Raw genomic sequence first — 130,861 nt, forward strand, 5'->3', positions numbered from 1 at the left:
CTTAGATTCTGTCAATTTTATCCTATGTATTCGAGAAAAGGTTTTTGATATACAATTTAGTCACTCTGATACTTCGATTTTGTCAATTTTACCTGACATATCCGATAAAGGATGTTGTTAAAGCATTTATTTATTCTGAAATTTAGATTTTTTCAATTTTATTTGATGTATCTGACAAAGGATGTTGATAAAAAAAAATTATTCACTCTGGCACTTATATTTTATCAATTTTATTCGATGTATCTGGCGAAGGATGTTGTTAAAAAAATATTCACTCTGATACTTAGATTTTGTCAATTTTATCTGACATATGCGACAAAAGATGTTGATAATTAATTTATTCATTCTAAAATTTATATTTTGTCAATTTTATTTGTCGTATCTGTCAAAGGATGTTGATAAAAAAAATTATTCACACCAACACTTAGAATTTGTTAATTTTATCCTATGCTTCTGAAAAGAGGATATTGATATAGAATTTAGTAACTCTGATAATTGGATTTTGTCAATTTTATCCGACATATCCGATAAGTATCCGAGAAAAGGATGTTGATAAAAAAAATTTATTCACACTGTCACTTAGATTTTGTCAATTTTATCCGACATATCCGATAAAGGATGTTGTTAAAGCATTTATTTATATCGAAATTTAGATTTTGTCAATTTTATTTAATGTATCTGACAGGGGATGTTGATAATAAAAAAAATATTCACTCTGGCACTTATATTTTATCAATTTTATTTGGAGCATCTGGCAAAGGATATTGTTTTAGCATTTATTTATTCTGAAATTAAGATTTCGCCAATTTAATCCGTCATATCCGACAAAGGATTTGGATAATGAATTTATTCATTCTGAAATTTAGATTTTGTCAATTTTATCAGATGTATTTGCCAAAGGATGTTGATAAAAAAAAAATTATTCACTCTGACACTTAGATTTTGTCAATTTTATCCCACATATCCGATAAAGGATGTTGTTAAAGCATTTATTTATTCTGAAATTTAAATTATGTCAATTTTATCTGACATATCCGATAAAGGATGTTGTTAAAGCAGTTATTCATTCTGAAATTTAGATTTTGTCAATTTTATTTGATTTATCTGACAAAGGATGTTGTTAAAAAAATATTCACTCTGATACTTAGATTTTGTCAATTTTATCAAACATATCAGACGAAGGATGTTGATAATGAATTTATTCATTCTGAAATTTAGATTTTGTCAATTTTATCCGATGTATCTGCCAAAGGATGTTGATAAAAAAAAATTTATTCACTCTAACACTTAGAATTTGTCAATTTTATCCTATCTATTTTGAGAAAAGGATGTTGATATAGAATTTAGTCACTCTGATACTTAGATTATGTCAATTTTATCTGTCATATCCGATAAAGGATGTTGTTAAAGCATCTATTCATTCTGAAATTTAGATTTTGTCAATTTTATTTGATATATCTGACAAAGGATGTTGATAAAAAAAATTATTCACTCTGACACTTATATTTTGTCAATTTTATCCGACATATCCGATAAAGGATGTTGATATTGAATTTATTCACACTGAAATTTAGATTTTGTCAATTTTATTTGATGTATCTGACAAAGGATGTTGATAAAAAAAAATGTATTCACACTGACACTTAGAATTTGCCAATTTTATCCTATGTGTCTGAGAAAAGGATGTTGATATAGAATTTAGTCACTCTGATACTTAGATTTTAGATTTTGTCAATTTTATCCAACATATCCGACAAAGGATGTTGATAATTATTTTATTCATTCTGAAATACAGATTTTGTCAATTTTATCCTATGTATCCGAGAAAAGGATGTTGATAAAAAAAAATTATTCACTCTGACACTTAGATTTTGTCAATTTATCCGACATATCCGATAAAGGATGTTTTTAAATCATTTATTTATTCTGGAATTTATATTATGTCAATTTTATTTGATGTACCTGACAAAAGATGTTGATAGTAAAAAAAAAAATTATTCACTCTGGCACTTATATTTTATCAATTTTATTCGTTGTATCTGACAAAGCATGCTGTTAAAAAAAAATGGTCACTCTGTTACTTAGATTTTGTCAATTTTATCCGACATATCCGACAAAGGATGTTGATAATGAATTTATTCATTCCGAAATTTAGATTTTGTCAATTTTATCAGATGTATCTGCCAAAGGATTTTGATAAAAAAATTTATTCACTTTAACCCTTAGAATTTGTCAATTTTATACTATGTATCTGAGAAAAGGATGTTGATATAGAATTTAGTCACTCTGATACTTAGATTATGTCAATTTTATCCGACATATTCGATAAAGGATGTTGTTAAAGCATTTATTTATTCTGAAATTTAGATTTTGTCAATTTTATTTGATGTATCTGACAAAGAATGTTGATAAAAAAAAATTATTCACTCTGACACTTATATTTTGTCAATTTTATCCGACATATCCGATAAAGGATGTTGATAATGAATTTATTCATTGTGATACCTAGATTTTGTCAATGTTATCCCATGTGTCTGACAATAGATGTATGCAAATTCCTTTTCTTACATCTCCAGTGTTTTAATAGAGATTCTAAACGTTTGATATGCTTGATATTCACGTTTGATATTCATGTTTATATTCCATAGTGATATTTTCTGACAATGCCCCTTTTATTTTTCTGGCAATTTCACTTTCTATTATCAAATTATTTTTACACAGGTAACAGTTTCGGCACGTAGACAAGATATGGTTTAAGATATTAGTAGAAGAGTAGGCCTTTCTTTTATTGACCTTCCGTTGAATGCTAATACCCGAAAGCTGACGATTGGATATATCTGTAGGTAATGTGTTACCTGCAACAGTAGCAAGGATTTGTCCTCTATCATCAACGATTATTTTATGTTGGCATTCTCTTTGAGTACAATCATCTCTGGAGATCTCAATCTCGCATAACCACCAGCATCAGAGTTGAATTTTTTGGTATTCCAAATAAATTGAATTACTTATTGTCATGACAATGTATATATACATGGCCAATAGTGCTACCACTTTTACTTATTTAATAGTTTGAATAATTTTTCTTATTGACATATGATGCAATAATATTCTGGCTATGTGAACAAACTTGATTAAAATACTCCATCTTTACTTTTTGTTTTCAAAGATATGACTTATGTGTTTATCTTTCCACTGTGTAAAAAATGCTGATTTAATACTTGCAATAGACTAAGTAGTGTCGATAACCGGACATAGAATACCATTGGGAAAGCCACATCGTGTCTCTGACCAATCATAGAGCACAATTGTTAGAGCTGTAAGCATATGTAAGTTTAAGGTACGTACAAAAAAATAAAAAAATAAATAAAGTTGAATAATTAAGATGTTTTAAAAAAAAATTGTCTATTTTCATGGAAAAACATATTGAATTAGAATCATCATTCATTATCCATATGAGCACCCAAAACTGTACTTAAGTTTACCATTTGAGTTAAAGTATTGAATTTTACTTAATTTTCATAAAAGAAACTAGAGTTTACGGTCAAAAACCCTTATTAGCTCAGATTTTACGGAAATAGTTTTATTTTTCGACCCAAAAATGGACTTAAGTTTCACATTTGAATCAGAGAATTGTATTTTCCATAATTTTCTTACAAAAAAAACTAGAGTTTACGGTCAAAAACCCTTATTATCTCAGATTTTACAGAAATAGTTTATTTTTCGATCCATAACTGGACTTAAGTTTCACATTTGAACCAGAGAATTGTATTTTCCATAATTTTTTTACAAGAAACTAGAGTTTACGGTCAAAAACCCTTATTAGCTCAGATTTTACGGAAATAGTTCTCACCAATCAAGTTATCAAAAAATATTTGAATATATTAAGTTATAGGCAATAATGGTTTAGAAAAACTAGAATAGTAATTTAAGTTTGTTTCATCTGATTCGAAGATATATAAAAAAAAAAGTTGAAAAAAAATATCTTGTTAAAGAAAAAAAAAAGAAAAAAAAAGGGGGGGGGTCAAAAAGTTGGAGGGAGGGGGCACCCTTCGAGTTTGGGGATAAGGGACCTTTTGGGAGTTGATGTCTCTGCTGGCTAGGGTCTTTGGTGCTTATGATCCTTGATGGTTCGTACTCACATACACCTTACTACTTGATTTGCAAGGATTTCTAAGGTTTGTTCTGAATTTCATTATTAAAATTCTTTTCTTACCATCTACATCTCTCTTAGTATCAACTTTTTAGTATACTAAAACGTTAGACCCTATTTTAAATTGACAATACTGTTCAAACATCACTTGTGTATTATACAGACGACATCGGAGAGGTAAAGCTAGGTCAACTCACAATGTCATTCTATCGTCGTTAGCCACTTTCATAGACTGATGTTGTTTCAAATTTATAACAAATTACCTGAGTTAACAACCCCTGGTTTACCTTGTCACAGTTACATTCTCTTTATTTTTCAAAGTTCTTTTTGAATTTCTTTCATTGAAATGCAAGATTTGGAATATTTCAGTAGTGTTTTGTCATGGTTTACCTTGTCACAGTTACATTCTATTAATTTTTCAAAGTTCATTTTGAATTTTTTAGTTGAAATGCAAGAGTTGGAATATTTCAGTAGTGTTTTGTCGTAGTTTACCTTGCCACACTTACATTCTCATGATTTTTCAAAGTTTATTTTGAATTTCTTTCGTTGAAATGCAAGAGTTGGAATATTTCAGTAGTGTTTTTTCATGGTTTACCTTGCCAAAGTTACATTCTCTTTGATTTTTCAAAGTTCATTTTGAATTTCTTTCATTGAAATACAAGAGTTGGAATATTTCACTAGTGTTTTGTTTTGGTTTACATTTTCACAGTTACATTTTCTTGATTTTTCAAAGTTCATTTTGAATTGTTTTCGTTGAAATGCTGAGTTTGAATATTTCAGTAGTGTTTTGTTGTGGTTTACCTTGTCACAGCTACATTTTCTTGATTTTTCAAAGTTCATTTTGGATTTATTTTTGTAAAATGAAATAGTTGGAATATTTAAGAAGTTTTTTTTCCTTTTGGAAAAGGTCACACTTGTAGTCTAATGAATTTCCAATGTCGATTTCTAGATTACTTCATTGAAATGCTAGAGTTGGAATATTTAAGTATTGCGTGTTCATTGTTTAAATCGCAATAGTTATATTCTTTTAATTTTTCAATTTTAAGTTTTTACCTATTTCTTTGAAATACACGAGTTTGAACATTTCTGTAGTGTTTTTTGTGGTTTACCTTGTCACAGTTACATTATTTTGATTTTTCAAAGTTCATTTTGAATTTCTTTCAATGAAATGCAAGAGTTGGGATATTTCAGTAGTGTTTTGTTGTGGTTTACCTTGTCACACTTACATTCTCTTGATTTTTCAAAGTTCATTTCGAATTTCTTTCATTGAAATGCAATAGTTGGATTATTTCAGTAGTGTTTTGTCATGGTTTACCATGTCACAGTTACATTATCTTAATTTTCCAAAATTCATTTTGAATTTCTTTCGTTGAAATGCGATAGTTGGAATATTTCAGTAGTCTTTTTTCATGGTTTACCTTGTCACAGTTACATTCATCTTGATTTTTCAAAGTACATTTTGAAATTCTTTCGTTGAAAAGCAAGAGTCGGAATATATCAGTAGTGTTGCGTCACTATTTAAATTTTCACATTTAAGTTATCTTGATTTCTAAACTTGTTCGTTGATTTTCTTTCGCTGAATTTCAAGGGTTTGAATATTTCGGCTGTTTTTTGGTTCGGTCTATATTATCAAACTTACATTCTTTTGGTTTTTACATGTTCATTTTGAATTTATTTAGTATAAGTGAAAAAGTTTGAATATTTCAGTAGTGTTTTGTTACGATTTACCTTGTCACAGTTCTATTCTCTTGATTTTTCAAAAGTTTATTTTGATTTTCTCTTGTTGAAATGCAAAAGTTGCAATATTTCAGTAGTGTTCTGCCGCGGTTTATCGTGTCAGAGTTACATTCTCTTGATTTTTCAAAGTTTATTTCGAATTTCTTTCATTGAAATGCAAGAGTTGGAATATTTCAGTAGTGTTCTGTCGTGGTTTGCCTTGTCAAAGTTACATTCTCTTAAGTTTTCAAAGTTCATTTTGGATTTCTTTCATTGAAATGCAAAAGTTGGATTATTTAAAATGTGTGTTGTGATGGTTTATCTTATAAGAGTAACATTCTATTAATTTTTAAAGATTCAGTTTTATTTTTCTTCTTTTAAATGCGACAGCTGAAATATTGCAGTTGTTTTTTTTTGAGGTTTACCTTGTTAATCTTACATTCTATTAATTTTTCAAAGTTCATTTTGACTTTCTTTCATTGTAATGCAAGAGTTAGAATATCTCAGTAGTGTTTTGTTGCAGTTTACCTTGTCACAGATACATCCACTTGCGTTTTCACAGTCCATTATAAATCTCTTTTTTTGAAGTGCACCAGCTAGAATATTTCAGTAGTGTTTTGTCGCGGTTTACCTTTTCAGAGTTACATTCGCTTGATTTTTCAAATATCACTTTGGTTTTCTTTCGTTGAAATGCAAGAGTTGGAATATTTCAGTAGTGTTTTGTCGTGGTTCACCTTGTCACAGATACATTCTCTTGATTCTTCAAAGTTCATTTTGGTTTTCTTTCGTTGAAATTCAAGAGTTGGAATATTTCAGTAGTGTTTTGTAGTGGTTTACCTTGTCATAGTTGTTGTCTCTTTATTTTTTACAGTACATTTTGAATTTCTTTCTATGAAATGAAAGAGTTGGAATATTTCAAAAGTATTTTGTCATGGTTTACCGTGTCAGACTTATGTTCTCTTAATTTTTCAAAGTTACGTTAGTCTATATTTCGGTGAAATGCAAGATATGGAACATTTCAGTAGTGTTTTGATGTGGTTTACCTTGTCACAGTTACATTCTCTTGATTTTTCAAAGTTCATTTTGGTTTTATTTCGGTGAAAATCAAGAGTTGGAATATTTAAGTAGTATTTTGTCGTGGTTTATCTTGTCACAGTTAAATTCTCTGAATTTTTCAAAGTTCATTTTGAATTTCTTTCGATGAAATGAAAGAGTTGGAATATTTCAGTTGTGTTTTGCCATGATATACCTTATCGCAGTTACGTTCTCTTAAATTTTCATATTTCATTTTGATTTTATTTCGGTGAAAAGGCAAGAGTTTGAATATTTCAGTACTGTTTTAATGGGGTATACCTTTTCAAAGATACATTCTATTGATTTTTCAAAGATCATTTTGGTTTTTTTTCGTTGAAATGCAAGAGTTAGAATATTTCAGTAGTGTTTTGATGTGGTTTACCTTGTCACAGTTATATTCTCTTGATTTTTCAAGATCCTTTTGGTTTTCGTTCGATGAACTGAAAGGGTTGAAATATTTCAGTAGTGTTTTGTTGTGATTTACCATGTCACAATTACATTCTCTTAATTTTTCAAGGTTCTTTTTGAATTTTTTTCGTTGAAATGCGAGAGTTGAAATATTTCAGTAGTTTTTTGTCGAGGTTTACCTTGTCACAGTTACATTATATTAATTTTTCTATTAATTAATTCTATTAATTAAGTTCATTTTGAATTTCTTTCATTGAAATGCAAGAGTTGGATTATTTCAGTAGTGTTTTGTCATGGTTTACCTTATCACAGATACATTCTCTTGATTTTTCAAAGTTCATTATGGATTTCATTCGTTGAAATGCAAGAGTTGGAATATTTCAGTAGTGTTCTGTCGTTGTTTACCATGTCACAGTTACATTCTCTTGATTTTTCAAAGTTCATTTTGATTTTTTTTTGTTGAAATGCAAGAGTTGGAACATTTCAGTAGTGTTTTGTTGCGGTTTACCTTGTCACAGTTACATTCTTTTAATTTTTCAAAGTTCATTTTTAATTTCTATCATTGAAATGCAAGAGTTGGATTATTTCAATAGTGTTTTGTCACGGTTTACCTTGTCACAGTTACATTCTCTTGATTTTTCAAAGATCATTTTGTTTTTTTTTCGTTGAAATACAAGGGTTGGAATATTTCAGTAGTGTTTTGTCGTGGTTTACCTTGTCACAGTTACATTCTATTAATTTTTCAAAGTTCATTTTGAATTTCTTTCATTGAAATGCAAGAGTTAGATTATTTCAGTAGTGTTTTGTCATGGTTTACCTTATCACAGATACATTCTCTTGATTTTTCAAAGTTCATTTTGGATTTCTTTCGTTGAAATGCAAGAGTTGGAATATTTCAGTAGTGTTGCGTCCCTGTTTACCTTTTCACAGTTACATTCTTTTAATTTCTCAAAGTGCATTTTGATTTTCTTTCTCTGAAATGCAAGAGTTGGAACATTTCAGTAGTTTTTTGTAGAGGTTTACCTTGTCACAGTTACATTATTTTTATTTTTCAAAGTTCATTTGGATTTTCTTTCATTGAAATGCAAAAGTTTGAATATTTCAGTTGTGTTTTGTTACTATTTACCTTGTCACAGTTACATTCTCTTAAATTTTCAAAGTTCATTTTGCTTTTCTTTCGTTGAAATGCAAGAGTTGGAATATTTCAGTAGTGTTTTGTTGTGGTTTACCTTGTCACAGTTACATTTTCTTAATTTTTCAAAGTTTATATCGAATTTCTTTCATTGAAATGCAAGAGTTGGAATATCTAAGTAGTGTTTTATGGTGGTATACCATTTCACGCTTATATTATCTTAATTTTTCAAAGTTCTTTTTTGATTTCTTTTATTGAAAGACAAGAGTTGGATTATTTCAGAAGAGTTTTGTCGTGGTTTATCTTTTCACAATTAGATTATATTTATTTTTAAAAGTTCATTTTTAATTTCTTTCTTTGAAATGCTAGAGTTTGAATATTTCAGTAGTGTTTTGTCGTGGTTTACCATGTCAAAGTTACATTCTATTAATTTTTCAAAGTTCATTTTGTATTTCTGTAATGTAAATGCAAGAGTTATTATATCTTAGTAGTGTTTTAACATGGTTTAACTTATCACAGATACATTCCATTGCGTTTTCAAAGTCAATAAAGGATCTCTTTTTTTAAAGTGCAAGAGTTAGAATATTTCAGTAGTGTTCTGTCGCTGTTTACCATGTCACAGTTACATTCTCTTGATTTTTCAAATTTTATTTTGGATTTCTTTCGATGAAATGCAAGAGTTGGAATATTTCAATAGTGTTTTATTGTGGTTTACCTAGTCACAGTTACATTCTCTTAATTTTTCAAAATTCATTTTGGATTTCTTTCATTGAAATGCAAGAGTTGGAATATTTCAGTAGTGTTTTGTCATGGTTTACCTTGTCACAGTTACATTTTATTGATTTTTCAAAGTTCATTTCGAATTTCTTTCATTGAAATGCAAGAGTTGGAATATTTCAATAGTGTTTTGACATGGTTTACCTTGTCACAGATACATTCTATGGATTTTTCAAAGTTCATTTCAAATTTCTTTCATTGAAATGCAAGAGTTGAAATATTTCAGTAGTGTTTTGTCGTGGTTTACCTTGTCGAAGTTACATTCTTTTGATTTTTCAAAGTCATTTGAATTTCTTTCATTGAAATGCAAGAGTTGGATTTTTCAGTAGTGTTTTGTTGTGCTTTACCTTGTCACAGTTACATTTTCTGAATTTTTGAAAGTTCAATTTTAATTTCTTCCATTGAAATGCAAGAGTTGGAATATTTTAGTAGTGTTTTGTCATGGTTTACCTTGTCCTAGCTACATTCTATCGATTTTTCAAAGCTCATTTTGTTTTTCTATTTTTGAAATGCAGGACTTGTAATTTTTTACTAGAGTTTCGTTATTTTTTATCATGTCACAGACACAATTGATTTATTTTTAAAAGTTATTTTAGAATATTTGTATTTTAAACTATATAATTAAAATCTTTCAGTTGCGTTCTGTCTTGGTATACCTTGTCCAAGTTACATTCTCTTGTTTATTCAAAGTTCATTTTAATTTCTTTCATTAAAATGCAAGAGTTGGATTATTTCAGTAGTGTTTTGTTGTGCTTTACCTTGTCACAGTTACATTCTCTTAATTTTTCAAAGTTCATTTTTAATTTCTTTCATTGAAATGCAAGAGTTGGAATATTTCAGTAGTGTTTTGTCATGCCTTACATTTTCACAGTTACATTCTCTTGATTTTTCAAAGTTCATTTTGAATTTCTTTCATTTAAATGCAAGAATTGAAAAATTTCAGTAGTGTTTTTTCGTGATTTTCGTTGTCACAGTTACATTCTCTTAATTGTTCAAATTTAATTTTGAATTTCTTTCGTTGAAATGAAAGAGTTGGAATACTTCAGAAGTGTTTTGTCATGGTTTACCTTGTCACAGATACATTCTCTTGATTTTTCAAAGATCATTTCGAATTTTTTTCATTGAAATGCAAGAGTTGGAATATGTCAGCAGTGTTTTGTCGTGGTTTACCTTGTCACACTTACATTCTCTTGATTTTTCAAAGTTCATTTGAATTTCTTACATTGTAATGCAAGAGTTGGATTATTTCAGTAGTGTTTTGTTGTGCTTAACTTTGTCACAGTTACATTCTTTTAATTTTTAAAAGTTCATTTTGAATTTCTTTCTATGAAATGAAAGAGTTGGAATATTTCAAAAGTGTTTTGTCATGGATTACCTTGTCAGTCTTACATTCTCTTGATTTTTCAAAGTTCATTTTGGTTTTATTTTGGTGAAATGCAAGAGTTGGAATATTTCAGTAGTGTTTTGATGTGGTTTACCTTGTCACATTTACATTCTCTTGATTTTTCAAAGTTAATTTTGGTTTTATTTTGGTGAAATCCAAGAGTTGGAATATTTCAGTAGTGTTTTGTCGTGGTTTACCTTGTCACACTTATATTCTCTTAATTTTTCAAAGTTCATTTTGGTTTTATTTCGGTGAAAGGCAAGAGTTGGAATATTTCAGTAGTTTTTTGATGTGGTTTACCATGTTACACATACATTCTCTTGATTTTTCAGTGATCATTTTGAATTTCTTTCGTTGAAATGAAAGAGTTGGAATATGTCAATAATGTTTTGTTGTGGTTTACCTTGTCAGAGTTACATTCTCTTAATTTTTCCAAGTTCATTTTGAATTTTTATCATTGAAATGCAAAAGTTGGAATATTTCAGTTGTGTTTTGTCATGGTTTACCTTGTCAGAGTTCTGTTCTCTTGATTTTTTAAAGTTCATTTCGCTTTTCTTTCGTTGAAATGCAAGAGTTGGAATATTTCAGTAGTGTTTTGTCATGGTTTACCTTGTTACAGTTACATTCTCTTGATTTTTTAAAGATCATTTTGGTTTTCTTTCGTTGAAATGCAAGAGTTGGAATATTTCAGTAGTGTTTTGCTGTGGTTTATCTTGTCACAGTTACATTCTCTTGATTTTTCAAAGTTTATTTCGAATTTCTTTCTTTGAAATGTAAGAGTTGGAATATCTCAGTAGTGTTCTGTGGTGGTTTACCTTGTCACGCTTATAATATCTTAATTTTCATAGTTCATTTTGGATTTTTTTCATTGAAATACAAGAGTTGGAATATTTCAGAAGTGTTTTGTCATGGTTTATCATGTCACAGTTACATTCTCTTGATTTTTCAAAGTTCATAATGGATTTCTTTCGTTAAAATGCGAGAGTTAGAATATTTCAGTAGCATTTTGTCATTTTTTACGTTTTCACAGATACATTCTCTTGATTTTTCAAAGATTATTATGGTTTTTGTTAGTTGAATTGCAAGGGTTGGAATATTTCAGCAGTGTTTTGTTGCAGTTTACCTTGTCACACTTACATTCTCTTAATTTTTCAAAGTTCATTTGTAATTTCTATCATTGAAATGCAAGAGTTAGAATATTTCAGTAGTGTTTTGTTGTGGTTTATCTAGTCACAGTTACATTCTCTTGATTTTTCGAAGTTCATTTTGGATTTCTTTCGTTGAAATGCAAGAGTTGGAATATTTCAGTAGTGTTTTGTTTTGGTTTACTTAGTCACAGTTACACTTTCTTGATTTTTCAAAGTTCATTTTGGATTTCTTTCGTTGAAATGTAAGAGTTGGAATATTTCAGTAGTGTTATATCAAGGTTTACCTTGTCACAGATAAATTCTATCAATTCTCCAAAGTTCTTTTTGGATTTCTTACTTTGAAATTAAAGATTAGGAATGATTCAGTTATGTTTAGTCATGGTTTACATTGTCGTAGTTACATTCTATTGATTTTTCAAAGTTCATTTTGTATATCTTTCGTTGAAATGCGACAGTTGAAATATTTCAGTAGTGTTTTGTCTTGGTTTACCTTGTCACAGATACATTCTCTGGATTTTTCAAAGTTCATTTCGAATTTCTTTCATTGATATGGAAGAGTTGGAATATTTCAGTAGTGTTTTGTTATGGTTTACCTTATCAGTTTTATTATCTCCTGATTTTTAAGAGTTCATTTGAATTTCTTTAATTAAAATTAAAGGGTTGTATTTTTCAGTAGTGTTTTTTTGTTCTTTTAATTTCCCCAGTTAACTTTTAAGAATTTTACAAATTTAAATTGGAATTTCTGCCTCTGTAATGAGAGATTTTTAATATTTAAGTAGCGTTCCGTCCTTGTTTTCCATGTCATAGTTACATTCTCTTGATTTTCAAAGTTCATTTTGGATTTCTTTCGTTGAAATGCAGGAGTTGGAATATTTTAGTAATGTTTTGTCATGGTTTACCTTGTCACAGATACATTCTCTTGATTTTTCAAAGTTCATTTCCAATTTCTTTCATTGAAATACATGAGTTGGAATATTTCAGTAGTGTTTTGTCGTGGTTTACCTTGTCACAGTTACATTCTCTTAATTTTTCAAAGTTCATTTTAATTTCTTTCGTTTAAATGCAAGAGTTAGAATATTTCAGTATTTTTTTGTTCTGCATTACCTTGTCACAGTTACATTCTATTAATTTTTCAAAGTTTATTTTTAATTTATTTCAATGAAATTTATGAGTTAGAATATATCAGTTGTGTTTTGTCATGATTGACCTTTTCACAGTTACATTCTCTTGATTTTTCAAAGTTCATTTCGAATTTCTTTCGTTGAAATGCAAGAGTTGGATTATTTCAGTAATGTTTGGTTATGTTTTACAATGTCACAGATACATTTTCTTGATTTTTAAAAGTTGATTTTATATTTATTTCATTGAAATTAAAGAGTTGTAATATTTCAGTAGTGTTTTGTCGTGGTGAACCTTGTCACAGTTACATTCTCTTGTTTTTTCAAAGTTCATTTGAATTTCTTACATTGTAAAGTTCATTGTGGATTTCTTTCGTTGAAATATGTTTTGTTGTGCTTTACCTTGACACAGTTACATTTTCTTGATTTTTGTTAGGATAGGTTAGGCTAGATCAAGTTTGGTTAGGTTAGGTTATGTTAGGTTAGGTTAGGTTAGCCTACGTACGCACGTTTACGTAGGCTAACCAAACCTAACTTAACCTAACCTTACCTAATTTGATCCAGCCTAACCTAACCTAACCTAACAAAAATCAAGAAAATGTAACTGTGTCAAGGTAAAGCACAACAAAACATATTTCAACGAAAGAAATCCAAAATGAACTTTGACAAATTAAGAGAATGTAACCTTGCCAAAGTAAACCACGGCAAAACACTACTGAAATTTTGCAACTCTTGCATTTCACAAAAGAAATCCGAAAAGAACTTTGAAAGATCAAGAGAATGTAACTTTGACAAGATAAACCACGACAAAACACCACTGAAATATTCCAACTCATGCATTTCAATGAAAGATATCCAAAATGAACTTCAAAAAATCACAAGAATGTAACTCTGACAAGGTAAACCACGACAAAACACTACTGAAATGTTCTAACTCTTGCATTTCAACGAATGAAATTCAAAATGAACTCTGAAAAATCAAGAGAATGTATCTGTGACAAGGTAAACCATGACAAGACACTACTGAAATATTCCAACTCTTGCATTTCAATGAAAGGAATCCAAAATAAACTTTGAAAAATCAAGAGAATGTAACTGCGATAAGGTAAACCACAACAAAACACTACTGAAATATTCCAAATCTTGCATTTCAGTGAAAGAAATTCAAAATGAACTTTGCAAAATTAAGAGAGTGTAACTGTGACAAGGTAAGCCATGACAAAGCACTACTGAAATATTCCAACTCTTGCATTTCAACGAAAGAAATTCAAAATGAACTTTGAAAAATCAAGAAAATGTAACTGTGATAAGGTGAGCCACAATAGAACACTACTGAAATGTTCCATCTCTTGCACTTAAACAAAAGAAATCCAGAACGAACTTTGGAAAATTAAAAAAATGTAAGTGTGAATAGTTAAAACATAACAAAACGCTATTGAAATATTCCAACTCTTGCAGTTCATTGAAAAAAATAGAAAATAAACTTTGAAAGATTAAAAGAATGTAAGTGTGACAAGGTAAACCACATTAAAACTCTACTGAAATATTCCAACTCTTGCATTTCACCAAAATTAAACCAAAATGAACTTTGAAAATTCAAGAGAATGTAACTGTGACAAGGTAAACCACATCAAAACACTACTGAAATATTCCAACTCCTGTATTTCACCGAAATAAAACCAAAATGAACTTTGAAAAATTAAGAGAATACAAGTGTGACCATGAGAAAACACTTTTGAAATATTCCAATTCTTGCGTTTCACCAAAATAAAACCAAAATGAACTTTGAAAAATTAATAGAATGTAAGTGCGACAAGTTAAACCACATTAAAACACTACTGAAATATTCCAACTCTTGCATTTCACCGAAATAAAACCAAAATGAACTTTTAAAAAACAAGAGAATGTAAGCGTGACAAGGTAAACCATGACAAAACACTTTTGAAATATTCCAAGTCTTTCATTTCATCGAAAGAAATTCAAAATGAACTTTGAAAAATTAAGAGAATATAACTGTGACAAGGTAAAGCACAACAAAACACTACTGAAATAATCCAACTCTTGCATTTAAATGTAAGAAATTAAAATGAACTTTAAAAAATCAAGAGAATGTAACATTGAAACGATAAACCATGACAAAACACTACTGAAATATTCCAACTCTTGCATTTCAACGAAAGAAATTCATAATGAACTTTGAAAAATTAATAGAATGTAACTGTGACAAGGTAAACCATGAAAAAACACTACTGAAATATTCCAACTCTTGCATTTCAACGGAGGAAATTAAAAATGAACTTTGAAAAATTAAGAGAATGTAACTGTGACAAGATAAACCACGACAAAACACTACTGAAATATTCCAACTCTTGCATTTCAACGAAAGAAATTCAAAATGAACTTTGAAAAATTAAGAGAATATAACTGTGACAAGATAAACCACGACAAAACACTATTGAAATTTTTCAACTCATGCATTTCAACGAAAGAAATCCGAAATGAACTTCGAAAAATCAAGAGAATGTAACTGTGAAAAGGTAAGCCATCACAAAACACTACTTAAATATTCCAAATCTTGCATTTCTACGAAAGAAATTAAAAATAAACTTTGAAAAATTAAGAGAATGTAACTGTGACAAGGTAAAGCACAACAAAACACTACTGAAATAATCCAACTCTTGCATTTCAATGAAAGAAATTCGAAAAGAACTTTGAAAAATCAATAAAATGTATCTGTGACAAGGTAAACCATGACAAAACACTACTGAAATATTCCAACTCTTGCATTTCAACGAAAGAAATCCAAAATGAACTTTGAAAAATCAAGACAATGTAACTTTGACAAGGTTTACCATGACAAAACACTACTGAAATATTCCAACTCTTGCATTTCAACGAAAGAAATTAAAAATGAACTTTGAAAAATTAAGAGAATGTAACTGTGACAAGATAAACCACGACAAAACACTACTGAAGTATTCCAACTCTTTCATTTCAAGGTAAAAAATTCAAAATGAACTTTGAAAAATCAAGAGAATGTAACTGTGACAAGATAAACCACGACAAAACACTACTGAAATATTCAAACTCATGCATTTCAATGAAAGAAATTCAAAATGAACTTTGAAAAATCAAGAGAATGTAACTGGGACAAGGTAAACCATGACAAAACACTACTGAAATATTCCAACTCTTGCATTTCAACGGAAGAAATTAAAAATGAACTTTGAAAAATTAAGAGAATGTAACTGTGACAAGGTAAAGCACAACAAAACACTACTGAAATAATCCAACTCTTGCATTTCAATGAAAGAAATTCTAAATGAACTTTGAAAAATCAATAGAATGTGTCTGTGACAAGGTAAACCATAACAAAACTCTAGTAAAAAATTCCAAGTCCTGCATTTCAACAAAAGAAATACAAAATGAATTTTGAAAAATCAAGAGATCGTAGCTAGGACAAGGAAAACAATGACAAAACACTACTGAAATATTCCAACTCTTGCATTTCAACGAAAGAAATCCATAATGAACTTTGAAAAATTAATAGAATGTAACTGTGACAAGGTAAACCATGAAAAAACACTACTGAAATATTCCAACTCTTGCATTTCAACGGAAGAAATCAAAAATGAACTTTGAAAAATCAAGAGAATGTAACTGTGACAAACACTACTGAAATATTCCAACTCTTGCACTTCAACGAAAGAAATCCAACATTAAATTTGAAAAATTAAGAGAATGCAAGTGAGACAAGGAGAACCACAACAAAAAACTACTGAAATATTCCAACTCTTGCATTTCAACGAAAGAAAACCAAAATGAACTTTGAAGAATCAAGAGAATGTAACTGTGACAAGGTAAACCACATCAAAACACTGCTGAAACATTCTAACTATTACAATTCAACGAAAGAAAACAAAAATGATCTTTGAAATATCAAGAGAATGTAACTGTGACAAGATAAACCACGACAAAACACTACTGAAATATTCCAACTCTTGCATTTCAATGATAGAAATTAAAAATGAACTTTGAAAAATTAAGAGAATGTAACTGTGACAAGGTAAACCACAACAAAACACTACTCACATGTTCCAACTCTTGCATTTCAACGAAAGAAATTAAAAATGAATATTGAAAAATCAAGAGATTGTAACTGTGAAAAGGTAAACAATGACAGAACACTACTGAAAAATTTCAACTCTTTCATTTCAACGAAAGAAATCCAAAATGAACTTTAAAAAATCAATAGAATGTAACAGTGACAAGGTAAACCACGACAAAACACTACTGCAATATTCCAACTCTCGCATTTCAACGAAAGAAATTAAAAATGAACTTTGAAAAATCAAGAGAATGTAACTGTGACATGGTAAACCAAAACAAAACACTACTGAAATAATCCAACTCTTGCCTTTCAATGAAAGAAATCCAAAATGAACTTTGAAAAATTAAGAGAATGTAACTGTGACAAGGTAAACCACGACAAAACACTACTGAAATATTCCAACTCTTTCTTTTCAGTGAAAGAAATTCGAAATGAGCTTTGAAAAATCAAGAAACTGTAACTCTGACAAGGTAAACCACAACAAAACACTACTGAAATATTCCAACTCTTGCATTTCAACAAAAGACAACCAAAATGATCTTTTGAAAAATCAAGAGAATGTAACTGTGACAAGGAATACCAGGACAAAACACTACTGAAATATTCCAACTCTTACATTTCAATGATAGAAATTAAAAATGAACTTTGAAAAATTAAGAGAATGTAACTGTGACAAGGTAAAGCGCAACAAAACACTACTGAAATATTCCAACTCTTGCATTTCAACGAAAGAAAATCAAAATGAACTTTGAAAAATCAAGAGAATGTGTGACATGGTAAACAATAACAGAACACTACTGAAATATTCCAACTCTTGCAATTCAACGAAAGAAATCCAAAATGAACTTTGAAAAATCAAGAGAATGTATCTGTGACAAGGTAAACCATGACAAAACACTACTGAAATAATCCAACTCTTGCATTTCAATGAAAGAAATTCAAAATGAACTTTGAAAAATCAAGAGAATGCAACTGTGACAAGGTCAACAGCAACAAAGCACTACTGAAAGATTCCAACTCTTGAAATATTAATAAAATGTAACTGTGACAAGATAAACCACGACAAAACACTACTGAAATATTCCAACTCTCGCATTTCAACGAAAGAAATTAAAAATGAACTTTGAAAAATCAAGAGAATGCAACTGTGACATGGTAGACCATGACAAAATACTACTGAAATAATCCAACTCTTCCATTTCAATGAAAAAAAATTCAAATGAATTTTGAAAAATCAAGAGAATGTAACTGTGACAAGGTAAACCACGACAGAACACTCCTGAAATATTCCCACTCTTGCATTTCAACGAAAGAAATTCAAAATGATCATTGAAAAATTAAAAGATTGTAACTGTGACAAGGTAAACCACAACAAAACACTACTGAAATATTCCAACTCTTGCATTTCAACGAAAGAAAACCAAAATGATCTTTGAAAAATCAAGAGAATGTAACTGTGACAAGGTAAACCATGACAAAACACTACTGAAATATTCCAACTCTTGCATTTCACCGAAAGAAATTCAAAATGAACTTTGGAAAATCAAGAGAATGTAACTGTGACAAGGTAAACCGCAACAAAACACTACTGAAATATTCCAACTCTTGCATTTCACCGAAATAAATTCAAAATGAACTTTGAAAAATCAAGAAAATGTAACTGTGACAAGGTAAACAGCAACAAAGCACTAGTGAAATAATCCCACTCTTGCATTTTAACGAAAAAAATTCAAATAAACTTTGAAAAATCATGAGAATATAACTGTAATAGGGTAAACCATGAAAAAACACTATTGAAATAATTTAAATCTTGTATTTCAACGTAAGAAATCCAAAATGAACTTTGAAAAATCAAAGAGAATGTAACTGTGACAAGGTAAACCACGACAAAACACTACTGAAATATTCCAACTCTTGCATTTCAATGACAGAAATTCGAAATGAACTTTGGAAAATCAAGAGAATTTAATTGTGACAAGCTGAACTACAACAAAACACTACTGAAATAATCCAACTCTTGCATTTCAACGAAAGAAATTCAAAATTAACTTTGAAAAATCAAGAAGATTTAACTGTGACAAGGTAAACCATGACGAAACACTACTGAAATATTCCAACTCCTGCATTTCAACGAAAGAAATCTAAAATGAACTTTGAAAAATCAAGAGAATGTAACTGACATGGTAAACCACGACAAAACACTACTGAAATAATCCAACTCTTGCATTTCAATGAAACAAATTCAAAATGAACTTTGAAAAATCGAGAGAATGTAACTGTGACAAGGTAAAATACGACAAACCACAGCTGAAATATTCCAACCCTTGCATTTCAATGAAAGAAATTCAAAATAAACTTTCAAAAATTAAGAGAATGTAACTGTGACAAAGTAAACCATGACAAAACACTACTGAAATATTCCAACTCATGCATTTCAACGAAAGAAATTCAAAATGAACTTTGAAAAATCAAGAAAATGTAACAGTGACGAAGTAAACCACGACACAACACTACTGAAATATTCCAACTCTTGCATATCAACGAAGAAATTCAAAATGAACATTGAAACATCGAAAGAATGTAACTGTGACATGGTAAACCTCAACAAAACACTACTGAAATATTCCAACTGTCCTAGTCGATTACGTCATTCTATGCCCATATATGGACTCCCGTCATGACCTTCTGATAGGGTTCTACCGATTATGTAATCAATTTCTCAGAAATCCAACTGTCCTAGTCGATTACGTCATTCTATGCCCATATATGGAGTCCCGTCATGACCTTCTGATAGGGTTCTACCGATTATGTAGTCAATTTCTCAGAAATCCATTTATACTAATCGATTACGTCATTCTATGCCCATAAATGGATTCCCGTCACGAGCTCCTGATAGGGTTCTACCGATTATGTAATCAATTGCTCGGGAATTTTCTCCCTTCGATTACGCAATCAATTTCTTGGAAATCCTCTCCCCTCGAGGGATTCTATGCCCCTATATGGAGTCCCATCATCTGCTCATGAGGTTAGGTTAGGTTACGCAATCAATTTCTTGGATATCCTTTTTCCCTCCCGAATCCTAGATCAATATATCTCTTCCCCACCTTCCCCTTAGAAACAACAAATTAATTGCCCTTTTTTGAATCAATAATTCCCCTTAGAAACAACAAATTAATTCCCCTTTCGTGAATCAATAATTCCCCTTAGAAACAACAAATTAAGTCCCCTTTCGTAGATCAATAATTCCCCTTAGAAACAACAAATTAATACCCCTTTCTTGACAAATCAATCAACCTTGACATCATCCGTCAGACAATAATAAACTTCACCCGGAAACAATTCTCCTGGACGAGCACCAAAGACATTAATAAACTTCGCCCGGAAACAATTCTCCTGGAGGAACTCCAAGGACATTAATAAAATTCGCCCCGGAAACAATTCTCCTGGACGAACATCAATTTCTCGGAAACGTGTTCTCCCTGGGGATTTCATGCCCATATATGGTGCCGCCCGTCACGAGCTCATGAGGTTAGGCTAGGTTACGCAATCAATTTCTCGGAAACGTGTTCTCCCATGAAAAACAACAAATAAATTGACTAACACTCATAACCATCAAAGAAAAATCCATCAAAGTGGGGAAAATCCTGTTTTTTCAAGTGAGAAAAATCCTGTTTTTTCATTCTCACTGACAAAAATAATAAAAACAGACATAAATTATTGTTGACATCCAAGAAAAACAACAAATAAATTGACCAACACTCATAACCGTCCAAGAAACATCCATCAATGTGAGAAAAATCCTGTTTTTTCAAGTGAGAAAATCCTGTTTTTTCATTCTCAGTGACAAAAACCATAAAACAGACATAAATTACTGTTGACATCCAAGAAAAACAATAAATAAATTGACCAAGACTTATAACCATCCAAGAAACATCCATCAATACGAGAAAAATCCTGTTTTTTCAAGTGATAAAAATCCTTTTTTTTCATTCTCAGCAAGAAAAACCATCTCCCTAGGGACTCTATACCCATATATGGTGTGCTGTCACGAGCTCATGAGGCCTTTCTACTCATATTATCTATTTAGAATTTATATAACATAGTAATTATATTATACAATTCGAATTTTTGCCCAAAGTTTTTTTTTTTAGAATGATCGGGAGCATGTGCCTGTCCACACTTGATCATTAATTTGTGACGTTCTTCTTTCCCGAGGAATTAAAGACGGGACCGTATTTCCACTAAGACAGAATGAAGTATCTCTCTTATGCCGCGTCTCTCGGCTTCCCCACTACAATATTACAAAAGAAGTTATTGATCCAAAGACCAATAAGTTCGTGCTCAGATTGAGTTCTGACACTTCCGTTTAAATCTGGTGAAATTAATACTACTGGAAATAGCGTTTTGTTCCCCTTTTTCTTGTAATCATCCTAATAACAGAGGAAAGGATTTCAAGTTCACGGAGAAATATTTCAGGATGTGAAAATACTGATGCTTTAGGATCGTGAATCTGCCAAAGTGGGTTACAATTATCATGATTATTATAAGCTCACGAACTTTTGAAATTCAGTGCAAAGGAAAGACTGTGTTTGTGATTGAAATGGATCGAAAAAGTTGTAGTCTCTTTAGTAGTTTGTTTCTGTTTTCTGCAATTAGCTTGAATATTGGTCAAATATATCTTTCGTTGACGTAGCAATAAAAAAGTTGATTATATGAAACCCAAGAAATTACCCAACTCTTTTTTTCTATTCCCCGTAGTTCAATATTTCTTTTGGGGAACACAGAATCCATAAAAATTGTGTCATCAAAATCATATTTTTGCCTTTAATTTTGTCCGTCTTTTTTTTCAGAAAATGTGTACAATTTGTCCAGCCTCTTATATTTTTAACTAGTAGTTAAATAATTTGACCTTGATTATTCTAAAGGTGTTCTCTGCGATTTCTTGCTGTTGAACTTTTATTTACTGTTCAGCGCCTTAAAATCAGAAAGCACAATTGATGCTTCTATGTTAAACGGCTTTTAAGATAATTGGTGGTTTCATTTCCGAATTAAATTTCTGATTTCATTTCCGTCGTCTTTTCTTTCCTCACTCACAGAAATTATTGTAATTTTTCATATCGAAATTTTTTTTTTAGTTAAAAAAATAAGAAAATACTTTTAATGAAAAATCTCTATTTGGTATTTTTTGGAAAAAAAAACCTGAAAAACTAGCATAACGATCCCTCTAGATTTTGAAAAATTTTGGTCCTTCCCCCCCTCCCTCTCCCTCTCCTTTAAATTTTCATCAACTGACGCCACTGATCAGTATGTTAAAAATTATTCTTTATTAAGTGTTTTATGCCAAGGCTATTGGTTACTATGCAATGAAAAGTTGTTGTTTTTTTGTTTCTTCGAAAACAGTACGTATTGAAGCTGAGATTATTTTTGAAAGAATATCACCCTTTTTTTATATTTTAACGTATAATCCATATATTATTGAAACTAATCTGATAAGCGACTACGTGAAATATCAGTCAAATATAGCACTTTCTGCCATCTAGCGTATACATGCCTAGTTACTAGTTTAGCATAGTAGATTTTTCATGAATGAACTGAGGTACAAATAAACTATTGGTAATTAGGTAATGGAACAAAGGATATATTTATTTTAACAGGTTTGGAGATAATAAGGTAGAACTTTCCTTCAATTAGGAATGATTTATTCGCTGTTATCCTTAATTAACTTTGAAATACCTTTGGATACGTCTTCAATCTGGCTATCAGAACCGTGTCAGATCCCAGAACGGTGTATCAGCGCTTTTCAAAGTTTTACACTGTTTCTAAACTGTAGTTTAGGAACTTACGTGTAGATATACTGTTTAACGCTATAATAAAAATCCCGCATCTGCTCATATTTTTGAGATATATTCAGATACATTCTTTTCAAGTATCTTTAAATTTTTTTTTATAGTTTGAGTAACGTGGAGTCAAACACCAGGTTACGATGACGCGAATTTGAAATGGAAAGAACTCGTCATTTCAGATAAGCAAACAAATCATTTTCTTTAACCTATTTCTTACTCTGCTATGATACCTCAGTCTCCCAAAAATACAAAAACACAAAGATATATGTAAGTGCTATAGAATATTCTAAACCATATATCTCACCTTTATTTGGAAATATAGGTAGAACATTCCAAAGTCTCTTCTTCAGAGGTGGTTTTTGGGGAGGGAGAGAGGGGATTCTTGCCCCATGCGCAGAAACTTTAGGTTCGCAAAATTTCAAACAAAATCTCACGGTTATAATTATTTTGTAATTTTTGAAATTTTATTAATAAAGTAGAGGGCGCAGCTCTTGAAAACTAAAAGAATTAATAATAGTTAAATAGTTTAAACAACAAACAAAAATAAATTATTAATTATTTAATCGAAAATATTTTTGTTATCAAGCGACAGTTTTGTTAAAGTTTGGACTGAAAATTTTATGGCAGACAGGAGGGGGGGGGGGCTTGTCAAGATTTTGTTCCGGGTGCAAGAGAGATCAGAACCGCTATATTTTCTTCATATTCTTTTTATTTGTCTTACTCTACCTTTGGCGTCTCAAAATGAAACTTGGAGTGAAATATTTTAGGGGATAATTGTCTGCGGTGGGGGGGATGAGGTCATCTAGACACGGAATTGTATATGTATTTAGGATTTTTATTCACATCTTCAGAACTAAGCTTAAGTGACTCTCCCGCTGAATTTTCTAATACCGATAAGATAACATTTTATATTTTTGACTAGGGCTCATCGTCTTGCTATAAAGTTGACGGTTAGTTTTGTTGTATGAAAGTAATGTCTAATTTGGGTTAGCAGATTAGTAGCGGAATGATTTTAATATTTCTAGTTGACAGAACAAAAAGTTCAGTCAAACGAATTATTTAAACAAAACAAAATTAGCAATCGGTTGTGTCGAATATGTAATAAATGTTCTTGTCAGCAACCTAAAACTAGGAGAAACAAACACGAGAGAGAGAGAAGAACTAAGACAACGAAAATGAAGAAGCGAACCGAGAAACAAAGCAATAGAAAAGCAGTTATTAGTCCAGTTAAAAGGATGAAGACTCTTACAATTATCTGAATCGGTCTGCTTTCCAAATTTATTTAGTCATCTCTCAGCTGTGAGGAAAGAATCTCTTCAAAGCCCATGTGCTATTTAAGAATATTTGCATTATGCGCTTCGGTGCTTGATCCTTGGATGGCAGAACATATCTTTCTTTTGTTTTTTCATTGTTTAAGAGCTAAATATAAATTGGTGATTTTATTAGTATGAATTATCCATGGAATGAGATCTAGTCAGTGTACAGAATTTTTTTTTTACTTCTTGCCTGTGTAATGGTAAGTAAATATTTAGTAGTCTTGTAATTTAGTGCCTCATTTTTGTACAATTTTCCCCTTTTCTTATCGTGAGGTTTGCCTATTTTTTGTTATGCTTATTTAAATAAATTTATTTAAAATCTTTTCAAATCTTGTCATTTTTTCTCAGATTATCGGGTTACGCCAAATTTTGCTAATTACGGTAAAATTATTAGGAAAAATATGGAAAACTCCTAAAATAATCAGATCTTGGAAACCAGGCTTCGAGGCCACCCTCTAAATATCGGCTTCATTAGAGTGAAGTGCTCTTCAAGGTTCGAGTGGCTGATTTTTTTTTTTTTGCAAAAAAATTTTCAGTGTCGATCCATATTTATAGTAATATGTCAAAATTTTATAACACAGTTCGTGATAATAAGCTGTAAGTAAAGAGAGCCACCGGCTAATAGCAATAGAAATTCTAAATACGCATAATTTTAGAATCAAATATATACCAAGAGAATTGGTTGAATATCTTGACTTTGAACATATTCAAATCAGTTAGTCTAAAGCTATCCGTCAAAATTTGCCAACCTCAGAAAACCTAGTCTATTTTAGTAAAAGAAACAAGACACCCCAAAAAGATAATTAATTTTAATGAAAATTACACCATTAAATTCAGCTTATCAGAGAACCTGTATTACGGAGTTTTCAAGCACACATCTGCAAAAATGTGTAATTTTTCTGGTTTCTTTTTTTTTAAGAAGAATGATCACGAATGCGTGTTTATTTGTTGTTTTTTTTTGTTCAGTTTTTTTTTTCTAAGGGGTGACTTTATGCAGCAAATGGTCCTGGAAGATCAAGAAAAGCTAATGTGACTGGGGATTAATAGCGCCCTTCTTAAGCTGAAAACACATTACGACCTTTTCTGGTATAAAACTGCAATTTTGGCCCAAAGTGGGCCGAAAAGTAATCTAGTGGTAATTCTTAGTTAACCAATCAGTTAGCAAGTAATTCCCTTTCTGGTAATAATATTCTTTTGTATTGTTATTCTGAAGTGCTTACAATATAACGGACAAATTCAGATCTTTTTTATTCCTTTCAGCTGTGAGATGTGCTCTAAACAGAACATTTTATTGTATCAAACGTGTTGCTTGAACACTCTTGCCAGTCAAATCTGTGGTAAAATAAGGTTAGGAGGCCCAAATTTTCTTTTGATTTTGGCTTAAAACGGTTGGCATAACTTGTGTATGTATTTTATACTATTAAATCTAAATACCCTAAAACAATGACTAAAATGTGCAATGTTAACATCACTAAAAAAAAATTTTTTTAAGTGATGTGATGTGTTTTTTAGTGATGGGTCACCAACGTGACGCTTTGTATTTTAAGTTGGAAATATTTTCTCATTGCTTCATCCCCTTTCACACACAATTCGATGCAAGACATAATATAAAGGGCATTTATTTCTTTAGTATAAAGAATAAAAATATTTTACTTGTTTAGTTTTGAAAAATGACAAGTTTTGAAAAATTAAATGACCTATATCTTTTAATTTCAGATTATTTCAAAGGAATTATATTAACTTGCCCAAACAAAACTGGATATTGTACACACAATAGAAACTAGCGTAATTTCTAACCATAAAAAGTACCGTATGCCACTTACGGTAATACACGAGCAAGATTCAGCAATATGAAAACATCAGGATTCAAAGACATACTTTAGTGCTTTTTGGCAGCAAGTCAAATAGCTCTTACGCTTCTTTTAGACGAATAGACGATTTGTATTGGAATTGTGGTGCTCGCATAAAAGAAAAGAGAAAGCAATAGCTTCTGCTTAAAAGAGAAGAGAAAGCGAAAGCAATAGAAAAGAGAAAGCAATAGATACAATAAAAATTGTTTTGCTTGGTGCTTACGAGCTTCAAAATATGAATACCACCAGATATATAAAAAAAGATTATATAAAAAATAAAAAAAAAAATTTTTTTTTTTTCCTTAAAATTTGTTATAATTAAATTAAATTTCCCGTTTGAAAGTGTGAGTGAAGAGAGTTGATACAATGGAAATTGCTTTTGCTTGATGCTTACGAGCTTCAAAATATTTAAATAAGTCGAACATCCACCGCATGGCTAATATGGGATTGAAGTTCATTTGTGATGCAAATGAGTGGTATATTTAGATGGAAGATGCAATTCTAAGTATATCTGTGCACCTGCGGGGGAGGGGGGTATATAGTTTGTGAGTATATAGGTTCTAAGAAAGTCAGGAATTTCATAGAAAAACTGGGAAAACAAGGGAAAAATTGAGGATAACGGTTCTCCCCCTGCAAAATGGGCTAACTAGAATTATTCTCCATATTCTGGAGTAAGAATTGTCTTGTTAATGTGTTTCCCTATGTCCAGTTGGACTTCTTTGAATGTAGTACCCACTACTTCAGTATTATTATCAAAAGTGTTATTAAAGGATAAGAATTATTATAAATTTTTTTGTTCTTTTAACTGAAAACGATGGGCTCAAGACAGATTTGGTTTTAAATAATATAGATACAAAATTGATTAAATTTATAAAGGAAAAAAAGTCAGTGTTCAGGATAAGAGTTAAAAAGATCAAGTGATGAATAGCTCAATCCGTTTTGCACCCCTCGTTGTTACCTAAATTCACAGATTCTCGAGAGAAAACAATATTTTTAATATTAAGTCCATTTTGAAAGAGAGTTTAAAAAAAGTAATACTTATTATATATTTTGTCTTCTCCCAGACTAAAAGGTCTTTAGTCTTCTCAATGACCAAAATTTCTTATTAACAAAGATTCAAACTTTAGCTGCCAAGGGCAAGTATTCTTACTGCTGCGCAATCAAGGGTTTTATAATAGCCTTTGTTTTATGCCTTGTGATGTGCCCAACCACCTGTTTACGCTGTTTTAGTTATATAAGGGGGGGATTGGTATTGAACTATTGCACTGTCATAAGGGGATGCAGAAAAGAGGGAGAAATTTTGATGTTTTATAATTGCACTGTCATCGAAAGGGTATATACTGATAAAACTTACACAGATAAAAGCATGATAGTATTACACTGAAAAAACATACACTAATAAAAAATAGTAATTTGAACATTCGGGTTTTGGGAAGTGGTTGAAAAATGGCCCACAAACCTATGAGACAAAAGTATCAACAGGTCGGTAAGTTGAGAAAAACGAGTTTAAAAAAGGTCCACAAAATACCTTAAATCTGCTACTGTTTCCAAGCAGGTCAAAAAAAGTCCACCAACTTCCGTATTTTAGTAAAATTGTATGAAAAATAATATAAGTAAAATGACTTATGTCATGGGTATAATAATCTCGACCTAAATTCAATCTATAAAAATCAGAGGCTATTCTTTTTAATTGAAGCGACAATTACTCGTCACTGGTTATGTCCCCTGGTAGCTCTGTAATTAAGACTGTTAACCATATCTCATACTTAGGGGGGCTCCTTTTGGCTCTTGTAGTCGCTCATAATTCAATCGTTTCAAGAAACTTCGGTTTAATCATTGTTAGCTCGCCAGTTTTTACAATGCTGTCATGTTGCCTTATATGTTGTAGCTTTCTGAAAGATTTTCAGTAAAATTAATACAGCAAAAATCCACCTTCATCCGATTTACCAAATATATGCGTCGCATTCCACTTTGGAGGGTCACCTTAAGGTTGAATAGCAATAATAAGATAACCACCCCAGAAATAACAGTTTCAAAACTGTGTGAAAATATCAAAAGCCAATAATAGATTAGCCTTGGAGTAGGGTTCAAATTTGATTTATTTTCGGCTAGCTGTTTTTTTTCTTGTCTCGTTTTAGGCTACACTTTATGCTGTTGTCCTCCTTTTGTAAGCCTAAACGTTTCTTCTTTTTTCAATTTATGCTCCGTCCTCTCCATGCTTTAGTAGATGGGATCTTGATTAAATTAAATAGATATATAGAAACATGTTTTCACAGAATTCTTTATTGTAGAATATAGTATTAACTTTTCTCTTAAGGACACTCTAGACAGTCAATCATTTTGATTAGCTTGACCTAGAAGGTCAAGCTTCCGTCAATCAGTTGATAAAAGTACGATTGAGCATCTAGTGACCTGTTTGGCAGTTGAGTCATGCGTTGACGGATATTGATAGAAAGTCAAAATGACTATATTGGCTCCTTGACCGCCAATCATGCTTTAATCGATTTATTCATCGAAGCTTTTGATAAAAATGATTGACCGTCTAGGGTGTCCGTTATAATTTTAATTTTCAAAGGTTATTGAGTGCGTAATAGTTTTATACTAAACTTATTTTGTTTTCAAGAATGAGGTGGTTATAAAGTCTTTTATTCTATATAGACGAATTATTTGAAGTTTTACTTTTAAATAATATGTCCATGGGATACCCTGGGTTCCAAACCCATGGATTATAGTAGTTTGAAACGTCCATGCGATACTACGCTTATTGCATATCATTGTACATTTATGATTACTTAAGAGGCATCTATGTATTTCTTCAAAAATAAGGCAGAAAAATCTGAACTTATGCTCCATGTGCGGCTATCAGTGAAAATTTCCACATGAGTAGTTCGAATATATACCAAGACAGTGAAAACTTCAGAGCGAGACTTGTACTCTCTATTATTTCTGGACGCCCCATTTGGATAGTGGAGATTAGAACCCAAGATGATAATCCCGGTTTACATGGTGAGGAAAAAATTGTATTGAGAAGGCCTTGGTCAAGCTAGGCTATATCTTATTAGGCCTATAATTTGTTGAATTTAAAGCTTTTTTAGGCTTATGCAAGCTAAAATATCGCAGTATAAGTAATTCTTACTTAATAATTGGTTACATTTTTGAATATTTAATCAAGATTATTCAACCAGTTAAGGATAGGTCTGCTTATAGGCTATTCAATTATGAGTTTGGCTTCTAAAATTAGAAATATATTATTTTATTTCCATTTCAATGCTCTGGACATCCACCACATGGCTAATATGGGAGTAAAGCTCATTTGTGATGCAAATAGATGTTACATTGAAATTGAAGATGCAATGCTGCATATGTATTTGCAGATTAGAGGATAGGCCTACTCTGTGAATACATAGCCTAGGTTCTTTCTTAGAAAAACTAGAATAACAAGAATAGATGTGAAGATAAAGGTTCTTTCCCTGCAAAATGTGTTAACTAGGACTATTCTAGGCCTATGTATTATGGAGTAAGAATTGTATTCTTAATAGGCCTGTGTTTCCTTGTGTCCAGCTGGGCTCCTAAGCTTAAAATACTGGTTGGCTGGTTGACTAATTTAAAGACTTGTATATATATACACTGTCAAATTAGCCATCTGGTGGTATCCCTAAATGGATCTAAATATATTCTAGGCCTAGCTCTAGAAAAAATGCAATTATTTATGGATTTTTGTTAGGTAAAATGTCCCAGTAGTTTTGACAGCTACTATTATTGACTTACAAATAAAGTAAACATACCATTCAATGCCTTTTTTTATGCTCTTTCCAAATATAATAATCATTTTTGTTGGAAATAAATTTTACCACCACCCCCATTTATACCAATTTAGGGCTCCCAATTAGATTTACCCAATCAGTTGAAATGCATTATTATGAAGAATTTGGCAAAAACCCACTTTGGCGAGACCATAGTTTCCAAAGCAGAAATTCAACTTGAGAGTCTTTTAAGCCAACATAGGCTGATTGAGTCACAATCAGAATGCCTGACGGCTAATTAATGTGTGACTTTTTGTTTTTAACAGATTTATCCCTTTTTAATAACATTGCTTTTAATCATCCCTATATAGAAAGTAATCAGCATGCCAACCCTATAAGCAGCCCCCCTGGTACCCTAACCATGCTAGTTGTAAATACCTTGATATTCTTGATTTTGCTACCAATGTGAAGCCAAAACTTGTAAATAATAATTATCTTAATGTTCTTTACTTCAACATCAGAAGCATCCAGAATAAGTGGCTCAAGTTTAAAGATCTAATTTCATTCAATGGCATCTGCCCTTTTGACGTAATAGGATTAACAGAGACATGGCTTTCTGATAATGATGACACTAGTGATTTTTACTCCCTGGTTACCAAATAATCCATATTCCCAGGAGAATGACAAAGTGTTCTGGGGGTATCTCACTTTACATCCATTCAAATGTAAATTTTACTATGCTATCAGAGTGCGAATCTATTTTCTCTACACAAATAAATCCCCGATGTATTTATTCAATAATTGTTAACATAGTTATCGGCCAAAATTCCTAAATACTCTACTTATTTTATAAACCTCCTCCATTTCTGACCTCATGTTTTTGTAATCTGTTTGATGATTTCTCTAATTTTATTAACCTACCCCATAAAAAGGCAATAGTTCTTGGGGACTTTAATTGCAACCTACTCAATGTTGGTAAAAATATTGAATCTGACACTTTTTTTGAATTGGTAACCGCAAGTGGTCTTCTACCCACAATTTTTTTCCCCAGTAGAGTCAATCCTGTGAGATCAACTTCAATATTAGTTGATAACATTTTTGTATCCACTTCCCTGGGAGATGACCTGTTCTCAAATATAATATTTTCAGATATGTCAGAAAATTTTCCTATTTACTTGTCACTACCTTCGCAACCACTACCTCTACACTCTAGAATTAATATCTCAACACCTACTAGAAACTACAGCTCTGGAAATATAACCTATTTTATCGATTACCTAAGAACCACTGACTGGTCCGATGTCTTAAATTGTCAAGACTCAAGAGGTAAATTCTGCCACAAATGGTTTTGTACAGGCTAAGTGAGATTATCCATTCAACTTTTCCTATTCGTAAACCTAACCAGAAAAATATCCCTATATGCCCCTGGATGTCACATATATCGTAAAAACAAATTATATAAGTTAGTCTGTAAGACCGGTAGTGATATTGACCTTTCAAATTATAAAAACTTATACACTACACTCATCCGTGAAGCAAAGAAAAATTATTAATATACAAAAATTCTCAATTGCAAAGGAAACCTGAAAAAGATTTCGTCCACCATTAATGATATACTCTCAAAAAATAGAAAATCAAAGTCAATACCTATTCGCCTTAAAGACACAAATGGTAGATTAATTGACCCTTTACATGCACCTGATGCATTTAATAATTATTTTTCTAATGTTCTTCATACTGACTATTATACTCCCGCTCCTCCTTACAAGCTGTATTCCCCTGCTTCAATTCTAGATCCATGTTTTTCTGTCTAACTGATAGTAGTGAGGCACTTCAAATTATTAGCTCTCTTCCTATTTGCCTTACACCTGACTGTCTTGGATTAAGTAATAAGCTCCTGAAGACCAATATCTCCTTTTGTTTACGAGCCCATCAAGCATATTGCCAACATATCTTTAACCCACGGAGTTTTCCCTGATTTACCAAAGTCAGCCATTGTTATTCCAGTTCTTAAAAAGGGCAATCCAACTGAGATAGGTAATTATAGTCCAATCTCAATTCTTCCTGTTATATCCAAAGTGCTCAAGAGAATCATCTTCAGACGTCTGTCTCCCTTTCTGTTTGACAGTCAGCACTCCGTTTCTTTGATTTCTCCTCACCAATATGGCTTTGGGCCGAAATTTTCAACTTCTCATGCTCTAATTGACACCACACAGTTCATACGCTCACAACTTGACCTTAAAAAAACTGTATTGGGCTTATTTTTGAATTTTTCTAAGGCCTTTGACATGGTAGATCATAGTATTTTAATAAGTAAATTAAATAGTTACGGTATTCGTGGTGTTCCCCTCCGTTGGTTTGATTCTTATCTATCTGGAAGGGTACAGAGTGTGAGCCTAGGTGGAGTATCCTCTCAGCCCTTACCTGTTTGGAGGGGTGTCCTGCAGGGCTCCATTCTAGGCCCTATTTTATTTCTCCTATATATCAATGATTGTGTTATGGACCTGGGCCCTTCAGTGTATCCTGTATTATTTGCTGATGACAGCAACTTCTTCATCACTGGCTCCAATTTACCATCGGCAATAACCTCTGCCCAAGTCCTTCTGAACAGAGTCCAGGCGTGATGCCTTACGAATAACATGACCATTAATAGCAAAAAAAGTCAAATAGTATTATTCAGAACCCCCTACAACAAAGACGTAATTCAACCTGCTCTTGGTCTGAGGTACTCCTCCGACATCCTCCCACAAGTGGAGGTTGCCAAGTTTCTTGGTGTATTTATTGACTCATGCTTGTCATTCTCTAATCATATTTCTTACATCACAGCAATAATTTTGAGACTAGTAGCTATGATTAACCGAGTGAATTATTTTCTTCCTCCTTACATCCTAGTTACCCTCTATTATTCCTTTATTTTTCCTTACCTTTCTTATTGCAGATCAGTTTGGGGAAATAAAAACGGTCCTTCACTAAAAAACTCAAATTTGCCCAAAACTGTGCCATTAAAGCAGTTTTTCGGCTTCCCGTCTATATCCAACCCGTGATTTGTATTCAGATTTTGGCATAGCTCCACTTGATCAAATCATACAAAAACTAAACTTATCGCTTGCTTACTCTGCTTTCCACAATAATCTTCCTCCTCAACTACTTACCTATTATAATATTAATAATTCGGAAACCCACTGTCTCCGTTCATCCAATAGAGCCTTCAAAATTCCTAAATACTTTTCAAGTGCTGCCCAGCAGTCTCCCATTTACAAATCTATTATTGAATGGAAGAAAATACCCTCCAACGTTGAACTAGCCACAAGTTTCTGCAAGTTGTATAAAAATATAACAAAACTTGATAATATAATTTAATCTTTCCATTATTAACTAATTTGCTTTAATTACCCATGTTTTATTCTTCTATTTTCTTTTTCAGTGTTACTTTAATTCTTTCTTTTTTTGGTCCTTAACAAGTTATCTTCTAGGATCTTTATTATTATTATTATTGATGTTTGTGTTATGTTTTTTCTTGAATAAAATTGAATTGAATTGAAATATTTGACCTTTGTGAATCAAGATAAAATTTTTTGATCAGATGTCCTTGAGGAGATTGCAACTAAAAAGGTCATGGGAGGAGGACTGGTTGCACTCCGGCCTTTTTTTTCAACATTCCTTCAACTTGCCCTGAAAGTTTCAACTTAATATCCTCAGGTTTATACCCTTAGTTGTTCTCGACATATTACAGATACAACGTCATTTAAAACTGGATGCACATTGTACCTCTTGATTTAGTTGAAGATGCTCCTAAATATTTACCAAACAATGTGACAGCTGATACCATCAGCCACTGTAAATGTTCCTGGTATTTCCTTTCACAACCAATTAAGGAATAAATTGATTGTGTGTGTGCTTTTTGATTGTGTTTGGCATTCTTCTTGACATTTCCCTAAAGTTTGACCTTAATGCTGCATGCTTTTTTTTATTTATAGGATCAAACATGCTTTTTATCTTTTCTTGATAAAAAAACTTATATATTAACAACAGGCAACTTGTATAACTTACAGCCCTTGCACCAGAGGCTGAGGGTTATGAAACATAGTTGTTTAACTATGGTGTAGTCTTATTTAACCTTTAAACTGTTTTAAATAAAATGACCGTCTCAAAATTTAGATCGGATGTATTTAATTCTGTATTTATTGGAAGGCTCAATGAGAGCTGAGATGTTTTGGCATCAAAATACACCCTTTGAGTTATCTCCCTTTCTTCCTAGCTACAAAACAATTAGATAATCCTATTGCAGAAGTTTCAGTTCCTTTTTCAGTTTTTTTATTTGTCTGTTGCTTACAGATAGTATTTGTCATTGGGAAACATACGGAAATTTTTTGTGCGGGGATTTTCTGGGGGATCTTTCATTAGAAGAAAGTATTTGCACGGAGGGGAGGGGGGCAAGATTTACACATAAATTCCTCTTTTCCACTTCCCTTAGAACTTCTCAATTAAACTAAAAAATAACACGACTGAAAGAAGATTTTTAAATTTTGAAAACCATAATTTCCGCAGGGGGGGTTATTTTCCAGGTGATGGGGTTTCCGTGGGTGGAGGAGAGTAAATATCCCACGGGGGAGGGGGGTAAACCCTTAGACCCGTAGAAAGTGACAGGGTGAAGGGAACCCCCATTAACAGACATAAAAAAGAGAAATAAATCTGGATTTAAGAGTTCATGACGTCCGATTTTCTTTGTTTTTATGACAACAAACAGAGCATTTTTATAAATCATCTTAACAGTAATTTATATAAAGACTTAAAAATCAAACAATTTCAACAAGGTTGAACATGTAAAGATTCTAACTTGTGTTTTACCTAATCTAAGTACGGTGTTTGACTTGCACGAGGGTTCAGTTATACGAGGGTTCAATTGCACGGTGTTCCACTTGCATGGTGGTCCAGTTGTACGGTGGTTCACTTGCACTGGGGTTCAGCTACATGGTGGTTCAGTTACACGGGGGTTTAGTTAAATGGGGTTGAGTTGCACGAGGGTTCAGTTAAAGGGGGTTTAGTTGCATGAGGGTTTAGTAGCAAGAGGGTTCAGTTGCACGGTGCTTCAGTTGCAAGGTGTTTCAGTTACAGGGGTTCAGTTACATGTTGGTTCAGTTACATGTTGGTTCAGTTACAAGGGAACCATGTATATATATATAAAATATATATATATATATATATATATATATATATATATATATATATATATATATATATATATATATATATATATATATATATATATATAATATATATATATATATATATATATATATATATATATATATATATATATATATATATATATATATATATATATATCGCCTCGCTCTTTACGCTAAAGTTTGACTTTCTCACAACTCTTATTTTTTTTAAACAATATCAAACTTTAGCATAAAGAGCGAGGCGTTGAGGAGGGGACATCCCCTTTCATATACGGAATAATTTCTGTTCGTTTTAAGTTTTAACGTCGTTCCTTACTTTCAGTTAAAAAAACTTGTTTTTTTTTATTTAATTTATTATACATTTTTAAAACACTCATATTTACCCCTAAACTGCGTTTATGGCGCTCATAAATGTTTTCAGTAAAATAATATGAAATGTTAGCGTAAGAGGGGAGAATTGAGGAAGAGGTAGCTCCCATCATATACACAATATTTCTGTTCGTTTTAACTTTTAATGCCGCTATTTCCATTCCTTAATAAAATACTTTGTCTTAAATAATACTTTTAAGCAGAATCAAGCAGAAAGAAAGACAATGTTACGAGTAGAAATCGTAACGTTTGTACGGAGGGGCCCACCTTTTGAAAGACCCTCAAAATTTCATAATCCTTGCGACTATCACAATTATTTACTCCACAATTCATTTAATCAACTGACTTTTACTACATTGCTATTTAGTCCCTTTCAACACCAGAAACGAAAGCTTGCATATGCGCCTAAAATCATTAATCAGAGATATTTCGGTTTCAAGTTCTAATTTTTCCTTCTCTTTTTAATATTTGTTTCTTTTTGCAAAATTAATCCTAAAGCCGCCATAAAAATGACAAAACTCGGATAGGTTTAATTCTGTTCTAAAACATTTATAATTATTGTCATGTCAATATGTGTCTTCGCAGATAAATTTCTGTCTAGAATGTTGTCTCAAAATAATGTATATCAAATAATAGCTTTTGGCGTCATAAATGTGTCGAGTTGATAAATGGGTTTAAAATGATGAAGAATTCCGTCTATTTTTGATATAAAAACTAGAAGCACGCCAACATTCTTAAAGCAAAAAAACAACTCAGACAAGCTACTCTTAACTGGCCAATCATTTTTCTTGCTTTACCCAACGGATACTTCACTGGTTAAACTTGACGCGCGAGAACCAGGTAAAGCAACAAGAGGGAATCAGGCGTGCTCGGTAACCTCTTTCTGCACATTAGTTGATCAGCTACTTGTGAACCCGTAAATAAGGAAGAGCATAAGCTGTGCATTTCCATGATCGGGTTCACGCTAGGTGATGCTACAAAACGTTAACTGTTGACAATGTTTAATGATTTTATCCGTGCCGGTGCATTGAGGAGATTTGTTGTTGGTGGAATATTATTGGTTTTAATTGTGCTGAGTGGAGTTGATGCTCGAAAGGGAGATATAATGAAGGTTTGAAATTTGCTATTAGGGCTCAATTGTGGACAGGCATATAGACAGGAATTAATTTCACTAATTTATTGTTTCAAGAGTTTATTTCTGAGCCATTACTTAGCTAGGTAGAATGTGAACACAGCACTCAAGGCATCTCATTATGTTCTGTACAGATAGGCTATTTGCTTCCTTCATAAACTCTATTGCGGGTAATTAAAAAGGCCTATAAAGTAAAACTTGTTTCTTATTGTTTTTCTGTAGAAAATAGTTCCTAAAAATCCTGAAAACTGCTTTAAAACAACCAAAAATACTTATCTATTTTAGTGATGAAAGTGTATTTACTTCACTGACCCCCCTTCCTAATAGAAAAATTAGAGCCCTCCATAAATATTCATGCATTTTTTTTCTAGAATAGCGCAATTTTTTCTCCCCTTTGATTGATTAGCGCCCGTCGTAAACTAATATAGAAGAAAAGATTTACCCAATTGCAAATTTTACTTTGAATTTTATAGCGGAATCTATGTTCCACCATAAACGGGGGGGGGGGGGGTATGTAAAGTAATACACTTTCAGAAATGAGATAAGTAAACATTTATGAATGTTCTAATAGTTCTTAGAATTTCTGGTAGCTATTCTCTAATAAAAGAAAAGGTGTCACTTTAAGAGTCCCATTCAGGGCTCAAAGTAGAATTTTGGAAGGAAGCAGTTAGCATATTTTGAAAGAGCATAAAAAGATCACATTAAGTTGCGTGTTCACCTTCTACCTAGCTAAGTAATGGATAAAGTCTAAGTCTACCAATTGAATAACAAAAAATAGATTACAGCTTATCGCAAAACAAATCTTTTCTTTTTAAGGGTGGGGGGGGGTCTTTGACCTCATCGCTTGCGTAAAAGCCTAATTCTTAGTTCGACAGGCCAAAACCCTAGGCTAGATTTGTACTGAAGATTTATCCAAAGGCGTGCGAAGACCAAAAATTCTTATAGATCAACATTTCTCCAGGTATTTCTTCAGAGCAATTTTTATTTGGGGGAGTTCCTATCCCTTTTTTGGCAGTTTGTTTTCTGTGGCTGTTTTCCTTGCAGGGCTGCAGGCTCAAATCCAGGAATTTTTCGGAAAGAGAGAGGGCTAACAATAGTAAATATATCTTTTAGCAATTAAAAAGTAGAAATAGGAACGATTATATTGCTTTTGACCTGAAGGAGGACGTCAAAAGCTCAACTGCTCCAGAAATAGTCTTCATTCATTGGAATTATTTGATAATTAGCTTTGGTGACTCATTATCTCAGAAGTTTTATGAGATGCGCCAAAGGGTCGATGTCCGTAACTTCGCCCAATTTTTTGGACATGTTCTGTAAAAAAAAATTACAGGAGATAAATACAGGTGGGCCCTGGCGGTAAATTTGTGGGATAAACTCTATTGATGGTTGCAGCAAAAGTTGCAACCTAGTAAAGAGCGAACCCCAATCCATATTAGCCAAAAGTTTAAAACACATTTTTACAAAGTGCCAAGTGAAAAAAAAATGTCATTTAATGCTTGTTCGGGAATGGTAAGTATTATTCGGATCCTCTTTGCAGTTAAAAGTTTATTGTGAAAAGGAATTTATGGAAACGTCGAAAAAGAGCTGAAAGTCCCTTGAAAACAGTGCCAGGCTAAAGTGACAAGAGCGTCATTTGGATCGCCATGGTCGAAAAGCCCAAACCAGAGCTTTTAAGTCCCCCCCCTACCGTTTCAAAAACATGAAATTTTTTTTTTGTCTTATAGCCACCACACTCCAGATCTTGTATCACAAACATGAGACAATAACCGGTTTTCATGGTCTTTATACTAGACAATATTAGCTTCGGCTCGGCGGGAACATTGTAGCTATATTTTAATTAAGTATTTAGTTGGTATTTTCGTTACGTTAGGTTAGTTTAGGTTACGTGTAATATAACAAGGTCTGCCCCCCCATAATTCCTCGTTGTAGTTTTTATAATTTTATTGATAAAGTATTATATTTTCATCATATTTTGTTTTATTTCCTTAGCATTAACCAAACTTTACTTCTCGACAGAACTTGGGTGTGGTGGCTATAAGACACAAGTACCAAAAAAAAAAAACATATTTTATCCTCTGTATCACTGATGTTTCTCTGGGCGTGATGCATTTTAGCAAAATGTGACATTTTTTACTCATAGTGTAACCCCGATAATGCAATTTAACTAGATTTTAGTACTTTAAACTGTGCTAACGGCAAAGCTACGATTTTGACGCATATTAAGAGAAGAAATTATCTAAAAAATTGCCTATCAGAAGCCTAGATTAGCTGAATTCCCATTTCAGAGTAAAATTATAAAACAAATTTAAAAGAAGACAAAAGAAAAACAAAAAGAAAAGAAAGCAAAATAAATTAGGAAAAATGGAAAAACAATTTTGCCTCATAGACATAAAATCGTTGCGTAAACATATGGCAGAATAAAGCCTAGAGTAAAAAGCTAATGAGAAATCTTCATTCAGATTCACACAGTTATTCCTTGGCTTCCAGCTACATGTTGCATCAGAAACAAATTTTTTTGACCTTTCGACGGTTCTGGTTAAAATAGCTATTTTGAAATTTAATCGAATCATACGTGGAGCTACAGGGGCATTTTAAAATTTGAACGGAGGTCTGGTTGCCCTCTAATCTGTTTCGAGCATCAAAACGGGCACTAAAAATGACTTCCCCTCCAAGTGTTTATCAAATTGCATTTCACAATTTTTCTAAAAAAGTAAAAAAAAATTAGCTTTTCAAGGGAGCAAGTAGCTTTTCACACCGTATACTTCACACTGCCCCATCGACAAAAATAAATTCATAAAATTTGATTTTTTTTTCATACATATGCTACCAAAATTGACTAAGTCATAAGTGTTGTTCTTTAATTTTATAAAAGAAGCGGAGGTACATAGCTGCTTCTCATGTGAAAAGTGTTTTTCCTTGTTGCTCAAGACGGAGGACTGTAATTCTCCTGTATGGGGTTCTCGACTATGGAAATTTCAATGGTGCTGTTTTCATAACGATTTGACACCATTTGTGAAGGATTTCAGGCTATTTAGTGATATTCCTTTTCAACTTCGTTTTCGCAATAAACTATTACCATAAAGAGTAATTGAAATCATAGTTACTATTGAATCAGCTTCAAATGGTGATTCTTTCTCACTCGACAGTTTTTTTTCAAACACGTATTTAAATTTTCAGTTACTTTGAGCTAGAGTTTGTTCTTTACTAGGTTGAATCTGACGCTGCAACCCTGATTAGACTATTTAAAGTTGGTTGACTTGACATTAAATTCAACTGAAAGATTTTCCCTTTGTGGGTGACAAGCTTGCTACTTGTCACTGTAAAAAAAGACCCAGCAACTGAAACGTCAATTCGACGCCCTATGCGCCAGCAATGGTTCTATAGGATCTTTATCCTTATTTTCCCCTTTTATACTCATTAAATCTTCGTCATCTTTAACAGTTTACACGAAGCTTTTTGCTTTTGTGGTAACAGGGAAGTGGAACACTGGAAGTGTCAAAGATAGCAGAAAAACGTTTCGACACACCATTTTATAGCTTTTTTCGTTTTTATTTTACTGTTCTACACAGTTTTTTTTTCGACAGTTTTTTTTTCCTACAAAAATAAAAAAAACATTTTTACTTTCAGAAAATTAAGGAAACCTTTGGGGTTTATTTAAAAATTTGTCCTAAGTATTTAAGCTTGAAGAAATCCACACTGGATTGAGAAAACTTTTACAGGCTAGTAATATAGCCCTGTAGAGCCAAAATAAATCTTTTCAAGAAAGATTCTACCCACGGAGGGTTACATTAAGAAGGAAGGCCCTCTTAGGATACTATGGGAGTTGATCATGTATGTTTTGTTAGCCTCACTTCTCCCCGAAAATATTCATGTACAATGGCATGTTTAAGTCTTTCATTTTTCTTGTAAAATGTAAGCTCTTAGTTTTTGCAAGTGGTACAAACCTATGATTCCTTTAAAAACATATGTTATGTTCTAGTTTATTTCAAAAACGAAATTTTTATTTCTACTTGTAGCATCTTTAAAAATTGGAGCTTGAGAAAGGCTACTTCCCATTGGATCTTGCTGGTTGTGCGTCAATCAAACCGAAAAATTCCGTCTTTTGAAGTTTATTACTATGACGTTAGAAGGGCTCCAAAAGCTATGAACGGTTGAATATCTCTGCACTAAATTAAAGCAGAACCCTTGCTAAGGCTCTATTTCGAGAGGGTCCCTACAAATTGGAAGGGGCTCTACAAATTTGAGTCGGCCTAACTATGAAAAAATGGACTTGTATAGCCATTAAATACTAGAAAACTGCATAATTTCATATAAAGTATCTTATTCGCTGTGAGGCTGGGAGTTTGAGTCAATTCCCACCCCTTGCGACCTCCTTCCAGGGGTGAATCTCCAGCATTTTTATTGGGGGGGGGAGAGTGGTCCATATTTGGATAGTCAAAGGGCATGGGATGTATGATATTTTTTCTCTCCACATTATTGGGGGACAACTGTCTCCCCCTTGCCACCCCCACAAGACACTCCTGCCCCCTTCTATGCCCTTTCATCAGAGTAGCCAGTTGAAAATGACACTTGAGTGTTTATTCTTGTGTTTATATATTTTGTCTTGCTTCTCACCATTGCAAAAGAGAAAGAGAGAGAGAGAGGGGAGGAGAGGAGAGGCTGAAAGAGGGAAGAGAAAGTAAGAGAGGACAGGAGGCTGTCAAGTAGGGCCACTTGATACCACTATTGAACAGCTTAAAATATTTTTTCAATAATTTAACTATTATCGACACAAGCGAAATTATATTTATGTTTCCTTCTAATTTTTGGGTACTAGTGCATTAGATGGTCACTTTTATATACCATTAACTAAAAAAACAATTTCTTTTACTGAAAGTAAGGAGCGACGTTAAAACTTAAAACGAAAAGAAATTATGCTGTAAATGAAAGGGGATGTCCCCTCCTCAACGCCTCGCTCTTTACGCTAAAGTGTGATATTGTTTTAAAAGATAAAGTTGTGGGACAGAGTCAAACTTTAGCGTAAAGAGGGTGGCGCTGAGGAGGGAACAGTCTCTTTCATATACGGAATAATTTCTATTCGTTTTTAGTTTTATTGCCGCTCCTTACTTTCAGTTAAAAAAAGCTTGTTTTTTTTATTTAATTTCTGAACGTTTTTGAATTAATGCAGCTTTGGTTTTGGCTTACCGTACATGAATAATTAAAACAAAATTCGCATATTATTTTTATTTTTTGGCTTATTGGCTTTCTCGAAAATTTGTTCTGACGTAACTTACGAATTAACTTACGTAACGAATTTTAATATTCGTATGTTTTTATTACGTATATTAGGGAGTTCGCTCCCTAGTCAATACCTCATTCTTTACGCTAAAGTTCAAATTTTGTTCGAATCACAAACCCCTGAATCACAAAGGCCGTTTAATTAGAATAGATAGCTCTTTTGAAAGTACTAAAAAAACTTTAGCGTAAAGAGCGAGGTATTGACTAGGGGGCGACCCCCCTCATATACGTAATAATTTCTGTTCGTTTTAAGTTTTAGTGTTGCTTCTTACTTTCAGTTGAAAAAAACTTGTTTGTTTTATTTAATTTCCGATTGTTTTTTAAATAATGCTGGGAAATCTGGCGCCCCCTTCATAGAAATGTCCCTTCCCCCAAGGAAATATCCTCCATGGAGAGATCCTCCCCCTAACCCCTACTCTGACCCCGACCACGCACTAGAAAAAAATTCCTCCTGAAAACGCCTGTATACTTCCCAATAACCAATACTAGGCTATATGTAAACAATGGGCAAAGTTTATAACTTGCAGCCCTTCCCCCGGGAACATTGGGGGATTAAGTCATCCTCAAAGACATATTAATCACATTTTCGACTATGCTGAACAAAATGGCTATCTCAAAATTTTGATTGGATGACTTCGGGAAAAAATGAGCGTGGGAGGGGGCCAAGTTGCCCTCCAATTTTTTGGTCACTTAAAAAGGGCAGTAGAACTTTTGACTTTCATTCGAATGAGCCCTCTCACGATATTCTAGAACTACTGGATCAATACGATCACCCCTGGGAAAAAAACAACAGATAAACACGCATCAGTGATCTTTCTTCTGGCAAAAAATACAAAATTTGCATTAACCAAACTTGACTTTTTAGAAGTGACCATCTAATGCACCAGTACCATTTTTTGCAACCTTGCTTAGCGAGAACACTTAATACCTACAAACACTTCAGAGTTTGCTTATTAAAATAAGCTTAATGATACTTTAAAGGATAGGGAATTACGAGATTGTATATCTTTTAAGAACATACCAAAATTATTATTATGCCAAAAATACCACAAAAAGTAAAGATGATGAAGTTTAAAGCTGACGCCTTGCTGTCTTGCATTAATTTCGGGTTTGAAATATTACGTTGATAAAAAGTAATGAACAAGTAAACCATGTATCGTCTTCGGCTTGATTGTCAATAAAAAAGTTGCCAATTCAAATAAGTAGGCGGTGAAAGGGGACATTCTTTACCTTGATTATTGGTTCGAATCCAAAAAGCCAAACTTCAAGTAATTTCATGTCTAAGCTTAGCATAGCTACAGTGTGATATGAACGGAGCCAATAATTTGTCTTGGGAGCTACGGGGGGGGGGTTAACCTCTTAATAATATTAATATGATCTGCGAAGAATGAATAAGCTTACCTTCAAAAGCTAAAACCAAGCTCAAAGGACCATTACTCCACTAAAAGTGGGACTTTTTGAAATTGAAGAACATGATGATTGCAGCAATAGCTTTAACCTGGTAATGAGCGAAATACGGCCCATAATAATTGAAACTTGGAAAAATGTATACTCTAAAGAACTGCCTAAACCGAGAAAAATTTCTAGCTATCATGAATTCGGAAATTCAAACTATCATTTACAGTCAAAATACTAGGCTACTAGTTTATTCGAAAAATTTGGGAATTTCTGGAAGACAGCCTGAAAACCCTTAAACAAAGAAAACATTGTCGTCATTGAAAACCACAAAATGGAAGTTAAATGTTCTCTATCTTGAAAAAAACAAACATCGAAAGTCTCATTTTGCATGGATGGCCTTAATGTGTACCTTTTTTTCAAAAATGACAGTTTTTGGTGTCTTCTTCAGAGATTAGTAGAACATAAAACATAAAAATATTACGATTCAGATCTCCACTCTTGAAAGCCTCTGCATGAGGTTTACTGTCCCCCGTTATGGTTGCAACGGTAACAGCGGCCTAGTAAGAGCGAGCCACGGTCGAAACTAACCCATTTTTTAAAAGATTTTCAAAGAAAATTTCCAGTAAAATAAAATCTCAATTCATGCTAGTTTGACAACAGTTGCTTTTATAATAGCTTAACAGAAAAATAATTTTAATTAAAAAAAGTTTTTTTTAGAATTTCGACAAGAGCCTAAATCCTCTCTTCCAATTGAAATAAAAAGTACACTATTAAACTTGCGTAAACCCATTGACTACAGGCATTCATACTTTTACAAGTGTGGAACTGATGTGCCCCGTTTTATTTTCCTCGGTGCTAGTAGGCTTCTTAAAAATCAGAAAAAAGGACAAGGGCTGAATTCCTTTGCTGGTTTCTTACAAATATCGTCATGCACAGGCTAGCCTGTTTCCCGAGATTGTATTTTTTTTAAAAACCTGTTGACTACCCACATTCATACTTTTGCAAATGTAGCACTGATGTGCCCTATTTTTTCCTTGGGATTTTAAAAAATCAGAAAGATGGACAAGGGTTGAATTCCTTTATTGCTTTCTTACAAATATCGTCATGCACAGGCTAGCCTGTTTCCCGAGCTTGTATTTTTTTTAAAACCCGTTAACTACCCACATTCATACTTTTGCAAATGTAGCACTGATGTGCCCTATTTTTTCCTTGGGATTTTAAAAAATCAGAAAGATGGACAAGGGTTGAATTCCTTTATTGCTTTCTTACAAATATCGTCATGCACAGGCTAGCCTGTTTCCCGAGCTTGTATTTTTTTTTAAACCCGTTAACTACCCACATTCATACTTTTGCAAATGTAGCACTGATGTGCCCTATTTTTTCCTTGGGATTTTAAAAAATCAGAAAGATGGACAAGGGTTGAATTCCTTTATTGCTTTCTTACAAATATCGTCATGCACAGGCTAGCCTTTTTCTCGAGCTTGCATTTTTTTTTTTAAACCCGTTGACTACCCACATTCATACTTTTGCAAATGTAGCACTGATGTGCCCTATTTTTTCCTTGGGATTTTTAAAAATCAGAAAGATGGACAAGGGTTGAATTCCTTTGTTGCTTTCTTACAAATTAATTTAAAAAAAAGGTTTTTCCGAGGGAAGTAAAGAGCGAAATTGAAACTTATAACGGACAAAAATTATTAGTTCACAGCATATTTAATATATATTAATATAACTAGTACAGATAAACCAACTAATTATGTTTCCCTATGCTTTTATGCTTATACAAAACTAGTACTTCACTGAAATCACAAAAATCAAGTATAAAAAAGATGATTATAGATTTAAGAGTCGAAAGTGAGTATGAAGCCGGACAAAACTAAACGAATGTATGAAGCTCTTCATAGTCTTGCACCAGTCGTGACATTAGTAACTTTCAGCACACAATAAAATAATGTTAAAAACACAAGTGTGAAACTAAATATTTGTTGGTAGCCACGAAGTACGAGTAATTGAACAGCACACAGAAATATTGGATTGATCTATCAAGCAACATTTTGCTCTCACCAGCTATAACACCCCTACTAGGTAATATACAATCTTAAAATGTAAGAAATATGCTTTAGTATCACTTGAAATGAAGATCAAATAAGACATAATATGAACTTTGGAAATCAGAATATTCCTCTCTATATACAAGAGTTAATTTCAATCTTTGATACAAATTCTAAAGCTAGTCTATGGTCCTAATTCTATCAAGATGGCCTTACTTCGAACTTGTGTACAAATTAATTATGACATGTCCTTTTAAGAATCAAAACGAGAGCCAGTCATTGAACTGAGCCATTGTGCAGAAGTGATACCAAATTAAACTTAAAAAAAAATATAAAGAAAACCCCAAAATGGATTGTTGCTTTATCTTAAAAGGAATTTATCCTTAAAGGGATTGATAATATTTTGATTCTATAGAAATTATCCTTAATTGGTTTGCTTTTACTGTACCAAAACTCCTATATTATTTTGTGTTTTCAGTAAAGCGCTAGTTTTGTATAAGCATAAAAGGCATAGGGAAACATAATTAGTTGGTTTATTTGTACTAGTTATATTAATATATATTAAATATGCTGCGAAGCAGTAATTGTTGTCCGTTATAAGTTTCAACTTCGCTCTTTACTTCCCTTGGAAAAACTTTGTTTTTTTTAAATTAATCTCTGTTCGTTTTTTATTAAAATTTAATGCAGAAACAACGCTGCCATGATCTTTTTTTATACGGAATAATGTATGCTCGTCTTAAGTTTTAGTGTCGCTTCTTAGTTTCAATTGAAAACTTATTTTTAATATAATTTCTAATTATCACCGATCTAGGGGAGATAAGACAGCTCTAAAAGAATACTGCAAACAATCTTGACAGCTAAGAAAAACTTTTAGTCTATAACATCAAGTTCATTATCCATACTTCACAAAATAATACATTTTTCTCAGGAACGTTTGTATTCCGATGAGCAAAAAGCTGTTTTTACTCGGCCGACTTCGCCTGAAAAAGCCAAAATACAGGGCTTTATAAACCACCTACTGACTAGCAGAAACTAGAAGGCTACTGTAACAAAAGAAAGCTGTTTAAGGGCTCAATTAAAAGCTTATATTTAAACTTAATCACTTTTTATAAATTTGACTTGATAGAACCTTCCCACAAAGTGAACTTTCGGTTCTTGCCTTTTCCAATGAAAAGGCAATATTATATTCTAATATTATACGTTTTAGGTAGTTGAAGGAGATGATTTTTTTTGTCAATTTGATCTCAAAACATAACATTCGAAAACAAAATAAGAGACAAATTAGGTTTTGGGAGGAGCTTTAGTTGCCCTCTAATCTTTACGGTCTCTTATAAAGGACACTAGAACAAAAAAAAAACAAAAAAAACAAATAGAAACACATCCATAATCAGTCTTCTGGCAAAAACATAAATTCCACGTTTGTGCAGATAGGAGATCATAACCCCCACAATAACATTTTCTGATACGCTGAATCTGAAGGTCTAATTTATATTAAGAATTTTGACTTTTTGGGGGGTGTTTCTCCCTTTTTAGAAAATCAGGCTCCCTGTCCTCAAAATCCCTTAATCCACCAAAATCCCTTTTTCTTCTGAGGCTTGGAGCCTTTCGTGGGTAGATATTAAACGTAATGAAATCTTTACATTTGCAATCTGCATAAAATCCAATTCTTATCAATTGTTATCAAAATTCCATTTTGAGTTTCGGTTACAATTGAGCTGAGTCGCTCCTTAATTACAGTTTAACACAGTTTGATAAAACTTATTGGGCTAACGTCCTATTTTTTAAATAATCCTGTAGCACACCGGAGTTTTTGAAGTACGATTCATGCTATTAAAGTGTAGTATTTCTGTTGAAATGTGAAATGTTGAAATAGTCCAGTTGAAATGTGCACCATTTTAGAAAATTCTCTTTTTGGGGGAAGCTTTTGGTTCCTTTGCGTATACGTAAAGGACTGAAATACCCTTACAGGCGTCTTCTTTTATTTGATATATTTGCTTACTTGGTTATTCAGCGTAAGCAGCAAATTTATGCCAAATCCAGGGAAGAATTTTTTTTGAAACTCTTTTTGGGTCTTATTACAAAAATGACGTTCGTCGCAAAAACAAAAGTTGTTCCCACAAAAGGAATTTGGTTCTTAATTAGAAAAAATTGAATTCAGAAAGTAATATATTTTCACCGTTAGTACTGTTAAGGTTAGGGTAGCATCAAAAGAAATTTTCTACTTACAGAAACTCACAAAAAATGTATTTAAAAAAAGTTATTGTAAAAGTTAAATGATAATTTTTGTACATAAATTTCTGCGTGTTCATTTTGCTGACAACAAAGCTCAACTTATTTCAAAGTAAAAATATTTTTCCTTATTTTTATAATTATCTTTTTATACCAAAAATTCAATTAGCATTCCCCTTTTTCTGCAATAATTCAAATGCTTGAATTGAACTTATACTGAACATATTACTTTCAATGGTCCTATAGTCAAATTTAAAATGATATCCAAGAACCTTCATACTACTTTTGAAGTTCAAACCGTGATTATTGATATAGCCTATTAATGGTGAAAATTAATTTTTTTCTGCTGAATAGTATATAAATCTTAATAATTTCAATAATTTGTTGGAATTTCATAAGCAAGTCACAATTCCAACAGAAAAATTGGATTTTTTTTGTGACTTGTTTGAATTTAATAAGCAAGTCACAATTCTAGAAAAAAAAGGGAGACATCGGTGCTACCCATGCAAAAAAGTCATTTTCCTTCGTGTTCAAGGTGGAGGACTGTAATTATCCTACCTAGGTTTTCGTCCACGTTGATTCCAATGGTGCACTTTTTATTTCGATTTGACACCATTTTCAAGGGGCTTTAGACTCTTTTTAGAAACCACCATAAATTTCTTTTCGCAATAAAGTTTTACTTCTAAGATTAACGAAAACAATAGTTACCATTCCTGATTCAGTGTCTAATGGAATTTTTTTTCACTAGACAGTTTTTTGGAAAACAACTTTTTCAACTTTTGATTACTATGGGCTGTGGTTCGCTCTTTACTAGGTTTGTCAACAAAAATGATATTTTGAAAAAACCGACTGACGATTTTCTGGTGACACCGACTGATGACAACTGGAAATTCAAAACAATAAATAATTCCTGTCTATTTTGCATGGGCTTTGAGTGTCCATTAAAATGCTAGTTTTATATTATCGTGCAAATATAGGGACATATCATCGAACGGTATATTTGCGCTAATTGTATGGATATATGTTCCTTAGTCTTGCAGTTTTAAGCTGAATCTTTCAGGGGATATTGAGGGGGATGTTCAACTGAGTCAAAAGATGCTATGTGTATCCAGATTGTAAAAAATGATGAATCTTTAATATCTCAGGAACAGTTAAAATTTATTAAATTGAAATTTTTAGGGATTGTTGAGGGCGACGTTGAACTAAAGCAAAATACACCAGGTATTTTGACAACCTGGCGCAACCAGGTTGTCAAAAGGTTGTATACGAAACGCATCAAGAATAGATAACGTTGTTAAGTTGTAACATTCAGAGAATATAGTGGGGAATGTTGAACTTAATCAAAATATACTATATTCTGGATGGCATTATTAGCCTGGATGCCTTAAAAGGCACCGTTAAAAGGGTTCTGATTATAACTGAACTTCGCGTTAACCAGCGATGCGAGCGTAGAGCAAAGATAGAATGTGACGCAAAATTTGCAATTGATGTATAAAATTTTCGTGACGTTCTGCCTATAACTAAAGGGTAAAATCATTCGTCAAAGGATTGGCCAAAACCCAAAATAAAAGAGTTTCGAGAGTCGGAAATAAAGAGAGTTGAGTGATGTCTTCGATAAATTGGTAGTTATCTTTTTAAATTCTGAAAGTTTTTCTTTCTTTTAGTATAATTTCCTGAAATTGCTGTATAGATAAAAATCATAGTTTAAGAACTGTCTTAAACTTCGATTTCAAATTGAGCAACACTTAGGCTAAACTTATGTTGAATACAATCAGAGCCAGCGCTTAGACACAATATGTAACGCAATTCTTCTTCTATTTAACAGCAGGTGGGCTTTTCAGTAAGAATTTAAACCAGAATATGATATTCCATTTCTTCAGCAGAAAAACTGAAAATCTGGACAAACATTAATAATTTTAGCCATCAATAAAGTTCCCAACGAACAGAACGATCAAAACGATCAAAAAACGAACAGAAACTTAATTTTTTAAAACTTTCCAAAAAAGAAGTATTTCAAAGAAAAGTAAATAGCTGTATTAAAACTCAAGACGAGCAGAAAGAAATCCCTGTTCTACTCCAAACTTAAAACGATCCGAAATTACCATCAAAGAGTAAATGAAAGCCCAAAATGAATAGAAAATAAAATGAGTAATCACATCAAAAATAAATATAACCCATACTATTGTAGATGAATGACTAAATCCTAAAACTAGTAGAAATTATATTGAATGCTCAGGTTAAACTTAAAGACGAACAGAAATTACTGTAAACAAGAGTTTGGTTAGTGCAACCTCCCCACCCTGCCCTCCCCCGTAAGCATGCTAAAGGCGAGTGCGACATATTTGCGCTTTCCTGAAGACTAAATGTTTAAAACATTTCTTATAACTATAATATCAAAAATAAGCAAACTATTTTAAATAGATTCGGTACTTTTTAATTAGCGGGTACCCACACGAGAGGTCAAATTTGGTTAATGATAAAATGAAATAAAACAAAACATGATTAAAATATAATAGTTTAGAACAAATTTGGGCTATATTTTTGTACATTAGGGGGGTTGGGGTGGGGGTAAAGCATAGCATATATTAAATACGTAACCTAACATAGGTACCTTATTTCCCCTAAACCCAAAAAAACCAATAGTTTAAATATTGTAAACGCAATGACAAACCGCGGTTTGCGATCCATTTCTCTATTGACAGATATCCCTTTGACTAGTTTCCTTTAGAACAATATATCGTGTGGGTACCAGCTAATTGAAAAGTACCATAGATTCTTGATTTGATGAGTTTTCGAAGAATTAATGTAATTATATATATGCTATTTATTTAATTTTCATTAGATCTTTCCATACATATTTATTAATATTTTTATTTCTAACAGATGTTCTAAAATATTAAACCATAATGTTCACGGTACATATATTTTTCAGTAAAAGTAGGGATTTTAATTTGTTTTGAAAAACTTTTTTTCGTAACTTTTTTTATATTAATTCAAGAAAAGAGACCAACCCCCCAAAATATGTCCTTCGTCAATTGCTAGTGTTTTTGCGGTGATTAGGAAATTCGTGTACAATTGTAATTTTGAAATGTTATATAGTAAAATAACATGAAATCGCCAATTAGATCAAAACTTTCAGTAACCTTGACATATAAGATTTTTAAACGTATGCAGATTTATTTATAACATTGCATAGTCAAATACCAACTTTTAAGGGTGACGTCAGGAGTTCATTCTGTGGGGGACGGGCAGCCATGTATGCGAGAAATCTTTTTCTCGACTCTTCTCGTAACTAAATATAGCATTGCATTGTTGTATAAAACTTTCAGGGTCGACGTCAGGAGGTTTAGTGTGGAGTGGGGTATAAAGCGTACTAAAATACACTTTTGAGGCCCAAACTTCAAAATAGAAGGTGACTTCCATATGATTAACAGTATGAGGTGGGGAGGACATACCAGATGTATAAGATATAAGAAAATATTAGATACAAGAAGATATACTAAGATATAAGAAGTTTCTAACGGCATACTCCAATGCATCTTGGCATGTTACATAATTACAGTAAGTAATTCACTATAATAAACAAATACAAAATTTACTGACATTTGAAATTAGAATTTTAAATGCAATTAAACACTGACTCTAAGGCTTAAATGAAAAAGAAATAGTATTAATACAAAGAGCTGCTAATTTCCCCTCAATGTTGTAGTTCTTTATACACAAGTTTGGCCTGCTATTTACTGAAAAGTGGCAAAATGAAACAAATATAATCAGTAGGTAATTGCAAGAGTCTCATTTACCTATTGCTTTTGAAAACATTTAACTAAAAAATCATACCGCGTTAAATAGGTACAACTAAACTGCGCAAATTCATTTTTGGAGTATTCAAATAAAGAAAATGAACTCTTTTTGAAAGAGTGAGAGATTGAAAAGATGGGAATCCCCTCTTATTTGGAATAATTTCGGTTCAGTTTAAGTTTGAATGTCACTCCTTACTTCCATATGAAGAACTATTTTGTTGTTAATGTAATAGAAACACGAATTTGCAGCTTTGACGGCAGCACACATGTTATCCACTCTAGCATTAAGTTTATCTCCCTCCTCTTTCAATTTGCGTTTTGCTTAAATTAAGATGCAAAATATATCTTACATGAGAATATGTCTTGGGATCTGTGCAAAGATTATACTCTGAAGAAAAATCTGGTACTGGTACATTATACCTAACACACGAAAGAAGTCTAGTTTGGTTAATGCTAATGAAATAAAATAAAATAGGATGAATATATAATAGTTTAGAAAAAATTTTGGGCTATTTATTTGCACTTTAGGGGGGTGGGGTGGGGTAAAGCATAGCATATATTAAATATATGACCTAACCTAACCTGGGTAACTCCCCCTTCCTAAACCCACAAAAACAACAATTAAAGATTGTAAATTCAATGAGAAACGACGCTTTGCAATCAGTTTAGATAGCAAATACCCGTTGCTATTGGAAAGTTCTGTATTCTTTTCTTCTTCTCTTGACACGACGTATTTCTCTCCCCTTTTTGAAGCCCTTCCTCTTGACTAGAGGTTTTCAGTTTCTCAAACAATATTTTAAATATAAAACCAACATAGCTGCAATGATGATCGAACCCAAGAACGTTATTTCGTTGGAGAGAAGAAAGGCGCCCTAAAATCACCCAATTACTTTTATATCATCCAATATAAACGAAACAATAGGATATCCTTGGACCCAAGAAGGGTGGCTTTTGGGGCAGTGTCTGTGAGACCATGGGCTAACCGAAAACTGACCCAATTAAATAAGTTAATTTCTCTTCTTCATGAAGTTAATTAAGTCTTTTTTTCAAGAACAAGATTTATCGGTCTGAAACAGTGTTGATACATTAAGAAAATAGTTACTCGCAGGGAGTTTCAAGATATATAAAAAAAAATTGAAAATGAAAACGCAAGAAATGATTTGAAAGAAATAGCGAAAAATGAAGAGAAAGGAAGAGATACAAGAAAAACGAAATGAGGGAGAAACCAAAAAAAAAAATGTTTACAAGGCTTGTGAATAGTTTTTAAAGAGGTACCAAAAGCTAGAAATTGTCTTTAGGAGATATGGAAACTCAACACATGTCTCTTTAATACCTATAGGAAGAACATTTTCCGATTACTGCATATGCTGTATCAGTTTTGAACCTTTAGTGGTTCGCTGGGTTTTTTTTCCATCGTCTTACGCTACGGCACTCTATACACTTGGGAACAAGTTCCTCTCCTTTCCTTCAAAGGATCAAAGCTCATCTTCTTATATTTTTTTTGTGGGGGGGGGGATTTCCTATTTAATTTTTATGGAAGTTCTTCCTGCCTGTTACATTACATTTCAGGTTGTAAGATGAAGTTAGCAAACCATCCATTTCCAAAATAATAATAACTCATTTTCCTTCATTAGGACCGGTCACTGAAACATGCGAGAGGTTAAAAATGCCTTAGGTCATTCGAAAAAACTGGAGAAGGGGTGGCGGAATTGTGACGAAATATGGCTCATTGAGTTTTTAATTCTATAGATTGATATCGTGATTCTTCGTTGTGCCTTATTTGCACATCCTTGTCACGCACTCTCTCTTCGCCTTTTAAGATCAAATGTACTTCATGACAGACAAAATCAGCAAATATTCTTTCCGTGCATGGCGGATTATCAGTCTCTGCACAGGGTTGCCATGTAAGCCATTTTTTCTTGGAAATCTGTAGTCATTTTTCCCAGAAACTTGCTGAAAAGTTTTACAATTGAGTAAGTTCTGTGAGCTCAAACACGACACTGATTTAAGCAATATGCAGTTTAAATAGACCCCAAGGTTCTGAAAACATAGTTGAAATACAACAATAAATGTAAAAACGATTTAAAGAACTAATAAATGATACTGAACCTAATATTTTGGGCCTCAGAGCAGATATTTCAAGCTCATACAAAAGTAACAAATTTAGAAAAAAAAAATTCTGAAAAGTTTGCATGTATTTTTTTTTCCAGTAGTGATCGTATCGAGCTAGTAGTCGTAGAACTTTAGGATATGACACATTCAAGAAACAACAAGATACCATCTAGAGAATAAAAAAAATGCCCAAACAGTAAACAAAAATGTATTTGATTATTTTTTAAGGAGAATCTAGATTTTTGAGAAAAAAGTTTCTTTTACAATGTCACATAGAAAGATGACCCAACGTTTGCCAGATTTGGGACAGTTTTAGAAGTATAATTGGCAACCCTGCTCCACAACTTGTATTAGCTTGAAAATGAGTCTCCGTGTACATAACTCACTCCACTTAAAGCTTTAATTGTTTCATGTGTTTTTCATAATTGATGTTTGAAAGGTTGGCGCCTCCTGGCATGCCAAATTGTCTCGAGACCATGATAAATGTTTTTAAGGTAGCCGTGACGCCCATGACTTTAATTCGTCCCGTAAAATATTCTCTAATTGATGATATCAATTTGTACACCTTCATTGCCTGAGCATTCATGCCAAAATATTACTAAGTGTGATGTCTGTATAACCCTTTATTTACATACTAGTTAAAGAGCCTTTCGGACGACAAGCACAAAAAAGAAAAAAAACCGTAGCGTATACTCTTTTGTGAGGATTTCAGGTAAAATATTTAGCCCCCTCCCCCCAAAAAATTATAAAGTTTTTTTACACCCCTTCCCTAAAAATATTTCTGGATGTTATTAATTAAATCCCCATCCGTGAGACGAAAGAGGATATTTAACAAACTACATGTAAAATTTACAACCTTTTAATAGAATAAAAAAAGGTTTTTATCAAATCCTGATTGCAGCGTCAGATATAACCTCGTAAAGCACGAGCTCTACCCTATAGTAACCGAAAACTTAAAACCCCCTTTGAAATGAAAGTAGTATGAGATTAAAACTTAAAAATTGAGCAGAAATATTCAATTTATGAATGGGACTGTCTCCTTACTAGCCCTCACTCTTTGTGCTAGTTTTTTAGTGTTACGGTGAAAACACTTCCGAGTGCACTTACGCTTCGGCCAAGACCGTATCCAGGACTTTTTAGGGGGGGGGAGGTTTACAAAAGGACTTTATTTACGGGGGGGGGGGTTACAAAAAACTTTATAAAACGTATCGAAAACTTGTTCGTGTTTATTTTGTTAAGTTTTTGCGAGTCGGACAAACATTTAGGGGAGGGGAGGTTCAAACCCCCTACCTACCTGAATACGGCCTTGGTTTCTTGGTTTCTTAAAACGGTGGCAACAAAAAGTTAAACTTTAGTCTAAAGATTGGGGGAGTTAAGGAGGGGGAAGTTATCCTCATATATATATAAATAAATATACATATATATATATATAAATATATATATATATATATATATATATATATATATATATATATATATATATATATATATATATATATATATATATATATATATATATATATATATATATATATATATATATATATATATATATATATATATATATATATATATATATATATATATATATATATATATATATATATATATATATATATATATATATATATATATATATATATATATATATATATATATATATATATATATATATATATATATATATATCAAGACTAAGGAGCGAAACTGAACTGTGAGGGAACATTAGACGGGGAGATGGAGTCTCTTCTCACTTAAGAGAACCAAGGGGAGCCCATCAAATACAAGAAAATATAAATGAAAAAATTGTGATTGTATTAATTCGTTTTGTGAAGAGTGAAGTGGTCTTTTTTATGGTGATTTGATAAAAATTTTAGTCCGTGTACACATCTAAATTAAAGTTTCAGAATCGAAGAAATCGTAACTGCGACGAAATCTGGTTGTATTGACTTTTAACATTACGGCTTACGCCCTATAGAAACCCAAAATTATGCAGATTTTAAACCCTTTTATTTTAATTTTATTCCTGTACCCATACATCCAAAATTTGTATAGTACAGCTGTCACTAAAATTGGTTGAACATTTTTGTCCAAAATATAAACAGCGAGCCAAAATCTTGATTCCTATAAGAACAAAAACCGAAAAAACATTTAAAATGTTTTTTTTTATTAAAGTGCAAATTATATTCTGGTTCAAGGTGTCAGCACTGCGTCGACACCTTGGAACTTGAGGGGTGCATCTCCCCTACCCCTAATCTGTGCCTCTGCTGCCTCCAGAGGAGTTAGAGTGGGTCGAGTAGAGAAGGAGGAAGTATAAGAAACCAACTGACATCTTTAAAGGCGAACATTTTCATGGTGCCAATGAGCTTCTTCTATACAAGCATATCCAGTTGGCTCTTTTTTACGGGTTTTCTCACCTTGTACCCCATCTGGTCAAGGCGACAAGGCCAACATTTTGGCAAAAAGGTCGCTGCATAGGGAGAGACCTATAAAGGAATGGCTGAAAAACAGTTTGATCTGGCACTGTGCATCCATCTGGAGCTGTCACCCTGAGGGCCTATTCTACCAAAGCCAGCAGCGGCTCAACAGATGCATGAGACCAGGGCCGTATCCTGGATTTAGGGGGGGGAGTTTACAAAATTATTTTTTTCTGGGGGGGGGGGTTAAAAAAAACTTCTAAACGCTTCAAAATTTGGTTATATGCCCTTTTGTTACGTAATTACGAGCCAGACACAATTTTAGGGGGGGGAGGTGTTCAAACACCCTAACCAGGAGACCTAGTGATTATACTGGATAAAAGGCTGGCGACATATAGAGCACTCAGGTTTTATGCCGTGAAGTGTGACAAAAAATAATATTCAGATTTTTCTTTTTTAATTTATTTACACATACTTTCAAGGGCGTATCCAGGGGGCTTAGGGGATTTTAACCCTATCCTCCCCCCCCAAAAAGAAATTGGGTGGGTCGCAAAATAAAAATGCATACAAAAAAATTTTGGATGTTTTTACCCCCCCCCCCCACCCAAAAAAAAAGAAAAGAGAACCCGAGAAACGACCTCGCATAGTTTTAAATTTAAAAACTATATCGTCTTGGAAAAGCCCCCTCTCTGTCTTTTTGTGAATAACTAAAAGGTTAGGTGACCTACAGGGCCTTATTTGTCCAAAATTAGATGTTAACTGTCTTCATATTTTTGACCATAATATAGAGAACAAGAATAAAATATTCTAGCTTTTCTCTCCTTTGTTTCTGACAAATTAATAACCGGAAAATACTCCATATGCTCAATTGAAATTTGCTAACCAAATATGGTGATGCTATTTTAAAGGCATGCGCATGCTGATCTGCAAAAATTGCGTAGATTTGTATTCAGTAGACAAAATACATTATTCCAGAACTTTGAAGCTTATATTGACTTCAGTGTTTCAACCGTAAAATGGGGATTTTTCAGTTTTTTTAGGGGCAAACTTTTTCATTTAGGGTTTTAACGTTGTCATTGTTGTTAACGTTGTTTAGGGTAAACGTTGTCGTCAAAAGGTTTTTAATTGCAGCAAAAATCCTACAGACGGAACAAGCTTAAAACGGAAACGTTACGTGGAATTCTGAAAACAAATTATGGTATTAAGCGGGCCCAAGAAAGTTCCCCATGCATTCGTGGAGACGAGCAGCTACTGCTGCACATGAAAAGAGTCAAGGCTTCAGCTACCAGTAAGAAGGATGAAGGTGTTAAGATAATTTCGAAGACCACACTGCCTTTCCATGACGATAAATAAAAGTTAAAATAGGGATACATACTTTTAATAGATAGTGATAATTCACAAAAATACTGGATATTTCCAGTATTTCTGCTGATGATGGTTACTGCACATGTGACCGAAATATCCGGTATTTTGTATGAATTATCACTGTCTGTTAGAAGGATTTATTCCTATTTGAACTTTTATTTATCGTGAAGGTGTTAAATCTGGTTCTACTAAAAAAAAAATCTTTTCTTTTTTATGAATATAAGCGGATTCTGAGGCAACTATGGATTGTTCAGATTGGTGTGATAAGCAATGTGGTACTATACCCAAATTACCAAAAACAACCATATAAAACAGAATTGAAATCTAATTCTCTTACTCGTCTTCCGACATCCCATATTTATTTATTTACTTAATAAAAATTATTGACAAAAGCTTAACATAAACACATCTCCTCCAAATACCACAGCATAATATGGAGGAGGGATAACCAAACAAATAAAAAACACAACTTAACATAAGCCTCAGAAGGGGTTAAAAAAAAACAAACATCTATATATAAACAAACAAATATCTATATATCTAAAAAATCTAAAAATATATCAAAAAATCTTTATATATCTATATATATATATATATATATATATATATATATATATATATATATATATATATATATATATATATATATATATATATATATATATATATATATAAACAAACAGTATTGTTTTATTCTTTACCTTCTTAGTATTACTCAAAGTACCTCATAAGCAACTTTCTATACTTAAAGTTTATATTTACTAGTCGATAAATATAAACATTGTTTTAAATATCAAAAGAAGATGTTTTTGCACAACTAAAGGTCTTGAGTTGCAAAATAAGTCATCTTCAACAAACGTTATTAAAAGTCAGTGTAGCAAGGCTTTACTAGTGATTTGAAAAGAATTCTGAAAATGGGGAAACCTATAGGGATTTTGGTATTGCAAATGGGGATTTCAAGAGACTTGCCACCAGCCTTTTAGGGATTTCAAAAAATATGAAGTGTAAATACTGATTGAATTGTACTGCTGGATCCAATGATTCCAAGATTTGACAAACAATTTAAGGAATAAAAAAAAAATTGCACATAAATACTGATATTACAAAAAGACAGAAACAGATTTTTTTGGTGCGGGTGGGGGTGGAGGCTGGGGTTAATATCCACTGAAAACTATAACAGAACAAGATCTTTTCCTAGTAAACGTATTACAAGTACTAGTATTGAGGCCTGTTTGCAGGAATTTATTTAAGGGCGGGGGAACAGATAGGTCATATATAAGAGCAAAATCAGGTGATGAACATGAAAATAAAAAGTAATATGGATAAAATAGTAAAAATTAAAAGATCTTGGGGGAGGCCCAATGTGACAAGGGTGCCAATTAGCAAAATCTTGGGAGGAAGGGGGGGGTAATGTGACAAAGGTGCCAATAATCGACCAAATTGGCAATTTTATTCTTAAAAAAGTAAAACAGGTTAAGAGGGCGCCAGAAAAAATTTTGCGGGGCGGGAGGAGGGATCCCCTCAGTCCCTCTGGAACCACCAGTGGGTCAATGCACGGTCTACTCCCTCCTCCAGTACAAAAATACTGCGGATGTGCAGAAAAAACTGTTATCTTATGATTATATTAGAAACTATTAGTGGAAAGTAGTGGAAACTAGCATTAGAAAAAGAAAACACTTTCTATAGGTTTATCGGAAGCTAGTCAAGTTTTAGATACGTCATCTCCTCCATGCAAGTACATATGTAGTCCTGGACCTTGCATCCCCCCCGCCTGTGGTATCATGATTTATACTATTTAACGTATTTTCTTATTTTTCCCATATAAAATGCCATTTTTTGTGTTTCCTAAATCCTTACCGCCCCCCCCCCCAATTGAATTTTAGTTAACGCAGTCTGATTCCATTTTTGGACATCTTTAGAAAATAAAATAAAAATATGTTTTCATAAAATGTCGTGCTATTTTTAATTTTTTTTTGTCTTATTAGTTTCTTTTAGACTGCAAATGTGTCTAGGAAGCCGTGTGATCAGGAATCCATATCGGGAGGGGAAGGACAAACCCCTGAAAATAGCAGCAAACGGGTGATTAATACGAATAGGATTGCGAGTTTTGCGGAATTGTTAAAATCTTGGGTTCGACCTCTAGGCATCCTTAGCGTACATTTCCGCATTCGATTGGCCTTTTTGTTGAACAAACTTCTGTTATTTTAGCATCAAAGCCAAAATTTCCAATATTCAGATCTTCCAAGAGCATGCAGTGCACATTTCAAATCTCTTCCTAACAATGTGACTAAGTTAGTTAAGTAATCAAGTAGACTAGAAATAAAACATACTAGCATGCATATAAAACTGGTGCCCTCTAAAAATTTAACTACGCATCCATCAAAGACCTATCCAGGATTTTATTCAGAGGGGGGGGCAAAACATTACAAAACGCATCAAAAATTGTTTAAATGCATTTTTATTCTTTTTTTTTCGAGTCGGAATTTTTTTGGGGGGGGGATTTAAACATGTTAGCAACCTTCCCTTGATACAGCCTTGGCAATCATATAGGGTTTTAGCAAGGATACCCATAAGAATGCATGAAGATTCATGTTAAGAAACAAAATAAGCCATGAATCTCTCCAATATTCAACTTATGGAATAACTGATCATAACATAACGGGCATAATAACCGAATTAAGCAAATAACCAAACAATTACATGTCGAAAAATATTTTAAATCTTTGATATAATTTTTGAAAGTCAGGAATGACATTATTTCTCCAATTCTTATTTTTGACACGTACCATGAACAATACATGGCACCAAGGAACTTAAATCTTTAGCAGAGCCTTTATTGAAATTGTGACAAACTAGAAAAAATAAAAAATTAATCGTGCTTCGGGAATTTACGTAGGCCGCCCACTCCCCCTAGGTATATGTTCACTCTTAAGGTTCATCCAGGGAATCATCTCGACAAAGTTATGTGACAGTGCAAAGATTTACACATGTTGACCTACAAAACATTGATATATATATATATATATATATATATATATATATATATATATATATATATATATATATATATATATTTATATATATATATATTTATATATATATATATATATATATATATATATATATATATATATATATATATAATATATATATATATATATATATATATATATATATATATATATATATATATATATATATATATATATATATATATATATATATATATATATATATATATATATATATTGGACCTCTACCTTCAGAATGTATTTTTTTATAGCTTCTACAGCTTTTTCCGTTCAAACCCATGATTTAGCTATTCTTTATAGAATAGATTTGCGAAAGAAAAAAAAATGCATTTCCCTCATTTAATAATGAAGCTAGATCCTATTGCGATTTGAGCCTAAAAACTGGTTAAACTACACAGGGGGTTGTTGAGTAAATCCTCGAAGAAAACAATAAATGCCTCGAAAAATACCCAAGAGGTCTCGGGCGCCAAGCTGTCTGGTTCGGTTCATTCCAACCTGAATAGATCCCAAGGGGCCCTTTTATGTCTGTATAATAGCCTACCAGTTTTATGACTAGTTGCAGGTGTGCAAATTGGGTTTAAAGGAAGAGCCTTTGAAATTGGACACTTATTTTTTCTCACCTTTCATTGTGTTTCGCTATGGGGTGTTCAGATTTCAAATATTTTAAATTTTGCACGCTCTTTTGATTCAAGTCTTGTATAACAACGGAGAAAGATTGAAGGGAGTAAGACGGATGCTAAAGGTTATCATTTAAGATTTAACTTTGTTGGAAGATTGGTAAGGGTCTGAAAATAAATTCGTAAAAAAAAATAATAATAAGAGCAGTAATCATATAATGAAAATCTCATCGTCCAGTTAAAACTGTAAGCAATTACAGTGTTTTGCATGGTGTATAGTAAGCCCTTAATCTTTGTTTTCAGTTTTTGAGGTTTCAGAGATGTGGCGTACAAGTTTTAGGAATAAAGTCAAGGAACAGTACTTCCATTTTTGAGGTTCAAACGTCATTCCGATGCTTACTGGCACCTTTCGATTTTAGCCTTAATTTCTGTTTTTCTTGAACTTCAAAGATAATTGCTGTTCAAAATAAAAGATACCAATTGAATAAAAAGGATTCAATTCAAAGCGTCTATTACACAAATTAATGACTGCTTATGAAGTCTGCTTTGAAACCGCATCAAATATTATCTGACTGATTTATTTAACGACGACAACTGTTTTTTGAAGATAATTTAAATAATGAATTTCTATAGCATACATCTTAGTGTCCATTCAGCCAGGATATTTAAATCATTTTATTTTTACTTTGGTTTTAATATATTTTTAGTTGAATCAAGACCCCTTTTTCTTTTTTAACTTTCTTTAACTGCATTCTTCTTTTCTTATAATAGCGAGATATACCCATATCACATAAAAATAATTTCTTCTGGGAGGGGGGGGGTCTTTTTAAACCATTGAAAGTCTGTATAACAATTCCTCTACGCTAATGGCTTATTTAGGCATGCGTTCATTACTCAGCAAAACCGCGTTTTATTCAATTTGAATCAGGCTATAGCCCTAATCAAGCCACTCGTTATTCATCGATCCTTAAATACTAACATTTCAAGATCAATAAAGTAGTTTTCACAAGAAGATGGTAAGTGTACCCCCCCCCACCCCCCACCCCCTATTCAGCCTAAATATTGCGAACTTAGTTCAAATATATCTGTAGTTGAAGAGTGTCAGGGACTAAATCCCCCACACATATTGTCGCCTGATTTCTGGTGCGCAACCATGTAATACTGTAGAGATTTCAAAACTGTATAGATGTCTAAACTGTATAGATGAACTAAACTGTATAGATGTCTGGATAAACGGTCTATAATGGCCGTCCATCTTGTATGGACAACATATGTTTGGGACGAATGGGCTACCTTGTCATTGTATTGCTTTTGAAGCTTTGGCAGTACTTTGGCCTACAACAGGCCCAAAATTGTTGTTGTGGGGGTGACGGTGCCGATCAGCAGACCATTCGAAAGAAGCCCTAACAAATTTAAGGACTACTTTAAACAATCATAAATGCTTAATAACCTCATTTCTAAAGGTGCTTTGCTTCGCTTTACCTTACCCAACCCTTGAATAATAAATATACAGTGCGCTTAATATAGGCCTATTCTCTTCATATTCCATAATAGTGAATATCGAACGCTAAAATTTACAGCGACGGAAGCTGCTTAATCGGCGAAGAAAAAGTAGCGCTACAGCGAAATATAATGAGAATGTTATAATAAGATGTATAACTATCTATCCGAGGGTGGGGTTGAAGAGGTGTGCCCTTAGGAATAAGGTAGTTAAGTATTTATGACTGTTTTAACGAAGTTTTCAGAAATTTTTAGAATTTCCTTCAATTGATCTGCAAGCTTACAGTTTCGAGACCAAATATGGCAGAAATTTGCATTTTGCTGGGACAAAATCTCTTCTGTTTCGGTCTTTGTAGTCTCTGTTTGTGAGACAGAGTCTCTGAATGACAACAGTTATTTGATTCACGAAATAATGCATTGAAGTTTTCTTCTTTATGCTATGACATTATTGGAGATTCTGGGATCGTTAGGGGCGGCGTTTGGGGGGGGGGGCAGTTGGCCCCCAATTATTTGGAGATAAAAGTTATTTTATAGCCCATGCCCCTTGACTATCCAGATATGGACCTCTCCGCCCCCCTCCCCCATAAAAATACTGGAGATTCACCCCTTGGGATCGTCTATACAAGAACACAGAACATTGTGAAGAAATTTCTATAACTTGATAAACAAAGCACAATTTAGGCTGCAGAATACAATTTCTAGACTAGCCATGTATAATCCAGGAGATACATAGCTGCTTGTTTATTGTTACATTGGGTAATGTGGAGGATTCTTAGGGTAGGGAATGTAGACCGCACTTCTCACGGTCGTCTTGAAAACGGAACTCATTTTTGGACCGTAATTGTCAAAGAAATTGTGGCGGAACCAGTGTTCTTAGAAACTTGACTGTGGCAAAGGGGGGAGGGTGGAGCCAGTGTTCTTAGAAACTTGAACTTACTCTCAAATTTAAAACAGTATTCTTGTGGAAATCCGATATTTTGATCAATGAAAATACATATTATACATAGTTTTTCTTATTTTTCTCTGACATTTCTTAATATTTCTGATTGGTACCAAGGTTTCAGATAGAATTAAAATGTGAATTTTTGTAGACATACTAATCATGTTCATAGGTTTAGCCATTTGTGTCTTATTAACTTCTGAAAAAGCACATATATGAACTTGGGAGCAGAAGATGGAATGTCTACAAAGAAATACTTTATTCAACAGGCTCAATTGCTCCAACGGTGTTTATTTGGTGGCCGGCCTTTACCCCCCTGGTGATTACCCTCTCCCGGAAAATACCGCCCCAAGGAAAATACCGCTCCGTGGAAAATACCCCCCCCCTCTGGAAAACATCCCCCTGCGGAAAATAAGGCTTTCCAAATTTGATAATTTTATTTCAGTTTTAGTTTTTTTTTATTTCCGTAGGGGGAAGGAATTTTGGTACTTGTGTATTATACGCCACTCACTCAAGTTTACGCTGTGTAAAACTCGTGAAAAAACCGGTTTCTTCGTTAGTTTCTTTCATCTTAGCATGAGACAAGACAAAGACAAGTGACAGGATAGATGGGAAATACATAATTCGGACTATATATTTGCACACAGGGAGGGGGGGGGCAGGTGGTAAAGTATTTGGACAGTTTGAAGTCAGAAAACAATTCCTTCTAGGTATGGCCACTAAAAAATTACAGAAGTTACAGCGAGGTATCTGAAAATTTTGTTAACTAAAAAAAAAAAAAATAAAATAAAATCCCAGTATAAAGTAAATTTAATGTTTCGTTTGAGTGTTTTTTCCAAGCGTTAAGTGTTTTTCTTTTTCTATGTTCTTGGCCGTATAGTTTGGTTTTAAAATACACTTTTCTATCAATCTATCTAATATGAAAAATATTTTTACCAAACACATTTTGCATGCAGACCCGCAATACTTTACCCCTCCCCCTAATATGCAAATCTATAGCCCAAATTTATTGATAAAGTGACCAAAAACTAACGAAAAAACTGGTGTGTTCTCGAATTTTAGTACCAAAATTCGTTCAACCTACGGAAATTGCAAAAATAAAACTCAAATAAAATTCTAAAGTTTGGAAAGCCTTAATTTCCAAGGGGGGTATTGAACAATGGGGTGGGGGATTTTCCGCGGGGACGGGTAATTCCCGGGGGGATAAACTCCTTGAGTCATTTATTTATGTCTTTGTAGGCATTCAAAATGTGTGGTAGGTTCATTCAAAATGTTTGCGAGTAATTACGGTAACCAGTCGCCTTCCAAACTAGCCTACGTAGGTAGCTAGAAGTTAATATTTGAGCTGCTTCCCAGATTTTGGCCAGAAGCCAAAATCAGCAAATCCACAAAATAAGTTGACCTTTTTATTGCACAGGGTCAAAAGCTCTTTGGAATAAGCTCAAATATTCACTCCTAAAACGCTCTAAAACCTTTATTCAGCTAGATCAAGAACTTTTTTCATAAATTTTAAATAAAAATTTGTTCGAAACATAGTTAGCTACCCTTTGTAGGCTTGTTCGAAAAGTGATTATCCACCCCACTGTGTAATTACATGCAAACATCGTTGGCGCCGAACAAGTGTTCAAGAGCACCAAATTTTTCACGGGCACTGTATAAAAACAGGGCACTGCGGGAAAAAAATGCATAATCTATAAATTGTCAAATAATTTACCCTAAATAAGCGTATTCTTTCTTGTCAATGTTTTATCAATTGTCCTCACGTTTTTTCTGTAACTCATTCTTTATTTTTACTCCTTCCTCAACTTGACTAAGGCTATTGCTGAGAGTGAAACAAAATTCTTTATTTTTTTTGCAATTTTTTTTTTGCAATTTTAAAAAATCAGGTGACCGCTTGAAACCCTGCTATTCAAATTTTGGTGAGTCAAGTTAAGGACCGACTTCGAAACCCGTTTGTATTCATCAAAAGATAACCACCTCTTTTTTTGTACCGTAAAATCACTTCTGCATAGCTAGTTTTTGGTTATCATACAGTCCGGCCTTAATTTATCGATAAAATACCGATGCTATATCGCTAAAGGAAAGTGTACAGCATTTTCTCAACGTGTTATTCGAACGTTCCTTCCCACAAGACCATGAACAGAAAGGTGCTTTTTATGTTCGGCACACGTCAACTTTACTACGATGACTTTCCTCACAGTCGGCACATCATTCTCTTCCGAACCGGTTTTCTCAAGGCAATTGCGATGACCGGCACACTTACGATGTTTGATATTCTGAATAATATGGCAACTGAATTTTTAACCAGATGAAAATAACACCGGTTGAGACTGGGCCGAAAGACCACGGACTCGCCTTTCATTTTCATAAATTTAGAAATGGTCACACTTCAAAAGACTTTTTCTAAAATAACATTTTATTTTTCAGGAAAATGGTTTATCAGATTGCATATTAGCCTCTAAGATCTGCAGTGAAGGTGAATATATTGAAAGTCCATTAGGTTTTTTGAAGTCTTCATCACCCCAAATGCAGATTACCACCAGAATACCTAGATCAACTAGCTCTGTCCAAAAGCAAGACACTTCAAATGGTCAGATTTGTGGAACTGATGGGCGAACATATATATCTGAATGTCAGCTTTCACGAGCCAGATGTGAAGGTCATCCTGTAGGTGTGAAACATAAAGGTGTCTGCAAAGGTTAGATTCTTAGAATTTTCTTCTGTGGATATCATAATGGTTCTGCCTAGAAGTAAAATGGTCGTCAAATGGTCAAATTTGCAGGAACTGATGGGCTGCATAAATAGCACAAGACTTTAAGCACATAAACAGATTCTTTGCCATATAGTTCTCCTCGTCCTTTTTATTTTCTTCATAATCTCGGATGGTCTTATCATTCTTGTTTTCCTTAAGCCGTACACCCTCGAAATGTCAGCCACCATCCCCTCAAAACATCGAGTGTATTTGTCTGATTATCTCGTAGGTGCGAAGCATAAGGGTGTCTTCAAAGGTTAGATTGCCCGTAAAGCCATAATTGATGATGATTTGATTAAAAATTATTAACGCCTAATCCTTTTATAAAGCTGTGATTCACCATAACTTAAACATAGCACTAAATTTTCAACTTATGAAACCGTAAAAGGGAAGGAGCTTTTTCCATTGCTGCCTGAAATTAAACAAAAAAGAAGCTTCAAATACTAGCTTTCAACTTCGAAGCCTTACAAATGGACGAATTATGTGCAATCGCTGTTATTCAGAAATAATGCCATGAACATAATTTGAGCAATAGAAAAAAGAGCAAACCAAAAACAACAAAAGCATTGAAAGCGACAAAAATGCACCTTTTCAACTGGAATCATTCCTCCAGGAAAATACCTCGATATATATACTAATACATAGAATGGGACACCCCAAGATGGGCCTGAAGGGTCCAGAATATTTTCTAATCTGGGTCCAAAATTTTTTCCTAATGGTTTTTTGACCCCCCCCCTTTCTTTCTCTCTCTGGAAAAACCTTTTGATAAATAAGTAAACAGCTATACTTGAACTATTCTAAGGTAATTTGAATTTATTTTTCATCCTATCTCTTGGCCAAAATTACATCACTTTTCCAAAAATAAATTAGACAGAGATCACAGATGTAAAAGTAGGTTCAATATTTACTATCTCCTAATGAAAAAATGAAAATAACTGAATTTAGTGCCTCGTGTTGCTAATAGGATAGAACTATCAATTCTATTGCAGATAAGTTTACGTCTTGAAAATACTAGTTTTACCATATAAACTTATTTGCTGCACCAACGTCAGAAAGAGAAGCTAGATGGCACTAGAGCGTTAGGAAGCAGACTTCGCTTGGGATTTGGATTTATAGGTCTACACAAAGACTTATCAGACTTTATGCCCCCAAAAAATCTCCACGATTGCCACATGTAGTGCCGATTGCCCATTTTTCCCTTCTCAGATAAATTCAGGGACCACTATAGAATACTATAGATTCACGCAGAGCTAATATCTGACACACTGTAAAGCCATGGAATAATTAATATCGATAATGTAGATCCACAGAAAGGTCTCTAATCAGGACTGGAAAACTTAATTCTCTGCCGAGGTTTTAGATTTTGGCACTTTCATACAAATATCGGGTTGATTTCTGATAGTATCTATTTTGCCACAGAAGTGAAAATTATTCATTATTGAGAGATTTTCAATAACGTCTACACAGTTCAGCCAATAAGATGAAAAAATTGAAATATATTCATTAGAACTGAGTTTAAAAAAAATAAGAAACAGCTGATTATCCAATATTTTATCCTAAAAAAAAATGGGGATAATCCTCAAAAGTACCTGTCAAGCCTATACAGCTTGTTGAATGGAGCTTACATCAGCAGCATCATAATTAGAGTTCATACATTCTTAGATCATATTGGCTATACCTGGCATATGAAGCAAATAGAAGAAAGGAAATAATAAATGAACAATAAAATAAAAAAGGGGTGAAAAACGAGGATTTTGTCAGCCAGTGGCAAAAAACCTCTCACAAAAACCTTTTCTCACCCCTTTTTTATTTTATTTTTCATTTATTATTTCCTTTCCTCTCTTTCCTTCATATGTAATTAGAGTTCATACCAAACCAGTGAGTTCCGTGAAAAATTGAGTCATGAGAATATTCGCCCACATTCATTTCGTGAAACCGGACTTGCAAACATCACCTCTTAATTGAATTTTAAACATGATAAATAATAACTGCAAATCATCAACTCATTCACGAACGAAATGTTTTTATAGGCCATTTAGTCTGTTGGGTCTACCAGAATTACAATTGTTTGCTATGTGAATTAGGATGATTTTCGCCAATTATGCATAAGGAGGAGCACTCATGAGACATGGAAAGGAATTTGGCCACACACGAATTTCTAACATTTAAATGCTAGTTTTTAAGACAAGAGACAGCTTCAAAATTAAATGTATGCTAATTATAGAGTCTAAAAAAATCCTTAAATACTTCTATATTTTGTTTCCAAGGTTCCCATAAGAATTAAATTAAAAAACAGTAATTTAGCAATGGAAAGTGGGGATTTACCAGTTTATTTTTTTTATTTAACGCGGACCATAGTAAAAGTCAATCTAGGTTTCTATTATCAATTAAATATAAAACAAAATGTGGATTATGCTTGGAATTTCTTCACAATTCAGCTTGAAGGAGAAAGATGAGGCAGAAACACTCCTTAAGACCTTAAGAAAAAAGGTTTGGATGAGCCTGTGTTAGTATTTGAAAGCCACGTACAATTGATCTTTCTTCTAAATACACCACTACTATAGCCGATTAAACCATCGATAGGAAAAATTGGGTTGTTTGCATTTCCTGCGAAGGTATGTCTGCCTTCAACCCCTATATAATATCAATTTTTCTGAAAAATAAGTAATACACCTTAGAAATAGGCTATAATTGTTATTAACTCTTTTAGCAGATGTTTTAGTGTTTGTTATTTTATGCTTGATGTGATTTATTCATTTTAACCCTCTCGTGAGGGAACTAATTTTTTCGATTAACTGATAGAACAGTCGTTTTTTATGTAAATAAAATAGTTGGATTTCGAATATATATTCGGAAATTGAAAAAAAGATAAAAAATTAACAAATGCCATTGTCCACGAATGATGACGGCAACCAGAAATTTAGAACACATTAGAAACTGCTTATCTGACACTGTGAACGTTGTCAAAATAATAATTTAAAAAACTAAAAAAGTAATGAACTCCATTGAACCAAAAATGAGCAAAAAGAGAATCAAATAGTCGAAGTGTAAAACTACCACAAATCAGCATAAGTAAATAAATGAAATCCAAAACGAACAGAAATTACAATAAATAACCGAGTCAAACTCAAAACGAGCAGAAATTAACATGATTAGGGCTTACAACCCCTATGCCTTCTGCATACAACCCCAAGGCCAGAACATAATTTGCACTTTTAATGAAAAATGTGAATGAATGTGCATTGTCAGTTTAATATACATATGCTCATATTTTTTCTTTAAAATCTTAATATTTTTTATTTATTAAAGTTATAAAAACTTAAAACATTTAAATTTTTTCGGAGTATTTTAAATAAATTGGCTATCTCAAAATTTCTACTTATGTGCATCTCGGGAAAACACGACGCGCGGGGGAGGTAGCTGCCCTCTGATCACTTTGACTCTTAAAATGGGCACTAAAACTTCTGATTACCAATCCAATAAGCCCCTTCCGAAGCTTACCTTTCCAGTGAGACCCCTCTAAAGTATATACGACCTAAATTTCTATACTATATACTATACTATACTATACTATACCTAAATTTCCATTGGATGCATTTCGGGACAATACGACGTGTTTGTGTGTGTGTGGGGGGGGGGTGGATGCCCTCCAATCACTGTTACTCTTAAAAAGGGCACTGCAAATTCTGATTACCAATCCAATGAGCAACCTTCGAAGCTTATACGACCACCCTTTCTATAAAAACCTCAAATGCCCCCAGGCCATAACTTACAACCCATGTCCTGAGGACTGTGGTGGGTGGTGGTGGTGGTCATCCTCAAAAACATAATTTCCGGGACTTTCAACTACACTAAACAAAATAGCTATCTCAAGATTTTAATTGGATGTGTAAGAGAAATGATGGGCGTGAGGGGCTATTTGTCCTTCAATCACTTTCGACTATTAAAAAGGGCACTAGCCCTTTCAATTTTGAATCAAATGAGTCCTTTTTAAAGTATCTACGACAAATCCTTCTATACGAAGTGCCCTGGTCTAAAAAAAAAAAAAATAATAATACATTGTACCAACATCGTTCTTTACTTAGGCAGCGTTATTGCGCTGCCTATGGTTCAAGACACAATGTTGCTTCGTTTTTTTTTTTTTTTTTTTTTTTTTTTTTTTTTTTGCAAATGAATCTTGTTTCACTCGAATAGTTCTTGTTCTGGTACCAAAAAATATTCTCTTTTGCTAGATAAGCTATTAGGACTTGAAGTGGCCCCTAATAAAATTAATCTAGATATTATTGAGGACGTTGCGTATTTAATATATGCTCTGCTTTACCCCCCCCCCCTAATGTGCAAATATATAGCCCAAATTTGTTTCTAAACTTTTATATTTTCATCATATTTTGTTTTATTTCATTAGCATTAACGAAACTTCACTTCTAGCGTATTTTCTGGATTCTTAATAAGTACCCACAAATTAACTCCTTTTTTTGACACAGCTGCTCCTGACACTGATCCTTCTCCGCCTTTGCTTGTCATAGCTACTGCAAAATGCACTTTAAATTGGATGATATTAAGCATCCTGACAGAGCACGTTTTTTCAGTAAATAATCCACGCATTGACTGGAGCAGCATGAAATGGTAGAAATGAGCATGTGCCAACGCTTGTTTCTATATTTCTTCTGTAAAGTGAATTCAGTTAATCTATCACTTCCATAAATCCAATACATTTATTATATTCCCTTATTGCACATGACCTTTCAATTGCTACTTTGGACTTTGCTGTGTTGTACCATTTCTGGGCACTGTCAGATGGGATGTGACCAACAAAGGATGAAAAAACATTGACGATGTTGGTATCTTTCCAGCGAAAAAAGTTGCTCCTTCAGAAGACGTAGCCAACGATAAGGTTCCCTATTTTTTTTCGTCTCGACTTTTGTTATTAGCTTAGATGCATCATCTCCAAGTCAGTTTGCACGAAGGGTTTCAACACTATACATTTTCTATTATGCTAGTGTTTCCACCAAAGAAATAGAGGCGAAGAAACTGAAGTACACTTCGGCGTTTGTTTTCAAGACCAAGAGTTAGTCTTGCAACTGAAAATGAGCGAGTATCGTAGTGCAGGTCACCGTCAGGACTTCTTTCCTTGAGAAGCGAAATCCAGACATTATCTGAGCCTTTAAGCCCTTGGCTTGAAATGCCGTATACTAAGCAGTCTGAGATACCCTAAGACTAATTCATCCGTTGTGACTCGGCTCAATAGTGACCAAAACTCTATATAGTGACCGAAATTTTACGGACGGGGTTTTTTTGGAGGGGGGAGGGGTGCAATTGACCAGATGGAATTTTGCAGAGAAGTGTATTTTACATGGGAGGAACTTTCCACGGAGGAGTTTCCCGTAAGGGGAGGGAGTTTTTTTATGGAGGGTGAGCCAGAGTTACCGACATTATTTAAAAAACGATCAGAGATCATATATAAAAAAAGTTATTTCAACTGAAAGTAAGGAGCAACATTGAAACTCAAAACAAGCGGAAATTATTCCGTATATGAAAGGGCTACCCCTACCCCTCAATACCTTGCTCTTTGCGCTAAAGTTTGACTGTTTGTCCCAATTTTTTAAGAACGACTCCTGAAACACAAGGGGTGCTTAATTTGAATAGGAAGCTTTTTTAAAAGTGCTAAGAACTTTAGCGCGAAGAGCAAGGTATACTTCATATACTGAATAATTTCCGTTCGTTTTGAGTTTTAATGTTGCTCCTTATTTTCAGTTGTAACAAGTTCTTTTTTTTATTTTAATCAATAAAGGAATGTGCTGTGGAGAGACAATTTACGAATAAGACTTTGGGCAGCATAAAGTGTCAGTGCGATTACTTTATGCTAGGCTTGCAAAATGCAAGGTTGGTGGGTAACATGGCTCCCGAGCACTTCCCCTGTGGCCCAATTCATATAGAAAATTGATAAGAATATAAACCTTAGCACTTTGACATGGTAATGAATAAGAATGAAAGTAATGTGTCACTGACAGTGTAGTGTTACCCAACAGAAGTAACCGACAAAAATTCAAGCCAAGCTTAATTTAATTTATGGAAATTAAGATTTCAATTCAATGCTATAGTTTGTTTTGATCTAATTTGAAATTTTTTAATTACGCAGGATGCTTTGTAACACGTTATTTTTTCTTGCTTATAAAATAGTCAAGGCTGGTTAAAAAGGCAGAAAAGCACTTAAAACTAATATTGCTAATGAGGCTTATAACTAACTGTAAGAATTTTTTGAAACAGTAGACTGTGCTGATTTGCTGATTTTTCCCGAAAGGAAAACTTGAATTTCCTCTTTTATCATTTTACTACAATTTTTGGTGTTGCCCAGAAGGCCTGATTCGAAGAGCCAATACGCAACGGACAAAACTTTCAAAAAGGAATGTAGATGAAATAAATCTACGAGCTGTTTTTCAGACGAAAATGGACATATGGATAAATACTGATATTCACCTAACGAGTCAGGTAGTAGATCCTGTTGAAGAAGCCTTTGATACACAGAAAAACAAAAGCCAAGAAAGCACAGTGTTGTATTGGTTTTTCGTTCTATTCTTCTTTGATGTAGTCTTCCAGCTGACCTTTTATTATCGTCATTCCCTCTAATTTTGCCGCAATTTTCTTAAGAAATCGATGAGTTATGTAAATATAAATATAATATTCCGAAGAGAGTAATAATCAGGATTCAATTAGCAGTCAACATTTTTAAGCAACTCGTGTTTGCTTTTTTTAAGTGGGATTTGGTCCTCATCTTGTTTTAATAATAAAGACCTGCTATGATGTATTGCACAAAAATGAAATGAATAAAAAAAAAAATGATGTGCATTACAGGTCAAGAAAAACGGTGTTGGGATGAAAGAAGGCTTTCGTTGAAAGCAGCTGCAAATAGAATAAGCACTGGCAATGGTGGGTCAGGGCAGACATTCATTCCAGAGTGCACAGATGACGGAAAATTTGCAGAAATACAGTGTTACAGGGGAACAGGATATTGTTGGTGCGTGACAAAAGATGGAAGACCAATTCCAGGATCCTCTACTATCAATAAAAGGCCAAATTGCTCCAACAAAGGTAAACATTTATATTAGGTATATCAATATGAAACTAATCTGTTTCATAATTGGAACACTCTCCCATGAGAAAAACATGCCGCCCTCGTGATAAGAAATAGTAGCAAAGCGCACTGCCTTATGCACTTTATTTAAGTGTAATGCCATATCTTAAAGGGGAAAATTAAAGAGCAGATGGCTTGCAAACATTTTAGTCCCCTTCATATTTGGGATTATCCTTTTTTGTCATATAAAGCAAATTCACGTAGATACTTTCAGTCTCGAAGAATTTTGTATATGAAGAGCTATGGCACTGGAGGGAGGATACCCCCTTCTCATACTTTGGAGAACTTGAAGTGTGTTATTAAAACAAACAGAAACTAAATTTAAATAAAACATTTTTTCAAATTAAATTAAAGGGTGGCTTAAAACTTTAATTTTCAAACAAGCATAAATCATCCTATCAAAACGATGTAAATACATTTTAAGACCACACTGGCTATACGTGACATATGAAACTAAGAGAGGAAAGAAAATAATAAATGAAAAATAAAATCAAAAAAGGTGAGGAAACGAGGATTTGTCAGCCAGTGACAAAACATGAAGACGAAGAAACAAGCAAATATTTTGACAAGGACCTCCGCCAAGTCATCCTCAGTGCTAAACAAAAAATAAAAAATAAAAAGAAATACAACGAAAATTTAACCTTTCGAACTTTACCCGGTAACGACAGAACAGACTCTAAATAAAAACCAGGTAGAAATCAATGAAAAAAATTTACTAAGATGATTGAACAAGAATCCTTTGCCTTACAATAGCTTTAGCTGGTCTATAGTTTCGGTTTTCATTAGATATGCAAATAGGTTTCTTAAGTTAGACTGAGTAAAAATACTGATTGAGTCTTTTAAAATTAGGTTTTTATAAATTGGGCTTAGTGAAATATCTCCAGTGTCTCTATTTATAGCCAAATTTCTGTTTATGTATTTTTTTTTTTATCTCAATTACCTCTTTAAAAGATTGCGGATTGGCCATTTTAAATCTGGCTGACAAAATCCTCGTTTCCTCGCCTTTTTTTATTTTATTTTTCATTTATTATTTTCTTTCCTCTCTCAGTTTCATATATCAAAATGAAGAAGTCCAACCCAAGGTATAATTCAAGCGTCTAGCCGTTTTTATATGAACGATTCAAGAATTAATGATCCCATAAATAAGCAATGTCATAAAATCTTTAACTTAGTTTTCTTGTACCTGAGTGTTTCAAGAATGAACGCTTTTTTTGTTGCATTAGCTTTAAATAATAATTTTTTCATTTCATATGAAACTCAGTTCGTAAATAATGCACTAATTATCCTCTGGGTATATTTTTTCGTATTCTAATATACCTTTAGAAAACTACTAGAACGACTTAGCGCAAAGAGTAAGAATTTGAGGGGGCCGCAGTCACAGTTTCTTATAGGATGATTTATGTTGCTTTAAATATTACTATCGCTCTTTACTTTCATCTGAAAAGAAAAATCGGATTAGCGACGCTTCTTGACTACTAAGGTCCCTGCGTCGGCCCTACAGTGTGTTGCTAGAGCCGTACAGTCGGCTTCGATCTCTGGATTCCGTATTACAAGTAACTTTTATTTGAAAAAAAGTATCCTTTTTAATTTGATTAGCTTGCCAAAGAGCCGGTACTATCTCTATCTTGGTCGTAGTTGTGGACCCCTTATATAAAGTTTGACTCTTTAGCTTATAAGATTTGTATACACGGTTCAGCCACCCACGGGACTTAGAAATAGTAACTAAGAATATATATGGGACAAGACTTGAAAGTTGGTCAATAATAGGCTATTAAACCAAAAAATGAACATTGATTATGTCCAAAATTTTTGGTCAGTTAATTAGGATTTTTTTTTTCTTAGAAACTCCCACTAGAACATTGTATGCGGGATCACTGGCGGCTCATCAGTGTGTACCATGGTATCGTGTACTTTACACGACATGAACGCGTTCACGCTTACTGGAGTAATAGGTGTGAATTACTGAGGAGGAAAACAATATTTGCTACTTAAAATAATAACTTAGGTTTGTCTTTTCAGTTTTTAGTTTACTATTGTCTCGCTTGAAACTGTTCATAGCTTGACACCATACGCATTTCTGCTACTTTAAAACTATCATATAATGCCAGTGAATGTGGTTAATTTTAAAATTAACCACAGTAATATTCAGTAAGATTCAACTTATTGCATCTAATTGGATGGACTATAAATAACTCTTTTAAAAAAGTCCCACAGAAAGCATTGAATCCCTGGCAGATCTGTTGATAAATGTAAGTTCACTTGATTGCTGTATTAAAGAGGTTATCATTAGTAAAACTAATTTATGATAACTTTGCAGGAAAATCTATAACCAACCGGCGATCGCCTACAAATAAGCAAAAAACAAGGAAAGGTAAGAGATTATATCTTGTTTATTATTGATATGAATTGAATTAGCCAGGTAACCAGAATGTACTACATTATAGTCAATTATAGCAGGAAAGGCTAGCGTTTAAGTGAAATTTCTTAAAATAAGGATGTCTTTTTTATTCCAATTTTATAAGTAACTAACAGCGAAGCCTGTCAAACGACAAGCATAATACAAAAAACAAATGGTCGTTGCGTGTACTGCCCGAGATTTGAGACAAAACAGAGTAGACTTGCTAAAATCATAACATTGAATGTACCCATTTAGAAAAAGAACTAATTACATCTTTAGAGTGGAATCCTTTACCCGTCTGCACATACAGTATATGCATAGAAGTGACAGGGGTGGATCCAGGATTTTCTTAAGGGGGGGGGCAAAATAGGTTGATGCGATAAAAAGAAAATTTAGGGGTGGGCGCAAAAGAGGTTGATCCGATAAACTTGCGTTAGGAGTAAGTTTAATTAACGCAAACTTGAGTTAATTAAGTATATTACACTACTTTAGACTACGCTAGGGGGGGGAGCGCCCCCTCACCCCCTGGATCAGCCCCTGTGAAGTGATGCATAGAAGTTGTTTAAATAAAATAGGAAGTAGTTGCAAAGTGGATATTAAAAATTTGGGAAATTTTGTGATTGTGGGGATGAGACATAGGGAGGGTTTTCTATCGTAGTGTTATTTTCAAAGTGTTTAAACTTATTGTTTTATATGTTTTGTTGTATTTGTAATATCCATGGCCCAAAAGGCTTTTGTGAGAAATATATCAAACTATATATCTATATCTATAATCACATAGCGATTTTTCTTCGCAGAAAGCCGTGATCTCAAGATTGGGTGTCTGACCCCTTACCGTCTGAGCTAGCAGGGTTTGTAATATTGTTTTACACCTCTGTCTTATTAATATATATACATAAATAAACTAGTTTCCTTTAAACATATTTTTTCTAGAGCTACAGCAACTTACCAATCATTGAAAGTAAGATCGTAACGGGAAAGCCGGGTGCTCGAGTGAAATTTCAAAAAAGAAGGGAGTCTTTCTAATGCAATTTTTAGGATGCTTTAAGCATTCTTATTCCTGCTGTAGGTAGAGGAACAGTACAAAGAAAAATCCAGGGTGTATATACCAGGCACGTACATAGAATTTTTCCAGGATAAGAAGGAAATATTGAAAAAACAATTTGCCATGGTTATAATAAGAACAGCTTAGAAACTTAGAAAATTAGAATTTATCAGGGCTCGCGCCCGAGGTGCCTCCTACATAGGCCTACGTCCCTCGTATAGACTTATTCTAAAATTAGAATCATCAATTGCTTCCATCTATATTAATTATCATTTCATTTTGACTAAAAACGTGTGTTATACATCTGAACGTAGACGTACTATACTGTATAATAAAATAAGATACAAGTTGTTCTTATTTCTTTAAAATTTTAGCTAATAAATAAAGTGGATGTCAAAAACCTAAGTCTTCTCTGACTATGTCGTAACATTTTGATGATAAGAAGGGTCCCTCTCAATACAATATTGTACAATAATGGTTTAAGCAAAAAACTACACTATGGGTTGAGGAATCTTAATTTAAAAAAGAATTATTGGCTGTAGAAATTTCTTCGAGAGGTTTGAATTGATCCAAAATTTAATCTGTTATTTTTATCTCATGCAAGACTAAAATAGACAAAAATTATGAGCAAATTAAATTTATTCTTCTAACTATAAAATTAATTTAGAAATTAGGAAAGTATCCTCACATGAATATTTTAGTCTCATTAGGGCACTGTTTTAGGATGATCTTGAAAACTGCGAAGTGCAGTTACACTTTTAAAATCAAATTTTCAGTGTTGAAGCCAACTAAGTACGGTATCAGATTCCTAATGAACAGGACTGATATTTTTTTTAGGAATTGCACCCCTAGATTCTTAAAAAATACTTGTTTTGATATCTTCATCTGAAAATTTCTCCCTAAATTTTGAAAAATATCATTTTTGGATCTTCATTTAAAAAAAGTGAACATAATCTTTACCTCCCTCTACATTTCCTGATTAGTCCCCCTGCTAAAGATTAAAGTAAACTTCCCCTTAGCGCTTTCCCATTAACCATTCCAATCTACCACTTCTGAATATTGCAAAACTGATGATAATGATAAGGTGAAACCAGTGGCGGATCCAGCATTATTGAGGGGGGGGGGAGGGGCGCAAAAGGTTGATCCGATAAACTAACGTTAGGAGCAAGTTTAATTAACGCAAATTTACGTTAATTAAATAAATTACACTACTTTAGACTCTGTTAGGGGATGCGCGTTCCCCTCTCCCCCTGGACCCGCCACTGAGGTGAACAGCAAGTCCATTTCTTTTTATTGTAGCCTACCGCTAAAGAAAATACCCTACGTTGCCTAAATTATTTCATTATACACATTTTATTAGTATACTTTGTTCCATGGACGGGTCCCAAATTATCAACAATAATGCTTTTAGCCTGTCAAAATATATTTTTAGCGCTTGGCAAAAAAAGTTAGAATTAGTCTAAAATTATTACCACCTTTTACGAGAAGATAAAACAGCACCTATGTTGTGGTAACTACTTCTCTTGGCGCCACTCATCTTGATTCGAGTACAATTTTTTGTGTCTAAGGTAATTTATTATGGAACAAATCTCGTGTTTCCTTTTATTAGTTTATGTTTCTCATGCGTATTAATATGGATGTTTATTATATATTTAAATTATACAATTTGCCTAGTAATGCAGCCTCCTAATGAGATTAAATAAAAAAAAAACAAGTTTTTTCAACTGAAAGTAAGGAGCAACATTAAAACTTAAAACGAACAGAAATTAGTCTGTATATAAAAGGGACTGTCCCCTCCTCAAAGCATCGCTCTTTATGCTAAACTTTTTTGTTGTTTTAAAAAATAAAGTTGTGAGAAAGAGTCAAACTTTAGCATAAAGAGCGAGGCGTTGAGGAGGGGACAGCCCCTTTCATATACGGAATAATTTCTGTTTGTTTTAAGTTTTGATGTTGCTCCTTACTTTCAGTTGAAAAAACTTGTTTGTTTTTATTTAATTTATGATCGTTTTTTAGTTAATGCAGATTTTATTTGTATAAAAATTTTAATTTTCTTTTGATAAATGGATGTCTTTACAAATTAACTTAAGTAACTAACTTCTATATTCGTATATTTTTCTTCTGGCAAAAAATACAAAGTTGCAGATTTTTGCAGATATGAGCTTGAAACCAAGGTAATAGTGTTTTCTGATACGCTGAATCTGACGGCGTGATTTTCATTAAAATTCTTTCACTTGTAGGGGATGTTTCCCCCCTCTTTAAAAAATCGAGTAAATTTTCTCAGGCTCGTAGCCTTTGATGAGTAATACTAAACTTAATAAAATTTATATATTTAGAATAAGCATTATAAACATATTCCTTTGATACATTTATTGACATCAAAATTCCGTTTTTAAAAATTTCGATTACAATTGAGCCGTATCGCTTGTTTTTTTATTGTTTTTTTTATTACGTATATGTTATTACGTATATGAGGGGGTTCTCCCCTTAGTCAATACCACGCTCTTTACGTTAAAATTTAAGAAAATTTATTATTAAAAACCCCCTTAATCACAAAGGCTTTTTAATTATAATAGATAGCTCTTTTGAAAGCACTAAAAAAAAACTGTAACTTTACGAGCGAGGTATTGATTTGGGGGAAGAACCCCCTCACATACGTTATAATTTCTGTTCGTTTTAAGGTCTAATATTCCTTTTTAAATTTCAGTTGAAAAAACTTGTTTTTTTTTTATTTAATTTATGATCGTTTTTTAAATAATGCTTGGAAATCTGGCGCCCCCTTCATAGAAATGTCCCTTACCCCAAAGAAGCATCCTCTAAGGAAATATTCTCCAAAGTAACCCCCTCCTCTAGCCCCCCCCTTCAGAAAAAATCCTTCCTGAAAATGGTTGTATACTTCCCAATAACCAATAAATAATGCTGGCAAGTCCGGCGCCCCCTTCATGGCAATTTCCCTTCCCCCATGAAAACTTCCTTCACGACCAGTTCCTCCAACATAACCCCCGATCCACCCTGTCCTCCCACTACCAGAAAAAAAACCTCCTGAAAACTTCTGTATACTTCCCAATAACCAATACTATATGTTAACATTGGGTAAAGTTCATAACTTTTAGCCCTCCCTCTGGGAACTTCGGGGGATTAAGTCATCCTAAAAGATATATTTGTCATATTTTCGACCATGCTGAGCAAAATGGGTATCTCAAAATTTTGATCGGGTAACTTTGGGAAAAAAATAAGCGTGGGAGGGGGCCTAGTTGCCCTCCATTTTTTTTGGTTACTTAAAAAGGGAACTAGAACTTTTAATTTCCGTTACAATGAGCCCTCCTAAGATATTCTAGGACCACTGGTTCAATACGATTACCCCTGGGAAAAAAAACAAAAAAAAAAACAAACAAGCAAACAAATAAACACGCATCCGTGATCTTTCTTCTGGCAAAAAATGTAAAATTCCACATTTTTGTAGATAGGAGCTTGGAACCTCTACTGTAGGGTTCTCTGATACGCTGAATATGATGGTGTGATTTTCATTAATGTTATATAACTTTTAGGGGGTCTTTCCCCCTTTTTTTGAAAATCAGCCAAATTTTCTCCGGCGCTTAACTTTTAATGGGTAGCACTAAACTTGATGAAAGTTATATATTTGAAATCAGCATTGAAATTTTATTCTTTTGATATATCTATTGGTATCAAAAACCCATTTTCTAGAGTTTTGGTTGCCATTGAGCCGGGTCGCTCCTTACTTACAGTTCGTTACCACGAACTGTTTTATAACTTTGTAACCATCAAAAGAGAATATATGACCAAGCAGAAGCTGGGCTATCCGATTGTTGTATCTGCTTTTGAATAAAAACTGCATAGATTATGTAACATTTTATGATTCATAAATAAATTTTCTTTTAAAGAAAAAATAAAAGAAAAGAAAACTAGAGTTCAGTGTAATTAGTTCTCTCTGATCAGGGGCGAATTTCCATCATTTTTATTGGGGGGGGGCAAGAGAGGTCTATATCCGGATAGTCAAAGGGTATGGGATGTATAATAATTTTAGTACCGGGAGCACGGAGGGCTCACCGCGGGGCCCCGGTATATATGGATTCTCATTGTCGCTTGTCTCCTAACCGCAGAAAACTAAATTTAAGACAATTTGCTGCCTTTTCATATTGCGGTCTTTTCAAAGACATTTGATTATTAAAGCAAGTCCGATTTTTAACAAAGATATCTACTAAGCTTCAAACTTTTGGTTTCATTTTTAAGGTTTTTGAATTGATGTAATCCCTTATTAAAATACATACTAATACTTTTGCAATTACCAGCCACTGGGCTCATGCACTTGGCACGTGGCAGGCTTCTATATATGGATTCTCATGGCCGCTTGTCTTCTAACCACCGACAATTTGTTGTCTTTTCGTACTGCAGTCTTTTTAAAGATATTTGATTATTAAAGCAAGTCCGATTCCTAACAACGATATCTACCAAGCTTCAAACTTTTAGTTTTCTTTTTTAAGGTTTTTGAATTCTTGTAATTCCTTGCTAAAATATATATAAATATTCTTTCAACTACCAGTTATTTGCTCTTTACGCAACTTAATGTCTTTTCATACAGTGTCTTTTCAAATGTATTTGATTATTACAGAAAGTCCAATATCTAACAACGATTTCTACTAAACTTCAAACTTTTTGTTTTATTTTTAAGATTTTTGAATTGTTGTAATCCCTTGTAAAAATATATACAAATATTTTTTGCAATTACCAATTTTTGCTATTTACGCAATTTAATGTCTTTTTTATATTGAATTCCTTTCAAAGATATTTGATTATTGAAATTACTTCGATTCCTAACAACGATATATACTAAGCTTCAAACTTTTGGTTTTCTTTCTTAAAGTTTTTGAATTGTTGTAATCCCTTCTTAAAATTGAGATTCATTATTTGTAGCAGTTGCAAATTTTTCTTTTTTGGATGATATCGAATCATCATTTGTAATAATTGCAAATGTTCTCTGTCGTAAGAAGAGTGTTATTGTTTTCATCTGTCATTAGAGAAAGTGTAATCATCTTTTTCTGTCATTAGGCAATACGTCATTGTCTCTATGTGTCAGTAAAACTGTTTTCTTGTTTTACTTCAAGACCTTCTTCTTAGATATACTTCAGTTTGTAATTTTTTATAAACACACCCCAACCGTTGATTCTTGTGGTATCAAGATCAATAATCGTTTAATTCAAAACAGAACAAAAGAAAATAATTGGCATAATTCCTTGGGCGTTGGTCTCCCTTTTGGCCATAATAACAACAGACACTAACAGACTTTACATGTTTTCGAACCTCCACTTCCAACCACCATTTAACAAGATTACTTCAGCACAGGCATATCCTCCGTTCACGTTGCTCAAAGTATGAACCTGAAAAAAATTAGTTAGTAAAGGTAATACAGATATTGATATTGACCATAGAATACTCAATTTTTGTATCTTTTAATTGCTAAAAATTTCTGAAATTTTCCAGGATGTTCAGCAGTCGACAAAACGGTATTCAATAGCAACTTGGTGAAAATTTTTACCACGGAATATAATAGAGCACCACGAAATAAAACAACAATTAAAGGTAATTCTTTTTTATACAAGATCTTTTAAGCACCATTTGGGGGAATTTTTCGCGTCCAAAGAAAGGTTTTTAAGCACCAAACACAGTATATACACTGTAAAAAAAAGGCTTTTTTTTACTACTTTGAGGGTTATTTTCGTAGCCTCTTTTTTCCTATTAAGTCAATTGCTATTTTTTGTCCTTGGAATTTAAAATATTGCAATTTAGTCGTCATATTTTTTTTAATCAAACCAGTCCTTAATTAAATTTTAATTACAATAGGTTTTTAACCCCGTCAATTTTCTTTAAAATGAGCCATTGAATAACTCTCTACGACGTTCCAATGCCAAGCTACCTATGGAAAAGAAAAAAGAAAAAAAATACCGTTTAGGCAGAATGCTGTAGTAGCTAGTACTTTTTTTGATTTTTAAGCCAATATATTTTCCGTGCTGTTCAAGCCAAGGGACAGACAGTTTCTTGAATAAGGGTTTCATACAAGGCGGTTCCAAAGGTGTACTTTTTGTTTTGACCTGACTCAAGTTTTTAGGAGTTATGGATTATTATATTTCTTAACATTGTACGTGATCGTCTCTTACTAGGTTGCTAGCTACCGCTGCCACCTGGATTATGAGGATTTTATGACTGCTCCTGTTATACCCGACAAAATAATCTTTATAGCAAACAATTTTGTCCAGTTGGAGTCGTTGAGTAAGGGCTTTTGTAGGTGAGTTTGGTGTTTAATATTTGATTCTACCTGCCTTGGGTGCATCTAAAAATGCCTTTCTTGAACACAAACCTGTATTTCGTTCAATTTCTGTGTCCCAGGTCTAGCACCTATTTTTCTGTTGATGCAAAAACGAGTACACAGGCCTTTTCTCTTGTGATCATCAATAATCTGGGTTTAACGATACATAAAACATATCATAACGTTCAGACACAAGAACTGTTCGAAATAGTAAAATGCTTAAAAGCTTGTTTGTGTTTCCATTGTAGGAAATGGGAAATTAGTCCTTTTTTGGTAACAATTACTGTTTCAAAACAAGTAGACACTAATATTATTCGGAGTATTTATGATACATTACACATAGAGGATGGCGTTAACAACTTTAAGTTTGGCTAACGATAGTTGTTTATGTAAAGAAGAAGAAAGAGAAAAAAAAAATAATGAGAGGGATCAATTTAGTAGAATAGTAGAATACACATTTAGTAGAATAGTAGAATACAGAAAGGAGCGATCAATTTAGTAGAATACACAGGTTTTAACAATTGTAGTTGTAAAAATGTACAAAACAAGCTTTGAGTAATTTAGAAAAATAAAAATCTATTTAAAGAAAATGTATACGTGCCTCTTCTAGAATCATTAAAATCTAGGTATGAATTTTTAATCATGGGAATGAATTTTAGTGATGGGTACAGGATTTTGCTCTGGGACGATTGTGAGCTAGAAAATAGCCAATAAGAAATAATTCTATCAATTTTGGATCATGCTTGGCTCATTCAACGGAGTATCATGGCGACGGCACATGTCACTTTCTAGCAAAAAACAAACTCTAGCCAATAATAACCTAAAATTTAAATACGCGTTAAAAAAAAATAATTGTCGAGTGAAGAAGAATTGCAATTTGAATCTGATTCAAGAATGGTAACTATTATCTCAATTAATCTTTATCACAACAGTCTATTGCGAAAACAAATTTATACAAATATTAGTAGACAGCATGGAACCCCATAAAAATAGTGTCAGATCGTAATGAAAACTGCACTATTGGAATATCCATAGCCAAAACCCTCACATAGGAGAATTCCAGTCCCCCATCTACAGTAAGAAGGAAAATCACTTTTTTTCATGGGAAGCAGCGACGTGTCTCTTTTTTTATTCTCGTAATCCTCCTTCTTCTTCTTTTTTCTGTCATCACTAGTGGGGCACTAAAATGTCAGGGAGAGGTGTTTAAGGGCTCATTTGAATGAAAATTGCTATATCTAGTGCTTTTTTGCAATTGAAAAAAAGACGATATCGACATAAATGCAATTTTAGACAAAACTGCATCTTAATGTACAAGATAATTTTAACACACGTATCTACTGACAATATAATATAATATGCGTATCTCTTGAAAAGTTCCTTCTCTGGAGTATAATGTCAAAGTCAAGTAAATCCACTGCCTTTCTCCTGTGGTTCGTTCTTTACTATTCCGACTAAGAAACAGGCGAAGGCTTTTTCCTGTGTGAGGTATATTTTACTGAAAATATTAGAAATAAAAGACGGCGGAGGATCGGGGAGGGAAGAGGGATAAGACTGAAATAATCTCGAATGAGTGCTATTTAGTAATTGGTTTAAACACTGTCTTCTTATCAAATAAAATAATAATAGTTTTTCCTTTAGTGGTAAGCTAGTAAAGAACAAACTACATCCCATAGTAACCAAAAATTTCAAAACGTGTTAAAAAAGAATTGTCAAGTAAGGACCAATCGCCATTTGAAGCTGATTTAAGAATGGTAACTATTACTTAGATTAATATTAATGATAAAAGTTTGCTGTGTAAACATTTTTTTGGAATTTCAAAAATAGCCAAAACCCCTAAAATGGTACCAGATCGAAATGTAGATTGTAGCACTGGAATCACCCTTTCCAAAAACCCAATTTAGAAGAACCTCAGTCCCCAATATCGCGCAACAAGTTAAATCGCTTTTTCCCATGAGACGTAGGGATATATTTCCATTTTGTTGCTCATCTGCTTTTTTTTCTGTCGCCACAAGTCCGGCGCTAAAACATCATACAGAGATGTTTAAGGGCTTACTTGAACAGAAATTACTATATCTGGTACCTTATGTAATTAACAGAGATAATGTTTGATTAAAGTGCAATCTTTGACGAAAACTGCCTCTTCATATACAAGATGATATAACGCATGTATCTTTTAACAAAGGTATGGTTGTCATAACTGACTAATTATATTGATCAATTTTAGTGATAACACTGAAATAAGATACATTTTTTGACAAAAAGTGCGTTTTGGGGAGCAAATCCATTATATCTATACATTTCTTTTTCTTTACCAATTCTTGTTGAAGGAGCGGTCTTAGAAGCTTAGAAGAGGTTGCATTCAATTGGGAAACAAAAAGCCTATTGGCCCTTTTAAGGGGCATAAGTGATAAGTAAAGTAAGATGTATTTTTTCACAAAAGCTATGTGGTGGTTCTGGTCTCTCTTGCCCCCGGGGCAAAATCTCGATCAGTGCCTCCCGTCTACCAAAATTATCAGGCCAAATTTAAAAAGAAAAATTCATGTATTAACAATGTTTTTCATTTATTTAAATCTGACTTTTCTTACTTTAGCCTCTGCAAAATTATTCATCTTCTCGTCCCGATTGATTGCTTCTATTTTTTGGCGCTCTCTGCTGATTAACACTAAATCATTTAGTCACTCCTGGCCCATAGTAAATTAAACCTTTCTCAATAATTGACGTAAGTGCTGACCCCCCCCCCCCCAGCACCAATGAAGTGACGACAGCCGTAAAATAAGCGTGCATTTGGAGTCGACTGGATCACGACAGAGATTTTGAAGACCTACCTTCGAGCCTGCAAAAGTGTTTGAACTACTGTCCGAGTGGTCGCCTGGAATAACGAAACAGTCCCAAAAGTTTGGTTCAGGGGCACATTTGTTAAACTCTTCAAGAAGAGCGATACGCTAATCTGTGGCATTTGGAGAGGTGTCAACTTTCGACCTGGTAGGCTATATCTCTGATCTTATTTTTATTCTTTAACTAAGGGTTGAAGAGTTCAGGGAAGGGGACGCAAAAGAAATATACATGCTTCATTGGTTTTGAAGAGGCGTTCAATTCTTTTGATCGGAAGATCTTAGGAAATATTTTGAATTATTACGGATTACCTGATAAACTAGTCGAAATGAAAATCACACCCTATAAACATAGTGAATATTGTGTGCCCACAGAAAATGAGGATACGCCTTTCTTCAAGATAATGTCTGGTGTCAAACAGGGATATATCCTATCCCTATTCGATTCTGTTGATCGGAAGATTTTTGGAAAGATTTTGAATTATTACGGATTACCTGATAAACTAGTCGAAATGAAAATCACACCCTATAAACATAGTGAATATTGTGTGCCCACAGAAAATGGGGATACGCCTTTCTTCAAGATAATGTCTGGTGTCAAACAGGGATATATCCTATCCCTATTCCTGTTTGTTATTGTTATGGACTACATTCTAAGGCAGTCTTCAGACTCTAGTGAAGTTTTGCAGCCAATATATCTCTGACCTGGACTTTGCAGTCGGAAAGACATGACCATGACTCAATTATTTGGTTTGTATCTTAGAAACATCTTCAGAGAAACGCTAGCCTAGTAGGGTAAGCTAAAATGTTTTCCGAGCTGGATCTTATTTCAGGTAAAGGTTGCATTAACAATGTTTCATAAATAATGCTTACATTATTTGCACTGTTTTCTTTTAATAGTATTTGGTAACGTTTAGGAGCAATGAATTTTTAGACTTTCAAGGGAAAACTTTGACACTTTTTAAGAGTTATTTTTTTTTATATATTTAACATTATAAACGTTTGCTTGAAGCTTGATATAGACAGTTTCTTTATTTAGAGAGAACTTCAAGTGAGGTGGAAGAGATTGACTGGAAGTTCCACCAAATTGACCGAAACGGCGATAAATTCTTGATCAAAGCTGAATATAAAACTTTACGGCGCCATGTCAAGAAACTGTTGAGACCATGGCGATGCGCCAAAAATTTCCCACGTGCTTGTGACGAAGATGGTGATAAAAGGATCTCAGTCACAGAATGGTCCATTTGCTTAGGAGTGGAATTGAACTGTAAGTCATTTCTTGTTCCTATGGGACGGGCAGTTTGAAATAACCCAGTTCAAAAACAACTAAATGCAACAATGTCTCTAAATTTCTGTTCCTCAATATTGATTTCATTATTTCTTGCTCATGATGGGTTAGAATATGCATTCCACTCCACTAAACGGGAAGAACTGCGACTAATACGCATATCTACCATATTTTGAAAGGCTTTATGATTGCTAACGTTAAAAAGAAAAAAAATTGTTTTTTTTTTCATTAATCTTTTAACTGGATCAATATAAATGGTTCTTTAAATGGTTCTCCGTCCAGCACCTCAGCTGGGCAGGACTGAGTCTCTTTGTCACCGCGAAATATGAGAGAAAGAGAGAGAAAGACGGAGGGAGAGACAGACAGACAGACGGAGAGTGAGAGAGAGAGAGAGAGAGAGAGAATGATAGATTTACTAAGCGACTGACTGACTTCCTATGAGTTGCAATCATTTTCAATGTTTTGATTTTGTTTTTATTTGTACATTAAGTGACTTCAAAATTATTTCCAATTTTAACCTTTAACTCTCAAAAATTGCGGCACGTTGGTATTTAGTTGATTAAATGTCAGAAAGGAGTTTAAGTATTTTGAAGGCAAGCCTCTTTTTTCTGGCATTTGATGTAAGAATGGATTTTGTTGATGAATTTGATCAAATTCAGAAGTATATTTGAACAGCTGAAAGGTTCTAGAAACAATTTGGTTTTAGCTTATTTCCTTGACGTTATTGTTTTTAACTTGCCTTAGCCTTAAATGACTATGCCAATGAAAAATAACGTAAAATCTATCGTTTCAAGACTTTAGTCTTGAAACGAATACTAGTAATGTATGTAAATTATATTTAAACAAATAAAAAAAATGTAGGCCTATGTAGCTTCTTAATGAAATGAATAATTTCCTGTCCCATTTGACTTTTCAAATTTCATTCAGTGTCAGAATTCAGTTAGAATTTAGACAGTTTTGGGAATTCCATTTTTAACACGCTATTTTAAGTGCAGGTTACTAACGTCTAATCTAATCTCGTAAACGTCTAATCACGTGCAGGTAAACGTCTAATCACTTATCTTGGAGACCTCTGTAATATTCAATTTACGTCAAAAGCATGAAGAAACAGCTCGCATGCAAAACGCTTTACCGTTTTCTTTCTTAGCATGGCTATATCTTCCTGAGACCTGAGCATAGAAGTAATTTTCCGATTTTTTTTATTTCTTTGTAATGAGTTTCCAAAAATCATTATTAATACTAATATGCTTTTAAAAAAATGTGCCCCCCTAACTCCTCCCTGTAGAAAGCCAACAGATTGAGATATTCAGTCCCTTTCCAGGAGAAAGTAAAGAACAAATTTGTGTGCTAAAAAAAATTGTCAAGTAAAACTTCAGTGTAAATTTTTAGAAGCAATTGCTGTCTCTTGCCAAGCAGAAAATAATTTTGCATGGTCTGCACATCAATCTTGACTTTTTACAACATATAGGAGTGGCATTTTCCAAGCTACAGAATGTTGTATGTGCAGTGCTGCTCTTGCTTTTGGTGGAGGGATTTTTCTTTTCTAAAGACACGATTGTCAGTTTTGCGTGGAAGTTCTTCCTCACTTTTATCTTAAACTTGAGCCTCTGAGCTTCCAGAATTGAGCAGAAACTCGGCAAAACTGCAAGCTGCTTTATATCACCAGAAACTTCTTAACCATGACCCTTCAACTCCTGGAAAGTGTTTGCTGATGCAAACGCTGGAAGCCGTTTTATATCACCAGAAAATTCTGAACTATGACCCTTCAACTCCTGGAAAGCTAGTGCCGTTTGCTAGTGCCACATCTTCAAAATGATGAAACAGACGCAGAGTCGACTTTTTTGTACGCGTTACGCCATTATAATGGCTAAACATGCGTTCCATGAGATCACCACCACCCATGTATATATTTGTAGTCTGTAACTTCATGTGGACATATAACCTACACGTGTTACCCCTGGTGTTTCTCACAACGCTTAACCTCCGTCTCAACGTCTATATCTTTATAGTTGAGCATATATACATCACAGAGGCTCTGCAATTCTTTTTAATTTTGTTTTTGGTTAAATGTATTGAGTTTTTGGCACTCTCACGGTTTCAAACAGTTCGTGGTAACGAACTGTAAGTAAGGAGCGACCCGGCTCAATGGTAACCGAAACTCTAAAAAACAGAATTTTGATACCAATAAATACATTAAAAGAATCAGATTTTAATTCTGATTTCAAATATATAAGTTTCATCGAGTTTAATCTTACCTATAAAAAGCTACGCGCCTGAGAAAATTTGGCTGATTTCCGAAAAAAGGGGGAAAGACCCTCTAACAGTTATAGAACCTTAATGAAAATCACACCATCATATTCAGCGTATCAGAGAACCCTACTGTAGAGGTTTCAAGCTCCTATCTACAAAAATGTGGAATTTTCCATTTTTTGCCAGAAGAAAGATCACAGATGCGTGTTTATTTGTTTTTTTTTGTGTTTTTTTTTTCTTTTCCCCAGGGGTGATCGTATCGACCCAGTGGTCCTAGAATATCGTAGGAGGGCTCATTGGAACGAAAATTAAAAGTTCTAGTGCCCTTTTTAAGTGACCCTCCCACGCTCATTTTTTTCCTAAAGTCGCCCGATCAAAATTTTGAGATAGCCATTTTGTTCAGCATGGTCGAAAATTTTATAACTATGTCTTTTAGGATGACTTAATCCCTCGAAGCCCCCAGGAGGAGGACTGAAAGTTATGAACTTTACCCAATGTTAACATATAGTATTGGTTATTGGGACCCGGCTCAATGGTAACCGAAACTCTAGAAAACGGTATTTTGATACAAATAGATACATCAAAAGAATCGGATTCAAATGCTGATTTCAAATATTTAAGCTTCATTAAGTTTAATCTTACTCATCAAAAGTTAGGCACCTGAGCCAATTGGGTTGATTTTCGAAAAAAAGAGAAAAGACCTTCTAAAAGTTATAGAACGTTGATAAAAATCACACCATCATATTCAGAATATCAGAGAACCCTACTGTAGAGGTTTCAAGCTCCTATCTACAAAAATGTGGAATTTTGCATTTTTTGCCAGAAGAAAGATCACGGGTGCGTGTTTGTTTTTTTTTTTTTTCCCCAGGGGTGATCGTATTGACCCAGTGGTCCTAGAATATCGTGGGAGGGCTCATTGGAATGGAAATGAAAAGTTCTAGTGCCCTTTTTAAGTGACAAAAAAAATGGAGGGCAACTAGGCCTCCTCCCACGCTCATTTTTTTCCCAAAGTCACCTGATCAAAATTTTGAGATAGCCATTTTTTTCAGCATGTTCGAAAATATTATAAGTATGTCTTTTACCATGACTTAATCCCTCGAAGTTCCCGGGAGGAGGGCTGAAAGTTATGAACTTTACCCAATGTTAACATATAGTATTGGTTATTGGGAAGTATACAGCACAGACGTTTTCAGGGGAGATTTTTCCTGGTAGTGGGGGGGGGGGTCGGGGGTTATGTAGGAGGATATTTCCATGAAGGAAGTTTTAATGGGGGAAGGGACATTGCTATGAAATGGACGCCGGACTTCCCAGCATTATTTAAAAAAAGATCAGAAATTAAATATAAAAAAAAACAAGTTCTTCAACTGCAACAGCAGCAACATCAAAACTTTAAACGAACAGAAAATATTACATATATAATTGGGTTCATCCCCTAGTCAATACCTCACTCTTTAAGCCAGAGATTTTTTAGTACTTTCATAAGAGCTATTTATTCTAATTAACGGCCTTTGTGATTAAGCGGTAATTTTTAAAGAATTGGAACAAAATTCGAACTGTCGCTTGAAGAGCAAAGTATTGACTAGGGGGCGAACCCCCTAATATACGTATTAAAAATATATGAATATAGAAGTTCGTTACGTAAGTTAATTTGTAAGTTACGTATATTTCTTACTAATAAAAACGTTCGTAAATAAAATGAAACAAATTTCGAGAAAGCCACTTAACCAAATAAAAGTAAATTAATATGAAAATTTTGTTTTAATTATTCAGGTACTGTGAGCCAAGATCAAAACCTGCATTTATTCAAAAAAGTTCAAAAATTAAATAAAAAAAAAACAAGTTTTTTTAAACTGAAAGTAAGGAGCGACATTAAAACTTAAAACGAACAGAAATTATTCCATATATGAAAGGGGCTGTCCCCTCCTCAACGCCACGCTCTTTACGCTAAAGTTTTAATTTATAACAACTATTTTCTTTTAAACAATAAAAAATTTTAGCGTAAGGAGCGATTTGTTGAGGAGGGGACAGCCCCTTTCATATACGGTATAATTTCTGTTCGTTTTAAGTTTTAATCTCGCTCCTGACTTTCAGTTAAAAAAAAATTGTTTTTTTTATTTAATTTCATTATAAACCGGTTGCATACCGGTTTCTTTCAGCCAGCATGGCCAAGAGCTTTACAGAATTGAACATTCTATCACCATAGAGGTAGGTGCCTTCTGACTGGGCCTGGGACAAGGCTAGTGCAATTCCCGCTAACAAGCCATGTACTTTAGATTGTCTCGTAAAATAAATTAAATATGTTTTATTAAATCCACTTGGAGACTGTTTTGAAAACTGCTTCTCAGACCCAGATCAATTTTTAAAGAAACACTTATGCAGAAAAGCTTACAAAATTAATTAAGCAACAAATCATATTGATATTCAATTAAATGGTAAATCTATCAAACTCCAATGTCTATTATTTTTGGCTTCCTCGGTATGAAACGTGTGTTCACGGACGAGGACAGGGGGGTTTTCGTGGCCCCACCAGAGCCTTCTATTCAAACTAATTGTTGGTAAAAACCTTTTAATCATTTATCCCTAACGCATTTTTTTCTTTTATTATCTTTGCTTTTATTTTATCTCCAAATTTAAGCTTCTGTAAATCAACAAAACAAGCAGTTAAAGTCAGAAAAGCTTTCGGAAAAAATTGTAGATGGCACTTCAAGCAAGAAAAACACGTTAAAACACTCAAAATTTTGTTAGCAGTTAATCTCTATCCGGCCCCTAGTGTACATCCCAGATCACCCATTGTGCTCCGTTACACGGTACCTTACCAAATTTCAACTTGCTGTGCCGCTCTACAACAAACGACACTCCATTGTGCTCCGTTACACGGTACCTTACCAAGTTTTTAAGTTGCTGTGCCGCTCTACAACAAACGACACCCCATTGTGCTCCGTTACACGGTACCTTACCAAGTTTCAACTTGCTGTGCCGCTCTACAACAAACGCCCTGGTGTGTGCGCAAATTTTGAAAATGAGCAGATCTTCGCTACATAGCTCGAATGTGACCGTGCCTTTAATTCTCCGGTGTCTTTACTGACTGACGCAGAAAGTAACTGTGATTGTTTAGATTCAGCAGCCCATGATCTTACCCGTGCTTTTGACTCATCTATCCACAAACATATTCTGTTTGCTGCAGCAGAAAGAAGCGTAGAACATTCGGTCATCAAACTTTTCGACTCAATACAGAGATATCTTCGTGTTAGAATAAAATATCCCAATTAGGATTGCGATATGCTTTTAGAAATTGGAATACCAGTAAAAAAGGATATAAGGCAAAGGGCAGTAAATTCACTAGCTCTTTCCATAGTTCCGTAATTAAAGCGCAATATGAAGCCCCAGCAACCTGCATTTTATACGGGATTGATGTGCCACTTATAATTATGCTGACGACATTTTAAATTTTAGTAGAAACCTAAATGGAATAAATAGGTGTTTTAGTGCATTAAAGATAGCATATGCTTGTATTGGCCATACATTCAACGCGTCGAAAACTGAATTGTTATTTTTTAACTATAAAGTGTCAACTGAGGACATAGGTGGTATGCTAGAAGATATGGAAACCCAACCTGTCCAAGCGCTTACTTGCCTAAGAGACCTGATCGGTACGTCGCTGAAGGTCTCTCGTCCACTTATTATTGTTGATACCCATATAAAAGTTCATTCTGCTTATGGAAAGCTTGTCCCGAGCAAGGCAAGATTTGGTCGCGATATTCTAGCCCGATTGTATAATGCGTTTGTTTCACCGAATTTTCTCTTCATTTCTCCGTTTTGGGATTGTTTAACACAGACAGATCAGAAGAAGCTGGGTACGTTATATTTTAAATATGCCAAGTATTTGTTTGGGCTTTCACCATGGTGTAAAAACCGGTATTTGGTCAGTAGATTCGGACTGATAGACCCCACTTTGGCAGCTCTTATCAAAGTGGCGAATTTCCATAAGAAGTTCCTGACTCTTGGTCCTCCTTGGATAACTCTTCAGGGACAGACTTGAGATGAATATTTTATTTTCAATCAATCAATCAATCATTTTATTAATAATAAAACACTATTACAAACGTAAAAAAAGTTATTCGGCCCAAGAAGCTCGGCTTATTGTGGGCCATACAACACAATAATAAAGCACTAAAAGAACCATAGATATTAACCTAAGTCAAACAATATATATGGAATAAAGATGAAAGAGAATAAACACTAGCATACAGTAAAAAAAATATTATAATAATAACGATAAATAAAAACCAAAAAAAGTGGAGAAACATTTTAATGCCGATATTTAGTTAGCCCGTTTCTTGTATATATTCGTGTTAAATTGCATTTTGTAGTTTGTCTTTTTTTTTGTTTATTATTTTCTTATACTCTGCCGTCTTTTGTTTTATGTACAGTTTTGGCAGGTAAAAAATCTATATCACATTATATCATAGACTTCACCACTTTAAAATTCCTCCTTTTGTAGACATGCTTTTGCTTGATTTTTAAGTAGTTATCTAAGTAACGTAGCTTTGATACCTGATGTGTGTCCGTATTTATGGATTCAGTATCCTTTCGTCTATTCTTGTTCCTCAACTCAGCTGGCCTGAAGTATGGAAGCCATTTGCAAAATGCTCCTAATCAACATGGCGCAAACGGAAGAAGCCTATTGAAGCAAGGTGGACCACCCAAAACTGAAGAAGAAGAAGAAGGTGGTAAAGGTATGTTTATGGTTACAAAATCAACTCAACCTCAATTTTATTTTTATAGGCCCTAATGACCGACCATCCAAAATCAAAACATATTCAATGGAAAAAACAGGTTTTAAGCAATTGCAACTTGGAATTACTAGGTTGGCCTGAAAATCATATCAAATCTTGGCTTTTGATAAAACATAAATAAGAAAAAGAAGTTATCTTGGGTTAGCACAATCGATGGATGCGGAAGGCCTATACTCTTGAATTTTGGTCTAATTCGAACCTGTTTTGCTCACTTTATTAGAGAATAGACACATTTCTTTGTCAAAAATAGATTTCCTAAAAGTTAAAGAAAATAGAACCTAGAGGGAGAAGGTGTCCTCTTTGATGTTTGGGGCCAACGAGTAGTTCCAGGGCTAAGGATCTTATAGAATTTCTTAGTTTCAACACACATGTATATAAAAATATATAATATATAAAATATTTTATAATATATAACATATATTTTATATAATATATAAAATATTGTATAATATATATATAAAAAGTATAACTACTTCTGATTTTTTGTAATTTTTGTTGTTCAAAAATCAAAACAGCATCTTTTAATTGTGCAGGTCGATTCTTTTAATTGATTAATTTTTTTCCAAAAACATGCCTCGTGCACAATGAATTCTCGAACGTTTTCTGGTTTGGACGTGCTAGATACATTTACATTCTAGACTTTATCTTCAAAATTCCATAGGAAAAAGGCATTTTAGTTTTCGAGCAAATATAATAGATTCTGATCATAGATCTTTATATGTTTTTTTAGACGTTTTAGCTTAAACCAAAACTTCAAATATCGTTGTTAGAAAACTAGGGGTGTTAGGAATAATTCTTCAAATACTAGGAATAATACTTACCTAATATTTGAATCCAGTTTACAAAACTGCACAAGAAAACATTTAATAGCCATTAACCTTTTTCTTGGAAATTTTCAAAAGACTTGAATCTCACAATTAAAAAATAACAAATTGTGAATGATTTCTAGACAGAAAAAATGGGCCTCATTTTTTGCACGGCTTCATTGCAGCATTTGAAATCATTCAAAACAATTCATCTCTCGCATACCAAGCAGGGGTGGCTTGAAGCACTCAGACCAGGGGGGGGGGGTGAGAACCCTCCTTTAAACGACTTGTAGATCATATTCTACGACTCATCATTACCTGCAAATTTCACAGACAATAGTGTTTTATCATTTATACTTATCTACGGGAACAAAGAAGGACAAAAACGGAACACTACATGCGCAAATATACAGCTAAGAAAAGCTTGAATCAGGATTTGCCTCCTCTTGAAAATGGACCAACTCGAAATAATCTTGTTTAAGTCTTCAACATTAGTAAGGTCTTTCTCATTCACCAGCAACAGGAGGAAATCCAGCTAAGGAACACACGTGGTAGTTCTCAGCCAACTCTTCACAAACTTGAGTTTGCTGAATGTTCTTTCGGCAGCTGCAACTGCAACAGGTGAAGTCGCTGCCAATTTGCAGAGACGACTGGCTTGCTTAAGCTGACAGTTCCGGCAATGTCCTTCACCAAGGACGTCTCTGAAGCAAGCAGCGCCTTGGCAAAACTGGAACAAAACTTCAAGCTCTACTTGAAGAGCAGCAGCGTCTGGAGCTCTTTCCTGGTTTGGGAAAAACTTTGTTGTTTGCTCAATATCTGCAACTGAGATACTGTTGTTCAAAGGAGGCTGGAGCAAGGTGCAAAAAGGCAAAAAATTGGCAAGGTAAGCTCTGAGATTATCTCCCATCATTGTAGTCAACTTGTCAAGCAAGATTCTGAAATTTAGTCTATAGAACTGATGCACTGAGATATCGGCTTGACTTTGAGCTCGGCTGTTATAACGAGATGGTCCAAGTCTCCGACGATGGTGTCTGATGAAATCAGCCTCTGGGTCCACTTCCATCCTTTTGGCAAACTGTGCTGCACTGTCAATTAAACTGTTCATCAACCAAAGCTGAGTGTGTTCCCAGCTGATCTGCTGACACTATCGAGAAAGATGCTGCCTTCTGCTTCGTTTGCTCGCTTTTCCCTAGTGGTCCGGGGCGAGACCAGTTTGAAAACACTTGGGTGGAAGACGGTATGCGGCAATGGCACAAAATGAAGAGCCAAGGAAAAGCAAAGAAAGGAAAACTAGCTAGTCACTTCTCTTCCGGGTCACACAAAGCAGGTTTGTCGGATCATTGTCACTTTGTCAACAGTAATGGTGATGCTGATTTCCTACACATTAAACGAACTGGAGCTAAGCTTTTGCAACAAGAAAAAGATGAAGAGACGAACGAGAAGTTTGTGACAACTCGTTTGGGCGTTGCAAGAACCCTAGTGAGACAAGGCATTGCATTTAGAAGAATGGAAGAACAAGACGGCAGCTTTGTTCAATTTGTTCAACTTCTAGCTAGATATGTGCCTGCTCTTGAAGCTTGGTTTAATGATTCTCGGTATAGACCATACAATGGCGGATACGACACCTGATGCTTCACATTCTGATAAGCTTGCAGTGGTAATCCGCACCATCAGCTCGGAAGGGATGCCTAGAGAGAGACTATTAGATGTTAGCGAGGCAAATGACAAAACTGGTCAGGGTATGGCAGAAAGTATAATAGGAACACTGACAAGGAGAGGAATTATATATATATATATATATATATATATATATATATATATATATATATATATATATATATATATATATATATATATTAATTAATGAGGAAGACTACCTACATGAAAACAAGTTAGAAGTGATTGAGTCAGGTGATTTTCTGACCCTATCCAATTCCCCTTTCTCTTTCTGTAGCTGCTTTTCATCACAGTAGATTAGGGTTAAAAAAGAATCCGATTCTGCATGCCCCTCGAACAGAAAATGTTTCCTTTTAAAGCTTCAATTAAACTCTAAAATAGTTGGGTTTTTAAGTTTTCCTGAATTAAAATATTGAGGAGTTGATTTATTTTATTCTTAAACAGAAAAGTATTAAAAGAAGACTGTCTTAGAAGATGATCTAATTTTGGTTTTCCAAGGCGAAAAAGTCTTATCTCCACAGCCCATGACTGTTAGTAATTCTCTATTTTTGAAAAATTCAACTACATCTATATACCCATTGCAAATTGTAATTTATTTCATGGGGGGAGGGTCATAAGTCATAGGGTTGTCATTTATTCATATTGTACGTTTTATGAATTCATCGAAAACATTCCCAGGTTCACATATTGAACATAATTCAGGGCAGGGGGAGGGGCAATAATTCATGGGCGAGGGTAAATTTGTAAAATTTCCGAAAAAAAAACTCTTGAATTCTGCCAAAGAAAAGCATTTTGAAATACCGGTAGAAATTTAACAATCCAGACATTTGAGGGAGTTGCGCCAGAAGCTTATGTCTCTTCGTACGCGTCTGAGCAGTGTGCCCCAGTTTATTCATTTATTTCTTATAAAATCAAAAAACTAGTTCAGGAAACCGTCCTTAGAATAAACGACAGTAAATTGATTTCTTAAATCACATTTTCAATTGTCATCATTTAAAAACATGTATAAATAAAAAAAAAATAGTAATAATAATCTGTTGCAGCTCAAAACAGCATGAGGACAGCAGAGTACAAAACTGTGTCAGTTTCTTGGCTGTATGAGACAAAAAAAAGGTGCAAGAAATTTTTTATATTAAACTAAAAGTAATCTATCAATACATTATATTATTTGAAGCGAAAACTAGCCTTGGAATTTCACTTTGCTTTATGTAACTAAGAAATAGGCCGGGGGGGGGGCAAGATTTCCCTTCAAACTTGATTTATTGCACTTTGTTAGTGAGGTGTTTTCTCCAGCTACGTTCAATTATCAATGAATGAACTATTAAGCCTTTTTTTATATCACCCGAATCATATAAAGGAATGCCTCGCATTAAAACACGTTTTCATGGCGTCAATATTAAAAAACATTCCGTTTCTTGAATTTTTCGTTTGCTTTTTATAAAGTGTATAATTCTTTTGATGGCAAGGCTAAAGGTTGTCGGAAACGATGAAAGAGGGAGCTTTCTCTTTTGTTATGGTTTTAATAGGAATTAAAAACAGGATAACCTTCAATCATAATTTTCGATGGTCCAAAATGATTTGTTGCCCACTTATAAAATCATGCAAAGGGGGGGGGGGGAACTACTTCTATCGGGAACTGTGCCATTGATAAAGAATGGTTACCTGGCAGAACTTAAGGAAAATAAAAACCATATTGATTGCAATTTTAGAAATTAAAAATTTATTGAAGTGAGAGTTTATTTAGGTTCAGCCTTGGATTATCCAAGAGTAGGTGGATTCTTTTGTTTTTACACAATTGTTTATTGTAAAGCAGCTACAGCTAGGGCATCATACACAAAATAGGCAACTAAAAATTTCATCGCCCAAAGTACCTATAGCACTCTGTGCAAAGATAGTTCTCTTTTCTTCGACCCAAATAAATCAGAAGTAAAAAATGAAAAAAAAAGGAAAAAAAACTACTATTTTTATTCAGATTTTGCTTGATACCGCTTGAAGGCGCTGTTTTTTTTTTCTTTTTTTCTCAGAGACAAGCTTGAGTTTCTTCTTCCATTTTGAGTTTCCTACTCTTCGTGCAACTGTTTTAATAATGATCCTCGACTCTAAGTTCTACTTTGTGCTATGACCATTGGAATTTTGGTTGTATTCCAGCCAATTAATGACCGGTGAAATTCGGAGGACAAATGACGCTCTAGACTTCATTTGGGTTTAAGGGGTGGCCTCACCAGACTTACTTGGAATACTTTCTATTTTTTTAACTTTTACTTTACTATTTGATAAAACTTCGTTCATTTTGCGTTTCACTTCATCATCCATTGCAATTTCTGTCATTTTAAGTTTTAAGTTATTTTTCAAATTTAATATTAAAAGCAATATAGAATCTCTTTCAACTATTTCAAAGAAAGGCTTTGACTGTAAATGAAATGAATTAGTGTTATATAATTAATTCATTCGGATGAAAATAATCAACTTTTAATATTGACATTCATTTTAGACTCGGGAGATGAAGACAAATGGGACTCTCCGGCGTTACAACTTCAGGAAGCTAGTGACTCTGCTGAATCAGATCAGAATGAATGTAAGTAATTAATTCAACATGTTGACTTAAACTATTTTAAAGTTCTAAATAAGTGCATTTTTTCGTACCTAAAAAATTTACAGGCTACAAATTATAAATATTCTTTGAATTAATGAGGGCCTTAGCTACTTGACTGAAATCCCGACTGGCCTCATGTTTCGGCACTTTCTGATGATGCACCTCCAGAACGCCTGTGCTTAGAGAAAGTTTAATGGACTCATGAGGGAAATGACGAATGCTGCTCTCTAGTCACTCTTTTAGTGACGGCCCTTGGAAGGATGAACGAAATTTTTTTAAGAATTTTGAAATCTTTCCCAGTAGCACAGAGAAAGTAGCACTTTTTGTTTTATATATTTGGGCCCTACAGACCTCTATGTGGCCCCCAAACTAAAACGATCTTGAACAGTTACACTCTTCAAAATTTCATAAAAACTTCAAGAAGGTTTAACGTGTCTATACAGACGGGCTTGAGTTCTAGAACCATAGGAATGAACCTTGGACATTTTGGTTATAAAAAATACCAATCCTAACATTAGTGTGATTCCAGGAAATTGTAGCATGTCTACCTTGAAAAATAATTCCAAGAAACGAACACATTTTTTTTACAAAGATACTGGCAACAATCCTTTTTTACGAATATTTTTGTTGCATAACCGATAGTCATCTTCACAGGGGCGGATCCAGGATTTTTTTTTTTGGGGGGGGGGGGCAAAATAGGATGATCCGATAAAAATTTTTTTAAGGGGGTGCAAAATAGGATGATGCGATGCGTTAGGAGCAAGTTTAATTAACGCAAACTTGAGTTAATTAAGTAAATTGCACTACTTTAGACTACGCTAGGGGGGAAGCCCCCCCTCGCCCCCCTGAATCCCCCACTGCATCTTCAGCAGAAAAAGAAAAATTGGAAAAAAAGAAATTGCAATTAGAAATTAGGCGATAAAAAAGGTGATTTTAAGGATTTCTATAAGTCCTTTTTAATGCATTCTTTTAGTTTCTTTTGACTCAACATCACTTTTGTTTATTTGCCAATTATTAGTAGATAAAAGGAGGTGTATCACTTTAGAACTTACATCATATTCAGTAATCTATTTCTAGTGTACTAGATTCTGTGAACAAATATCAATTTTTGAATTTGGTTGGAGTTAAATTGCTTTGTGGGACCAAGCTGACATATTTACAATAAAATCATTGATAAATCCCTGAAAATAAAAGGTTTAATAGAAAAAAAAACTTGTACAAATAAATTTATTGTTCCCTTTAACAAAAGCGAAATTGACGAATTATTCTGAAAATATAAAAACTTACAAAAAAATGTCTTAAAACTCATAGAATTTCGTTGATGACAAGTAATTTCTTAAAAAATTAAAACCAGGCGAATTACATGGCGCATACTAATTGTGAATTATGAGAATTATGGATAGAATTGTAAAAATAAGCCCATGTCAGAAATGTCTAAACGCCTTTCGACAAACAGGAAAAAGATTTTGAATACTTCGTAAATATTCAATGAAGATACAGTGTTTCCAAGTTTGGTTTTATCATAAGTTTATTTTTAATGGTTCATTTAGTTTATTAGTTTTGTTTAGTTTATTATTTTAGTTTGTTATTTTATAAATTTTATTTATTATTTTATTGTATTATAATTTTATTTATGTTATTTTATTATAACTTTTTATATAATTTTATTTTATTATAAGTTCATTTATTTTATAATTAGTTTATTATTTTATTTAGTTTATTAGTTTTTTTTTTGGCTATTTAGTTTATAATGGTTTTATTAGTTAGTTCATTTGATAAATCAAATACATTTAGTTAATTTTATTTGATTTAGATTAGTTCGAAGAGCTGAATCCATATCCATACAAAAAATGATCAAAATATTAACGCTTACTCGCGTTTCTCCTTTTCCCTGTAAAACGAGGTTATCTAGTCCATATTCTCTACAAAACGGAATCTTTTGACGTATTTTAAGTCAAGAGTTAATTTAAGATTTCCAAATCTTTTGTGTCAAAGATTTTGCAAAGAAGTACTTAATATAAAGGAGCCAGTAAGAACATTATGAAATTTTGGCCTTTCTTGTTAAATCTAAATTTAAACGCATAATAAAAATGAAAATATCTAAAGAAGCCAAAAACCCAAAAAATAAAAAAAAAAAAAAAAAAAAAAACAACGAACATAATCGTAAAAGAACGAAATTATATTTTGTGAAAATCATAATTAAAACTCGACCACGAGGCCGTGTCCAGGTAGAGGGGTTACGGAATTTGATCCCCCCCCCCCCAAAAAAAAACAAAAACAAACAATGTCGTTTGACTCGTAAAAGCGTAATAAAATGCGTATAAACAAATTTTGATGTGCTTTTTGAAGTTTTTTTTACCCCCTCCCTCTCGGAAGAAATACCCCCCCCCTCCGAAAAAAAAAATCTGGATCACCCTTGCCCCCCCCCCCCCCCAAAAAAAAACAAATAATGAAAAAACAGCATACTTGTAGATGGAGATATTGGACATATAGAACCAAAAATACAATATGATTGTAAAGATTGTCGTGCATGAATTTTCCTACTTGAATGAAGTCTCAGCATTCCTAGAACGTTGTCTAGGGATCTCTTCATTGATATCGCTTCCCTTAGCTATCTTTCTGCCATAATCGTTGGGTGTCGACACTTCACCATCTCGTATACATCTCGGAGCACCACTTGTTGTTCCTCCCCCCTTTTTCTTACCTTATGCGATAAAGCGGGTCTCGCCAGACATGCGGAAGTCAATTTATGAAAGTCAATTTATGGAAGTCGGTGACTGCTCAACAGTTAAATGCCAAAACCTTTTCTTTGATTGGTCTCGAATATTCTGACAGCCGCAATAATAAATTACCATTCATAACACAGTTCAAGCTTTTAATATGCTACTTTTTATCTGACCGTTTTATACCTTTGTTTTATTAGGATAAATCACGAACTATGCTAATATAACAGTCTTGAGAATTATAAGATCATATCTAAAAAAGTTTCAAAAGACAATTTAGAATAGACTAACTCACTTTTGATATTCCATAATTTTTTAAATCATCGTGAAATTTTTAATTACATGGTTACCCTAATAAATCAGATTAACGTTCAAAAAGAGAAAAAATACTGCAACGAAATGCAAAAAAATTACCATAATATTCCTTTTAGACCAACATATTTTTCCTGTTTAATTTTTATTAGATTAAATACTAAGATTAGAATAAAACTAATAATATTTATTAATTATAAAATTAATTAGATTAGATTAAAAACTAATAATATAATAGTCATTAGTTACATATCTAAAAAGTTTCAAAAGACAAGTTGGAATACGTTCTGATAATTCAACATTAGTGCAATCATTGCCAAAAATGGCATGGAAAACATCACTATTACAATCGTCCTGACAGAAGTTTTTGCTTTCTTTCTAATTGTGATTTTGGTCCAAGAGCTTGGCAATTTTATAGTTTCATTCGTTAAGGTTGTTTTTGGATTCATTTGTGATTTTCAAAATGAAGTGTTACTTCAGACGAAAATGTGATCTATCGTTGTTTATGCATCGAAATCAAATTATTTTCGAATTATATGTCGAATTTAAATAGATGTTTTTTTTAACAAATATCAATGTAGCCCAAGAGCTTAACAATTTCTGAGTGTCATTTGTTTGATCATAACAAAATAGTTTATTTACAGTTATTTGTTTGTTTACAATTTTCGAAACAAAGGGTGGCTGGAGATTAATAATTGTATTTATCAATATCTGAATTCAACATGCATCCGAAACAAATCGAATTCATATCGGATAAACATGAATGAAAACAATAGGGTAGGATAACGATATTGAGGATACATTTGAAGAGAATCGCCTCGAGAGCCAGGTTAAGTTTTCTGTGGGTGAAGGGCAAAAGTCATCCCCTCTAAGTCTGAGTGGGAATTTCGGAGCATATATTATATTTTACATTAATTCAAGAGATTTACCTTCTCCTTTTGTTAAAAGATCTAAGGTTGAACCTTTTCAGTGATCATTTTCCCCCTGATCTTATAGTCTTATTAAATAAAATAAAACATCGTATAAAGTAAAAAGCGAAATTAACTCTTAAAACGAGCAGAAATTATTAAAAAGATAAGGGGGGTTCCCCTGCCCTCAACCTTCCGTTGTTTATCCTAAGGTTTTATGGTGCTAATAAAATTCTTCTTCCTCTAATTCAACAGCCCTTGTGTTTGAACAGTCTTTCTTAAAAAATTAGGGCGATAATTCGGAAAGAGTGGGGGATTAAGAGAAAACAACCACCCTCATATAAAGAACAATTTCTATTTGTTTTAAGTTTTATTGTCGCTCTTCAATCTTGAATGATTTTTTTTTATTTGTGTTTGTTATAATAGCATACCCAGGATTACCCTAAATGTGTGGGGGGCTACTGCCCCCTCAAATCTGGCTCTTAGAATCAAAATTAAATTTTTGCACAGCAATGCTTCGGGAAATTGAACTCATTTGGTGCGTTTGCTTTTCTAAATTTCATATTTTGTAGCAAGTTCCTATAGGGGTTTCATATATACTGTATTTTATTGCAAAAATCGGGCCACTTTATTTTTTTACGGGGGGATGGGGTTTAATTCTTATTTCGTGAACTATGTAAATTTTCATCTGCTAATAGCTTTTGACGAACAACTTTAAAATTTCAAATAATTTAAGTCAAATTTTTTGCATATTTAGAATCCACATGCATAGCCTACTAGATCTTGTTATTACATATATTATAGTCAAGTCTTGTTTTCTTAGAGCCTCGTTTTCAATGATTAAGTGTCGCTATTTATTTATACTTTGTTAATGCGAGATCCTTGATCCAACGCTCTCTTAAATGTCAATAAAGGTCACTACTCTTTATTTCAACCCTCATTTTTGTATTAAAGCTCAATATTTGCACAAAAATCCATTTACACAAAAATCCACCAGGCCTCGTCCATAATGGCTGCTGCGTAATTAATCACCACTATACTCAATTTTATCAAGCCTCAATTGAATGAACTTAGAAATAATTTGGAGTTAATGCGTCGATTGAACTTTCAATGTCATTTCAAATGAACGTTCTTCCGATGTTCTAGGACCTTTGGTTTTATACGAAAAATCGTGCAAAAATAAAGAACAAACAAATAAACACGCATCAGAGATCATCCTTCCCGGAAAAAGACGAAATTTTACATATTTGTAGATAAGGGCTTGAAACCTCTGCAAGAAAGTTTGTTCATTTTCCAAATTTGATGATGTAGTTTTTTTTGAAATTTTTCGCCCTTTTTCGATTTTTCCTCCTTTTTTCGAAACTGGGGCAAATTTTCTCAGGCTCGTAATCTTTTTCGGTAACTTTAAACTAAAGCCGATTCCTTTAATGTCTTTATTGTTGTAAAAGCTCATTTTTCTTACAAGGTATACCCCTTAACAATTGTCTCCCCCTCTTCGGAAATTTCCTGACGGTGCCCATGATACCCCCCTTCCAACTGTTTTTAGCGGAAGTTCTCGAAGATTTAGAAACTTTTTCCTAAATTTTTATTTACTGCGCTTACATGCACAAAGAGAAAGAACTTTGTCCCAAGTTTGATACGAATATCCTTCAAATCGGGAAAAGCGTCTATCCACTCCCTGATCAGTTGAATTCAACGGAAAACCGAAATCCGATTCTAATGTAAAAGGGCCTAACGATTTTTTTAGGGGTGACACCCGAGCTTAAAACACTGTTCGAGAGATCTCTAAGCCTACTGGTCTTCTTCTGTTTTAGATATATTTCTACTGCTCATTTTTGTTCTCATAACTGTCTGTATTGGCCTAATTTATCTGATTTCTTATATTAGCTTGATAACTGCTATAAAAATTTGCCATCAGAATACAGGGTGAGCGAAGCTTTCAATAACGTACCTACAAAAAAAGGTGGAGACCTCATGCAACTCAAAATAGTACGACCAAAGACTTTACATTACTATGCTAACTCTGGGTAAAATTACATTAAGAAACTGAGTTGATTTGAATTCCCATGGGTAGAATGATTTCCAATATAGTTATTATATCATAATTCTCTCTTGTAAGCTCTAATTATAAGATGTATCGTACCAACAAAGACAAGACGCATGGAGATGGCTTAAAACACAAAGTGTTACTTTGTGTCTATAGTATTTTGAGGTCTTTGAATACAATCAATGACTTTTAGACTTTCCTTCAAAATTGCCCCTCTGCTTAAGAATTACCCAACTTTACACCTTTTTGCATTCAATTTTAGAATAATATCATCTTGCACTGCTTTTTCATGAAGGTTGCCGTCGACCACAATTTGCTGTTAAGTCGATAATATTTGGTAACGAATGGGACAGAAGAAGCCCACATTCAGAATAAGTTGAAATGAAAATCTGAAATATGGTGGTTGCAATAAGCTACTTAAGATTATGAATATATATGTATATTTTTTAGGAAAGATGATAAGAGTTAGTTTGGTTAAGAGTTAAGAGTTTGGTTAAGTTAGTTAAGAGTTAGTTTATAGAGACATTAGCTTGGCTTTGTAGGTAGCATATTACTTAGCATAATAACACTTATTAGAGTCAGAGGTGCTGTAGATAAAGTTTTAAGGGAAGAATAGTGTGGCTTTAGGAGGAGAGAGGATGCGAAATGTAGTTTTAAAATACCGAAATACAGTTTTAACCGGTTCAATCACCTGTTTGAGGTTTGAAGTCAGATATGGGTAACTGGACACCAATCTAAATATTGCCGTTGTTCTCCAAGATACTTGAGAAAGTGGTCCACCAACGCCTTTATGGTCATCTTACGAAGCATGACCTATTAACTGAGACGCAGTTTGGTTTTCGGAGAGGCCACTCTACTAGAAAGGGGCGAAATTCCTCTAACAGTATACTTTGATTTAAAAAAATAGCTTTTCATACAGAAGATTACAGTAGTTTATTGCGAAGATTGGAATGTATAGGCATAAAAGGATCATACTTAAAATGGTTTGAAAATTATTTGTATGGTAGGTTTATTAACGTTATGATTGATGATGTCACTTCTGTCCCATTTCCTGTTGCTTGTGGGGTCCTACAAGGCTTGGTGCTGGGTCATTTACTGTATTTGGTATATGTTGATACGATGAGGTTTTATTTTCTAGGTTCTGGTCTCACCTCGTTTGCTGATGACACTGCATTAACATTTTCTAGTCAATGTTTGTATAGTTTGATTTTGAAGATTAATCACGTTTTAAAAAGTCTCCATATTTTTATTAGTTTAAGCTTACTCTCTGTTAATATTTCAAAAACTAGTTTTATTTTATATTCAAGAGTAGGTGAGCCGCAGGACATTAATGGAAAAATTTGTGTGCGAAGAAGCCAGTGAAACAAGTGCATGAAACGCGATACCTTGGTTTCTACCTGGATTACAATCTTATATGGAAACGACATTGTGATGTTGTTGCAATGAAAGTCACACAAGGATTTGGAGCAATTCGACATTTTAAGAATTTTTTACCACCACAAATTTTATTACTTTTATATAATGTTTTAGTCCACCCATATATTTCATATGGATGTGTGTTGTGGTGTAGTAACTTTTATTCAAATTTTAAACGAGTACAAATTCTTCAAAACAAAGCTGTACGACTTATTAGTGAATACTTGAAAAAAGTCAATGACACGGAGGCATGTTATAATAAACTTAAAGTGCTTAATGTCGGGCAACTTTGTGACTACTAAGCAGGAATATTTTCGTATCAGTGTTGGAATTGTATCAGTCCTGAGGTATTTCATGGTTTTTACAGATAAAATAAATCACTTCATAGTTATAGTACCCGCAATGCCGACAATCTAGTCACTGAGTACAGAAGTGGATGTAGAGCAGGTTTTTCTGTCAGATATATAGGTCCTAAGGTTTGGAACTCTTTTCCAGTGAGCATTCGAGTGGAGGAGCACCTTGGTTTATTTAAGAAAACAATGCAAAAATTTCTTTTGGGTCTTGGTTCATAGATGATTTTTTTTTTATGATTAGAGATTGGTCATAATTTGGTTGTTTATTTATTATTATTTATTTTCATTTTATGTTTTTTTGCTCGTTTGTTAAGAGTTTGGTTTGTTAAGTGTTTGTTATATATGTGGTCGCCCAGTATCAAGTGCATTAATGTCTTTCTTTGCGCAGCCACTTTATTCAACATACGTTCTTAAAATGTCAAAATACAAAAATGAAATGAATATATACGTTATTCATTCAACTTACAGTTAAGTGCCTTGCAAACAAAGGCATTTCATGATTCCACTATATTGTAGTTCTTTGTCTAAGAAAGTACAGGAACTTCTTTGTGTGGAATTGTTTGACTATTGTGCTATTTGACTCTGACTTTTTGTGCTATTATTAGTGTAATTTTGCAGCAAACGATTGCTATTCTGAGAGGCAGTCTGCACTAGAAGAAGTACGTCATGGCGCACAGGGAATGTATGTACCCGAATGCTCAATAGAAGGAAAATATCAAAAAGTACAGTGTCACAAAGGGACTAGTAAGTTTCTTTCTTTTTAATCTCATCTCTTTACTTTCTCTTGTTTTTGTAAAGTCATCTTGGCAGATTTTGGAAAAGAGTCAATTAAGAGACGTACATTTAAGGAATAGTATTCCAAATGTAGACTTTGTCTGTCCCATGCGTTGCTAATAATAGTGGGCAAGATCATGTGACCTTCCCACAAATTTCGTTTCGGAATTGCAAATGGCAACGAACTTCAAGGAATCTTAATCTAGAAACCCAGTTTAATCTTTTTATATGAAGCCAGCACATAAAATAGACGAAGTCCTAACTTTTTTCTCAAAAACTAATAACTTTAATGCTACAAGGGAGGCTGCACGCTAAACAATATGGAAATAGCCCAAACGCTAAATAATATGGAAGTATCAAAAAACTTCCTAAGTTAAATCTTGACTTGAGCTTTTCAAGCTAAACAGCCATCTCGGGTTAAACTTTTGACCGCAATGTTTCGATACTTCCTTTCGTTAAAAAGTGTCGTTCACGCAGTAGGAGGATTCTTTCAGTTATCAGTTTTCTTTTAGTTTTTTCACCTCTCTCTCTTTTTTTCTTATGTAATCTCAGAAAATTTTGACAACATTTAAATAAAGTAAAGAGTAACGTTTGAACATAAAATAAACATAGATTATCGTATATATGGGGGGGGGAACCACGGTCCCATCAAGATCCTATTCCTTACGCTAGCTTTGACTAGTTCTTTCTAGAACAAGGTTAGCCCTGTCACAGGTTAATGCCTACATGAATTTTCGTGCAAATGGGGGGGGAAGCTATAGTTCCATTAAGGTCCTACTCTCTACGCTAGCTTTGAATAGTGCTAGTGGTCTGAAATACCACAGATTTTCTTAAGCGATCACAGGTCCAGTCACTTTTAACGCTGAAGTGGGATAAGTCACCGGCTTTTGAGATAAAAGACGTCAAATAATACTGTCAGAAACTGGGTTTTACTTAGTGACATAAATTTACGGAGTTTAATGTTTAAACAAATTCAGAAACCTTGGAAAAGATAGGAATAATGAAAAAGAACTCAAAGCAGCTTTTTGTTTCGTTTGTTATAAATTTAAATGTGTTTTGATGAAGTCTCAATGCATTGCAGTGTAGAAAGGCTTTTTGAACAGTTTATTTATAGGCTTATGCGATTCTTAGCAATAAAAGATCATAAGCAGGGAATACCCCTGATTTTCTTCTAGGGAAGAAACGTAACCAAAGTTGAGTACAAGAGAAAAATAAAATAGCGAACTTCAGATTAAGACTCGTTTAAATAACGAGCTCAGATTAAGCGTAGTAGATTTCGGTCCAGATCTTCCCGGCAAGCCATCTGCGTTATGGAAAAGGATTTCGCATCTAAAAATGATGTTGATTAAATAAGTTAGCTAATCTATGGAACTTTTATGTTGCAAATCTGTTGCCTTGCTCATTCCATCGCTGTTGCAAAACAACATAGCTGCTAAGTGTAAACATTGAGCCAAATCACACTGTAATTTTAAAAGTTTGTTCTTTGTTTAACTTCCAAAAAAAAATTCTGGAACCCGTTGTTTTAAACTAAAGTTAAAAATAAATGTATTCTACAAAGGCTCCCTAAGGCTTATTCTAATCAAGGTAGCAAATATGAACTAAAGATAAATTAAAAATGGAGTAAATAGAAGATAAACAGTTATGGATTCCAATGAAAATGTTCATACTTTTGGCATCCTAAACTCTGATTGACATTATAACTTATTTGTTATCATATCAGGTTGTGATGAATCTTTAACTATGTATGCACTTAACTAGTCATATTTTCTTCTTTCTTAAAAGGTTATTTTTTCTAAATGATTTAGATTTTTTAATTTTCCTGTGAAATAATACATCAAAATCAGTATGATTTCTATTAGGATGGGACATTATACCTTAAAATATTTCAGAATATTGTTGGTGTGCCAACGAAACAGATGGGAGACCAATACCAAATACATCTGTCCATGACAGAAAACCAAATTGCGACACTTTACCTCTAGTTCCACAAGTAATTCCGTCACGGACACACAGGACTCGTCCCAGTAATGCAGGTGAGACAAAGCTTACGTTAGCTATTTGGTTTTTTCTTTTTAACAAGATTAAGATTATGCTAATTAAAAATTTAAGTAAAATAAATAAATAAACACACATCTGTGATCATCCTTCTCGGACAACCTACAAAATTTCACATTATTGTAGATAGTGACTTGAAACCTCTGCAGTAGTCCTCTGATAAGCTGAACCTGATCATCTAATTCTCATCAAATTAATTCGTCCTTATGGAGGCGAGTTCTTCTAAATTAAGTATCCTTCTTTCAAAATGAGGCAGATATTTCTACGGCTCCTAACTTCCAATGCGGTTGACTTTAAAGTCAAATAACCTAAAAAATTGAAACCCCAATAAAAAAGTTAATTCTTCCAACGTATAAATTGTTACCAATACTTTTTTTAAGAGCTTTGATTACTATTCTTTAGAGTCACTCCTTATTTATATTTTCTATCGTTACAAACAAAGTTTTGGGTAACACTTGCTTCATCCCCTATGAAATTCCCAGACAGTGCTCATGATTCTCCTCCCTGTCTCCTAAATTTGGTCCCGCAAGCATAAGAACGTAATCTTTTATGTTACAAAAAAAACAACACCCTATTTTTCCGGAACAAGAGTGGAGCTACCACTTCCAGCACCCATATTCAAGCAAAGTCCAAATAACGGGAGATTGGAGATTAATTTTCTACCTTCCTCCACCCCTGACTCTCATCTTTATTTATCCGAAGGTTCACGGAAATTTAGATAATATGGGCATAAAATATAGTTTAGTGAGACACACACACATCCCACCTACACTATGACCTAGCGGCCTTCCTCCATAATACCTTGTACGCAATTATACATTACCCTGCATAATTTTGCTACACCCCCTAAAATTCGTAGAACCTTAAAGAAAATTACACCATCAGATTAAGCGTATCAGAGAATTGTACTGTAGAGTTTTCAAGCTCCTATCTGCAAAAATGTAGAATTTTGTATTTTTTTTGCCAGAAGAAAGATCACGGATGCGTGTTTGGTTATTCTTTTTATTTATTTTTTTATATTTGAACGGAAATTAAAAGTTCTAGTGCCCTTTTTAAATGACCAAAAAATGGAGGGCAACTAGGCCCCCTACCACGCTCATTTTTTTCCCAAAGTCACCCGATCAAAATTCTGAGATAGCCATTTTGCTCAGCATGGTCGAAAATAGATCCACTATGTCTTTGAGGATGATTTAATCCCCCAGAGTCCCCGGGGGAAGGGCTGCAAGTTTTGAACTTTGCCCAGTGTTGGGCAAAGTCGATTGGCTATCTCAGAATTTTCAAACGATAGCAACTCGTCCCGGTTTGGGTCAAAATTGTTGCTTCATGCCTCAAAGTATCAGTTAACGCCACTTTGCTGTGACACAACCTTTTTAGCTATTTAAAAAGGACACTAGAGCTTCTACTTTTTATTCCAATCAGCCTTCTCCCGGTTTTCCAGGACTATTGGTTCAATGCATTAACCCCAAGGGGAAAAAAGTGAACACACTTCCATGAATTCCCTTCTCGAAAAAAAATGAAGGCGATATTCCAAATTTTTGTAGATAGGAGCTTCAAACCTCTGGTACAGCGTTCTCAGATATGCTGAATTTGATGGTGTGATTTTCCTCAAGACCACTTGCCCTTTTGAGGTTGTTTCCCACTTTGTTTGAAAACTTGGGAAATTTTCTCAGGGTGTTAACTTTTGATGTATAATTTTAAAACTTTAAATATTTTAATTATATATTTGAATTCACCAAATAAAGAAGATTCTTTTGTTGTATGAACTGTAATAATAAAAAAAAAATAGAGTTTCGGTCGCTTTTAAGCCGAGTTGCTCTTTAGTTACGGTTCGTTGTCAAAAGATCTGTGACTATATTCTGGAGCACTTGAGAGTAGGCCTATATTCTTTACCTTTAATACGGAAAACAGGCATTCGAGTAGGAGAGGGGGTTTGGTCCCCTCTAAACCCAAAATATTAACAATTTTAGGATTTTCCTGCAATTTTAAAATTTTTAACCCTTACTCCATTGTTTTACTTTTTTTTTTTTCAAAGGTATAAACGCATAGTCATTCAATAATGAATTATAGATTTTTCTTCCGCTCCATCAATTGATATCTTAGTTTGCATGCCAGAAATGAATTCCCCTGACAGGTCACCTGTACCGTTGGACTTTGTGAATGACCTTGGACAATTCCTCGAAGGCTAAATGCCATAGTTTTACAAGTAATTTTTCATTTATTTTGTTGTTTTTTCCTTTTAGGTTGTCCTAAAAAAGCCCCACACCGCATCCAAGAAGAAATTTTGGAATATTTCCGAGAAAATATGATCTCTGCTTTTACAAAGAGTGGCAAATCCTCTAGTGCAGCTTTAAGTGCGAGTAAAGAAGCAGTAATAAAGTGGCAGTTTGCAATTCTAGATAAAAATAAAAACCTGGTAAGGCTATGTAACTAGTATTACCTTAGTTTTAAACTACAAGCTATAAACTATAAAAATATCAAAGAAAAAGGGTAAAAGTTGGTCAAAAACAATATTCATTTATAATACACTTATATAAGATATCAAATGCTTTATTGTAACACTTTGCGAGTGATAAGCAATCCGAGTAAAAAATAAGAGACTGTTTGCACTAAAAGAGGCGCTATCACCTCCCAGTGCCAATATTTCAGGCGTAGTAAAAATATCCCCGGGAATCAAGGAGGATTAGAGATTAATTGTAACCCCTCCCCTTCTAGGCCACCTTCTGCAGTCACCGCAAACTGTTTGGTATATTGCTATGTAGACTCCTTTTTTGGAGCTTTGATTAATACTATCACGAGTCACTCCTTACCTACAGTTCATAACTACGAACTGTTAAATGATATAAAATTACGTAAAACCCAATATTTCTATTCAAACGTCAATGAAAACAAACTTACTCGCAACCTTTGCCTCCTTGCTCTTGCTCTTGGGAATTCCCTGATTGTCGTCATAACGCCCCTCTTCCGCCTCTCCAAGTTTTTTGCCGACAAGCATATGAATGTAATCCTATATGTCACAAAGAAAATTTTTACTGTAATAAGAGTGGAGCTACCAACCCACACCACCCATATTCAGGCTTAGTTCAAATGAAGGGAGATTGGATAAATCTCTCCCTCCTCCTTCCAGACTCTCTTCAATATTTGTCTGGAGTTCGCGGAGAGTAAGAAAAAAAACGGCATAAAAATGGACTTTCTGAGTCATCAGATACCCCCTTCCCTCAAACTATTGCAATAACCCGCCGGCCCTTCTCTATAATAGCTAATACAAAATTTTACATTACTTTACAAGGTTTTAAGAAAAACTAAGTGAATCAATTTTATTAAATAAAGCTATAAAACAAGCATATATATTAACTATTTGTTTCTTATGGACTAGGTGACTCTTTAGGAATGAATGTGCCATCGCGTGGTATTATTGGCTCTGAAACTGGGAAGCTCAATATATTGCCTTTCGGCAATTTTAAATCGACAGGCTGTCTAAGAATCTTCAATCGACTCCAACTTGGTCCTCGTTGGGGTAAAATTGTATTTTTGCGCCGTAATATGACAGAAAACGTCACTTTGCTGGTCCACAATCTTTTTGGCTGCTTAAAAAGGACACTGTAGCTGTAATTTCCACCCGAATGATTCTTCTCCCAATTGTCTAGGATTATTAGTTCGACACGAAACCCCTGGAAAAAAAACAAGAAACAAATAAGGACGCATTCATGCTCTTCATTATAAAAAAAATTGCAAAATTTTTTGCAATTTTGGTTACTATTTGGTTACTATTAAGCTTAGGCACTCCTTACTTCGATTCATCACCGCAGAACTAGATACACAGAGCAGCAGCTTGATGGAACAAAACCATCAGGGAGAAACCAAAAACAAAAAGTCTGCTTTTCCTTGCCCCTCTGTTCCCCCACAAGGAAAATTTCTTAGCGAAGCTCTTGTTCTCAATTACCAGAAGTTTATTTTTTTTGTGAAAAAGAAGACATAACTGAGTCCTTTTCTTAAAGCAGTGACTCCAGGGTAAGACCTCCGGGCTGATGGAGCAGCAGCCTTCCTCATATGTAGGATAGCCCCAAGTAATACAGACGAACAGAAACCCACTTCGTAAGATAAAACTAAACTCTCCTCCCCTCACCCAATGGCTTCAAAAATGAACGCTACAACACAAGAATATTGGGCTAAAAATGTGTTTTTTTATGGCAAGTAAAAGCTTAGGACAGTTTTACTGTCCAGACTCCAACTTTGTTTGCTTTAATTCTTTTCTAAACCTTTTCTAAATAAATCTTTTTTGCATTATTTGGAAGTTAGTGTTTTTCTAAGTCTTTTCTAGTGTTTTTACGGCAAGGGCTTATTTATTTGGGCTTGCTTTAAACAGTGAAATTTTCTAGTTAAATTTTGTGAAAGGCAATAGGTGAACAAAGCACTTGTAAAGTTGTAATTGCCAACTGGCTGTATTGGCTGCATTCTATGAAGTTTTCAGAAAAAGCACTGGTTGAACTTTAGGGTAAAGAGGGTTGGAGGAATTAAAGGGTACCATCCCCAACCTCCTGATTCACGGTTTAATTTCCATTTGTTTTAAGTTTTAATGTCACTCTTCAATTTTATTTGAAAGCCCTTGTTTGTTTTTTATTGACAATATGAAGACCAGGGATAAACAATCTGTGTTGCTTAAATATTACTGCTTTTCTTGCTAACATAAACGTCTGTTTCTAATTTTAGGCTCGTTAGTTTTGCTAAAAGTAATTATAGTCTGGGACTAACAGCCATTGCATTATTCAGGGGGAAATTTCCCGGAAAATACACGTTTCATTTATTTATTGGAATTAAATTTGAGGATAAAACTTGAATTTGTTTTTTAGAGGGTGGAGCCAAACCTACCCAAAGCAATTACCTTGAACCACAGAACTCCAATTTATTCTGTTTTTCAATTATCTAATACAAAAATAATGAATTTCTCGCCGATGTATAAAATTTTACAATTTAAAAATTTCGAAAAGCACGAATCTTTTTCCTTGTATAAATCCACATAGTTTTTTATGTTCTTGCTAGTCAATAGTCAAATTATAGATTTTATTCCATATATTTTTAAGGATGATCTATCATTATATTATTGCTATTATAGGTCATAGACAGGGGTGAAATGAAAGAATTTCGTACCCTATTGAAAAACAGTAAGAAGTTAAAAAAGTGCAAGAGGATAGCTAGCGTATGCGACTCAGATGAAGATAAAAGAGTCACCTGGGATGAAATTAGAATCTGCACAGGACTTATTAAAGGTAAAAGGCTTTCTTCTATTTTAGCTGCCTTTTTTTTTAGCTTGAGCCATCTTTAGATTTTTTTTGTATTTATTTATGAATTTCATTTTCCCGAGTCCTGATATCTTGAAAGACTGATTATATGCAACCTTGGCACGTTTATTGAGCTAGGTTTAGTTAAGGAGCTTTCTGTAAAGTCCTCCGTCTCATTCATCACAAATTATTTACATTTTTGTATTATGTTTGCATACACATTGACGTATTTATGGGTATTTGGTATATTTTCATGCTTATGAAAGAAAAAGTGACAACATTAGTGTGTATTCGCCTTTTCTTGAAAAGTTTTCTTTCTTGTTTTTACATAGGATGAGTTTACAAAGACCCCAACGAAATGTGTAGAGTTCTTCTTTAAGCGTCTTGTACATAACTAAGGTCTTGTACATACTGCTGCTTTGCAGGGGAGGGGGTGAAATTATAGCATGAAAACATACTTTGGACTCTCAGATTCGAGGTCTTTGAGAAATCTCCCTATGGCATAACATATAACTTGAGACTCGAGTTTTCTGTGATTATCTAGTGGTCTCAGAAACCCCAAAAGTGATATAAAACTGCACCGTAATCCTTACAATGTGCATAACAAGTAGATAGCATTATAGGTATGCGCCAAGCTTTAGTCCTGTGGTGGCTCAGTGCGATTGTTCCCTGCTTGGTAACACAGGATTCGGAATTTAACCTCAGCTGTAGCAACCCGCTGCATGACTCAGAATATGATTCCGGTGATCTGATTATGTGAAAGCGATTCTCCATAATCAAACAGTTCGTGGTAACGAACTTTAAGTAAGGAGCGACCCGGCTTAATGGTAACCGAAACTCGAGAAAACGGGATTTTGGTATCAATAGATGCATCGAAAGAATTATACTTTAATGCTGATTTCGAATATATAACTTTAATCAAATTTAGTCATACCCATCGAAAGTTACGCGCCTGAGAAAATTTGGCTGATTTTCGAAAAAAGAGGGAAAGACTCCCTAAAAGTTATAGAACCTTAATGAAAATCACAACATCATATTCAACGTTTTAGCAAACCCTACTGTAGAGGTTTCAAGCTCCTATCTACAAAAATGTGGAATTTTGCATTTTTTGCCAGAAGAAAGATCACGGATTCGTGTTTATTTGTTTTTTTTTTTGTTGTTTTTTGCAGGGGTGATCGCATAGACCACGTGGTCCTAGAATATCGTGGAACAGCTCATTGGAACGGAATTTAAAAGTTATATTGCCCTTTTTAAGTGACAAAAAAAATGGAGGGCAACTAGGCCCCCTCCCACTCTCATTTTCCCCCAAATTCACCCGATCTAAATTTTGAGATAGCCATTTTGTTCAGCATGGTCGAAAATATGATAACTATGTCTTTTAGGATGACTTAATCCCCCGAAGTTCCCGGGGGGGGGGGCTGAAAGTTGTGAACTCAACCCAATGTTAACATATAGTATTGGTTATTGGGAAGTATACAGACGTTTTCAGGTGGTATTTTTTCTGGTAGCTGGGGGGGGGGTCGGGGCTTATATGGGAGGATCTTTCCAAGAAGGAAGTTTTCATGGGGGAAGGGACATTGCTATGAAGAGGGCGCCGGATTTCCCATCACTATTAAAGAAAAAGATCAGAAATTAAATATAAAAAAAAACAAGTTTTTCAACTAAAAGTAAGGAGCAGCCTCAATACTTAAAGCGAACAGAGAATATTAGGTAGATGTTTGGGTTCACCCCCTAGACAATACATTGCTGTTTAGACCAAATATTATCTAGTATTTTCATAACATAAATTTATTCTAAATAACGACCTTTGTAATTAAGGGGTCATTTTTAAAGAATTGGACCAAAATTATAACTTTAGCGTAAAGAGCGAGGTATTGACTAGGGGGCAAACCACCAAATATACTTATTAAAAATCTATGAATTTAGAAGTTCGTTACGTAAGTTAATTCGTAAGTTACGTATATTTATTACTAATAAAAACGTTCGTAGATAAAATTAAACAAGTTTCGAGAAAGCCATTTAACCAAATAAAAGTAAAATTAATATGCAAATTTTGTTTTAATTATTCATGTACGGTGAGCCAAAATCAAAACTTGCATTAATTCAAAAACGTTCAAAAATTAATTAAAAAAAAAACAAGTTTTTTTTAACTGAAAGTAAGGAACGTCGTTAAAACTTAAAACGAACAGAAATTATTCCGTATATGAAAGGGGCTGTCCCCTATCAATGCCTCGATCTTTACGCTAAAGTTTTTTTGTTGTTTAAAAAAATAGAGTTGTGAGAAAGTCAAACTTTAGCGAAAAGAGCGTGGCGATGAGGAGGGGACAGCACCCTTTCATATACGGAATAATTTCTGTTCGTTTTAAGTTTTAACGCCGTTCCTTACTTTCAGTTAAAAAACTTTTTTTTTTATTTAATTATCCAAACAAGAACAAGAAGACAAAATATACCAAACTTTAAATTTGAGGCAAAGTCTAGACCAATGGAAGAGGCCCAAAAATTCGTCAAATTAACCAATCGACAGATAGCATAACTGATGACTCGAAACGATTTCCTTATATTCAATTGTTTCAGTTGATAGGAAGCTATAATTTAAAAAAAGGTAATACAGGAGAATTATAAAAAAAACGAAAATGAACAATAAGAAATGATAGACTGAAATGTAAAAACTTCGAAATTTTGGAGGGAGGTGAAAAAGAGGTAATACAGGTAATTGTAAGAAAGACACACACGGAATGATAGGCTAAATTGTAAAAACATCGAAATTTTTATGGGAGGGGGAAACAGAGGTGATAAACATAAGAAATGATAGGCAAATTGGAAAGTTCAAAATTTCGGAGGGAGAGAGTTAAAGGTTATACCGAGATTATAAAGCAAACACATAAAAAAATGATAGGCTGTAAAAGCTTCAAAGTTCCGAAGGGAGGGGGCTTGCTCTTGAAATTCTTCGCCCTGTGCACTATCTGAACAGACGAGCCAAATCCGACCGTCTGTTATGAAAAACTATACGGGATTCTTTCCCTACTCAGCAGTCTTTCATCGTTTTTTTCCCGGTCTGAACCCAATATCATCGTTGAAGCGACAGGTGTAACCTAGTATAGAGTAAACCATAGTAACCAAAAACTGTCTGTGCCTAGTGAAAAAAAATACCGTTCAACGCTAGTTCGGGAATGGGAAATATGATTTTGATTAATCTTAATAATAAAAGTTTATTGCGAAAAAATTTTTATGGGGATTTAAAGAAAAACTGAAACCATTCGAAAATGCCTTTGCAGCGAAAAGATTGGCATACCATTGGAAATATCATGGTCGAAAACCTGTATAGGAGAATTATAGCCCCCCACCTTAAACAACAAGGAAAATCACATTTTTTTGGCATTAGAAGGACTAATTTATCTCCTTTTCTCCCCCCCCCATGGGTAGTCAGTGATATTAATTCACAGAAACTAGGGGGAACCAAATCGAACTTTTAAAAATCTAGATGGTGAGATTTTATTCTTTGAAAATACCAAAAAAGCTGCTTTTAATGAAGATATATAAAAATTTGTTTTTCGAAACCGGGGGGGGTGTCAAAAAACGTTGGTGGGAGGGGGCAAATGCCCCAACCACAATTGACACCACTGGTGATAATCTTAAACCAAGGGTCGTAGAATTTCGGGGAAGGGTCAAGTTGAAAGGAAATCGCCTTATCTAGTACCATTACTAAGTAACAAAAGAGATCGTGCTTCAGCAAAGTGGAGTTTTCTGACGTTTCGTGGCACCTAAAATGAACAGGCCTCTTTGCCTAAAGATGATCAAGATTCTAGAGAACGGAAATTCTAAGATAACCAATTGATTTTTCATTGTCTAACCTAAACAGTAGGTTTGGGCCCCTTCCCCCCATCTTGAAAAACCACAACAAATTGGTGTCTTCTGCCAATTTGTGCCAAAATCAAAAATTCTGCTGAAAGAGGGCAATGATTCATCATTTGTATAGATATCACATTGCGGGAGAAATGCAAATCACTACACGATTTCACAATCCAGCTTGAAATTGTAAATCTTTCTATTCACCACAGTATGATAGAAGTCTGACAACTAGCGTTTTTATAAAATATTTCTTATTATTTTTTGAAATTTCCAGATACAGAGAGAAGAGTTAAAAACAGGTAATGAGCACCTACCTGATCCACGTACACCCTTGCTCAGTAGAATTTTCCAGGCTCATGCGAGGAAACGCTGATGTAAAGCAAGTACGTAGGCAGGCACGTTCTTCGTTTCTAATATTTGACCAAACAGTAATTGTCAGCTTTTTCTGAACTGGTTATAAACAATTCAACTCCGAAATTTCAAAGAACACAAAAGCTGTGTTCAGCTATTGATTGTGTCTCCAGTGGTATCATGATAATTAAAAAGCAAGAGGTGCAATTTATTATTTTTTTGCAGGCGAAGTTACCCCAGTGCCGGGACCCGGTGGGTCTCACAAGCGTCGAGGAAAGAATCCACTGAGTACATATCTGATCGATTAATCAAAAATATTTTGAGCTGTGGAAGTTAAATCCAGTGACGTCATTCTGGACTACTTCATGTTGTTAATAATGTTTAAATGAGCTTATTTGTAAAGTGTATATAAATGTTAAATACATTTCGGAAGTTAATATATAATTTAGGTTTTCATTTCTCTTGAGTTTTTTGGTGAATCCATATTTGTTTTCCTTTTAGGAGAAGAGAAATAAAAAGGAAGAGAGAGACACTCTAAACATGTCCACATCATTCCTTTTAAGATGATTTTCAACAGAGATTATTAATAAGGTTCTAAACACTAGTCTTCGATTGAAAAGGATCTCTGCTCTTTACTTTTGAGACAATGGGCCTTTGTGCCCTCAGCTACAACTCAGTTTGGCAAGTCCGCCATAAAATAGTTTTTACTAATGAACATATATAGACAGTTAGAGTAAAGTATGAAAAGATGAAACAATTTTTTGGCAATTTTACTGAGGGACATTGTTAAAATCATAAATTATTTAATAAATGAATCTTGAATTTGAGTATTTATCAAGAAAACTGATTCAGAACAGACGAGTTAATTTATCGCCATACAAAATTTTCTGTAATATTCAGCATATATTTTTCAACATGGGACCTCTGGGGATGGGCTGGAGGGAGGGTGGTAGCTTCAGCCTCCCAAGATTTTATTTTAATTTTGCTGGTTAAGAATTAAATGGGTTGATTGTAATGTAAGTGTCAGACAAAATTGAATATTTAGTCAGAGTTTTAGACTAATATTTAGTCAGAAATATTTTTTCGAAGACCTAGATGCACACAGTGTTATTATTTAAATCTGTCTCCTTCCAGCGTATAAAAGCTCAGGTTAATTTACCCCCTGACCCCTCCCATCGACCTCAATACTGCCTTAAGTTTTCAGCTTAATACCCCAGGATGTTCTCAAGGCATTGTAGATACATCATTATAATAACGTGGCAACTATCAGTCTCTTCTGATTTACTTCGAAACTTATTTTTGTTTGTTTTGAGGTTTTAAAAATATACACATAAAACCTTACAAGAAGATATTTGTCTGACTTAGGCGAAGAAACTAATGAATTCAACAGGAGTTTCTTTTTTTTAACTGGGCATTAAATTTATTTTGAATTTCGCACCTCTAGAAAAATCTGCAATTTCGTCACATAAGGAGTCAAAAGGGTCCTTCCCCTCCCCAAAAAAAACTTCGCACCAGCCTATTAGCACCAAGAGCATCATAGCACTATCGAACATATTTTTCTTTAATTTCATTGAAGATTTTTTGTAATTCTAGATTTTTGAAGTTTCCATTGTACCCAATTTCTATGATCTAGAATCGGTTCTTGGCGTTTACCCCCCCCCCCGTGAAAAATAAGGTTTTCCAAATTAGAGAATTTTATTTTTTAATTTCCGTAGGAGGAAGGAACTTTGGAACTTGTGTATTATGCGCCACTCACTCAACTCTACGCTGTGTAAAATTCGAGAACACACCGATTTTTTTTTAGTCTCTTCGTTACTTTAGAAATAAATTTGGGCTATAGATTTGCACATTAGGGTGGGGGGTTAAAGTATAGCTGGTGTGCATGCAAAATGTGTTTGGTACAATTATTCTGCATATTAGAAAGATAGATAAATTAGTGTATTTTAAAGCCAAATATATAATTTGGGCTATATATTTGCACATAGGGGGGGGGTAGGATAAAGTATTTGGATTGTTTGAAGTCAGAAAACAATTTTTTCTAGGTACATGGCCACTAAAAAATTACACAAGAATAGCGAGGTAGGCTATCTTGAAATTTTCTTAACTAAAAAAAAAAAAAAAAAAAAAAAAAAAAAAAAAAAAAAAAATCACAGTAGAAAGTAAAAGTAATATTTCATTTAAGTGTTTTTTCCAAGTGTTAAATGTTTTTTTTTTCAATGTACAATTATTCTGCATATTAGATATATAAATAAGTGTATTTTAAAGCCAAATGTCCTCATCCTCAAAGTGTATATACCTCGCTATCCTTCTGTGATTTTTTAGTGGCCATATACCTAGAACGAATTGTTTTCTGACTTCAAACTGTCCAAATACTTTACCCCCCCCCCCGGAAAATGCCCCCCCGTGGAAAATTCCCTGTGGAATTTTCCACGGGGGGTATTTTCCGAGGGGGGGGGGGTAAACGCCTAGAACCGCTTACAGTATGTACTTTCAAACCATTCTTTTGCTACTTTAGGACAGATGATTAAACAATTAGCTGTGATGGCTAAGATGGAAAAATGATAAATTTTATCTTTTTACAATGACAGTGCAAGAAACAGTTTTTTCAACAAAAGGTAAATTGTAGATATCAGACCTAGCTTTGGTATTGAGCCACGTACCAGAGGAAAGAATGTCAGAATTGTAAAGAGAGTGACAAAAGTCTTAAAGTCCTAAGAGAAAAACAAAAGAAGCGGAGAATGATAATTTTGACCCAATGGGCGCTGAAAGGGAGAGAGAACTGTAAACACTATTCGCATTAGTTAAAATAATGTCAAGAGAGGTATATCCTCTTGTTGATATTTGAGCTATTTGCCTAAAGCTAAGAGAAGAACAAATCAAATCCATCTTCAGGTCATTAGTGTCACCAATTAGAGAGAAGCTCATATTGGGGCAGGTTGAAATAATGAAATCGGTACTTGTCTGCAAATGCCGTACGAATCTACGTTTTCTTATCGACCTTTTGATGTGGCGAGTAATAAAATACGGCTTTTGAAAAAATATTAAAAGGTTGATTCTAGGGTGGCCGGCATTTACCCCTTCCCCCCCGTGGAAAATAAGGCTTTCCAAATTCGAGAATTTATTTGAGTTTTATTTTTTTTTTATTTCCGTTGAGGGAAGGAATTTTGGTACTTGTGTATTATGAGCCACTCACTCAAGTTTACGCTGTGTAAAATTCGAGAACAAACCGGTTTTTTCGTTAGTTTCTTCGCTACTTCAGAAATAAATTTGGGATATAGATTTGCACATTAGGGGGGGGGGGAGGTATAGCGGGTCTGCACGCAAAATGTGTTTGCTACAATTATCCTCCATATTAGATAGATATATAAATAAGTGTATTTTAAAGCCAAATATACGGCCATGAACACATTAAAATAACATAAATGAAAGGCATAAATAACTTTGATCAGCGATCGCCATAAAACACTTAAATGAAGCTACATTAAACTTTTAATAGTATTTAATACTTAGAAAAACGGTCATTGAAAAAAAGTTAACATTTGAAAAAAAAACAATTAAATGAAACATGACGTTTACTTTCTGCTGGGATTTATTTTTTTTTTTTTTTAGCTAACTAAATTTCCAGATACTTCGCTATTCTTCTGTAATTTTTTAACGGCCATGTACATAAAAAGAACTGTTTTCTGACTTCAAAATGTTCAAATACTTTACCTCCCCCCCTTTGTGTAAATATATAGCCCAAATTATATATTTCATATATATTCTGTCACTTACCTTTGTCTTGTCTCGCGTTAAGCTGAAAAAAAAAAAAACTAAAGAAGAAACCGGTTTTGTCCTTGAGTTTTACACAGCGCAAACTTAAATGAGTAGCCCATAATACACAAGTACCAAAACTCCTTCCCCCTACAAAAATTAAAAAAATAAAATTCAAATAAAATTCTCAAATTAGGAAAGCCTTCTTTTCCATGGGTGGAGGGGGGTATTTTCTAGGGGGTAAAGTCACAACGCATTAGCTGAGAAACTTGTCACTGAATTCAATGTTAATTCTTTCCTGGTGAAATTGGTTACCTGTTTCTTTCCAGCAGATGAGAAGAAATTAAATATCTAAAATTATTATTCCTATATCATCCTTGTTTACAATGATGAACCCCAAAACACTCTCCTAGACCCCCCCCCCCCATTAAATTGTTGTTAAGAGCATCGCTAAGGAATTTCCCGACGGATACAAATTTACTGATGACTAAATGGTCACAAAATCTGCTATAAAGACTGAGTAAACCGTCGCTTGAACTACCCAACAGAGTAGGAAAATGATACATGTTTTTGCTTAAACCCTACTGTTTATTACTATTTTTAAATATAAATTTCTAATTTATGGTAAGAAACTAAAAAAATATATGAATGAGAAAACATAGTTCAATGTGAGGGGCGAAACTACTTTTTGCATTAACAATTTTCAACGTAAGGCTCATAGGTTGTAGCGTCCATTGGAATGCTGTTATTAAAATATTCGTGAATCAACTAGCTCCTGTAATTGTTTTTAATGAATTGTGTACTGTAAAATGAAATGTCGCACATATTTGTTGAGCTGAACATTGACTTCAGTCTCCACTTTTGAACAATCAGTTCCACCTCAACTGTAACGGTGTCTTCTTCAAAATGTTGCATGCCACAAGTATGTAATCCAAAGGTATCAATCTCTCCAAAAGGTGATGAACTGTGCCACAATCGAAAGGATTTTTAAGTCTTGAGTGTGTTGATTGATTTGATTTTTCAATTCTGAAAAAATTATAATATGTCCATTATTATTATAAGGAAGCTGTCCTTCCTTGTCAAGGATCTGCTTCAAACAAGTAGGTCAAGGATGTGCTTCAAACAAAAATTTCGAGTTCCTAAGGACAAGCTGAAACTAATATTTCACACTTTCATCCGCCCCTTAGTTGAATATGCTTGTCCGGTTTGGCACTTTGCCCTTACCCCGGATGAAATTGATAGAATAGAACGAGTTCAGAAGAGATCACTGCAAATCATTTATGGCGGTCCCCCCTTACCTTACTCCTTTTACCTCAAGGAATTTAAACTTGAATCCCTTTCTTCCCGCCGAGGAAAATTATGCCAAAGATTTGGCTCCTCCCTCCTTCAACATCCCATCTACCGATCATTCCTTCCCCCACCTTTTGTCCCTATAAGATCTGGTCCCCCCAGGGAAGTGGCTGAGAAGGTTCCGAAACTAACCCCAGTCCACTGTAACACCATGCGCTACAGTAAAAGCTTTGTGCCAAGCTTTGTGAAATATTATAATGATCTCTAGTGTTTTTATTGTTTAGTTTATTTTATCCTGACGAAGTTTTATCAGATAATTTTATTCTCAATCTCAAGTGTTTTTATCCTTTAGTTTATTTATCCTGACGAAGTTTTAATCAGACAACTTTATTTTGCTAATTAATTTTGCTAACTAAGAGACATCAGTTTTGGGCTTTGCCCACGAGAGCTATGTCTTGTTTTTGAATTAAATGAATTTGAATTTGAAAAAGTAGTGATCGTATTCGTTATGGGTAAGATTTCCCCCCTAAAGCTTTACCTTTTGTGTAAATTAGATCATATCTGAAATGGTTCTACCAATTTCTTTATCTTTGTTTTGAAGGTGTAAGTTAAGGGGATGTATCTTTTCGTTTAAGTCTATAAGAAAAGTAAAATCTTGTAACCAAACCACATCTTCTTGCCCTCACTTTATTTACGACTGATTTCATCATATTTTTCATATTAGTGTATAAAAGGTGTTTCTCCTTACAAAGATATATTTCTATAACAATAGAAACAGAGTATTTTTGCAGCATGCAGAAAACACAAGATAAATAAAATAACATCAATCCAAAATGAACCAACACTGACTGAAGGGCAGATCCATGGGATACTAGTTCAGTTTTTCTTCTTTTTATTGTGAGTCATGCATTTGAGATGAGTAGCGCAAATCAGAATAGCCACCCTAAGCCATGTGTTTGGAAATTCTCTGAGAGCTACTAAAAAATACCTGCGAGCTACCAATTTTTATCTTAATCTTATCCCTCCTAAATTTCCGTGTTGTCCTTGAAATTAATTGAACAAAGTTGATGTTTCTACTTTCCTCAGATTCCTCAATAAATTTAGCAGCCCCATTCCAATATGCTTCTTTGATTCCCCTCTACTCGAATATACTCGTCCAGTTTCCTGCCACGATGTTTTCCAGGAAGATTAGAATAAAACCAAGTCAATCCAAAATAGAGCCCTACAGCAAAATCTTTAACTCTCTATTTCTAAAAAAAAGGTAGGTTGGAAACGCTTGAGCTCAGTAGCCTCCGTCTTTCAAAAAATACATTACTAAACCCTCACCTGGAAAGCATTTACTTCAAAACAGGTTTTTTTTCAGGTTCATACATTTTTATTAACAAAAAAACAACTCAATGTGACAACATGTCGAACTAAAGCAATAAGATGATTTAAAAAGCGACCGGTATCATGCATGCCAAATCATCAAACCAATTAAAATGAAAAAAAGGGAAAACAATAATAATAACTGAAAATAATGATAAATATATAATGCCACAAAATATAAAAAAAAAATAAAAAAAAATATCTACAAAAAAAAAAAGAAAAAAAAAAAAAAAAAAGCCTTCTCTCGAACCATTAACACTACCAAATTCCTGAAAAGAAATGATTTTTAATACGGGTTTTAAGTTGCGGCACACTTTCAGCTTGACGAACAGAATCTGGGAACGAATTCCAAACTAACGGGCCCATGTGTCTGGGCACTTGACTCGCTCTCGTTGTGTTCCGTGGCTCAGATGCAAGACTATCCGCACTCCTAGTCGAATAATCGTGATAAAACGAATTAGGCTTAAAAATATTCATAAAAAAATCCGGTGCAAAACCATTCAGACACTGAAATACAAAAACTCCAATTTGATAATCCCTTATTTCACCAACCTTTAGAATTTTTAACTTTCTAAAAAGTGATTCAGTGCTATCAATACCACGATCATAACTTCCAATCAACCTTATAGCCTTATTCTGCAGAACTCGAAATCTTCTAAAATTGCAACTAAAATTACTCGCCCAAATCAAACAACCATAATTTATATGAGGCGCTATAATGAAAAAATACAATAAAAGCAGAATTTTCAAAGGTAAAAAGTTTTTAAAACGGTTAAGAACTCCAAGGCCTCACGCCAGCTTGCATGCTTTGAAGTCGCAGTGTTTTCTCCAACTGAAGTTTCGATCCAAGATGAATCCTAAATATCAGATCTTTTCGACTTGTGAGAGCGGTAGGCCATTGTAAATTATGACACCACGGAGAGTGGGAGCAGAACCAGTCCTCGTAAACATCATAAAATTAGTTTTTGATGCATTGACGCTAAATAGGCTAGCACAAACAAATTCATGTAGGCCATCCAGCGCCTTATTAGCCTTGAACAAGAGCTCTTGCAGCGACTTTGCTGCAATCACTAAAGCCGTGTCGTCAGCAAAAGAAGTAACTGAATCTCCCGGAATGTAGAATTTCATTGTGTCTACAAATATCAGGTACAGGAGAGGACCAAGAACTGAGCCCTGTGGAACGCCACACTATGGGAAACGGCTGAGAAGATTTATTACTCAGAGTTACTCGTAGCTTCCTTTCCCTTTAATAAGATTCAAACCAATTTAAAACACTACCCTTTATGCCTAAATAACACCGCCTTTCAAATAAAATCTTAAAATGAACCGTGTCGAAAGCCTTTCTAAAATCAATTAACTCGCCCATGCACTGCTTGCCATTCTCAAGTGCTGAGTTAATATTTTCCAGAAGATGCTGGACTGCCTGCGTCGTCGAATGTCCTTTCCGGAAGCCAAATTGACCATCGTGTAAAACGCCAATTTTCTTCAGATACTCGTAAAGCCGGTGATGAACAATCTTTTCATAAACTTTTGAATAAATCGGGAGAATTGCTATTGGTCTCCAATTAGATATATCAGTTTTGACTCCACCTTTGTGCAACGGTACAACTTTAGCTATTTTAAGCGCACTCGGAAACATCCCCTTTTCCATAGAAATATTGATAAGGTATACTAGGACAGGAAGCAAATAAACCAGAACCGACTTGAGCGTTCTAAGGTTCATTCCATCAAGTCCTGCACTGTTTGCCTTAATCGTGCTAACAATTTTGCGTACCTCCTCTTCCGTACAAGGCTGGAAATGCATTTCAAAACCTCTTCCTCGCTCATCCACAAAATTGCTTGACTCGAAAACATGGGAGCTTCGTGCTTCTTCTTGAATCTTACAGCCAATTTCAGAGAAATATTGTCCAAATGCGTTGCAGATTTCCTCAGTTTCTTCCAAGGTCCTATTATTTAGCACAGTTTTTGGCTCCGATGGCTTCATAGGGCCTTTTAGAAGATCATTCACAACTTGCCATGTTGCTTTGGGGTTACCTTTACTTTCTTCAAATACATTTGTAAAATATGCCTTCTTTTTTTTCCTTCTTAGGGCATTTGCCCTATTCCTTAGATCTTTATACATCACATGGAGCTCATTATTCTGCGGATGATTCAGATGCTCCTCACACGCCTGATTTCTCATATTGAACAGATTCAGCAGCTCATCATCACACCATGGTTTTCTCGGTTTATTCTTTCTGGGGTTTGTTTCTTTAAGCGGACACGTGCTATCATAAACATTCGACACTATTTGGTTAAACTTTGCAAATGCTTCCGACGGATGATCTTCATTCAGTACGGTTACCCAATTAATAACACTAATTTGTTCTTCAAAATTTTTCAGATTAACTGGCTACAGTTCACGCATTGGTATTTTATTCTTTCTAATATTTTTCTTCACTTCAGAATTCAAATGCAAAACAACCGGAAGATGGTCGGAGGCTGGGCTTATAACAACAGAGCAGCACGCTTTATTTAGTCTCGCTGAAGACACAAACACATTATCGATGAGCGTTTCCGAATGATCCGTGATTCTCGTTGGAATGCTCAAGGTCGGGTATAAATCATTTGACATCATCAGGCTCAAAAAATCCAAATTTGGTCCACGTACATTTAACAAATCAAAATTAAAGTCGCCCATACATATAAACTCTTGACTAGATCTATTTACCTTTGCAGCAAGACATTCAAATCCTTCAGCAAACTCTTCAAATGATGCACTCGGTGGCTTATATACAACAGTAAAAATACAAGCTCGATTTTCAAACTGAATTTCTATACTAAAGGTTTCTATCTTACCCTCCTTCCAAATGTCCAAATCCTTTCTAATTTTCCAATTCAAATCCTGTCGGACAATGAAAGCCAGGCCTCCACGTCCCATTGACTATTGACTTCGAGCAATCTGTTCATAACCTGGAAAGTTAAAGGACAAGAGGAAGGTATCATGACCCAAAAGTGTTTCACATAATGCCATTATATGTAAATTATTAGATCGGGATATAAAATAAAAAATCTCATGGTAAGAAGACGTTAAATGACAATTCCATGTACATGCATGAAATCCAGACCGGCCTAACTCCTCCAAAGTTGATAACTGACGATATTTACTATCAAGAGATGGACGAAAACTAATTTGCGACCCATCATTTACAATATCCGTCAACAAATAATCATCAACATTAAACGGATTATTTTGCAAATCATTCAATCTTCCACTTAAACTACTACTCATATCAACTTACGCAAAAAAGAATCCTATAATTCATCCCTTTTCAGCGCTCAAACGGGACGATATTTATACTCATAAGAAATCAAAAAATAAACAACAAAATAAAAATATAACTAAAGAGCAATATAGAACATCTTGACGAGTTAAACACTACCAAACTACACATAAACAACAAACTAAACGCAGTCTGAAAGCAAGTTAATTCGACGAGCAGCTTGCTCACCCGGAAGCATTGCGAGAACCTGGCCACGATCTGACCATACATTTTTCACGCCAAACTTGTCTCTCGCGGCACTCGGGATATCGCGACGGCGCTTGGTTAGAGACTCAGACAAAAAGATTTTCGAACCAGCCAATTTTGATTTACTCGCAAACACTTTACGGGCCGTCTCACAGGTAGAAAATCTCGCAAACACTGGTGCACCCTTATCGTTTGTCGATCCTGGATTATTCAATTTCGACCTGTAAACCATGGCAAAATCACAATCAGAGATACCGGAAAGCCCCAGCTTTTGCGAGGCTATATTCAGAATGGTCGACTTCAAGTCAACACCCGACTGCTGCTTAATACCGGCAAAAACTAGAGTTTCAAGCTGTTTTTCTAGCTCATAATAATCAGTTTTGACTTCTAATTTTGCAATTCGGTTCTCTAAATTTTCAAACAGTCTTTTAATATTCTTTACTGATATCAACAATTGCTGTAGTTTCGGATTAAACCCAAGCGACACTGACGAGTATATTTCACTCACGATAGTCTCAACAGAAGTTTTCAGAGTTCGGTCGTTTCCGCATTTATCTTGAACTTGCTTAGTAATCGCGCTCATCATTGGTTCTTTTGTCTTAGCGATTTCTTCCTCAGTTGCGACTGTTTTAACTAGCAAATCCGCGGTAGATGGTTCAGAAGAAACTGCTCTCAGCGATGCGAAAGTTTTGGAAGCCGTCTTATAAATGTCCGGGTTTTGGTTAACCTCTTTAAACGCACTTCCAACATTTTTATCAGTTTTTGTAGATGCTTCGCGGTAATTGTCCTCAAACGAGATGAGACTATTCTCCGTTAGGCACGACTCTGTGTGATCTCCATACGCAAAAACTAAGTAGTTGAAAATTCCTTTTTTATCCTTTGAAACTTGGATAATTTCTTAGGGGCCACAGCGGGAATCTTTTGAAATTCGCTAACGCAAGCTCGAATTGTTGGAATTTTGACATTTCTTCGCTACTACGAGAAAAACCAAAAAAGAGAAAAAAAAAATCAACTTATCTTTCATTGGGCAGGCCCACGGCAGCAGTGGCAATCAGCAATTGACGGCTGGCCCGGTGGTCCGCGGAACCTGCTTTGTTATTCACCACCGTACTCTGGCGTCCTTAATCAGCTAATACAAAGTAATTCGAACGCCACACAAATAATAGGACGATCTGTTGATTGCTACCGTAATATAAGTCGTTTTTCTTTTCACAAAACGTGAATTAATTCACGTTTTGTGTTTCTCATTCAATTCATTCATGCTGTTTCTCGGCCTACACCTATCTTGTCTCCATTCGCTGTCATGCTCCAAGACGTACAAGAAACTTAGTCCCCTATATTACTAAAAAAATAATAAACCCCCACATATTTTCCCTCTTTCTAGTTATCTATACTACTTCTCTCGTTTATACCTTTTTTTGTTTTTATTAGTCTTTTTAACTTTTTTTTTAAATACTTACTAGCTCTATTTGTTTTTGTCTTTTTGACATGTTATAAACTATACCTCTTTTTTACCAGCCTTATCAAACGACGGTTTTACCTAATAATAAATAAGTAATATTAATTCTTTTTTACTGTATTTTTCAGCAAATTTCTTTCCCTTGTTTTCCAAATATGAATTTGTTTTTTTTTTGTTTTTTTTTCAATTTATTGGCCTGTACTGTTTCTGCTCAATATTTGTAATCCCTAATACAAATTCAGCCCATTTGCCATTGTGGAAGTAAATTTTTTCCATAAATCTGATCTTAGAATTTTTCAATTTAGCATTGGCCCTTCTCATTTTACAAACAGGATT

At 33.8% G+C, this 130,861-nt stretch overlaps 1 protein-coding gene across 3 annotated transcripts; it reads left to right on the top strand.

The window, feature by feature from the left end:
• Positions 1 to 28,963: 28,963 nt before the first annotated feature.
• Positions 28,964 to 119,604, top strand: LOC148956614 (SPARC-related modular calcium-binding protein 2-like). 3 transcript variants are annotated; one of them, XM_089086094.1, is made up of 13 exons: positions 28,964 to 29,033; positions 65,623 to 65,893; positions 72,800 to 73,036; positions 75,397 to 75,450; positions 82,019 to 82,117; positions 86,712 to 86,939; positions 93,794 to 93,946; positions 98,981 to 99,064; positions 107,460 to 107,585; positions 109,505 to 109,648; positions 111,911 to 112,083; positions 114,781 to 114,934; positions 119,372 to 119,604. In XM_089086094.1, exons 1-13 carry the CDS (start codon positions 29,013 to 29,015, stop codon positions 119,452 to 119,454), a joined length of 1,827 nt encoding a protein of 608 aa, XP_088942220.1. In that variant the 5' UTR covers positions 28,964 to 29,012; the 3' UTR covers positions 119,455 to 119,604. The 3 variants fall into 3 exon arrangements, with proteins under 3 accessions (XP_088942220.1, XP_088942210.1, XP_088942217.1); XM_089086084.1 differs by lacking the exon at positions 28,964 to 29,033 and adding an exon at positions 36,205 to 36,439; XM_089086091.1 differs by lacking the exon at positions 28,964 to 29,033 and adding an exon at positions 36,205 to 36,439 and having other exon boundaries at positions 93,827 to 93,946.
• Positions 119,605 to 130,861: the final 11,257 nt, after the last annotated feature.

The sequence above is a fragment of the Artemia sp. Qi Xiang Cuo genome, chromosome 1 (assembly GCF_049724085.1).
Source record: "Artemia sp. Qi Xiang Cuo chromosome 1, ASM4972408v1, whole genome shotgun sequence".
Lineage (NCBI taxonomy): Eukaryota > Metazoa > Arthropoda > Branchiopoda > Anostraca > Artemiidae > Artemia > Artemia sp. Qi Xiang Cuo.

Excerpts from the sequence above, each read along its gene's own strand:
- LOC148956614 (XM_089086084.1), top strand. The coding sequence starts at position 36,326 with ATGTTTAATGATTTTATCCGTGCCGGTGCATTGAGGAGATTTGTTGTT. Across the intron at positions 107,586-109,504 it reads ACAGTGTCACAAAGGGACTA|AATATTGTTGGTGTGCCAAC; the intron begins GTAAGTTTCTTT and ends AAAATATTTCAG. Across the intron at positions 114,935-119,371 it reads CTGCACAGGACTTATTAAAG|GCGAAGTTACCCCAGTGCCG; the intron begins GTAAAAGGCTTT and ends ATTTTTTTGCAG.